Genomic DNA, 144,179 nt, shown 5'->3' with positions numbered 1-144,179 from the left:
TTTCCTGTCCTCAGTGAAGTTAAACAGTCCTGAGACTGCTCACGGAATGACTCATTCCAGTACCAATTTTTCTAAATTAAGTGCAGTTCTATAAACTGAAAGCAAAGTTAAGGAAGCCTGCATTCGTGCTTATCTGAGCCTGAGAAATCCAGCCAGTAGTACTCTTATCAGTAGTTCAGAGCTTAACACCAAACCTTGATCACCAGCCTTTAAGAGGAGTTTGGATTATCTGCATTCAATTGAAATGTACTCAGAGCAGGATATTTTCATAAGGGATACATGTTTGTGCCTGGTGACAGTTGATTTCAAGTTCTGGAAGCATGGCATTACCAGGCAGTTGTTGTTTTCCTTCCACGATTCTTGGGAGTTTGATCTGCACCTTCTGTGAACCATAATTTCTAGCATCACTGACATCGAAGTGTTGGTTTAGAGTCTACGTGAAGGCGCAGCCTCACACCACAGCCTGGGCATGAATGACTGGAAGAGGTCAGCACACGCTCAAAGAGCCTCTGGAGAATATGTTAAGAAGAAGCTTACTGTGACTGGTTAGAAAGAAAGAGTTCAGACAGTGCCAGCCCAATGAACAACTCTGAAATAAGGAAAATTTGTCTTGCCCACTCTTGCCCTCCTTTCCTATACTATGCCATTTCCCCACCTTTGGAAGGTAAGACTTTCTGCCTGGAGCTAGCCAAAGAAGTTCCTTCCACCAGCTCAGTCTACCCAGACAGCACTGCCTGTTCTGATTCTCAATTTAATGTTATCAAAATGTATGTATTCTCTGCTCCATTAGTTTCTTCTTTAAAGGCGTTTTAAGTGGAGACAGCTAAAATATTCCTTAATTATTAAACTTAAATTGTTATGAACCAATTACAGCTAATTTTCTCTCCCACCTGGCTACCAATGGGGGATCAGAAGTTGAAAGACTTATCCAATTAATTCTGTAAGTGTTCACTGAATATCCATTACTTGCTCTGCCCTTGGCTTCTAGAAGCCTATATAAAATGATTAGACATCTTCTCCCATCAAGGAGCCCACTGTCTTGATCACGAGCAACATAAATATACTTGAAACACATGACAATAGTTTAGATACTAAAGTGATTCAGAGAAAAGATAAATCTGGGTGAGGAAAGATATTGCAGAAGGTAGGATCTGGGTCAAGTCTTACAGGATATATTTCCTACTCATGAACAAAAGAGAAGGAAATATCTTCTTGCTGTATAAGGAGAGCATAAAGAGGTATGGTTTACACACATTTCATTTTGTATGGAACAAAGCCAGATATGACTGTTGACTTGTTATAATTTGGGATACATTCCCTTCTCATTCTCAGAGTGTCCAGTTTGTCCAGTTTGTATGGCAGATTATATATCATTCTATGGGCAGGGCTTATCAATGGGAGAGTGATGATTACCAGGGTAACCAAAAGAGAAGGAATAATTTAGGATTAGAGGAGCATTCGGGTTGGACTGGGCCAGGTTGTATGGGCTCCTGCTTTAAAATATACCATGGCAGAAAAGAGGAAAACTATTTATTGGAGTTGGGAAATAGCATAATAAATGTGATGTTGCGTTTAATCTGGACCAAGATAACAATTATGACTTGTATGTATAGATATATTATTCATCTATATTTACTGCTTAGAGTACCTGCTTATTATCCTAGTCTATGGAGTCTTGAGAAAAGTACATCAACCTTAGAACTGTCTGCATCTCTGTTCAACCACTACTGATCTTAGTATCTTTAACCATACCCAACTTTGAGGACTTTTAAATGACTACATATTACGAGGACATAGGTAGACACTGAATATAATGAAAGTGTAATGCATTGCCTAAAATGACACTACTACAGTTTTTACTAACAGTTTTGCAGTTTACGAAGTGCTTTTGTATCTTTGAAGCTTAGAGTCGTGGAAGTTAGGAAGGCTTCGATTTCAGAATCCACTCGTAAAGTACTGTTGAACTGCAATGGAGGGGTGTCCAGGAACATGGTGAATAATAGTTATGTATGAGTGATCGAGACAGAGATTCAGTACAAGATGTAAGAAGGAAAAGGAAAGGAAAAGAATGTAAATGGCTTACTCAAAGATTTCCAGCCTTTGGCATAGGAAGAATTTTGGTAAGATTAATCAATCTGGGGTCACGTTAAATACATTGCATATGAACATGTGATTCACTTGGAAACAATAGAAATGCCATTATGGCACACCAAATTCATGTGCAGTAATCCTTCCAACAACCCCTGGAGGTAGAGCTGGTATTCAGATTTTCCAGGTGAGGATACAGCAGTTGAAACAGATGGACTGTTGTGTCCAGAGTCACTCAATAAGAGAAGTAACCACGGCTCTTTCCACCTGCAGCTTACATTCCACTGTGTGCATCAGCCATTTCTTCACTTGAGGTGAAATGTTGAAGCCGACCGAGACTTCCACATGTCAAAGAAAGGATGGATACTGAGAAATAATTATGAAATTTGGTCTTTAGGAGATTATTGAAAACCTAATGATTAGAATGATTTGGCCAGAACTTAAAGAATAAGGAGAGATAATAATAAGACTATTTTTTTTCCTTTTTTTTGCATTGGCTAATTCCAGGTCTGCCTCTTAGGAAGAGATGTAGGAAGGTGCCAACTGAGAAGGCTATGTGGATTGAGAGCCCTAAAATCTATGACAGGTGTCTTATTTAATTAATGCCATGTCTTATTATTGTTGCAAATGACATTTCAACAAACCAAGCTTCCTAAATTCATCTTAATTTCAATATAACATCACTTAAAATTACAGCGCTAATTTTTTGGAAGTTCATAATAAGACCATCAAGTTCCTCTGGAAGACTAAACATTCAAGAATCATCATTGTCAAATTCTGGGAGAGAAAACTGAAGCAGTAGTAATGGCTTGCCAGCCCCCAAGTTCCAAACATATTTTATAACGCACTTTGATTTTAAAACATGGCAATACTTCAGGGATAGGTGGATATATCCCTGGGCCTCAGCACATGGTCAGAAGGATGGGAGAAGGGGAAGCACATTGAAACAGGGGAGAAAATCAAGATTCTTCAGTAAACTGTGCTGAACCAAGGGGCTCACTACTTGGAAATTAATAGTTGTATTTTCACATCAATCCTTAAAACAAAACACAGATGCATACAAGCTTTTCAAGCCAAAAATTGAGTCATGAGCTATTAAGAACAGAAGTATTTTGTTTATTTTTTTGTATGACCTTGGTGTTGGACATGAAACCCAGAAAGAATAAAGGAAAAAAAAAAAAACTACCGACTATTTGTAGACAATTTCTTTAGAAACTTGTATGTGGCAAAAATAATTCCATAACTGCAAATATAGAGTTGCTGAAAACAGAAGTATAAATTTCAAAGCATACGAAGTGTATTCAATTTTATATAAAAGATGCAAACCAATATTCTTTATATTAGAAAGCATTTATGAATCAAAGGAAAAGGATCAACTTCTGTAATTTTTTTTAAAGTGTGAAAGCGGAGAACAGAAAACAACTATATGCGGCTGATGATCAGCAAAAAAATAGAAATATAAATATATACAATGCTGAAGTACTGATATTCAGCTGTCAAATTTGCAGAGACTAGAAAGATCATTTTTAATACTTGATAGGAGCTGTGCTAAGAGAAATAACAACTCTCGTAGGGTGTTCATGGGAAAGCAATTCAACAGAAAAGTTAATATTTAAAATGTTCAGAGGAGCCTGGGTGGCTCAGTCGGTTAGGTATCCCACTTCTGCTCAAGTCATAATCTTGCCGTTCATGAGTTCGAGCCCTGCATCGGGCTCTGTGCTGACAGCTCAGGGCCTGGAGGCTGTTTCGGATTCTGTGTCTTCCTCTCTCTCTGCCCCTCCCCTGCTCGCATTCTGTCTCTCTGTCTCTATTTCCCAAAAATTAATAATAAACATTTAAAAATAAGTAAATAAAATGTTCAAACTATTTGACACATCAGTTCTATTTCTAAACTTTTTTACGGTTCTGTCCATTTTTTTGATTAAATATTCCAGCCTTGTTAGAAAAAAATTGAAATAACTTAAATCTTATTCTCTAGGAGACTGTTTAAATAAATATGTTAAATTCATACAATGGATTACTAGCAGTCTTTATAAAGAATGAGGTAAAATATTATAAATTAATATGAAAAAACATCTACAATATATTATGAAGTAAAAATATGGTAGTATCATAATATCATATACTCCATGAACTCATATGTGTTAAAGCTTAATCTTATTTAATATTCTTAAGTGCGTATATTGAGTTAATGAAGAATATACCTGGAATGATACCCATGAAACACTTAACATGCTAATTTGAGAGGATTGATTGAGGAAGAAGGAATGGGTATTATATATTTCACTGTGTGTATACTTACTATATTTATTTTAAACATTAGTCAGATAGCATTAATATTTGACTATGCACTTAGGTACTGTTTCTCTTTAAAATAATATACAGATAGCCTAAAACTAGTATAGCCAAATGTTAATTATATGTGAATTAAAAAAAAAAAAAAGAAAAGAAACAATATACAGAGAGTCACTTTATAATCAAAAAACCCTTAAAGTAGATTGATTTTAAATAGCAAGAAGATATTATTTATATAATTGATTTTATTAAATAAATAATAACATCTAATACTTTTAAAATAAACTCTTATTTTTATAAAAAATTTTTTCAAAGCATTTTTATTATGGGGCAGTCTTGGTGGCTCAGTTGGTTAAGCGTCTGACTTCAGCTCAGGTCATGATCTCGCGGCTCATGGGTTTGAGCCTCGCATTGGGCTCTGTGCTGACAGCTCAGAACCTTCATACTGTTTTGGATTCTGTGCCCCCCCCCACTCTCTCTCCCTGCCCCTCCTCGCTCGTGTGCTCTCTCTCAAAAATAAAATAAAACATTAAAAAAAATTAGTTTTTATTTAGCTTTATACTTTATACTTTCTTTCTGGTCATATTTCCTTTACCAGCTTCATTTTCTTTTTATCTCCTTGCAATATTATTTTATTAAAAGTATATTTATTGAGAGGGGTGCCTGGCTGGCTTAGTTGGTTAAGCGTCAGATTCTTGATTTCGGCTCAGGTCATGATCTCACTTTGTGGGATGGAGCCTTGTGTTGGGCTCTGCGTTGACAGTGTGGTTCCTGCTTGGGATTCTCTCTCTCCCCATCTCTTTGCCCCTCCCCTGCTTACATACATGCTCTCTCTCTCTCTCAAAATAAATAAACTTTATATATATATGGAGAAAAAATCCAATATTGCCATATAAAAAACCAAATTTTGTCATCTTGCTAAAATTTTCATGATATTTTTATAGATATTATATAGTAAGATAATAGATATTGTATCATTATTAGTAACCCATAAGGATGTTTCACTTTGTTTTATTTACAATGAAATCCCTACTCGGTTACAACAAGGTTTATTTAGGTTCTGAGTCCCTGGGTCTGTGTTTATTTTCATAGTTCAGCTTATACAACTTCTAAAACTATAGTTATTATGCAATAAAGTAATGGTGCCCTAATGCTACCCCAGTGCACTGGAATAGTTAGTTAACTTTCATAGGTAAGCAATGCACTCAGGAAGTAGTTTACATGGTTTAATTACTAGTAAGCCAGAAAAATATTTACAAAGAGCTTTGAACTCTCTTAGTGAACTAGTGAAGTCATGCAGGCCAACCAGATGTTTTTGTTTAGTGTTCTTTTACTGTTTTGTTAGGGAATTAGGGGAGGAGAGAGAGAGAGAACGAGAGAGACATTCATAACTTCTAGCCAACATGCAAAGCAGCTTTCACTTTCTCAAATAATATGGTACTTGAAACTGAAGCAATGGTTTTTTCAAGTGTACTTGAGACCAGACACACACACACACACACACCCCTATATCTATATCTATATCTATATCTGTATCTATATCTATATCTTATATCTCATATCTATTATATATAAATATATATTTATATTTATCTCTTATCTCTATATATGTATATATCTTGTGTATGGGTATTTATCGAAAGCTTCTGAAAAGTTTGACTCTAATGATCACATTGAGAATATCAATGTCTTACTTATGAAGTAATAGCATTCTAGAATAAGTCAATTTGTAATATTGGTGTTAATTTTCTAAAACTACTAGTTACATGAATCATGTGTGGAAAATTACTGTCTTCAAGTCTTTCATTTGAATTCAAAACAACTTAAAAAAAACAGATTTTTAGAAGTGGTTTTCTATGAATAATCAGTTAATCCATACTTAGGTAGTATCAGTTTCCTTCTTTAAATTTCAGTACTTTCCGTGTAATTTATTATCTTAAGCAATTTTGAACTAGTAGTTATTTGTATGCACAAAACCTGTTCACATGGGAGGATGTGCCGTGTCATGTGCATTCTTGTTATAAGGATTATAGAACCAATTTCATGTATTAGAAATGAAATAAGTGTTTTAATGCTTTTTAATGTGAAAGGAAGAAAGTAGCAGAGTACGTTATAAAATCAAATTCATTAACAAAGTACAGAACGATTTCATGGTAGAAAGGTTTGTCGTTAAACAAACAAAATATAAATAAAGTAATCAATATGTCTGGCCCAGTCATTAAACCCTATTAGGGCAAAGTCATTTCCAAAATTTGTAATTTGTTGAACTAATGTTGGTACCCATGACAGGTAAGCTGGAAAAGCTTGCTTTTCCACTCCCCATTAGGAAATTTTACATTGAAAACCTAATTCATGATTCCGTTCTTTGGAGAAAGTAAGGTGAAGCATAAAAATAGGTTACAATGCTTACAGACACTTCAAAATCAAACAATAAGGGGTTTATAATTGTTCAGAACCCTCAGGATTATCATTTTCAAGTAACGGTACAAATATTTTACTTTTTTGGATTTTAAACTTCCAGTTATGATAAGTTCTCTTTATGATGTTAAAGGATTAAGACAGACAACATCTTTAGCTAATGGGCCAGCCCTTGTTTAGATTCTGTTTACCTTTAAGCACTGTAAGAGAAATAAGTATGCGTATGAAATAACCCTGCAAATTTTTAAATTTCTCTTATAATTACAAGCTTTCTAAGGTGGCACGTGCCAGGGTTGACATGAATACTATAAGATTCTGTTACTCTTCTAGTTATAGGAAAATGTGGTATTTCAAGTGAGTAAAGGACAAGATCGATTGCAATGCAATTCTATTAGATGTGTGTGGCTTTCTGTTTACACCTATATGTGGTAGGATAATTTATTGGGACACTGATTGGATTCTGACAGTTCTTGGTATAATCATCCTTCCTCTGTTCTCAATAGAGGGACTACATGCTTCCTTGCCTCTGGGGAAATTAAAGACAAGTCCCTTTCTGACTTTTGTTATTGAATTTCCCTGCTCAGGGCAAGGATTATCCTGGGCTAAGAGAGAGAAGATTTACCCAGACTTGGAAAGCTACAGAGGTGGGGAAGGAGGCTTCAAGGTCAGAGGCACCACTTTTCCTTGAAGTTCATGAAACTTCCCCTTTGGGGCCTTGAGGTGCAGGAAAGCCTTGCGAAGTCCTGAGCCTACTTTCGAAATCATATTTTACACCCTAAACTTTTTATTGTCGAATAATATTCATACGGCACAATGCACACATTCTAACTGAAGTCATAGTGATACATATTTTCTTGGAACCACCACACAGATCAAGACAAAGAAATTACATATTTTGTTTTCTTTTCTCAGAGAGATCTTTTCACCCTGTGTAAGTTCAGGACCCCATAACACTTGGACCCTCACCTGTCTTAGGTGATAAACATGAAAAGTGACAGGACGTGAGCCGAAGTGAAGAATGCCAGGCGATGACTCTCTGTATGATGAACCAAGGGTGCAGCAGGCTCCCCACCACTCAGGAAGCTTACTGGGTACAAACAGGATTCACGGAAGCGGTCCAGTCTTGACTGTTACAATGCCACATAAGCCTGGATGGTATTCCCCAGGAATAATGATCAGGAAAAGAAGACCCAAACGTGATTCTCTGACCTTATATTGCTATATAAGATGTCAGAATATTGGTAACATTTAGGGAATAAGGAGCGACCTCTAATATAGAATAACATCAAATTCCCTGCCAGCCCTGTAAGATGGGCTTCAAGTTATACTCTGGCTTCTGGTTCAGTTAAGGAAAATAAAGGAATGACTTCTGATTTTATTTTATTATGTTTTGTTTTGCTTTGTTTTTATTTCTTTAAGTTTTTTTGCCAACTTGAATTTGCGAACGTTATGTTATGATGAAGTAACATCACCGCCAGCAAAATCCTAAATCTCAGAGGCTTAACGCACAAAAATGTATTTCTCATTCCTGTGGCACTCGTTGGCCACAGTGCTCTACTCATATTCACGGAGGCTTCTAGCCCAGCAGACACAGTCTCTTGATGTGCCTGTCTGTGGTCGGTGCCCCAGAGGAAGGAAATGTGGCCAAAGTCCCAGGGTCCTTAAGGCTTGTGCCCAGGAGTGACACGTCACACGATCCCCCTCAAGTTCAAAAATAAAGTGCAACCGTACCATGTGTTTGAGTGAACAGCATTAACAACAGCCATGAAACTCATTCCAGCCACATCGACTACAGCTTTTCCATTTTCCTCAAGGAACTGTTTGAATGCGAATGCAGAAAAAAGTATATTACCTTTCTATTCGATTTAGAATATTCTCAATGAACATGCTAATCCCTTTCGTGCACCATTTAACAGTACTTCCATTTTTCCTGCCTGCCAACAGATAAGGTAATAATTGTTTTTCAATTTACCAAAGATTATTTGTCACCATAGAGATTTTATTAGGTTTTAGAATTGTATGCCAAGGCGATCTGAGTATATATTTTACTTCTTTTATTGTCTCTTGCAAATATAGAGGCTATATTCCTTTACATGCTGATTTTAAGGAAGTGCTTTATAAGAGTTTTTGGTGATTTATGCTTTATTTTGTATTCTGTTTTTATTAGAAACAGGCCAGTGGCTTCTAGTGTTAGAATTGGAATTTGGTTCACTGACAGTAAAATAACAACCATTTATCATAAACTTTCAATCCATTCTTGTTCTCCTCATTATTTGACTGTGGATAGAGTCCATAAAAATGAAAAGTAGCTTTCACACTCCAAAATAGACATTCCACTTAAAGCTTGAGAGCTAGTTGAGCATAGTATTTAAGCACATGCATTCAGTAGCCAGACTGCCCGGGTTTGAATCCCAGCCTTGCCACTGTGTAACTTTGTGTAAATTCTCTGTAATTCAATTTCCTTTTCTGAGGACAATAATAGCGACTACCTCCATAGATTGTGGAGGCAACGAATGGATTTTAAATGAACGAATGCTTGTGATATGTTGAGACTGTTTGCTACATAATAAGCTCACATGGACTTCTGATCTTAACGTTATTACTATTATTATTATTGCTGTTACTATTTCACCTGGGAGAAAATCCTAAATGAATTTTTGCTAATCAAATGGTTTCATTGCATTGTACAAAGTAATAGCATTGCCACAAGGGATCTTGAAATATAATGGGACTTGAAATATTATCACATTGATTTTCAACTAATATCTCCTAAGAAACATAGTGGAAAAGTTAAGTATTTTGGATATCGTTATATAACTCATAAGTGGTATTGGTTATGTACCAAGGCACTCCAGCATAAAATCAGAGCTCTCAACACAATATACACTGTACCTCAACTTTGTTATTGACAGAGGAAGTCCAAACATACTCCTGGCAAAAAGTAAGCTTTATGGAGTAAAAGGCAGCTGATCTAGGCCTGCAATGGCAACTGAGAATGTAGATATCTTATTCTTTTTTTTTTTAATTTTTTTAACGTTTTATTTATTTTTGAGACAGGGAGAGACAGAGCATGAACAGGGGAGGGTCAGAGAGAGGGAGACACAGAATCTGAAACAGGCTCCAGGCTCTGAGCTGTCAGCACAGAGCCCGACGCGGGGCTCGAACTCACGTACCGCGAGATCATGACCTGAGCTGAAGTCGGCTGCTTAACCGACTGAGCCACCCAGGCGCCCCTAGATATCTTATTCTTAACAGTATAACAAGAGGACCACATTTACTTCAGGACTATCAGGGTGACCGTAACTTTGCTAAAACAACCTTCTCATTTGGAAACAAAGTAAGCAATGTGACTGTCTTGTTACACACACACACACACACACACACACACACACACACACACTGCATACCTTATATATACATATACATTATACACATTTTCTAATGAAATGATTTGTATAAAAGAGTTCTCTTGATCAAAATATATCATACTAGCTTGCTCTCAGTTTTGCTTCTGTTTTTCTACTTTACATGTTTCTCTTTAATACCAACTGGCTAAAGACATCTTTTTCCTATTGTACTTTCAGATGCTGGCTATTCTAAAGATTAATCCTGTTGTAGAGTTTATTTTTTTGCCCACGAATCCAGGGATCTTGAGAAATAAAACCTTGTCCTTGAAGATTCTCCAGAATGTGGGACATATGGCTTCGTTTCTAAAGCTGAAGCCACATCTTGTTTTTTCTGGAAAGCTTACCTCAGTGAAACTTTCAAGGATGGTAGCCATTGGCTTGTGAGCTCTTACAGGAGTTGGCAGTGGCCTATATGGAGAAATTTCAAATTTATTCACAGCTGTCTTCTGCCCCCAACTAGTTTTCCTTGCTAGGCAACTACTGAAAATCTTCTTGCCTGGCCTTATCATGAATGGATTCGAAAACACCTGGTGGTGTGCATTAATTCATTCACTAACAAGAATTTATGACACCTGCCATGTAGATGAGTGTCTGGAGATCTCAAAAAAATAGTGAGATTAAAGCCCTAGCCTCTGTCTTTAGGGACATCACAACAGAGTGTGAGGGAAATAAAATTAAATTGATGAGTATAACAGTGTGTGAAAAATTATATGGTAACATATTGAAGTTGGTATGGGAGAAGTTGAGGAAGCCTTTTTTGAAGATATATTGAGGCTGAATTTTAAACATAAGTGGGGAGTATATCCTTGAAGAAAATTTAGAAGAATATTCCTCCAGGAGAGAAGAAACAGCAGGTGTACTGAGAAGCCAGAATAGACATGAGACGTCAAGGAACTGAAAACAGTTTATGTTGGCTGGGCCATAACATGAGAGGTAGGGAAAGATGAAGGTTAAGGGTAAGCTGAAGAAGTATGGAGGGGTTCACTACACTCAGAGTTGGTCAACTGCTCCAGCCTACTAAACAGATCATCCCTGAAGCCAACTTTTATAAATAAAACTTTATTGAAACCCAGCCATGCCTGTTTATTTACATATGCCCTATGGCTTTCTATACATGAAGGGCAGAGTTGAGTAGCTATATCAGAGACATTATGGACCTCAGAGCCTAAAAAAACTTTACAGAAAAACTTGGCTAAGTCCTAGGTTAGATCACATAGGGCCATAAATGCCTTTCTAAAACTTTTGAATATTACCAAGAGGAAAATAAAAATACTACGGAAAACTTTCAACAAAGTTTAGTTTGCATTGTGTTAGGCTGCATTGTGCAGAATGCAGCAAGTAAATGGCAAGTATGGAAGCAGGGACACCAGCTAAGATACTGTTGTACCTGAAATGCTCTACAGGCTTAGACTTGAAGTCAAGAAAAGTCAGTAAGAACGAAAAGAAAGAGGTAGATTCAGCACTAGACTAGAAACAGATATTTAAATGTTATCCGTTTGGTGGTTGAAACTAGTTGATGAGATCTCTGAGGAAGCGGTGCTAAAACAGCCAGGGGAAGATGGTCCAAGATTAAGATGAAATAGTAGATGGGGTTTCAGAAGTAGAAGACACAGCAGAAGACTGTGCTGTTTTGGAGTTTAAGGAAGGTGCTCATGCATGAGGAAGGTGATGAATAAACAGAACGTGCTCAACAGTACTAAGTGCTGGGGATAAGCTCAGTTAGACAGAGTGTGAGAGGCGCTCAGGAGACAGTCAAGTAGTAAGTTATTGATCACATTCACCGGAGTAGTTTCACTGCGGTAGTGGTGATGAAAACCAGACTGAACTGGGTTAGGCAGGGAAAAGGAGATAAGGAAGGAGGAGCTGTAGTAAAACGAATAAGTTAACAAAGAGAAGAGGACACTATGAGAGGCTACAAAGAGAAGAGGAGAAGATAGAATAACAGCTTGGGGCAAAAGTTTGGCCAAGGTTTTGTCTACCCATCTAGCTTTTAATCTGATGAAAAGATACAGTGGGGAGAGAAGGTTGTAATAGAAATCACATAGATGTTACAGTTAATGACACCTGCTTTGAATCCCTCTCTGCCCATTGCCAGCTGTGTAAACTCTACACTTAGCTGAACTGTTTTGCGCTTTCCTTCTCTTTTATGTAAAATGCAGGTGGCAATTTCTGTCTTAAGGGCTTACATTTTGAGTTGAATGGAATGATCTTGATAAAATGCCTAGCAAAATGCCTGCCAAAGAGTAGGGGTTCAATAAAATATAGTCTTCATTATTTTTATTAATGACAATTCTAATTACAATTATAATTACAATTTCATATACTCATTATTTAAAGCTCATGTAGGTTGTATGTTGTGAAACCAATCATTCTCAGATGGCTTCAAGCATTGAGAGGCCAGGGACTCATACACAGCACAGAAGCATAAGGACAAAAAGGAGATTTTACTTGTTGTAACCTCGGGCACTTGGAGTGCAGGGAGATTGTCCTGGAGAAGGAAAAGTGGAACGTCTATTTCTGAATGAAGGTTTCTGAAAAGGGGTAGGGTGTCATCAATGGCAAGCTTACTTCTCTTCATTTTGGTCTTTGTAATGAATGGATTTAAAACAAGTGTTGTTTGTATAAAATACAAAGATGTTTTGGATTATCATAATGGAGGTTGCCTTTATCTTTGGCCTAGAATACACAGGTCAGTTTCTCACAAGTATCTCTGTGCTTAAAAAAGTCCTCAAACCCTCACAAATTTGGGAAGAAGCCTCTCAGGATGGCATCATCAGCTTCTTCATCCTTAAGAGAAACAGAAGGAAACTCATTATACGCATTTCTAGACCTAGTTACAAATCATTCTCGGACCACAAAAATAGCATAGAATTACTCATTTTAAGGAAAGTCCCTACTTTTTTTTTTCTTTTGCTTGAATGTAACATATGCTCTTTCCACAGTACTGAGCTTATAAATTCTTATGATTCCTTATTTGGAATTATCCTTGTGAGTCAAAATCAGACCATAAAATATGCAATGGTGTAGACTACACATGAGTAACATGCTTCCCCTACCCTGACCAGAAGAAAAACGTTCTCTCTTGGTATAGTAACTGAGGAGAAGATAAATATTCTCACTCAAAATGAAGCAGGAAACTCATGCTTTTCTTATTCTTTATTCTTAACTTTGGATGGAATTCAATGTCAAGCTGATAGATGCAAATATTTTATCTTTTATTGTAGTAATTTTATCTCCATTATAGAATCATTTTCATTTGTAAGTCTCTGTTGTGATAAAGAGGACTTTTTCTTCTGCCTTCCCATCTGCCCCATGAAGAAAACAAATTTCCAAGGAAGCGATGTCATAAAAAGTGCCTGTGTGTGGTCTAGGGCCTGCTTAATGTAGAATCAAAGGACTCCGTGGGACTTGAAGAGATTTTTCAGTTCATTCCACAGCGTCCAGACAAGATTTCACCTAAACCCTTTTGAACAGACCAGTTTATAAAGTGTTTAGGCCAAGCATTTGAATACTTATCCTAACTGACTGCCAGTGAGTTTATTCTCGGGTTGAATCTCTCTGAAATATATCGCTGAACAATGAAATTCACATTCATAGGTTGGGACTTAAGTTGAGAACTTTTTGGTTTTTAAACTTGTTATGAAGAATTTCTAACACACTTCTGTCTTTGAACTATTCACTATGCCAAACCAGTGATCTTGTTGGATAATCAGGCACTTTAAATGCTAGCAGAACCATCAATAATGAAAGAAAAAAAAAATCCTAAAAACCAAAAAAAAAAAAAAAAAAAACAAAAAAAGAAAAAAAAAAAAACCTTCCCTAAATAACAGTAAAGCAAAGTTCCGGTTTTTGTTAGTGTGTGTGCACTCCTGTAGGGGTGAGGGTGTGAAGGGGTAGACATATGAGAAAAGAGCAAAGGTATACTATCTAAGTTAAGAATAATGGTCCAAAGGGTGTTTTTTTTTAAAATCAGGATTTATGGGACTTCACGTTGAATAGAAAAAAAAAATTCATATTTCAGAGACAGGAGAGCTAATATTTGCAAGTTTATTAGATGGATATAGAGAAACGAAAAGCAAGGAAGTCCATTTATGTTCAAGAGCAAAAATTGGAGGTTCACTTCGAGTGATTTGCAGGTAGCAAACTTGTTTTGAAATTTTACTTTTCAAACATGGATGTGTACTCCTTAGCAGAACTCAGATGCCCTCTAGCCTACCTGTTTATGTACTTGGGCTGAGAACCTGGCTAGGTAGGCAAAGGTGCCCGAGAAACCCCACTTGCCCCTTTGAAGTCTTCCTGATTGAGATGCATTAACAGTCAAGCTTCAAAGACCGATGCTTCATCATTTTTGTGATCCAATCACTGTATTCAGCTGGTGATGTGAAATCAGGAATGATTTAGATGCTCCCAATTAAGCTTTGCAAATGAAATTAAAAGTTCAAAGTACCCAGCTGCCTGTAAAGTGAGTTGGCAAAGTAGAGAAGAAGCTGGAGTAGTTTGCTTTGAAGTTTGTTTCATTTGCCAGTGCATCTTAGAGAGTTGAATGTAATGGGAAACTTGCTTAGTAATCTGACATTTTTTAGGGCAATACAGTCCGGGTCAAAAACGCAGTTTGTATTGGACTACATTCTTTCTTTTTTATTTATTTATTTATTTTTTTAATGTTTATTTATTTTTGAGAGAGAGAGAGAGAGAGAGAGTACGAGCAGGGAAGGGGAAGAGAGAGAGGGAGACACAGAATCCAAAGCAGGCTCCAGGCTCCTAGCTGGCAACACGGAGCCCGATGTGGGGACTGAACTCACGAACTGTGAGATCATGACCTGAGGCAAAGTCAGACGGTTAACCAATTGAGCCACCCTGGCGCCCCAGGACTATATTCTTTCTAAATAGCAAGATGGAATTATAGGAACTTAAAACTCCTCAGACATAGTCACACACGTACCCATACAAACGTACCTGCAACTTGACATATCTGAATACTAGAGGTGAATTGAATTTCCAAATTTACCTCCACTACCCTGTGTGCAAATTTTTGAGATTCACTGCCCTTAAAATCATTCATCAGGTTCGGTTGGTTCCGTAGCCTGAAAAGCTTTAGAGAAAGCAGGTTAAAAGTTGCCTTTCCACAAGGTTAGAAGGGACAATAATTATAAAATCAGATTCCAAGAAACAAACTAACACAGTCAATAAAATCTAACGGGCCCCACTGGATCAAAACTGACAGAAGAAAGACTCTCTGCTTTGGAATTGTTAGATTCTCAAGTAAGAATGTGATTTCAGAGTTGGAGCTTATGGCGTTTTTCAAAGAGAGTGATCAAATAAATACTGGACGTGTCTGATTAAATATGGGTCTGTAAATGAGTGCTCATGTTTTATTTTTGGAGGGGGGAAGGATGGGAAGGAAGGGGAAAAACAACAATAACCTGACATTGCTTTTAACAGAAATGCCTTATGGTTTGTCATGCAAGTGAAATACGAGACAGCCCCTAGAGGCATTGCATTAAAGCACTTCAAGCAATTCTTTGTTTCTTTGGGGGACCCTGCGCCTTTTTCTCAGTCCATCTGCCTGCAGAGAGGTTTCCTGCTTTTCTGTCATTGTCTGTGCCTTTGATACTTTTTCCAGGTTAACATCCATTGTTTTCTTCTGCCTGTCTCCAAGTGGGATACTTGTATCTTTCCAGACAAACCTGAACTTCCTGAAGAGCACATCAAAGGTCTCTCATGAATTCCCAGAACTTTTCTGGGTAAGACAGAAAAATTATGCAACGAAATATGAGCTAACAGCTCTGAGCGTCGTCGGGCAGGACCAGGGCAGGAACTAAAGTATCCTGACACCTCACCCAACCCCCAGTGCCTGGTGCACAGCTATCCCCCAAAACAGTAGCAAAAACAAACAGTGTAAGAACTGGGCTATGAATATGGTTACTTTTCCTAAGAGGCAGATGGGGAGGAAAAAAAAAAAAAAGCCTGTCTGTTTTCTACATATCTTTTCAACTGCATTTTACATCCCAATGAATCATTAAGAAAAATGCTTTCAATAAAATGTCAAGTTGAAAGCTTACTTCCATTCTAAGCTAAAGTGACCTCCCAGTTAGGGCACAGACACACTCTTTCCAATGTTGTTTCTCTGACATCATCTAAGGGTCTGCTAAGGATGACAAGCTTCTGGGGCGTTCTCAGGGTATTTTCATACTCCCTGTGAGTAATCAGAATCCCTCAGTGGGACACGTCAGCCAATGAGAGAAATTTTAGTGCAGTACTAAACTATTAATTTCATTGCAGATACATAAGCCTATTGACTTTGGGCAAAATGGTACAAGAAATACCGTAGTCCCTGCGTTTTCAAACCTGCTGAGGGCAGCACTTGAACAGTGACTTCTGGTGGGTCCTCTCCTGTGACAGATGAGGATCAGATGTGTGTTTGTGTGCAGGGAGCCCACACCTGCACGATCTGCCCTGGCGGCACCACTCCAGGAAGCCAGCTTCATGATGCTGGCAAAAGTGGAAAGAACAGAGAAAGACAGATGGTGTATCCATGGAAGCCAAATCCAGTTGTATATCATCTTTTTTTTTTTTTTTTTTTGCCACTGCTTCTATGTAGCCCAGAGGATAAGAAGAGGTATGATAATGTTGGAAGTAAAAAGAGCACCTTTTAAAAATTGTGGGATACTTTCTGGCATGAAACAATTTTGTAGGCTTCCTCAGGATGACCCTTGATTTACTGAGTTTTCTTCTAATTTCAGATAATTACAGAATCTCCAAGAGAATCCATAGATCTTTTAAAATCAAGTCTCATTGAGGTGATAGCTGAAAATTAAAATTGCTGATTTTTTCGAACAGTATCTGGAAATTACTTGCCAATTACATAAATATTGAGGCCCTGCCTTCCCAGGTCTGTTTACGTCTCCCCGTCGTACGAAGGTAAGAGCATGAGGAGCCATGTGCCTACCTAAAGGCCACTTGACGGCTCTTCATTTTTTTAGTTTTTTTTTAAACTACAGATCACTCATTTAAGGTAATATTAAGTCACGGAGCAATACCTCAGCCCTTTACATTTTTCTAAGTTCCACTAACCTTGCAGCTCAACATTCTCCAAGTGATAGAAAATGTAAAGCAATTTGAAAGCCATTTCTTATATCTCAACAGAGGTGGGAATCGTGGCCCTAACTGTGCTCTAGACTATTTTGTACTTGTGCTGACTATACTAGCATCTCATCTTAGTGGTCTTGGCTAATCATGACCAACGTAGCCCTCGCCCCATGCCACCAAAGAACGGAGGGCAATCATCACCTTGGTCACTGTGGTTGAAAGTTTTCAAAGCTGGCTGTTCCCGTCTGTATTGAACCACGTTAATCCTTCAAGAGGAGAAGCTCCGAAATTCTGTCATAAATCAGAACAGGCATGACTCACAAAGTGGGGACTTTTGTGAGAATGAGGGGAATATCAAAGCCTACACTGTGGTGTTGTGATAAGGATTAGAAGGAATGGCAGATAGGGGGCACTTAATAAATGATAAATTATTACTTCCACACAATCTACTTTAAGTATTTGGAGACATGTCAAATTTGGCATGGGAGTAAGCTTACTACTACCTTTCTTAAAATATCAGCAAAAGGAGCAAAAAGATGTGTTAGTTACCGTCTAACATATTTTTATGGTGTCTGTTTCTACTGCATATTTCAAACCATTAGAGTGGAAGATAAAGAAACTGCAACTCAGAAAGTTTGTGATCCCAGATTAATTGTTACACTGTCTGTAATTTATTTTTAAAATACTCCACATAGAGAGTATGACATATATGTTTATTTCAATTCTTACCATAGGAGAAGTTTGTGAATATTTTAAGTATTTTAGTCAAAAGTACACACCCTGGGTGATCAGTTAGCCTTTGAAAACTGCATGATTCATTAGCATTTCAAAACAAACACACAAACACACAAAAACAACAAACAACTCTAAGTCCATACTCCAGAAGAAACTGTTCCCAACATACAGTTGTCTTTATCTTCCCAAAACACTATAGCATGGAAATGCTAGAAGTTACTTTTTATTAGTGACAGAGGTGATGTTTAAGATACGTGGATTGGTGGGGGCACCTGGGTGGCTCAGTCGGATTCTGCACTGACTGCATGGAGACTTCTTGTGATCCTCTCTCTCCTTCTCTCTCTGCTCCTCCCCTGCTTACGCTCTCTTCTCTCTCTGTCTCTCTCTCTCTCTCTCTCTCTCAAAATAAACTTTTTTAAAAAAATTTAAAGAAAGATACATGTTTCTTAAAAAAAAAAGATAGGTGGATCAGCCAGAAATATTGTGCAAACACTTCTGACCTTGGGTAAGTAAAGCAGAAAAATGTACTGAGCCCAGGGACGCCTGGGTGGCTCAGTTGGTTAAGCGTCTGACTTCAGCACAGGTCATGATTTCACAGTTCATGACTTCAAGCTCCACGTTGGGCACTCTGTCAGCACAGATCCCACTTCAGGTCCTCTGTCCCCCTCTCTCTCCTTTTTCCCCACTTGTGCGCTCTCTCTCTCTCTCAAAATAAACAAACAAACAAACAAACAAACAAACAAAAAAGGATATAGTGAGCCCAGGAGCACATACCATTCAAAAGGACACTCAGGTTTTAGGACTCTTTCTTGCCACTTTCAGCCACTTAGGACTCCTTGAGGAAAAGAAAATGTTCAATTCTGCCACTAGCCTATTTTTCCAGCTGTCGTGGTAAAACTTTCGTGCGATGTGCTGTCATATCAACTGAAAGTTCAGGCAATTGCGCTGCATTGAGCTTACATAACAGGTTGAATGACTTTTATTGCCTATTTAGTGGTAAATACTTTATGTCTGATAGGATTTGATCTGAGACTTTTTTCATTATAAAATGCCACCTGATAGTGAAGTCAGAATGGGGAAAAAAAACCTATCTACCTCCAACTAACTGAAAATTAATGATCTTTTCATAAAGCAACCGGATAATTCTGAAAAACCAAGTAGACAAAGCCATAACCATATCCCACGTAGTCTGGGATACGTCCCAGGATCCAGTCCCAAGACTGATTCTTGGCTTCCATATGATCCTCATGCCTCTTTGAAGAGTTTCCTCTGTATTTATCATTGGCCATAATCCCGAGAAATCACTTGTAAATACCTGGACTGGATTTAAGAATGATGACACTGACCAGGTGGTATGAATCTGTCATTTTAACTTTTCAGAATCCCTGGTTTCCAGAAGCAGCCTGTGGCTCATTATGTTTTGATGGACATTTCAGACTTACGGTTCAGTGCTTCTGTGAGAGTTGTTTGATGAGAAGATCACCGTGTCAAGGCAGACTTTGACATTCATAAACCTTTACCTTCAAATTTCTAAGTCACCATAAAATGATTGTGGCAAATTAATTTTGGGGGACTAATTTTCCCTCTCCGGTATATCCTGTGGGGACTTAGGTTCCAATAGAAGCACCTCTATCTTCTGTCATCAAGAGAACCAGCAGACATGCAAGTTACATCAATCACAGAAGTTCTTTCTCCTCCCTTCCCTTTTCTTTTTTCCTTCCCTCCCTCAATCGCTCTCTCAGAAATTTTTTTTAATATGAAATTTATTGTCAAATTGGTTTCCATACAACACCCAGTGCTCATGTGCTCATCCCAACAGGTGCCCTCCTCAATACCCATCACCCGCCCACCCTGCCCTCCCACCCCCCATAAACCCTCAGTTTGTTCTCAGTTTTTAGGAGTCTCTTATGTTTTGGCTCCCTCCCTCTCTAACCATTTTTTTTCCTTCCCCTCCTCCATGGTCTTCTGCTAAGTTTCTCAGGATCCACATAGGAGTGAAAACATATGGAATCTGTCCTTCTCTGTATGACTTATTTCACTTAGCATCACACTCTCCAGTTCCATCCACGTTGCTACAAAAGGCCGTATTTCATTCTTTCTCATTGCCACATAGTATTCCATTGTGTATATAAACCACAATTTCTTTATCCATTCGTCAGGTGATGGACATTTCGGCTCTTTCCATAATTTAGCTATTGTTGAGGGTGCTGCTATAAACATTGGGGTACAAGTGCCCCTATGCATCAATTCTCTTGTATCCCTTGGGTAAATTTTCAGCAGTGCTACTCCTGGGTCATAGGATAGGTCTATTTTTAATTTTTTGAGGAACCTCCACACTGTTTTCCAGAGTGGCTGCACCAGTTTGCATTCCCACCAAAAGTGCACACACATCCTGTTTCTCCACATGCTCTCCAGCATCTATAGTCTCCTGTTTTGTTCATTTTGGCCACTCTGACTGGCGTGAGGTGGTATCTGAGTGTGGTTTTGATTTGTATTTCCCTGATGAGGAGTGACGTTGAGCATCTTTTCATGTGCCTGTTGGCCATCCGGATGTCTTCTTTAGAGAAGTGTCTATTCATGTTTTCTGCCCATTTCTTCACTGGATTATATGTTTTTTGGGTGTGGAGTTTGATGAGCTCTTTATAGATTTTGGATACTAGCCCTTTGTCCGATATGTCATTTGCAAATATCTTTTCCCATTCTGTTGTTGCCTTTTAGTTTTGTTGATTGTTTCCTTTGCTGTGCAGAAGCTTTTTATCTTCATGAGGTCCCAATAGTTCATTTTGGCTTTTAATTCCCTTGCCTTTGGGGATGTGTCAAGTAAGAAATTGCTGCGGCTGAGGTCAGAGTTTTTTTTTTTTTTTTTCCTGCTTTCTCCTCTAGGGTTTTAATGGTTTCCTGTCTCACATTCAGGTCCTTTATCCATTTTGAGTTTGTTTTTGTGAATGGTGTAAGAAAGTGGTCTAGTTTCAATCTTCTGCATGTTGCTGTCCAGTTCTCCCAGCACCATTTGTTAAAGAGACTGTCTTTTTTCCATTGGATATTCTTTCCTGCTGCGTCAAAGATTAGTTGGCCATATGTTTGTGGGTCTAGTTCTGGGGTTTCTATCCTATTCCATTGGTCTATGTGTTTGTTTTTGTGCCAATACCATGCTGTCTTGATGATGACAGCTTTGTAGTAGAGGCTAAAGTCTGGGATTGTGATGCCTCCTGCTTTGGTCTTCTTCAAAATTACTTTGGCTATTCGGGGCCTTTTGTGGTTCCATACAAATTTTAGGATTGCTTGTTCTAGCTTCGAGAAGAATGCTGGTGCAATTTTGATTGGGATTGCATTGAATGTGTAGATAGCTTTGGGTAGTATTGACATTTTAACAACATTTATTCTTCCAATCTATGAGCACGGAATGTTTTTCCATTTCTTTATATCTCTCAGAAATTTAGAGTTGAGTTTGGAATCTGCAGAGAATTCCAGCTCCATAACAATTATAAACCACCACACAGCTACTTGGGAGCAGAACTAGTTTGGATCAACTAAATTCCTCTGACATCAATTTCCACACCAGCTTGTAGAGGCAGATGCCATCACAGACCATAAACACAGCCCCAAGGGAGGTGGCTGCTGGAGTTCATCTTGCTGAGAAGGTCAGAGTCAGGAAGTTTTCAAGTTTTTTTACGGGTAAGGAGGGGAGAAAAGAATCATGAATAAAAATCATTGTGGCTCTCACTGTTCAGTAACAGAAATCTAAGCAATTATTATCACTAAATGTTTTTTAGATGCATTCAAATACTTCATTTACATATATTGACTGATTACTTAGAATAATTATAGACCTTCAAGTATTATTGAGTCATCCCTCCAAAAAACATTACTTAGTTTCCAAATATGGTTTTAAAGTCTCCTTTAAAATAGCTGCATTTAAAAATGTTCCATAAATATTTTACTTCCATTCACTTAAATATCTGCTTGCTTATAGGCTGATTCATTATTAATCCCTTACTACTGTGGTCTGATCATCTCCCTTTCTCTCCTTCCTTATTTCACAATAATTATGTTTTATCAAGATCATAAAGCAGATGCTATCTGAAATTTCCTTATGTTTTCTGTAGTGAATCTTTCATATTGCATGTTTTTTTAAAATTCTTTTTGCTATCTAATATATTCACAGACCTATATGGGTTTCGTTCGCATGTGCATGCTGTTGCTTCTGTTTATTTATCCTTAAAATCTGATCAAGTTTTATCGGGAACTATGTACTGCTTTTCATCCAAGAACGTTCTTGGATTTTTCTGAGGCCCTTTCAATGTCATTTGGATAATGCCAAAACATTCTTCAATCTTGTGTGGAAGTGTTACTTGCTAGATCACTTTAGGAGAGTGAGAGTGGAGGCAGAAAGGTGGTAGAGTTTATTAGGGGGACTTTTGCAATTTTTTCCCCTAAAATTTGGTGTAATTCCTATACACAATTCCAGATTTAATGTACCTAGTCAGGTCTCCTTCCAAACTCAAATAACTCTGTTTTTTCTTCCTTGTATTGAGAACTATAAGCTATCAAGTATATTGTAGCTTCTTCATAAGACTATTTCTCTACAGCTTCTGATGCTACTGTCTCCCGCACTGGATATCTCCACTTAACTACCCACTTGCACTGCAAAATCAACATATTTAAATCGAACACATTTACCTTTCTCCAAATCTTCCCCTGTATTTCACCTTCTGGCATAGTGAATGCCACTACCCAGCTCGTCTAAGCCAAATCAGAGCATCACATTTCACTCATTCTTTCTTTTCACTTCCTCAAAATACAAATTTGAGAGTTCTGTCAATTCAACTTTTATGGTCAATTAAACTGGATTGCTGTGGTAGCCTTTTAACTAGTCTCACTATCTCCAGTCATGACCATTTTGATTTCTTTTCTCCAGAGTGGGCAAAGTGATTTTCTAAAACAAAATCCTGTATGTTCCATCTTGCATAAAAAAGAACCTCCTTATCAACCTTATATACAAAATATATATATATATCTAGGGGCACCTGGGTGTCTCAGTTGGTTAACTGCCCGACTTCAGCTCAGTTCATGATCCCACCAGTCATGAGTTCGAGGCCTGCATCAAGCCCAGCACAGACAGTGCAGAACCTGCTTGGGATTCTTTGTGTCGCTGCCCTTCCCCCACTTATGCATGCACGTGGGCTCTCTCTCTCTTTCTCAAAACAAATAAATAAACTTAAATATATATATATATATATATATATATATATATATATATATATATATATCTGGGGCACCCGAGTGGCTCCATCAGTTGAGTGTCTGGCTCTTGGTTTGGCTGAGGTCATGATCTCACAATTTGTGAGTTCAGGTCCCGCATCAGGCTCCATGCAACCAGCACAGAGCCTGCTAGGGATTCTCAGTCTCTCCCTCTCTCTCTGTCCCTCCCCCACTTGCTCTGTGTGTGTCTCTCTCAAAATAAAAAAAAAATAAAAAATAAAAACTTGAAAAATGTGTGTGTGTGGATATATATATGCATATATGCATATATATATATGTGTGTGTGTGTGTATATATATATGCATATATATATATATATATATATATATATATAATGTTTCTTTAACTGGATGCCCTGTTTATTTGTTCAGGCTTATTCCATTCTTCACTTTTCTTCTAATTCTAAGCTAACTATAATAAACTACATCAGGTTCTGGTCTGAATTATTCTCTGGGATATGATCTTCATTCTCAGTCGAATACTGCTCATTGCCTGTTGTTTCCTCTTCCTCATCCCTTATAGAGATGCCCCCTTTGTATGTCCCCACATCATTCTGTGTCTTTTATAACACATTTCTCAGTGTATTGGTGTTACTTATTTAATTATTTATTTCTCCTCAAAAACATAAACCCCATGAAGAGAAAAACTGTCCAGTCATCACCGTTGTCCAGTGCGGAACTCTGTCCCAGCACTGTAGGGATTAGCTTCTGCTGTCCTGTCAGTTTTCTATGTATCGTAGGCCTTGAGGCTGCCCCGGAGATGGGCTTCTTCTCAGTGTCTGTAGTATTTTTAACTAGGTATTCCCTCAGTGTCAGTCAGGCTTCTCCTTACTGTAGGGGACAAAAATTCTTAAACCAACCGAAAAACTGAAACTATTGTTTAAAGTGAAATGTGTTAGAAGACTTTGGTGTAATTAACCTTGGGAAGTGCGAGCAGATCCCCACAAGAGCTGAGAGGAGGGACTAAAACATAGTCTGAGATCTTCTTACCTCAGCATTGAGGCTCTCCACACACTAACTTTATTCTTCTTTCTTGCTGAGAAAGTCCATTTGTGCATGGAGAACACCTGACCACCTATAGCTCTCAGAATCCGAGAGTAGAAATCATTGACCTAGGCAACAGAATTACTATGTTCTATGAGGCCAATCCTGCATATTTACGTGGATGGAGGCAAGCCAGTGTCATGTCAAAGGTGGCTGGACTGTCTGAAATACAAAAGTTCACAAGCCTGCTTTGCTTACACTTCTGACTCTAAGATCATTCAGAGATCAAGAAAGTCATTATTTTATTTTATTTCGTTTTATTTTATTTTATTTTATTTACTTTATTATTTTATTTTATTTTATTAATTATTTTATTTATTTTATTTTATTTTATTTTATTAATTATTTTATTTATTTTATTTTATTTTATTTATTTTATTTTATTTTATTTATTTTATTTATTTTATTTTATTTATTTTATTTATTTTATTTTATTTTATTATTTTATTTATTTTATTTTATTTATTTTATTTATTTTATTTTATTTATTTTATTTATTTTATTTTATTATTTTATTTTGTTTTATTTTATTTTATTTTATTTCGATTATTTTCCTTTTAAGACTTTATTCGTTCTTTGGGAATTCACTTTCCAAATGAAGGAGTGAGGCTCTCTTTAACCTGAACACATCTGTGTTACATCTATCACATTTCTCAAAGTTTCTGCACAATGATAGCTCTCTCTTAGTTAAAAGGACTATTGCATATTTTCCTTCCAGAGTTTATGGAGATAGCAGATAAGCATTTCAAATGCCAATACTTCCCTCAAACTACTTACTTGGAGATGAACTACTTTAAAATTAGTCATTTAGCTTTTCCCTTACTGGAGTGGTACAAGATTTGAATTGGAAAACAGCTACGCATTCAAGTTAAAAAGCCATCTTAAATATTAGGAAAAACACTTCAGATTTCACAGTAGATACACTCATTGGAGAATATTTGGAACAGAAGATTAAAAAAAAGATGTCGCTCTGTCTCTAAAACATCATTTATCTTCATCTTAATATCTGATCCACAAGTCATTACAGCTATTAGGAAAAACCAAGCTCATGGCTCACTGACAATACAATTATTTAAAACTATAACAATAACAAAACATACATTTTCCATGAGTAAGCTTAGATATAAAAATGTTATTTGCTTTTACAATGACTTATTCAGCTTTTCACATATTTTTATTTAATAAATATGGGCATAAGTTAGGCTGGTGCTCCTTGTTTTCAAAATTAAGAGAAGGAAGTTCTGTATCGGTATTTCTTATCATAAACATCAGATACATAACACGGTAGCAGGAAATACTGGATATATTAACTACGAGAAAATGTCAATTTCTTATACAATGCACATTTATTTGTGTTTATGAGTGTAGGCAGACATAGACAAATACACATTTTAAAAGTTCACAAATAAAGAGTATTTAATATAACTTTCAAGAAATATTATGCTAAGACTTTATTCACACTAATTTAAATACTTATGTGATAAGGGTAAAATATATATTTGCCAAGTCTGTTTGCATATAACCTTTTTAAAAGCATTTAATACTTTTTAAGAAGTTTCTTTATAAGGGAAATAGAATCCCACAGTATTTGTGTGGTAGTTACCTCAGCTGTTTGGAGCTTTCTAGAGAACTGTGTAAGGAATTCACATGTGATTAAAAAATTTGAAAAACAATTGCCCTCCAGAGACTATATGTCAGGAATTCAAAACAACTTCCTTTCTTCGTTTGGCACCTTCCCTTTTCCTACCCATCTCCCTCTCATTCATTTCTTAGGAGAAGACAAAATACAGCTACAATTCATTCATTCCAACTCAAATTTTGGTGAGCACCTATTATGTGCTCCTGAACACATGGTGCCATTTACCAGTCATTCAAAGAGTTTATAGTGTAATGGTGGTGACAGATAATATGTAAGTAAACACATACCTAAATAAAAGGTATTTTTTCCCCTCGGATTCTGATTACTTCTATAAAGGGAAGAAGATTCCAATGGGATAGATAATGTGAGTTCTCCTTTGGATGGGGTGGTTATGAAAAGCCTTTCATAGAAGGAATCAATGAATTGATATCTTAAGGACAAGAGTAATGTAGCGTTTCTAAAAACTGGGAGACAGTTCCAACTTGAAGAAAACCATAAGGCAAAGGCTTTGAAGCAGGAAAGGGCTTTTCCTGTTCCAAGACCACCATAACTGGAAAAGAAGAGCCATTGGTGCGTTTTAAGCAGAGAGCGACAACACCTGATTTGCATTTTAAAATGGTCGTGGTGACTTTGTGGAGAATGGCAACGAAAAATTAAGACTGCACGCATGAGCACAGCCAGGGTGGAGGCTATTTGCAGCTGTCCACATAGACATCTTCAACGGACACACCTGGGCTTTCCTTCCATATTCCAAGAAGTATGCAAGTAAGGATTGCTTTTAAAAATCATTTGCATTGCTTTCTAGAACGGATTTACCTGAGAGGGCTTCCTTCTTTGAAAATTTACCTCTTAATCACCCTGAATCTTACATAGAGCATTGTTCCAGGTTGTACAATCCTTCGAAGCATCACTGGAGAGCAACTTGAAATACTGTTCTAGATACTAAGGATGAAAATTATTTCACTGACTAAAAAAAAGGTCTTTTGCAAGTCAGATGATTTCCAAATGTTCCTTTCAACAAAATTGCAGAAGGAACCAACTGAGTGCGAGCGGATCAATCTTTATATGCGTTTTTCGTGGGCCACTTTACGATTTTTGCCATGTAATTCAGTTCAATGAATGTAGTGATGTTGCTATAATTCATTATTCTCCATTCCCATCTACTTATTTATATGAAAAAGCTTTACAGTGTTTGCATCGAAAATGTGACGGATAAACCTGTAATTGATAATAAACATTCTCACTTTAACAATAAGTAGTATTTATCCATGCACATGTGAAGAAGAAAAAACATTCAGAACATTAAGCTATGCATTTAAAATGAAATTTTATTTTTAATTTCATTATCTTTTGCCCACTGTCTATCTTTCACCAATGTCTAGTACATTGGTGTTTTAATTAATTCATGTACCAATAATTTGGAACCTTTTTTAGATCCTTGTGATCATAAAAAGTCATAAAAAGCTGTGGTACATAATTTTCACAGAAAAATATGATATATTGGTCAGCAAGTGATTTTTATATTGGTTTAAAGTTCTGAGGGGAAGTGGAATGAAAATATAAGTGTAAGGAAAAAAGATACAAAGTAAAATTTCCAAATATCAAAGGGTCATTTGTTTATCAATTCTTTTTAAAGAATAGTGTTGGGTATAAAATTGTTATGGTATTAGATGTCCTGAAACAGATTTATTTTAAAATGTAGTTCTTTCAATAAGCTAGATAACACTGCAGGGAGGCACTGGATGGTACCAAGGAATTAAAGCTAAGTTTGAGATGCCTATTTGACTTTCAGGTAAACATACCAAGTGCGCTATATATGAGTCGAGCTCAGGAACGAGGCCATTTCAACATGACTAATTAGCACGAATGCTTGCATTCCAGGGCTTCATACAAGGACACTCACAATATACAGGTGGAATTTTCAACTACTGAATCAACAAAGCTAATATCTTTGCTATCTGCTGTATGGCACACATATATTAATTGAATACCAGAATAATTTGGGGGAACTTAACTAAAGAGATATGAATGTGTTATAAAGGGTGGTTGGGGGTTATTCACTTTATTCACTACAGAAAAAAAGGTGAAATGTAAATGGACTTATACATTTTGGTGCAGCTCTGAAAACTGCATTATTTCCCTATAACTTTTCATAATGCATAGGCTCTTCCAGTAATCTAACACTAGGCTATTATCTGCAATATTCTGGAGGATTTTCACTGAAGTAAATGTCTGTTTCCCATTCTGAGATTTCTTTAAGCAAAAGAATGTAAAAATTAAGAATAATAGCCAATATTTGTTTAGAATAAAAAAGAAATGACAATAAAGTACACATTTAAACACGTGGCAAAAACTACAACATAGCAAACTCTAAAAATAATGTCATTAATTTATTAATAAACCTTAGGATGCAAATATAATTGTTTTTTTGAATTTGCTTATGATGAATAATTCGTACACACATACAAAATTAATCTGAATATAAGTGATACACACAAGCAATTCAGGGTTTTTAAAGGTGGTTCCTCACTGTATTGAACAACATATTTGCATAACCAAATTGGTCTAATACTGCCTATATTGACCAGTGATGAGTATGTGTAGGAAATGTGTCAACAGCACTTCCATTCTATGGCTGTTTTGCTCTTCTACTCACAAGTTTGCATGCTATTTCCTCTGGAACCAGCAGACATTATCAAGACAAGATGCGTCAGTGATGCTAGGGTACTTTTGTTTCTCGAAGGGGTTAAGGTGCACAAAACCTACTTGCTCATGAAGAGGCAAAAGTCGCTATTTGCAATATTGCCATAGATATGTTCCCAACCAACAGAGGAATTCTTATACAAATTATTCAGTGAGATTCTCAGCAAAAGGGGAAAAAACATATGAAGCACTTATAATTATATATCTTGTATTATCAAATATATTACTGAGAGGGACACCTAGGTGGCTCAGTCAGTTAAGTGTCCAGCTCTTGGTTTCGGCTCAAGTCATGATTCGTGGTTCATGGGTTCAAGCTTTCCGTTAGTGCGGAGCCTGCTTGAGATTCTCTCTCTGTCTCTCTCTCTCTCTCTCTCTCTCTCTGTCTCTTTCTCTCTGCACTCCCCCACTCACGTTCTCTGTCTCTTTCAAAATAAATAAGCTTAAAAAAATTAAAAAATATATTTGTGATAGCAGGGAAACTTTGGTTAGGTGTTGATGACAATAAAATCCTCCACTTAAAATTTTAAGTCTCTAATGAAAAGAAATTTCCACTTTCCACATATTTGTTTGGGCTCCATGCTTTTTCAATTTTTTTTTTTTTCTCTACTCTCCACATACTGCTGGGGTTGGAAAATATAGGACATATATGGCCCTGCATTTTCATGTCAGAACACTGGGGGCTCCACCCAAGAGACATCTTAGAAGCCCATGTTGGGGTGCTCAGTTGACTGAATATCTGACTCTTGATTTCGGCTCAGGTCATCATCTCACAGTTCTTGAGTTTGAACCCTGCGTCATGCCCTGTGCTGACAGCGTGGAGCCTGCTTGAGATTCTTCCTCTCCCTCTCTCTCCCTCTGAGCTCACGCACACACGCGCTCTGTCTCTCTCTCTCTCTAAAAAGAAAAAAAAAATTAAAGAAGAAGGCTGTCTTACTTACTAGGCAGCCAGCAAGAACTTCTGGCCCAGATGTGATTGTGAAGTAGAAAAACAGCCCTTACCAAAGTTAGCTTCCCTAACCTTCCCTTTGGAGTCCCTCCAAGTGCGACTCTAATGACATGGGACCCGAGCAGAGGTTAGAGTGGCAGGGGCAAGGCAGCGGATGGTACTTCAGGTATTTTTTTCTGCACTCTTAACAAAAACAGTCACATGAACACCTGGCTAAATGCCCTCTGAGGGCTTGAAAGAGAGGCCTGTGCCAGTGAGAAAGCCTGAAACTCATGTTTTCTTAGTTCATAGTAAGTCCATCTTTGCCAAAGACTAAAGAAACATCTAGAAATGCTGCAGTAGACAAACACTCAAGAGTATGAGAAAAATAGGCTGAATATTAAAATTCTTTTATTTTTTGATGTAAGAAGAAATAGACACTCGTTCTAAGGTATGCTTTCAAAAGTAAATAATTCCTTCTGCTATGTTAGTTCTAGATGACTCAATTTTTCCACTTGGTCTGTACCAAAACACAATCTCTACTAGCTGTACTCTTAAGAACCTAATTTTGGCATACTCAGAAAAATAACAAAAACGTAAGGAAAGTAATGCAAAGAGATCAACGGTTAAATTAATTTTGGAAATGGAACTAGACTCTTTGACACTGAGCAATTATTTGTTATGCTTCAAAAATACTTAGAGAAAAATGGGAAGATAAAGGAATCATTTCTGAAAAACAAAAGAGCAAACAAGTAAGAGCTTATAGCTACTTAAAACACGTTGGACTCACTTTAATTGTGTAACTTTGTATTGTGATGTCAATATTTAATTAATAAGGATAAATTCAAAGAAATTATATTGATAATAACTGGTTTGTCCATGTTTCTCTAAGTTACATGAGCTTTGAAACATTTTGTCTGCAATCATTTTAGAAAATATTTTTCATGGCTTATTTGCCTTTTATTTGTGATATACTTTGATGCCCCAGAGTTTCTCATTTTTATAGCCAAATTTATCGATGCCTTTCATTACAGGATTTTTTAAAAGTTTATTTATTTATTTTAAGAGAAAGAGAAAAAGTCGGGTAGGGGCAGGAAGAGAGGGAGAGAGAGAATTCCAAGCAGGCTCCATGCTGTCAGCGCAGAGCCCTACAAGGGGCTCGATCTCACGAACTGTGAGATCATGAGCTGAGCTGAATCAAGCTATTTAACCAACTGAGCCACCCAGGTACCCAGCCACCTTCTCCCCCTAGAGGTCTAAAACAGAATGCTTTTTGACAAAAATATAAATAGATGCATGAATATAATATAGCAAATATTTTTAAGGAAATAATGGAATGCATTTATATAGATTAAAAAACTACAAAATACAAACCTGTGACCCAATTCTGCAATGTTTTAGATCAGATCCACATGAACATACTGGAATTGCAAGTTTCATATTAATGCTTCTAGTCATGTAAATAATCCTACTTCTCTCCCAGGCTACTTAGGGTAGACAAACCATGAAGAAAATGCATTAAAAATGACTTTATTAAAAACTATACATCAAGATCCTGTAAAAACTGTGACTTTATTGACTGTATCACCATTACTAAAACTAACTTTGAGTTTACAGAATCTTCTTTAACATTTCTGAAAGTAGCTGGCATTCTTCATTGTTGTATAGCATTTTTCTTCAAAATGGTCACTTGTTCCCCTAATGTCTGAGTTTCAGTTACAAAAATGCTAACTTGTCTACTAGGTAACAAGGTGACAGAGAAACATGTTTCCTTCCTGGTGGCTTTCATTCCATGTTAAGTTCAGACTAAATTCTCTCGATCAACCGATTACATCCATCCTACGTTACTAATAAGTGTATATTCAGCCTTTATATCTCTACCTTGTCAATTTCACACACCATGTTGTGATTTTTCACTGCCTTTATTTTCTTTAACCCTGATTTGCTCCATAGAAGATAGAATTTTCCCTGTCTTCAGTTTTTTAGTTACTTGAAAGTGAACATTTAACTCAGTTTTGTTAAATTGACTACTTTTGTAATGGAAGATTCTAAAAGTTGAGAGAAAATAACCCAAGTATATTAATGAGTAAAATACCTGTAGCATTTTTTACGATTCAGTTATAAATTGGATGCAGAACGACACCAAGCTACATTTTCTGATATCATTGATTGAGTAGATATGCTTCTTGAGATCTCTATTTTTTTTTTTTTTTTTTAGTTCAGAGTCTTTGTGAAACTGCTTTTCAAAGAAATGAAAGGCAGCGAGGAGCACTGTTTGGTTAAGGACCTCTACAACATGAGGAGCTATTCAGACTGTAGAGACTGCATCTCTGAACAAAAAAGTATTTCAGCCCTGTCACAGGCATGATTTCACCGCCTACTCTCCCTTCAAAAGCAGAAGACCGTCAATAACTCCGTCCTTGCTGCCTGAACTAAACAGCCTGTTGTTCCACTTCTGAAATTTCATGGTGAAATGAATTTAAAATTTCATTCTCCAAATCAACACTAGTCGATGCGAGAAGTGTTTGACCTTTTTCTCCGCGCTCTGATTGACTACAACAGAGAGAAACCACGTACACAAAAGAGGTTTCAAAGCTTTAAACTTCAAACTTTTTAAGCCCATCTGCAAACTTTGTGAGCCAGGTCGCTTTGTCTACCAAGTGATTTCTTCTATTTACTCTTGCCACCTTTGGCAGAAGCAAAACATTGCTAACTAGTAATAAAGAAATCACCACACAATAGAATATTTGACCCTGAGACAGACAATCCCATATATTTCCCTGCTATGTGATGAAACATTTGATATTACTTATGATAACCATTTGGATAATGGCTTATTTTGGATCTTTTCCTCCTCAAATTGTGGGAAAGCTTCCTAAAATGTGAACCACAAATTACTGCATGACATTTAATTCATCTGAAAGAGAGCCACTTACTATTTTGTATAAGAAGTTTACCTTATGATTTATCGATTTTATCTACATACGTGATACAAAATTTTGGTGCGGTTTATCTACCAAACGTTAACAAATTATGCTTTCTGGATAAGTGGAGTGGACAAGTAAAAAGGGGGCAAGTTCTATGGATTTTAAAGCATTAGTGTTTATATTTTGTCTAAATTATCATTTCTTGTGCCATAACTGCTTTACTGTGTTTTTAAAGTCTTTATTTGTTTGTTTGTTTTGATAGAGAGAGAGAGAGAATGCTGGAGCAGGGGCCGGGCAGAGGGAGAGAGGGAGAGAATCCCAAGCAGCCTCCAAGTTGTCTGCTCAGAGCTCAACACGGGGCTCGAACTAGAACCATAAGATCAAAACCTGAGCCAAAACCAAGGGTGGGGCACTCAACTGACTGAGCCACCCAAACGCCCCTGCTTTATTGTGCTTTGTTGCCAATTGACTGTCCTGGAAACTTGGTCTGCCTTGGTGTCTGAGATCAGATAGTCCTGGTCTGTCTCCTCTCTCTCCAGTCCATCCTTTCCAATCTCCTGCTGGAGCTCCTCTTCCTCTACCTATGTCTTAAGCAAGGGTTTTTCACAAAGGTTGTGTACAAGGCTCTTTGCTGTACTCCCTTCCATATTTTCCTTTTATAATGCTACCTATCATCTACATCCTGGTGATTCCCAAACTTTTATTTTTCAACTTCCTTTTTAAGTTTACCTCTTGATCTCCACGTATGTGTGATCATAATAAACATCTTACCTGGCAATTCTATGTCTTTGTCCAACAGAATTCTATTTCCTCCAAAAAGATTTCTCCTTCTTCCTGCCTATGATTTCCACCTGGATGAAAGTCATCATTTTTTAATATGCAATCTAAATATCAGATTTGTTCCTCCCATAGTTCTCAGATTTAATTACTCACTATACCCCATCGATTCTGTGTATCTAAAACCTCTCAAACATGTCCACTGTTCTCTTTCCATAATTCCACTCTCTTGGTTTACACACTGACTTCTCCAACCTGAGCTAATATAACTTCTTCCTCCCTGGTGCCTGTGCTTCAATCTTGTTTCCAGTCTGGCAGTCTTCTCCCTACAGAACACGGAGGTTTGAAGAATATTGAGGGTCATATTGGATGGATGGGAGTTTGCAAGTAAAAGGAGGAGACGATATCAAGAATGCCCATCAGCCAAGAATGTACCTTAGAAGACTACTTCCAGAAGCTGAGATGAAAACAGAATGGGACTTTCTAATCAGCAGGTGTTTGGTGTGAAAATAAAAAGAACCATAAGAAAAGGAATTGAACCACAATCTTTATTTATGCATAGATTTCATGCTGCCCAGATAGAGGACAGACATTAAAGTTCCACTTTATCTGAGAGAGGAAGTCTGGCTTTAGCTTCTCTATTATTTCTGAGCTACCTTTAGTTATTGACTGGATATTAATTCATGTAACAGAGACCTTAACATACTGCTCAAATATAGATATTTTAAAATTATTTCAAAAACACTATGTATCATTTGCTCAAAATTTAGGACACAATTCTAGAAATGAATATGATTTATTTCAGTTTTGTTAAAATATTAAAATTAACAGAGAATGAATTATAGAGGATACAATTTCAAAGGTCAATATTTTGACCACATAAAACTATATATATTTTACTTATTCTTTCTCTTAAATCTTATTTCTTTCCTCTGAGGGTTGTATTCTTTTCCTCTTATTTGGAAGACAAAATGCTATTTATTTTTATTAAAACTTTATCAATATCCAGGAAATGTCAATAAAACTTATCAGCTATAGATCTGTAATTACTTTGAACCACAGATTTCATGGGCATGAAGACTGAGTAGTTGTATGCAGTTCGAGTTCATCAGGGATTGAAATTTAACAGTCAGAGTTTGAGAACTAACACTATCATTAGTCATATGGAATCAGTAAATCCCTTAATAGTGTAACAGAGACAGATTATCCTCAAATGATCCTAAATACTTTACTAGGTTGTTTTATGAAATAAGATTGCTTGAAAAATAACTAAATCTATGAAATGAAAACAAATGTTAAATCTCATTTCTTGTATTATCATAGACTCTAGCCTTAACTGATGGGTCACATTTAACTGACTGACATAACATTTTCCAAAGTGGTACAATGATAGTCTATAAAACATAAAAAAATAATTTTTATGGCTACACAGGCTTAGAAAAAATTATATACTATAGCTCACTTAAAAGGGTTCCATGTTGCAGCATATATATGGCCCCAAGAGGTTCGGCAGTAAGGGAAACTGACTCAACGTTGTTGAACAGAGAGGCCTTCTGAATTTACTTGATCTAGAAACTTTTTTTCATATAATACTTCTCATATTCATTTAAACTTATGGGAGCAATAAACAAGGGAAATTAAATATTTGAAGATAATGATCTTACATAAATTAAAATGGTAGTTTATACCAATGTGTACAAAAACCTGGGTATGTACAGAGATTCGACTCTTAAATTTAGATACATTCAACGTGACAGATCCAAGAAACACACATAGAGAATGTACTGAGCAAACATTTCTTTCCCTGTAAGTCGTGGATATTTATTTATTGCGGAGAAGAACAGAGTAAGGGTGAACCAATTATGGAAAGTATCCAGATAGGGTAAGCTGCAGAGAATGCGTTTTGAAGGAAACTAGAGAAATGATCAGCCATGTGGGGGGTGGGGGAGAGAATTCCAGTTAAAGCGAATCATACATGATGGTACTGAGGAGGCAGGCAAATCTCATGAGTGGATGACAGCAAGCAAATTAGCTTGACAGATGTGGAGTCTCAGACTGGGAATAATGAGAGAAAGCTCGGTGAGACAGTGGAAATAGAACCTCGGGAGTTAGACAAGCTCAGGAAACCGATGTTTTTCATGGAACTTAAATATCAAAACATCTATACACGTTTAATCAACCAGTCACCAGCACTCACAATTCATCCTAAGTTATCCTTTCCTTTAAATACTAATTATTCCTGTCTAGACATTCAGCGAGTTATGTGTATGGTTTTAGAAAAGCTTGATAAATATTTTGAGTCTGGTCCTGTGCATGAAACAGAAAGTCTTTGTGTGGCTTCCCGGGCAGCTAAGTGAGAGTGACATGAAAAACACGTAGAGGTGTTTTTAACAAGAATTATCCCTGTATGCTCACCTTCCCGTAAACCCTGGGCTTCCTTTTATGAATTCACCTGCTCTCTTGAAGCCTCATTTGTAGGAATAATGCCAAACTTTCTATTTTTGAACCTGACAGTAGAATACTAAGAAGCTAATTCCATGTAACCTCATTTAACGTACTACACCAGGCAAGTCGTTAGAAAGATAATTAGTTAGAGATTTAAATAGTCGTTTTTCAGCATATTTCAGATCAACAGATCATAAAAAGGCTTCATGATACAATAAAATCCATTATTTTTTTAAATCTCTATGAATACTGAACCTTGGGGGGTAATTCAGAAGGGGTTGTGGTCAAGTTTAAATTTAAATCATCAGGGGAAGAAGGGCTTATGAACACAGTAATAAAAATAAGGAAGAAAATAAAAACAAAGGAAATTAGTGTCACACATTTAAAGTAAGATACTTTTATTACGTTAAAATGTACTCCTCATTATTATTCATAAGCCAAAAAACAATTAAAAAAATTTTTTCTGGAAAGGCAGAATATTACACACCTTGTATTTGGCATTTTGCTGCTGGCTTATGAATCCTATTCCCATAAGTACTTGGCAATAACTTAATTAGATTTCCATGATATAGTCCATAATTTTTAATTCTCTCCAATTTTAATACATCTCTGTCAATTACCCTGAATTAATTAGGTGGAACCTCTTTTCAGAGTGTTTTCAAAGGCAGTTATACAAGGAATTCTGCACAAATTTAAAGAATTACTGTAAAAAGCAAAAATAGATATGAAGGTGTATGTTGTTTCAATTATGTTCTTCCAAGAAACCAAGCTGAATCCCCCTGTGAGCAGCCTTTAGATAGTAAGGTGCTATAGTTATTTTTGGCAAGTAAGATAGACACGACAGGTCCAAACTTGTGACATTAGCTTCTTTAATGGCATTTCTATAATCTTAAGAAAGTAAAACAGTTTTTCAACTGTTTTGATAATAATGGTGTTATTGAGACAGTGTTTATATAGCCAGGGCCTACTTCCATGGACCACAATAACCAATCTGTCTCAAAGAGTTGATCCTCAACATGAAATAGAACAAGTGGGTGACTGTATTCTTGCCACAACGCAGAATACCAATATATTTATTTATTTACCACTTTGTTCCGTAAAGGATTTGGATTGGCTTACCAATCTCAAAGTAAAGAGTGGGTAAGTCAAGATGAAAGAAGAAAATGGGCACAAACATCAAAGCCGGGGTGGTAAATGCACAGACACGCACATTGGAGGGTCCTGAATTACTGTAGATGGACCTCAATTCTGGCTTTACATTGCTCAATAGCAAGAGGGAGAGAGAGAAGAGTGGGGAGAAATTCTTCTCATACTTAATTATTTCATCAAAGTTTCCACGAAAATTAAAAATCAAGCAATTATTTCGAATGTAAGAAGGTTTTTTGGGGGCCCTGGCTGACTTAGTCGGAAAAATGAGCGACTCTTGATCTTGGGGTCATTAGTTTGAGCCCCACGTTGGGTGTAGAGATTTCTAAAATAAACAACTAAGTTAAAAACAAAATTTAAAGAAAGAAAATAAATGAATGGGAGAACATGCCGTGTGGAGTAGCAGACATTGCCCTTGGCAATATCCCTAAATTACTACGAATACTGAATTTGGTATGATTTTTCTAGCACTTCTCACTGAGGCCGTTGGTTAATGATGAAGACAATTCTACAATGATCTTAACAGACATGTTGCTTTGCTTTGAGTCCAGTATATTATGTAGAAAGGGATTTCCTAGAAGTCTCATTTCATTTTCTTGGAGGTTCCCTTAGAATCTAGAGAAATTACTGATGCCATTAGCTCCTCCTTTGATGTTTGCTGAATCAAGATCTGGAAGTTTCTTTTTAAAATACAATTAGTGTAAAAAAGCATTGACAATAGATACTGAATATTGGTAGGCATTCTTTTTCCTTGGGAGTGGGGTAAAGCATGTATGAATTATAACAGTATTGATTTATTTTAACTGATTTACCTTAATAAATAATGTTTCTCTTGCAGCAGTTTTTATCTCTAGTTTGATTATTTTGTCTGCATCTCAAAATTTAATAAAGAGTTAAAAGATGTTAAAGATGCTTGCCAAATGATGGCACTCTGTACTCATTCTCAGCTGCATTTTACAGAGAGCCTTTTCTGCTCCTCACACTATAATGTTTGGTATACTTGCCTCATTAAAGACTGTCTCATAAGTCTCCATCTGTGGAAGGAAATTTGGCTTCTGAGGTATTTCTCTTTAATCATCTGAAAGCTTTTAAAAGCTGATTAATTATGGAGCACACAAATCTATCATCTTCAGCTGATAAAAATTGTAAGAACCAGTCTTCCTGCTGCTGTTCAATTTATATGGGTTACTTACCAATGAATCTAGCTTTTCTTGAATAATTAGCTTCAAAGACATGACTTGCCTTATATCATTTTCATCTACATAATAACTACTAAAAACAATTTTTCTAGATATGTCTAAATAACATTTCTTTTTTCATTGAAAAAATTTTAATGTTTATTTATTTTTGAGAGAGAGAGAGAGAGAGAGAGAGAGAGAGAGAGAGAGAGAGAGATTGAGAATGCGAGCAGGGGAAGGGTAGAGAGAGAGAGAGAGACAGAGAATCCAAAGCAGGCTCCATGCTGTCAGCACAAAGCCTGATGTGGGGCTCAAACCCACAAACCATGAAATGATGACCTGAGCTGAAGTCAGAGATTCAACTGACTGAGCCACCCAGAAGCCCCCAAATAACACTTCTTATTAATCTGGTTCAAAAAGATAGCTAAAAGAATGAAATTATGTTTCCTTGCCACCATATGATGTTGAAAATGTGCTGTCAGTTCTTACAATTCAGAACATGGAAATAAATACCCTCACAAGAACAGTACTTGAGAGATTCCACAGTCCTCATCCTACCCTTATGCCCTTCTGAGGCAATGGGCCTACGCAACCATATTGTATCCTGTGATCCCATCTCTCCCTTTGTAAAACTGACTGGTCCAGTGTTAAGTATCTGATCCAAGCATGGCCAATTTAATAAACTGAACAAAGACTTCTTACATATAACTTATGATATGTGACCCTGTAGGAAATGTAGGTCAAGAATTTTAGTTGGTGACCAGGTATTTCAACTGAGAAACATACTAAGAATTTTGTCAATTTGAAGAGGTATTTGAAACAAAACAGGTAGGAAGGAGAAAGAGAAAGACCACAGAAGTCAAAGTGAAATACAAGGCAAATCATGAGGGAACAAAGATTACAATTTAGCAGGTAAAGATAGTCAATATAGGAAACAGATGTAAAGGGAAATAGAAAAATGTTATGTGACTCATTCAGGAGTGATTGATATTTTATTGTTTTGTCCATATGGATACTTTGATTCTTTATGATTCTATAGTTCTAGTTGCTCCTGCAAGCATACTCTTATGATAAACCCTCATTTACTTGAATATACTGGATAAAGATATCTATATTTTAGAACCCAAAGAGCCAGTCAATAGACATGTAGGTATAAGGGAATATGACCCCAAAGCATATACTGATGACAGCAATTGCAATTCACAAAGGTATGAAGAAGTAAAAATAAATAAATAAATAAATAAGTAAATAAATAAATAAATAATAAAAAATGAATGAACAAACAAATGAATGAGTGAATAAATAAATAAATAATAAAAAATGAATGAACAAACGAATGAATGAGTGAATAAATAAATAAATAATAAAAAATGAATGAACAAACGAATGAATGAATGAATAAATAAATAAATAAAACAAGCATCAATAGAAAGAATGTATGGGGATTTCAACAATGAGGAAGACATGTTAATGGAATATATGGTATGGATTGTACTGGAACTAGAAGTTTTCAGTAGACACCAGTTTTAGACAGTAAGGTTGTTAGAGTAGGCAGTTAGCCTTTAACAGGGTGCCTGGAGGCCAGCAAAGCATGAGTCATGGCCAGCTATCAGGAAAGTTAGAACCTGTACTGGAAGCATTCCAAAAGCAAAGCCACAAGAAGTTGGTATAAATCAAACAGGCCCAAGCCAATGAAGGCCGGAAACTCTGACCAAGTAAGGGAGAAAAGGTGTGAAACCCTGCCCCCCCAAAACCCCTTACCCAAGTAATAGATATTCCATGCCCTAGTTAACAGCTATCAATAAAAATTACAGACCCAAAACCTAGGCTTGGTTCTCCCTTGAGCTCACTCATTCTCACATCTCCAGAGTGTACTCTAACTTTAATAAACTTTCCTACTTGCATCGCTCAGGCCTGTGTCTGGTCTGTCCTTGAATTCTTTCTTGTAGTGAGACCAAGAGCCTCTGATGTTGGAGGACGGGCTAGATGGAGACTTCAGGGCCCAGGTGTCTCCCTAGTCTAGCCAGCAACAAGATGATATTTATAGGATCGCAAAATCTTGGAGGAAAATTGGCAAAAGCAAGGTTGGGCCTGCATCCTCACGTAGATCGTAGAAATAGAATTCATAATAGTAACAAAGATGGGGTGTGGGGCACATGGAAGAGAGTTACGATTAGATATTTGCTCTTGGGAGCAAAATAGGCCTGCCATTACCAGAAGTGAGTTTCCAAGCAGAGATATTTGAAGAGGAAACTGGCCTCTGAAGCCATGTTATTTGGATCAGTGTGCTCAAAGAATTTTAAATGCTAAACACTATTAAATGGTAAATAGTCAGCACTGAGATCCTGCACCCAGGAATCAAAAAGGCTGACTGGATTAACTCCTGGATGAAGGCAGTAGCTTTCCAAAGTGTCTCTGGCCCCCAACAGGTTCCAGTGCATGCTCCATAAGAAAGTATATCTCAGGCTGCAAACCACTTCTTTGGGGAACACTTCTAGGCCTAAACTCTTCTCTTTCTCTCTCTCTCTCTTTCCATGTTATGCTTTGCATCTTGGTTTTGTTCACTGCCCACAACTTTGGCCTTGACTTTTTAATGGTCCTTGATTTCTTTCCTGAGCTCAGCCAGTCCCAGAGATATAGCCCCACCTCTCTCTCATGATTCATGTTGCTTTCTGTCTTGCTCCCAGCACACAAAAGTCTATTCACCCAAGCCTGTTTTGCTACGAGGCCTGCTCCACTCCTGAAAACTCAGTACTGGCCAAAGCCTTTCTAGGAAGGGAGGCAAAGAAGCTTAGATTTAGGAATAGGAACTAAATGGAACTTTATCAGTAAAACTAAAGCCTCAGCCAGAAGGGAAGTTCAGCAATGGGAACTTGGTCATAGGAATGATATTATGAGAATGGCTCTTTTAGTCTTCTAGTCTGATAGATCTGTTGTCCTAGAACACCAATGGCCTTCCAGTGGGCTGTTAGGGAATAAATGCCTAGGTACTACAGCAGTGTCTACATAATTAGTATTTAGTAATCAAATTATAAATATACATAATTAGAAAATCAAATAATATAAAGAGACTTAAAATGAAAAGCAAGTCTATATATGTGCCATCCTTTACGCTTTGTCCCAATAAAAACATAATAATCAGTAAAACAATTATTGTCTATTGAGTGATTATTATTTTTTTCATACAGTGCTTATAATAATTTGATAACGTACTGTTTTGCACTATTATCCTTTTCACAGGTGTTGACAGTGGAGAGTATCAACCAACAAAGTTCAGAATCAAACTCCATGCAATTAGCCTTTCACTTTTGCATTACATACACACACAGGCATATGCTAATCAAATTTGATGCAAACGAAGTTTCCTCATCAGATATTACACTAGTCACAGTAAAAGTGTTGTATCCTAAGAATAAAAAATATAAAACTTCTTAATATTGGTACTCTGGCAGTAAAAAGATAGAAAAACCTTCAACGGATTTTAGTATAAGTCATTTCTTTTTAAGTTTCCCAAATGTATATGATTGCTAGCAATCCGGGAGAAACAAGCTTTTAGAAATTAGAAGCTCTTGGGGCGCCTGGGTGGCTCGGTCGGTTGAGCAGCCGACTTCGCCTCAGGTCACGATCTCGCGGTCCGTGAGTTCGAGCCCCGCGTCGGGCTCTGTGCTGACAGCTCAGAGCCTGGAGCCTGTTTCGGATTCTGTGTCTCCCTCTCTCTCTGCCCCTCCCCTGTTCATGCTCTGTCTCTCTCTGTCTCAAAAATAAATAAACGTTGAAAAAAAATTAAAAAAAAAAGAAATTAGAAGCTCTTAGGGACTTGATATAATTAGATCGACTGATAACATACTATTAATGGCTACTGAATTTCCATTATTTATCTTTATTACAATCTATTAAGAACAAAGGCAACTTCATATTTCATGGCTAAAACATAATTACAAAATTTATTTTCATAATTTTCTAGTGATGTTACAATTTTACTTCTTCAAATGCAGACTTCCAAATTGCCTGGTGACTGATACTCATCACTAGCACAGACTCCTATATTACAGCAATTTGTTTCTTCTACCAAAAACCATGAAGAGCATGATTTTTTTGAAAGAATATCAAAAGATGATCCTACAGATGATAATAGTTTGCAACTGACCAAAATTTAAAATGTGTTTCAGTTAGGGAATCTGTCTTAGACTCCCTTAGACCTACTGTTGAGTATATTGTATAAATATCTGGTCCAATTTATGATTTACAAGAGCATTTTTTTTTTTTTTGGTAAATTTTGTAAGCATGACTGTCTCTATTCAAATAAGCATTCTACTTTTTCATCTATTATGGACCCAACAGTAGAGTCTACCAGCAAATCTGACAAATATTTGTGGCCAGCTTTGAGAATTAGCATAAAAGCACCATTTTTAAACTGAATGTTTCTAGTGTCACTATAATTGGATTCATTTTGTGTGATTTAGATTAATGGAACATGAATAATTTCCAGTTACATTTCATAAGGAATCTTTTTACAATACCACCTAATTTAGAACTAATTTTCAGAAGTTTCTTATGATGGTATTACCTGATTTATAACTAAATAAGTACTTCAGAAATACTTTGAAATAGGGTTCTGAGAAAGTCACAAAATAACTCTAGATGTGCAATAATAATTTCTATTGCTTTCAAAATTGCACAAAATCAAGAGATGTTTCTCTTGTTAAAGGAAATGATTATAAATCTTTTCATTTCACAAATACACAATCATATTGTCTTTGAATATAGAATTATGATGCTATAACTTTATAGGAAAGCATCTTGTCATATAGACTCCCATATGAGAACAACCCAATCAAAATCTTGTTAAACTGATTATTTTCTCTTATTCATCAATTCCTATGGCAGTGTGCATGGAAGATATCGAAAAGGAATACAAATTGCAGAAGTGGGTCAGTAGAATCCAATTTTTAGCCTTCAGTTTTCATATTTTTCAAATATCTACCCCATAATATAGTGCAGAAAATATGAGTACATCAGCAAATTATCACTAAACTACTAAGGAAAGTTGGTATATTCAATTTATTTCTATCTGTAGTGAATCAAACAAATGCTTTAGTAATGCATAATTATGAAATGTAATATATTCTCCTTCACCCAGCTGGAAAACTTCTAACATCAGTACCTATCCTAACGGGATTAGTCTAAAGTGGAAAAGAATGAAAAGAACAGAGGATAAATAACAATTGGAGAACAGGGGTAGCTTGGAAGGGTCGTAGAAAGAGGGCATGGCTAGAGTTTGGCTCATTCCTCAGTGTAACCAGCCATAAGCACGGGCACATCATTAAAATTTCCATCAAGGATATATGTTGTCATTACGTGTGCTATCTTCCATGTACACTGTTGGAGATGATAAACCTTTGGCATGACTCTCTTTAGTGGGGTCCTGACCAGATTCAGCTACTAACTAGACCTTGAAGTTCAGTGGAACTGATAGTTTTTAGGCTACTGCCTGCTTCCTGAAAGAAATTATTCTGTTCTTTTTTTTTTTTCCTTTAAGTTTATTTATTTATTTTGAGAGGGACAGAGACAGTGCAAGTAGGGGAGAAACAGAGAGGGAGGGAGACAGAATCCCAAGCAGGCTCTGCACTGTCAGCATGGAGCCCAATGTGGGGGTCGGACTCACAAAACTGTGAGATCATGACCTGAGCAGAAACTGAGTCTGATGCTTAACCAACTGAGCCACCAGGCACTTCAGAAATTCTTCTGTTCTTAGAATTAGTTATGTTAATAAAGTCTAAGGGGAAGTGATATAGAGGCCTACATCTCACATATTTAGAGAACTTGATTTTTTGCCTCTTCAGTATAGACCATAATGAAGTAAAACATTAGATTATAAGATGCTCTAAGGCAACGATTTTTATGCATTCAATATAGTCGCTGTACCATCTACAAATTTGATTCTAATGGCAGCTTTGCACAAAAAACCCTACAAAATAACATAAAAAGATGACATAAGGAAATGAGAACATTATGTTAAAGGAATAAAAACAATCATTGACTAAATATTTGCCTTGTATGTTAGGTATTGCAAAAAGCAAGCAAAAGTAAGTTGTGCTAAAATAACTGAAACAAAGAGTGTCAAAATTGAAATGGATAAAACCTAGAGTAGGGTTTCCTGGTATCCTAGAACTAGCAATGGAAGCTGTTTGAGCCTTGATCCTGCGATGCCTTTGTACTACTACTTGTCATTCCTATTAAGGCTTGGGATGATATATGGTCAGTTGAGGAGTTGTTAGTAACGCAATTTGCGCTCAAATCTGGCCATTCCATTAACTTATAATGAGGAAGGCCCAAATACTGAATGTTACAGGACTATTAAAGTTGATATTATACAGGTGGTGGAGGACCTCCAAGTATCCTAAGGTCAGTTTTATCTTAGACCTGCCTTCTTTTCCAAACCCACCGAGAGCCATTTATAACAACTGCTGAAAAAGTGAGAGGACTCTTATTTCTTCACTGTGAGAAGCACTCACCCTTAGAAAGACATTTAAGCCTGCAACTTTACAAAATACACTTTGCTAATAAGCCTGCAGAATACCACAGGGTTTATGAAAACATAGATCAATGCCAACTACTTTATTAGATGACATTGCCAATAGCAGGCACCTGCAGTGAAGTTTTCTGTTTTTAGAACACTATTTTTTTCTTCACATATTTGTATCTTTGGATGAGAGGTTTTATACCAAGTAATCTCCCACAGTTATTGCTTCATATCTGAACTCATAATTCATATTCTAACCACATAGTTATAATTGGCTATACTAAAGACCTCTTTAACTCACCAAAGAAAATATAAGCCAAACTTTATTTTGAGAAATAAAAGAAAGGAAATATTTATTCTTGATTTTTTTTTCAATTCTCTTTAAACAAACCAGTCGATTGCTTTGCGTTTTTCAGCATACTTAGCATTAATGCTCCTGAAATGACCAGCCAGAGACTATTTTGTGTATATGTGCTTCTCCCAGCCATGATAATTGTGTGTTCTTTAAGTAAAATACTGTTACGTTTTTCTTTAGAGAATGTACCAAATACTCTTATCTTAATTATGTCATTACATGAAATCAAACACTTGGCTGTTTCTCATAAGACTGGAGCTTCCTCCTTAAGTGTTCACAGCCCGCTAACATTATGGAAAAGACATTTTTAGAAATGGTCACAGAAATATATTGAAAGAAAAAAAAAATCATGGCCTGATGTGTGCCTGTGTGTGCACGCACACGCACAATTATACATACATTATGTGTTTTAAGGAATAAGTCCAATATTGCTTTCAAATCCATTTTAACAATTTCTTCTTAAGTTTGTGAATGTTCTCACAACGATTAATGAATTCATGGAAAATGATTTTTCTCTTTGTTTTATCTTTCTTTATCTGTTCGAATATTTGTGTTTGTTTATGTGCCTTTCAACCGCGCATCAAGAATGACATTTCCTAAGTGGAAACTATGTTTCACAAGTGGGAACACAGACAACTAGCTCCTGGAGGGGCAGGAAATGGTTTCAGGGCTCAATAAATAATACCATTGCTTAATCTTGTTGTTGACTTGAAAATATTCTCTCCTAATGAAATTCGACACATTGTGTACAGATCACAGCTTCCTATAGCCCAGAGTAATTTCAAGACAAATGTGGTAGTATCTCTTTCTTCCTCCTTCCCTTCCTTCCTTCCTTCCTTCCTTCCTTCCTTCCTTCCTTCCTTCCTTCCTTCTTCCCTTCCTTCCTTCCTTCCTTTAGTGCCTCCCTTCCTTCCTTCTTTCCTTCCTTCCTTCCTTCCTTCCTTCCTTCCTTCCTTCCTTCCTTCCTTTAGTGCCTTCTTTCCTTCCTTCTTTCCTTCCTTCCTTCCTTCCTTCCTTCCTTCCTTCCTTCCTTTAGTGCCTTCCTTCCTTCTTTCCTTCCTCCCTCTCACCCTCCCACCCCCTTCCTTTCCTTTGTTCTCTCTTTCTTGAGATATAATTGGCATATAACATTTTATTAGTGTCAAGTGTACAACATAATGATTCTGCATATGTGTGTATTGCAAAATGATCACAAGTCTACTTAATATCTGTCACTACACATAGTTACAAAAAGTCTTTTTTCTTGTGACAAAAAAATTTAAGATCCACCCTCTTAGCAATTTTCAAATACACAATAAATAGTATTAACTACATTCACCAGGTACTACGTCACATCCCCTATTTCACTCCATCACCATTCCCTCCCGACCTTTACACCCTGGCTGACAACCACCAAATTGTTTTCTGTATTTAGGAACTTGATTTTTTGTTTGCCTTTTTTTTTTTTTTTTAGATTCCACATATAAGTGAGATCATTAGAATATTGCATGCTCTGATATAAAAAACCCTACCAAGAGAATCAGAAACACCTTTCTGCTATTGCAAATTCAGTAGGTTTCCCAGACTGTAAATTCAGTTCCAAAAGAATCTCTCCAATGAGTTGACCAGTTTTTAAACAACCAACCTTTAAATCTAAATCTTGATTCACATCTATTTCATTCAACATAGTCATGCATTTCATATTTTGAAAATTCATTTTTGTTTTGTCAAGAAAAATTTGAAGCATTTTGCAATAAGAATTTAATACTATAGGTAAATGCAATGGTCAAATTTATTTAAATATTCAGAATATAATGGTTTGTTTATCTTTACATATGCCTCTTACCAAAGAGCATACATAACAAGGTTTAGTTAAGTGTGACAGATATATTATATAAGGAGTAATTATGAAAGTTATTTCATGTTTATAAAGAATAGAATAAAATTTAGTCATAAAAAAAAACAATTTATATTTCTCACCATACTAAATTGACTAAATAATCTGAAACAAATAGCCTTCCAAAATAAATTGTTTGCATTTTTCCATAAAGATAAAAAAGCAATGGAGAATTTTATGCTTTATGATCTACAACACTGTAAAACAGACTTTTTAAATTCTTTCATATAATTAAGCTGATAGCATAACTCTAGTATTGAAATAATACAAGTTTATAATTTTTAAAGTGAAACAATAACATCAGAATGTCCAGTTCATAGGTTGAAAGAAATTGCATGGAACAAGTTCTGGTCTAAATTTTCAAAGAAATGAGAAGAATACTCTCACGAAAGGGTCATGTCCCATCATGAGGTGTTCTGACACTGAAGGAAGACTATGCAAGGGGAAGAGGGAAGTTACACAGCTTTATGAAAACTTTTAATAGTAAGTAAATACCTTGGATTATAAAATACCTGAACACTTTAGATACACAAAAATGTATGTTTTGTTATCGAAATATTTATACTTGAACTAATAGAATGGTTCGATATTGAAGTCATACTCTCCATTTGCCTCTAATTTTGCTTATTTTTATTGGAAACTATATTGAAAGCATCTTCTTAAATATTTCCAAAAGCCTTATTATTGGTATCTTACTATGAAATCCTATCAATATTAAAATAACATACTAGATATTTTATCATTTTGATTATTTTCAAATTATTGCTATTATAAACATTGTTCTAATGGATATCGATCAATATGATTTTTGTTCACATTTGTCACATACCATGTAATAGTATCTTGAAGTAGAACTAGGAGATCAAAAGACATGATTTTGTTTTTAACATTTATTTATTATTGAGAGACAGAGCATGGGCAGGGGGAAGGGCAGACACAGAATCCGAAGCAGGCTCCAGGCTGTCAGCACAGAGCCCAACGCGGGGCTCAAACTCACAAACCGCAAGATCATGACTTGAGCTGAAGTTGGACGCTCAACCGACTGAGCCACCCAGGCGCCCCAAAAGACGTGATTATTTTAAGGCTTGCAAATTATACAGCCAAGTTGCTTCCTAAAAAGCTACCAAACCGAACAGTAAATAAGAGTGTGTGTCTCATCTCATCTTCACCAACACTATTATTGTTGAAATGATGTCAATTTGAAAGAAAAAATTGATAGCCCATTATTGTTTACCTGTAGTTTTCTTGTGTAAAGAAATTTTTTTTTTGTATTGGTTGGCTGTTTTTATTTCTCTGTGATTTTTCTGTTCATGTCCGACTCCCACTTTTACAATCTTTGTATGAAGTTTTAAGAACTCTTATTAAGGGTAAAAATTATTAACTCTTTGTCAGTCATTCTTTTGGTCAAACTTTTAAATTTTACCCACAATATACACCTGTGTACTTTGACTTAACATTCATATAATAAAATCCACAAATAACATCTCAATAAACAATGTGAACCCTTTTATGCTGAGAAATACAACAATATAGATGAAATGGATATGATACTCCATGGTAAAAATTAAAAACTTTTCTGCTAAGATCAGAAGCAAACCAAGGATCCTGCTCTAGAAGTTTTTTTTTTTTTTCAGCTTTATTGAGGTATAATTGACAAATAAAATTGTAAGGTATTTAAAGAGTGCATTGTGTGGACGCCTGGGTGGCTCAGTTGGTTGACCGTCTGACTCCCACACAGGTCATGCTCTCACGGTTTGTGAGTTCAAGCCCTGGATCAGGCTTGGGGTTGTCAGTATGGAGCCTGTTTTGCATCTTCTGTCCTCCAGTCTCTCTGCACCTCCCCTACTTGTGCTCTTTCTCTCTAAAAAATAAACATTAAAAAAATAAAGTGTGCACTGTAGTAATTGGATATACATATACATTGCGAAATAATTCCCTCTATTATAGTTACTTATCCATCATTTGACATCTTGATTTTGTTCTGAGGATAATTAAAATCTACTGTTAACAAATTTCAACTACACAATGCAGTTATTAACTATAGTCACCATGGTATACACAGCTCCTCAGACCCTATTCATCTTATAGCTAAAGGTTTATAGCTTTGACCAAACTCATTTTATTCTCCCCACACCCTAGTTCTTAACAATTGCTTTTTTACAGTTTCTATGAGTGTGAATTTTTATGTACGTTTTCCAAACGTGAATGATGCCATGAAGTTTCGTCTTCCTCTGTCAGGTTCATTTCACTCAGAATAATGCTCTCCAGGTCCATTTATGTTGTCAACAAATAGCAAGATTTCCTTCTTTCTCGTGGCTCTTTTTCAAGGTCTAATACTTCATTACACTTATATATCCATTGCCATTTCCAGGATAACAAATGATGAAGACTATCTCAAGTTTACAAGCCAAATCATATTGTCTTCTTGTTTGTTCAGCACCGATTCCTTAGGGGACACTCTCTGGTAAACATTAATGTGGGTTACAAAAGACTTAAAACTTTGTGCCTTCCCCATGACCACTGCAATGTCTCTGTCTCTAATCCTTGCCTTCTGTCTTCTGCCCCTTTTTCTTTAAGGCTTCTGACCAATTAACCAGCTTGGTTCACTTTCTTGTAAGCTCATCCCGATAAAAAACTGTAATGTAGTCATCAGCCATTTTCATCATCCATTTTGTACTCACATATAGAGTTGGCCTATTTGTCAGCTGAGATCAGACATTTTTGTCCTCTTTCAGCTGGCCATACAGAAACTTATATAAGGCCATTGATGAGATCTGAGGCAGAAGTCTGGTTCATCTGTGTCACGTGATATTGGGGCCTTGGCCAAGTCATGGAACTTACTCATGACCTCTGGGACTGTTCAGAATTGATGATGGATATACCATTTTTATTATGTGAATTTTAATGACATTTTCCATGTTCCAAAGAAAGAGTGTACCTTTATTTATAAATTTTAGTTTTCAAGAGGCAGTTGCACAGATGTGGTTTCTTTTATTCAGTTAATTCTATTGATGTACATCTTTTCAACTGATTCCACTTTTCTGTAACTGAATTTGATGCTTACGTCATTGAGATACCAACCATCCTTTGGAAAAAGTTCACAATCTAAGAAAAACAAAAGCACTTGCATTGGCATATAATGATAAATAGTGAATGATGCCAATCTAATAATTTGTTTTTAAAATACCATGGGGCACCTGGGTGGCTGTCGGTTAAGCGTCCGACTTCAGTTCAGGTCATGATTTTACGGTTTATGAGTTCAAGACCCCGGGGGGACTCTGTGCTGACAGCTCAGAGCCTGGAGCCTACTTCAGATTCTGTGTCTCCCTCTCTCTTTCCCCTCCCCTGTTCATGCTCACACTCTCTCTCTGTCTATCTCAAAAATAAATAAACACTAAAATAAATAAATAAATAAATAAATAAATAAATAAATAAATAAAATGCCAGTAATAGTTCTGGGCCAAATATTATTATTAACTTCCCACTCAGTATTTGTACTTATGTCTTATATGCTGAAAAAAGTCACACTTTCGTTTGGGATGGCAATGTGTCCAACTCAAACTAAAATGGGTGATGGTTGGAGCATCAGCAGCCATCTTATTCCCTGTGGGAAAAGTAAAAACAATCGCAAATCTGTTGAGCCACTGAGCTGAAGCTGGCAATCTTCAAATTCTGACGTTTTTTAATGAATGAAAGTTATTCTTTGTTCCACTGTAAGTCATTATTTCATTATTTGTAGACAAATGCAGACTTACCATGTGAATATCAAATATCTTTAGAGTTGTAGTGTTTGCCTAATTCTTTCATTATAATTGTCTCATTTATAGGCATGGTATATATGAGACAAAAACAGGGTTTTTTTTTTCCACTTAAGCTATGCTCACAGATAGTGAACACAGCAGTGTTATCTTTGAACACAAGAGAAAGCAATATATTGGTTGATCCAGTTACATTTAGAATCAGTTTAGATGAAACAGTGAAGAAAAAAATGGAACAATTTGTTTTTAGGTAAAAAGAGATCAAAGGAATGTATGGCAAATTCATAATGCAGATAGGGCTTTTTAAAAAAAAATATAATTACCTATAAAGAATTCAAATAACCATGGCTCTAATGGGAAAATTTATATGAGGGATACAAAATCCTATAGAAGAATATATGCTAGCAAAGTTTTAATATAAGGCTATGGCTCTAAAGTCTAAGATAAGTGAATATCGTGTGTAGGGAAGTTAGTATCCTTCAAATTTAGAGGAAAAAAACAAACAATTTAATAGCTGCAAACATCTGGCAGAATCTTGGAGATATGGCAGAAAAAATCTGATTTAGTAGCATCTCTTCTTATCAAATATTCATGTGGATATGGGGCAAAACATACTCAATAAATAAGAATGAAGAAAGAATCTAGTCACTAAAATGAATAATAAGGCATCAGAGAAGGTGTCAAAGCTGTTTCCTACCATGGAGGCTTTTTTTAAAAACTTTTTAAAAATGTTTATTTTTGAGAGAGAGAGAGAAAGACAGAGTGCAAATGGGGGAGGGGCAGAGAGAGAGAGGGAGACACAGAATCTGAAGCAGGCTCCAGGCTCTGAGCTGTCGCAGAGCCTGATGCGGGGCTTGAACTCACAAACTGTGAGATCATGACCTGAGCCAAAGTTGGCCATTTAACTGACTGAGCCACTCATGCGCTCCCCATGGAAGTTTTGGAAACATATACTCCCAGAAGCAAGGTAAGAGGCTAATACTAAAAGTTAGGAAACTCTAGGTGCTCAAAGTCCTTATGACTTAAAAAACAACAACAACAACAACAACAAAACCCTCTATTTCGTGGCCCAGTTAGTTAGGGACTTCGTCATCTTTCTGATGTGTGAACGGGGAAAAGAGTCATCATGACCAAAAGTACTCTAGACTTATACCAAGTGCAAGCATAGGCAAGGGCAGATGCATAATTTGCTAGAGTGAGGGATAAATCGAAGTTTAGAGCCTCTTCTTTACAAAAAGAAGAAAAAAAAGGAAAGTATAAAACTTTTACCTTTCTCTCATGTTCTCTCTCTGACTTGTAGTATATTTTATTTGCTCTTTAGTGTTTTTCTAAATAAAAAAAAATACTTGCTGGAATTTTACACTTCATGTTTACAGTGTGCAATAATGATTTGAAATGCAAATATGAATGTTCAGTTAGTATGAGGAAACACAGAAATCACACAATCCACGTTTCATTACTCATATGTGCATATGCATTTCATTCTATCAGAACAGTGGAAATGCTGCCCAAGCTCAAATGTTTTTATTTCATTTCTTGATTCATGCACATTCTACCAACACTTCCATCTGAGTATGTTGCCAACTACATAAGCACCTAATGAAAGAGAAAAAAAAACAAACTATGGGATACCCTATATTCCCTGTCCTTCTATGTTATCATTTTGAGTATAAGTGGTTGACTTACAACAGGGAATTGACATAGTGAAAAAGGATGTGATAGGGTTCTTTGGTCCTTAGTGTTAGGATTCCAATGTGCTTTTTTTTCTATTTGATATAAATTCTGGTTTGAACAGAATGAATGACCTCTTTGGGCTGTCACTGTTTGTGCTTGATCAGATGTAGATGTAACCTGCTTTTCTTGCCTTAAATTGTGTTGAACTCCCATGCACCATGGATATACGGGAACTCTGTGCTCAGGGAACACTATGAACACTTCTGTGAATAAGGCAACAAGCAAAGGTGGGTACTTGGACTGCACATATCTCTTTGGCACCCTTGTCCCATTAGAATTCACTTATAGGACATAAATCTAAAAGTAACAATTATTGAGAGTTTCGAGAGGGTGACAGCTTAATATTCAACTAAGCACAGAGCTCTTCTGAGTGTAGGGATTTTTGAGACTAAATGATCTTACAACATTGCATTATGAATTTTGTTACCAATGTAATTATGAAGAAAAGGAAAACTTGGCACTGAAATTAAGAACGGTACTCATTTAGAGAGGAACAATTGACAGGTTTTTATTGGCAACATTTTATTTTTTTTATGTGAGAGAGAGCACAAGAAGGGGGGAGGAGTAAAGTAAGAAAGAGAGAATATCTTAAGGAGGCTCCACGCTCAGCATGGAGTCCCATGTGGGCTTGATCCCATGACCCTGGGATCATGACCTGAGCTGAAATCAGACGCTCAATGATTGAGCCATCCAGGTGTCCCATTTTTAGCATTTTTAAATTATAGAAATGCAATAGGAAATCATAGGAAAATCTAAAACACCAAGAACCTAGTGTGATAAGCAGAATTCTAGGATGATGCCCCATGACCCTTGTCCAGATGTAACACCCTCCCCTTGAGTAGGGGTAGAACTTGTGAATATGATGGGAGATATCAATCCCATATGTTTCAATATACTGCAAAGGGGAGATTATCCTGGGTGGGTCTGACTTAATCAGGTGAGCCCTTTAAAAGTAGAGTTTTCACTGGAGGATCGCAGAAGAGAAAGTCTAAAAGACATGCTCCAGCTGGCTTGGACAAAAGCAAACACCCATGTTGTGAATTGCCGATGGGGTCACATGGTAAAAAACTGCAAGCAGCCTTTAAAATTTGGCAGGAAAACAAGAATTTCAGTCATACAACCACAGGGAAATGAATTCTGCCAAAAACTAGCAAGCTTGGAAGAGAACCTTGGGTCCCAGATGGAAACCACAGCCTTGGCTGACACCTTGCTTTCAGCCTGTATACTCTGAGCAGAGAATCTACCTAAGTTGTGTCTGGACTTCTGACCTACAGAAACTGTGAGATAATAAAGTGTGTTGTTTTAATAGAAATTTGTTATGAAGTAATAGAAACTGATATATCCAGGAATAACATTTTAACTTATCTTCCTATCCATTTGTAGTTATATCTTCTAAGCTTTTTTCATATATATATATATATATATATATATATATATATATATATATATAATTTTGTGTAGTATGGAATTATAATTTTATTTAATCATTTTTCATTTACTGTAATGGTGAATATTTTCACCCAATTAAATAATTTTATCACACCTTAAAAAAACAACAAAATACAACAAAATAAAAACAAAATAAAAAAACAAATCTCATGCCCATGAACCCTGCTTTGGGTGTAAGATCCAAATTTATATTATCTGCAGGGTACCAGAGATAAAAATTAAGAAATGAACCTAAAAAGATAGTCTAGAATTATTGAAACCACTGGAAGAAACAAATTTGAAATGTCTAAAAGAGTATTAATTGAAAATAATCAAGTTTATTTATTTCTTTAGCACAAGAGTTGTTTAAACAGAAATATATCAGGAAAGATCCAAAAACCTATTAGAAAATGGTATAATGAACTTCTAAGTTTAAAATAAATTATGATATTGAAGAACAACACAAACAACATAAAAGTGCCTGGTTTATGGGGTGCTTGGGTGGCTCAGTCGGTTGGGCGTTTGACTTCGGCCAGGTCATGGACTGACTTTCATGAGTTCAAGCCCCACATCAGGCTCTGTGCTGACAGTTCAGAACCTGGAGCCTGCTTCAGAATCTTCGTCTCCCTCTCTCTCTGCTCCTCCCCCGCTGGTGCTCTGTCTCTCTCTCTCTCTCAAAAATAAATTCAGATTAAAAAAAAATGCATGGTTCATGAATACATCACAATGAAACCTTGCAAAACGAATACACCTGGGTAACCACCAATCAGGTCTGGATATAAAACATTACCAGTCACTCGGAAGATCCTTCATGCCCTGTCCTGTGTGTTATTGCACCCTCCGTCCAAAAAATAACCATCATGATTTCTCAAAGCACAGAATTTGCGCTTTTTCAAATTTACATTAAATGCAATCATACAGCTTAAATCCGCCTTCCTTTGCATTTATTATTTGTGAGATTCATAGAGGTTGTCACATGTAGCAATAACTGATTTATTTTTAGCTCTGTAGAGTAAACCATTTCTAATGCAGCTTATTTTCTATCCTATTAGTGATACATATTTCCAGTTAGGTGTCATTTTGAAAATGCTGCTATAAACGTTCTAGTGTTCTAGTACATATCTTTTGAAACACGTGTGTACACTTTTCTGTGACCCATGAGTGGAATTGCTGGGTCGTTGGCTATGTGTATGCTAACCATTCTAAATACTGCCAAGGTGTTTCAAAGCAGTGATACAATTTACACTCTACTCAGCAATGTTTGAGGGATCCAGTTACTTCCACAATACTTGGTGTTGTTAGCTTTTCCCCCATTTTACGTGTATTTTTCATTTGCATCTCTGCAAAGATAATTATGATTCTAAGCACTTTTTTGTGTGTCTATTATATATATGTATGTGACCTGCCTGTTCAAGGCTCTTGTTCACTTTTCATTGGACTGACTTTTTCTTAATTTATAGTAGTTCTTCATATATTCTGGATCCCAGTCTTTTGTTAATTATATGTTACTCAAAGATTCTCTGTATTCGTTTTCTGGCTGTCATAACAAAATACCACAGAGTGAGTGGCTTAACCAACAGCAATTTATTTTAGTCAAAGCTTTGGAGGCTGGAAGTCCAAGATCAAAGTGTCAGCAGGTTTGGTTTCTTCTGAGGCCTCTCTCCTTGACTTGCATATGGCTGCCTTATCTTTGTGCCCTCACGTGGTCTTTTTGTGTGCATGGGCATCCCTGGTATCTCTGTGTGCCCAAATTCCCTCCTCCAAAAAGACATCAGTCAGAATGAGGGTGAGGGTCCAGCCTAATGGCTTAATTTAAACTTAATCAGCTTTTCAGGGGCGCCTGGGTGGCTCAGTCGGTTGAGCGTCTGACTTCGGCTGAGGTCATGATCTCGCGGTTGTTGAGATCGAGCCTTGTGTCAGGCTCTGTGCTGACAGTTCAGAGACAGGAGCCTGCTTAGGATTCTGTGTCTCCCTCTCTCTCTGCCTCTAACCCACTCACTTTCTGTCTCTGTCTCTCTCAAAAATAAATAAACATTAAAAAATAATAATAAAAATAAACTTAGCTTTTTAAAGGCTCTGTCTCCAAATACAGTCACATTCTGATATACTGGGTGATAGCCCAGTATGAAGCCCAAATGATAGCCCATTTGAAGATATGATTTCTAAAGGGAATACAGTTCGGCTCATGGCATTTCCCTATTCTATATAATTTTAAACTTTTGAAATTTGTTAAAATTTATTCTGTTTTCCAGTTTAGCTCAATTATGGAAAATGTGTCATAGGAATTTGAGAAGAGTATGCACATACATTCTACAACAGTTGAACACAAGCTATTATATATAAAATTAGGTTAAGTTAGTTAATTGCGTTTGTAATTTTTTTTTCTGATTTTGGCCTACTTTTTCAATCATTACTGAGAGATGTTGATTTAAATCTCCTGTTATGATTTTGGATTTGTCTGTTTTTCCTTTTGCTTTATCAATGTCTGATTTTATCTTTTGAGGCTATGATGTTAGATGCATACAAAGGTAGAACTATCATGTCTTTCTGATGAACTGAATCTGTTTCATTATAAAATATCATATTTTGTTTTACTTTTTATTTTGATATAATTTCAAAATTACAGAAAAGTTGCAAGGGCAACACAAATAACTCTATATTCCTTTTGCTTAATGAACGCTTCGTCTTGACCTCTGTCCTATGTGCGTCCTTTATAGGAAATAATTCAATGCAAGGATCATGCACTGTTCTCAGTTGTCACATCCCCAGAGTCTTCTTCAATCTGGAAGAGTTTTCCCTCCCTCCCTCCTCACTCCCTCCTTTCCTTCCTTCCTTCCTTCCTTCCTTCCTTCCTTCCTTGCTTCCTTCCTTCCCTCCTCCCTTCTTTCCTTCCTTCCTTCCAATTCTAGATCTTGTGTTCTTTCATTTACACTCCAAGGAGAGCCCTTGAAGTTTAATAAAAATATTTGTTATCTTCATATATTATTAAGTCAGCACATAATGGAAGCAGGTCATTTTTATTCCCTAGGACGGAGATTAGATAGTCATAAACTTTTGAAAGGAAAGCATGTATTGTGTTATATAACAGAGGAATACCACTTCCTGAAGAGTGAAGTTAGAGGAGTAATTCTGTGCCTAGTTATATTAAACTTATTTATTTCAGGCTGCACCAACTTCAGAATGTCAATAGGGAGCAGGAATGACAATATGCTCCAATACATAGGGAATTACAGTTTACAAAGTACTTCCATAATACATGACATCTGATTTTTAACACAATCCTGTAAGTTAGGGACAGCATGGATTATCTCCCTTTATGTCTGAGCGAACTGAGAGGTAAAGTGCCTTTCACAACAGCATGTATGTATTAGCTTATTGAATAACTAAACTCAAGAAGTGAAAAAAACAGGAAAAGAACACTTTCTCCATAATATCTCTTAAAAGAAGATTCCATACTTTCTATTCACCACCTATTATAATAAATAATAAATGTAACTCACTTTTGGCTACTAAATTGAGGAGACCAGTATAAGTAAAAAATAAAAGTTTTTATCTAATTAAAGCTTTTCTTCCCACATCCCCAATCTCAGTTTTACCATCTAGGTCGCAAGTGACTGGAAGGGGTGTGTGGTCAATCACGTAATTCTTCTTGTCTTTCTTCTCCTCCTGCTGCTGGCTTCACAGGATTGTAAGGAGGGATGGTTAGAGGAAAATGGGCATAAGCTTTACTGAAATAATAATGCCTGTTTCATTTCTAAGAGGTCTTATGATGACTAAGAGGTCATAGCCGTTGATTACTCTTTATGACATGGATTCCGATGCTAGCTTTTTTGTGGGGGGTCTAAGAACTGAGTGCCCAGTGGGGACTTCACCCTGAACAGTTCCTGACAAAGAATAATCTCTCCTGCCATGCCTGGCAATACTGAGAGGATGGCTTTCACTCCTGTTGCCTGAAGACACCTCATTCTTATGGGCTTTTCTCTTGCCTTCAAGATGGTTGCTTAGTTTTCTTCACTGCATACAGATTGCCACAAACTTAGCAGCTGAAAACAACACACATTTATTACCTTATAGGTTCTCTGGGTGAGGTGTTCAGACACTGTGTAGATGGGTGTGCTGCTCAGGCTCTCACAAGTCTGCCAAGTGTCAGATAGGTGCATTCTTATGTAGAGGAGTGGGGGTGGATCTATTTCTAAGCTTACTCACGTTGGTGATAGAATTCATTTCCCTGTATCTGGAGCACCGATAGCCTCAGCTTCTTGCCAACTGCCAGATACAGGCTGCCTCTGGCCCATAAAGGCCATCCTTAGCTTCTAGAAGCCACCTGTACTTCCTTACCCATGTTGAATTCCTCATCATGGCCATTTATTTCCTAGAGCCAAGAAACAGAGTCAGTTAGCAAGGCGAACTTGTATCTAATGTAGCATAACCACTGGAGTGATAACCCATTGTCTTTACCATATTTTGTTGGTGACGTAGTTCATTGGCCCTCCTCACACTCAAGGGGAAGGGAGTGTACAGGGCTTGAATACCAGGTCGGCATCAACAGGAGACACCTTAGAGTTTTTCTCCATCCTAATGGCTAAAATCACTTGTCATCTATCTGTCACCTCCAGTTGGTCCACGGGAAACTCATGGATTTTTATTTTTTTTAAAGAACACGTCAAAGATTTTACTTAACTTACTAATAATCAAATCTGTAAGTTATGACAACCAACTCAAGAGAGTTAATCACACACACACACACACACACACAATCAGGAATGCTGAAATGAATTTATAAATAAAAGGAAGACTAGTCAATATTCATGGACAATAATCACCTGAAACTATCAGGCACAATTCATTTGCATTTGTATGGACAAAAATAATTTGCATTATTAATATCTTCTACAACTTACAGACTTGTAAAATAGCTCCAATACAATGAAGGGTATGGTCCTATAGAAGGCAGTAACACAGAAATGTTCGCTGGACAGCACAGATAGCAATCTTTTCTTTTTGTCCATTTCAAAGTCCTCCACATTTTTCCTGACTTGTCAAAGATATTCATAGGAATGTTTATTTTCATAGAAGTGAAAAAAATGATAATCCATTCAGAACACCAACAAAATTGATTAAGCACATTTATTATTTATTATAGATCAAAATGTCAAATAGCTATTAAAATGATATTGAAGAACAGTATCAAATGATATAAGATGCTTAGGACATTTGAAGTGGGGAAAAGTTGCACTCATCCACTGTTTTGTTTGTACCACCATGGATCTATCATTAAACAGCCATATCATTTACATGGCTAATTAATGAATTTTTTTTTACATTTACATTACATTTCTAATAGTGATTATCCCTGGAGGTGGAATTAAGCATTTCATGTTTGTATTTTATTTTTCAAATACTTTACAATAACAGATTTTCTTTGAAAAGAAGCAAACTTTAAAAAAAATACTGAGACCGTTCCCTGTATAAAAAAAAGAATAATAATTACTGAGCATGTACTCAGTGCCAGCTCCATAGGAAGATGAATCACATGTAGGGTTTCTGCTCTGAACAAAATAATGGCCCACTGGAAGAGGTACGGTGTCAATTCATAATTAGGGTAAAAAGGGAAGCATACCAGGAAAAACATATATTTGACTCAGAAAGTACAGAGTTTTGAGAGGGATTGCCCCTACCTTGCAAGTGTTAGTGTCAAGAGTGCAAATGAGGGATTTAGTGAGGAATTCAGAAAAGCGGGGATGCCAGAGCAGGATTGTGGACCATAAATTAGAGCCAACTATGATGGAAACAGGGGTGGGAGGGTAGGGAAAAGGAAAAGAATCTATATATTGATGTACAGTGTAGGTACATACAGTTTTTTTTTTTAAATGTGTATAACGAAGGTCTAGGCTTTATACACGAAAAACATGTATAATTATGTACATATGATTACTTAAAAATACTTAATACACTCGAAGTACTCTGTTTTTGTGTTTCCATAGCACCTTGAAAACACTACTATCATCGTGCAAGTTTGATCCAATGAAATTGTATGTTTACTCGCTGTCTCTTCCAACGCGTTCCAAACTGGTTGAGGGCAGGATCCGTGTCTGTTTTGTTCCAAGATCACACCACACATAGTGCTAAACACATCATTAGAGATTCTTAAATATCTATTAAATAGAATAAGAATAGAATAAAATCAAGCAGAATAAAGCATTATTGCTTATAACTTACCATTTCTCTGTAAACTCATAGATTTTTGACATGCCAGACTGAATCGCATGTGGCTACACTGATGGCCTCTCTCATCCTTGTCATCTTGTGTTACTCCATCATCCTAGACACTAGAATCTCCTAGATGAGATGTAAATATCTGGGAGACTGATTTATGATAAAGAATATATTTGGTCTTTGTCCCATTTCTGGCACAGAGCTTCTATAACCATTGGAATTTCCTGAGTGGTAAGAGTAATAAAGGTGTCCTTTGTCATGTTAAAGAGGTGGCTACTAGGTACCCTGAGAATGGAGGCTGGTTGCCAGGGAACCCAACTCTGTGATTTGAAGTTTGGAATGTTCAGTCCCATCCCTGGCCCAGAAAAAGTGACTGGCCAGAGGCTGAATCAGTTGCCAATGGCCAATGATTTATCAATTGCGCCTATGTCATGAAACCTTCAGACAAATCCAAAGTACGGGTTCAGAGAGCTTCAGGGATGGCGAACACACAAGAGATGTGGGGAGAATGGTGAACTCAGAGCAGGGAAGCTCTGCACCCTTCCCCATATATTGCCCGGCACATCTCTTCCATCTGACTCTTCCTGAGTTACATTCTTTTATAATAAACCGGTGATTTGGTAAGTGAAGTGTTTCTCTCAGTTCTGTGAGCCATGCTAGCAAATTAATTGTACTAGAGGAAGGGGTCATGGGAACCTCTGATTTATGGTCAGCAGGTCAGATGCACAGGTGACAACCTGGACTTGATATTGACATCTGAAGATGGGGGTGGGTGGAGAACCCCTGAGGGACTGAGCTTGTTGCTTGCGGAATCTGATAGTGTCAGAACTGAGGTGAACTGTAGGACATCCAGCAGGTTTTGGAGAACTGTTTGTGGGGAACACTTCCAACACAAACACATACAGACACACGTATTAGAACTGGAATTGGGGTGCAGAAAATTATAGTATCCATATATAGGTGCTCAAGGGACCTGAGTGAGCCTTAAAGAAAATTTCGAGTTTACATATAATTCAAGATTCTCTTTCCAGACCCCTTTTGCCATTTCTGACAGCACTCCATTCTGTCTGTTCTGGAAACAGAATGGAAATAGACAAACATAGTTTTGTGGTTTGGGATCACCCACTCAACCTCTCTGATTGTTTCTCTTGGAACCACATTTTTGGTTAGAAGGTATAGAGAAAGCTTGGAGAGAAGACATACAAAAGCCATAATTTACATCCTTGGACTCTATACTCTGATATGTTCTTATTTCCATTTTCTTTCTAAATTGTCTATTGTTTCTTCCTTCCTGTAGTCTTGTGAGAGCTCTATATAGGATAGCCAGCCTCTAGGGAGGGTCCCAAAGAGAACTGCCTTCTGATATTTAATCCTTTGTGATATCATCTCTGCTTGAGTGTAGATTGGACTTACTGACTTATTTCTAGAAAATAGAATATGGCAGAAGAGAGGAGGTATCACTCTTGAAATTTCGATACACAAACACTATGACCTCTGTCTTATTTTATCTCCCTCTTTCGCTAGCTCACTCTTAGAGAATTCAACTGCCATATTTTAAGCTGCTTTCTGGCAAGTTCCACATGATAAGAAACTGCTGTCTCCGTCTGGAGGTCTCCCAATGCCATATGAGTGAGCTTAGAAGTTTCCTCCTCCAGTAGAGTTTCAAGTTGACTACAGCACTAACACTTTGATTACAGTCCTGTGAGAGACCCTGAGCCAGAGAGACTGGCTAAACCATGCTTAGTTTCTTGATCTACAGACATTGATCTAATGTTTATTGTTTTAAGTCAATTTATTTTGTGGTAGTAATCAAATACACTGTGCTACATGAGTAATAACCCCTGTTGTCCTCCAAATTGCAGTGGCTTAACAAAATTAAATACCTTTTAATGTCTGTGGTTACATATATTTTTATATATCTTTGGTTAATGTTTATCTCCCCTTTTAGATTGTTACAGCCATGAGGTTAGGGGCCATGTTTGTTTCATGTTTTTATCATGTCCGTGTTAACATCTTTGGTGCTTCAAGGGCACATCGTAGGTGTTTGATGAATATTTTTTGAGTGATTGAATACATGAATGAATGATCTCAGACAAATTTCTCTTACCTTAACTTAAACTGGGGATATTTCTAAGGCTCCTGAAAGATCCAACACTCTGTGCTGTGATGCAGGGACAGTTAGAGAATGCTAACATGAGAGTAAATGTAGGAATTTTCTTTAGGAAGGCACTGTTTTTTCAGCCTGAGTGCTTTCCTTTCCTGATTAGTAAATCTCAGAGGAACGTTCCTCTCAACACAACATGGCCAAGAACACAGATGGATCACTTGGTGGATGTCCTCTGTGGGTAGCTAGGCAGAACACTGACCTACACAAAGAATTCTAAGGGAGGTTTCCCTCAGTTTCCTTTCTCCCAAGATCAAAATTTTGTCCTATTTTATTTTGGGATGAAGAAAGAGAAAAACAGCTGGAAAACCACTATTTTTAAATGGCACCCATCTACTATTTCTCTTATTTTACCTTCTCCCTCCTCCCCACAAGGAGTTTCACTCTTAAATTTTTTCTTTGCTATTGAGCGTGTGTATGTGTGTGCCTGTATGTGTCTATGTCACTTTGAGTTTTTTCAAGTTCAATATTAAGTTGAACTAAAGCAAACAGACATACAAAAGCTCAGAATAGGAGCTTTTATTTATTTATTTATCTTTATTGTTTTATCTCTTCTCTTCTTCCCTCCACTGTGCACCTTATATCCAGATTCCACCCACTTGCTTGTCTCCATATAAGCTTTTTAAAAAAAGAAAAAGTTTTATTATTTATTTTTGAGAGAGACAGACAGATGTTGAGTGGGGGCAGGGCAGAGAGAGAGAGAGAGAGAGAGAGAGAGAGAGAGAAGGGTCCAGCACAGAGCCCAATGTGGGGCTCGGACTTACAAACTGTGAGATCATGACCTGAAGTCAGATGTTTACCAACTGAGCCACCCAGGTGCCCATGTCCATATAAGCTTTAAGGGAACAAATGACTGGAAAGTGGCCAAGGGCTGGCCCCTGGGATTGAAAGGAGGGAGGTGTAAGGTCAGGTGAGGGATGCAGGGTACTAACATTTAACTGCTTTCTCTAGGCCATGCACTTGACATACATAAACTCATTGAATTCTCACAGAAAACTCTTCTAGAGGTAGATATTATCTTCTTTTTCATTTTCTAGGTGAAGAACCTAAGGTTTTTAGAGAAGTTAAGCATATTGCCCATGGTTAAACAGTGGGGCTGGGTCAGAGCAGGAATTTGAATGCAGATTTGTCTGATTCCAACCCCCACGTGATTCCCCCCTCACTCACTTGGAAAAAAAGAAAGGCGACTGTGCAGAAAAAAGAAATCTCTCCCCAGCTGATCGTGTAGTATTAGAGCTAGAAGTAGAGCATTTGAGCCTTACTGAAGTTGCAGTGGATTCTCTGATTTCAAAAATGTTGAAGGGTTTCAGTAGGGACAGAAATTTGTTTGGTGCTTAGGAAGAAATAAAGAAGGTAAACTTAAAACACACAACTATCATGGCCGTACAGAGACAGGCTGGGAATTGTGTTTTGCAAGCACACCAGTAGCCATCCGTGCTTCAGATTTTCCAAATGAATTTTTGTATTTACTTGCTCTCATGGCAAAACCTTTCAGAACACTCCTTGGTCATTTGAAAATCCATGTTGACACAAGCGTGGCTGGGGTTGCTCGTAATTCCATAGTAACCAAGAGCCTCTCCAGGCTGCTTTCTTGGCTTTATTCATCTACTTGCCCTTCATTTTAGAAATCTGCAACAGTGTTGGGTTTGTATAATCTTAGTTCTTTTCTTATGCCCAGAGGCCAAAATGAGACAAAAGTGTGTGGAGAATTGGGGAATTCTCAGCCAAATTGAATGAGAAAATTGAGGCAATTATCTGAAAAATACATGTGAAAACCTGTTATCACTCAGAATGAAAAGTAAACGGCTTCAAATTTCTGTTTCATTTGGACTAAGAAGGCTTGAAGAGATTGCAATCTTTTCCCTCTCATGCATAAATCACTGAGTTCCACATTTGCAGGGATGAAGGTGTCACTGAAGTACTTGTTTAAAAATAAATATTGCTTCTCACAGAAAGGCTAAATTCATTCTCCATGGAGCGGTAGTCATGGTAATGACACTTCAGAACTCAAATCAACATGACTTTAGTCGATGAAGCTACTTACTTGCATGGCTTACAGAAACACACACATTTTGCCTATTTGCAAACTTAAACCATTAAATGAATGCTCTTGAACATCATTGTCCAAGTTTCTTAAATTCCTTCTTTAAAAATACATATGCTTTCTTTTCACCTGATCACAAAGGCTGCTATGATATTATTAAATAGACCTACTACTAAATCTAAGACCTATCCGTTTTCTCAGACACAAAAGTTGTGATCAATGTCAGAAATGTAAACTCGTTTCCTTCTTATTTGTAGGTAAGTGATGATTGTTTATTCAACACATTATTTGCATAATGAGAAGGTCGCTCTTGTTCATGCAAGAGGCTTTCTCACTTTTTCAATGTATTTTTTCCCGTTTGTGCAGGTTTATTGTAGAAACTTTCGAGAATATTGCAAAAGTGGAGGAGAATACAAAACACCACTAATTCACAACTTACAGTAAATATACTTAATATGTGCCATATTCACATATACTTTATGGGGCTCTAAGTCTATACATCAGTATGCCCTATGTATTTCAGATTTCTTTTTGATTGTTTATTTATTTATTTTGAGAGATACAGAGAGAGCATGAGCAGGGGAGGGACAGAGAGAGAAGGAGACAGAGAGAGAGAGTCCCCAGAAGTTTCCGCACCCTAGCACAGAGCCCAACTTGGGGCTTGAACCCATGAACCATGAGATCATGACCTGAGCTGAAACCAAGAGATAAACACTCAACTGACTGAGCCACCCAGATGCCTCTATATTTCACATTTCATACAACTTGAGTATTTCCCTTGTTCATTAAATCCTGTAAAAACCTTGGGGCGCCTGGGTGGCTCAGTCGGTTAAGCGTCCGACTTCAGCTCGGGTCACGACCTCGTGGTCCCTGAGTTCGAGCCCCGCGTCGGGCTCTGGGCTGATGGCTCGGAGCCTGGAGCCTGCTTCCGATTCTGTGTCTCCCTCTCTCTCTGCCCCTCCCCCATTCATGCTCTGTCTCTCTGTGTCTCAAAAATAAATAAAACATTAAAAAAAATTAAAAAAAAAACCCTGTAAAAACCTCACTTGTAATAACTGAATACGATTTCATGTCCTAGATGCTATATAATAATTTGTTAGTTCAGTAATCTCATGTCTTGATCTTCTAGAAAACACAGCAGAAAACACCAGCAATGTGTTTTTCTACTTCCTTTCTGGAACTTTATTTTACATATCTTATCATTAATAAAAGAGAATTCAATTTTTACTTAATGGAGAAAACAAGTGCCTGGGAGATCAAACAATGCCTTTATTTTTAAATGTTATAAATGTAAAATACGATAATGTTGTTTGGACATTTTATGTACAATAGATTTGCCACACTATCTCAATGGAATTCATAACACTAACACCTTTTGACTCTTGTTTAATTTCTCTTCCACCTAAGATTTTCTTAGGAACATTTCTTCCTGGGAATTGAGACAGAAAGTACTTTTGTTCACCCTTACACTTTTTCTGTTCTGTGATTTTAGGGTCAAAAGGGAGGAGACCCTCTGCATATTCTGAAAAACACTGCCGCACGTCTCTGAAAATACGAAGGTAAGTGGTGAGCATGTGCTTGGTCCTGTGTCCCCTGTCACCTCACTCTTTGGCAACCATCAGCCGAAGGGAAAGTTTCTCTGGTATGGCAGGAGGAAAATGGATTGTCTACAAATGGGCTGTCTGTTTGCTTTTAATCCCTGTGGTTTTGAACTTCAGTAACAGATAAAAAAGAATTTGAGGTAAATAAGCTTTACTATTCAATATCTTTAAGACCTTCAACCTATTAATTGCTATTGCTTGGAATGTACTGAAGACTCTGCTTAATCACTTGGATTGTGCTGATCACAACTCGCAATTTTATTATTTTTGAAGCCTTGTCAATATCTGCCAGCATATGAAGAAGAAGAAGGAGGAAGAGGAGGAGGAAGGAGAGGGAAGAGGGAGAATCTTCTATCTCTCCTTTTACCCCCATGGCTGACATAGAGTCTGGGTAGAGAAGACAGAAAAGGCCTATATAATAAATAAGGACAAGACCAAAGAGGAGGCTGAAGCTGTCACTGTCAAGTTGCTTACACATTTTACTCTCGTCAGGATTTCTCAAAGAAGTCACGTGTAAATTTTGTGGTCATTCATTGATTGACTGGCACTTCCCATTCTTTGATGAGCCTGGGAATAGGCCACCTTGGGTGGGCCAGATCCAAAGGGAAGCTACAGCCCAGTTACTATGGAGAGAGGATATGAGAGGGGAGCAGATAGATAGGAGGGAGACTAGGGTTCAAAGCGGATATCGTGCTGAACAGGAGAGAATGAGAGAAGATCGATCAGGGCCAGGGACCCAGCAGTGTGTCAGTACATATTGAATGGATAACTGCATGCGAATTTTGCTTGAGAGTTTATCTTAAACTGTTCTCTTTGGCTTCTGCCCTGTTTACCATTAGAGTTCAATGGAACAGAACTGATGAAGAAAGTTGTGAACAAACCACCCCCTTTAATCAATCCCCTGCTGGTTTTGGCGATGATCTTTTCCCCACCACATGCCCTCTTCAGCAAGATTGGGCAGGATACAGAATAATGAATTTAGCATATCATCTGTTAATTTGCCAGCTATTTACCATATTTTTCCCTCTTAATTGTCAATTCTTCTTCTTCTTCTTTTTTTAATGAAGACTAACAAGGCATTACTAATTTATAGAATGTCTTTATCCATGCTCGTAAATGTTAATTTGCATTGACTAAAATAAGGCTGGGGTCATCACTTTTCTTTTGATTACTCTCTTCCTTAATAGTTATTTGCATCAAAACATGCTGAGTGAATGTGTTTTTAGTTTTCTGAAAATGAGCATATTTGAAATATATCTTGAGAATCTTGGCTTCATTGAAGCATTTGGAGGCATCTCTTATCCATGTGTATTTTATGTTCTGGTGAAAAATCTCAGAAACATATGTAAGAGGGGAAAAATGCAGATAATTTATATATCCAGGACATTTTCTCAGCATATGTTAATATGCTATACTGTCACCTGGCAGTCTGTTTGGTTGTAGTTAAAAGTTGCACAAAATTCAAATATTCTATCATTTTCTGTGGACCCTTTTAAAATTATGTTTGGCTTCTATTTTATTTCGGATACTTCAGTTCTATTTATCTTCACTGGTGACTAATATAGCAGTTGACATATAAACATGTACACATAATTCTATGTTTTTCTCCAAAAAACATGCCATTGCAAGAAGATAATTACTGTTTAAAGGAGATATGCACATTTTTATCTAAATAAGTGTAAGTAATACATTTAAATACATCTTGGGGGTTTACCAGATGTCTACTCACTAATACTCCAGTTGCTTTTATATATATGAAAAAGGGGTAAGTGAATGCAGAAGTATGGCAAAGGATTGGAATCTTTCTATTGTTCAACAGACCAGGTAGACAATGCTATTGTCCTTTTCTTCTTACTATTACTCCGGGTGGTCATGGATCTTCATGTTCATGTAATGTAAGAGGGACGCAAGAATGTATGCACAGCACTGACTATGGTGTTTTAACAATTGTGTATGGAAGTAATTAAGCCAATAAACATATATTTTCATGATTCAGGTAAGTCCATGAGTGAGTCTCAGTATGATATTTTTAAAAGTATTGAACCAACCATCAGCCTATTGAAGCTAGTGGACTGAAAAACAGAACAAGAACAAAAACTCAAGGTTGGAGGAATTTATAACGTCATACAATTGAATGCTTTCTTTTGTATCCTAGAAGTTACCCAGGAAGAGAAACTCGGGTCCCTTTTTAAAGATTACCTGGTTGACTAATAGTAAAACTAGATATTTTTTAAAGATGCGTTCCTTCCTTGAAAAAAATATCATAAATTTAAAAATCTAAATTTTTAAAAATATTTTTAAAACATATCAATTTGTAATATCAAGCCTATTATTTAACATCTTTTTTTGGGGGGGGGTGTTTTGATGTTTTCTTGAGCTTCCTTTATTTTCTATACTTTATTTGCACCCAAACCCATCTTTACTTTCTGAATGTTAATATAATGAGAAATAATATTTCCCTTTGCCATTTATGATGTGTCTGGGAAACAGGCAAAAAATTATTCAAAATATATTGCAATGCATTTAATACCCAGTGATCACAACCAATGAATATAATCAACCAGAATCATTTCTTCTACATATGCCATTTATGTTCTATAAAGCTTTTGCTAGAATTTTAAGTAAATGGAATCATACATTCCATAAGGTATCATTTTTCTTCTATGTGAAGGATTTACCTTATTATTTCTTGTGTGAGACTGCTTGTGACAATTTTTTTTTCAACTTTCTTAAGTCTGAAAAACTCTTTGCCTTTTTTTTTTCAGAAAGATTTGTGTTAGGATAGAATTATAGGTTGACAATTAGACTAAATAATGTCTTCTTAAAGATGTTTACGTCCTAGTCCCCTGAACCTGTGGATACCTTAACTTACATGGTAGAGGGAATTTTGTGGATGTGATTAAGTTAAGGACTTTGATATTTCCCTGGATTATCTGGGTGGTGGGGGTGGAGAAGGCTAATGCAATCACAAGTGTCTTAATGAAAACAGAAGTTTTAAGGACAAAAACAACTATCACAGAGGAAGGGAAACGCTACTGCAGATTTTAACGAAGAGGGAGCCATGAGTTACGAAATGCAGGTGGTCTCAAGGAAAAGATAAGGCAATGGATTCTCCCCTAGAGATTACAGTAAGGAACACAATCCTGCTGTCATCTTGATTTTAGCTCAGTGAAACTGATTTCAGACTTCTTATCTCTAGAAATGTCAGGTAAAAAGTTCATACTGTTTTAAGTTACTAAGTTTGTGATGTTTTGCTATAGCAGCAACAGAAAGTTACTAAAACAGTATTTTTCTTTTACTACTTTCAAGAAGTGGCTCCACTATTTTCTCACCTGCGTTGAGAAATCTGTTGTCATCCTTATCTTTCCTCCCTTGTATGCAATGTATCTTTTTTCTGGGCTGTTTTTAAGATAATATTTTTATCATTGGTTTTGAGCAATTAGATTATGATAGGCGTTGGTGTAGTTTTCTTCATGTTTCTAATGCTAATTGTTCAAGGTTTTTGGACCTGTAGACTTTACTTTCAAATTTGGAGCCATTGTTTCTTCAATTTTTTTTTTTTTCTTGTCTTCAGCCCTCATTTGTCCTTTTCTTTCAGTTGATTTAATCAAATGTATTTTATTTCACTTGATTTGTCCCATAGGCACTGAAATACTTTTAGTTTTTAAAACATTCTTTTCCTCTGTGTTTCATTTTGGAAAGTTTCTATTCCATGTATTAGACCACTGATCTTTTTTTGTTCTGCCATTAATTCTATCCTATAGATTATTTTGTTTGTTTTCCTCACAAACTTTTTAAAAATTTTTAGACAGTTTTAGATTTACAAAAAAAATGTGTAGCAATGTACAGAGAGTTTCCATATACTCTGAAACCCACTTTCTTGTAATTAATATCTTACATTAGAATGGTATGTTTGTTATAATTTATAAATCAATATTGATATATTATTATTAACTTAAGTATATATTTCATTAATATTTCTTTAATTTTTACAGAATGTCCTTTTCTGTTCCAGGGTGTCATCCAGAATGTCATATGATTACTCAGTACATCTCCTTAGGCTTCTTTAGGCTATGTCAGTTTTTTAGAGTTTTCTTATTTGGATGACTTTGACAGTTTAAGTATTGAACAGGTATTTTGTAGAATGTCCCTCAATTTAGGATTTTCTGATGTGCTTTTAATTATTAAACTTGGGTTGTGGATTTTTTTGTATAGAATAAAGAAAGGTATAGTGCCATTCTCATCCCATCAAATCAAGAGTGCATATGTCATCAACATGACTTATTATTGTTAATGCTAACTTTTACCTGGCTAAGGTAGGGCTTTCAAGGTTCCTCTATAAAGTTAGTCTGTCCCCACTTTCCATTTTGTACTGTTTGGAAGGAAGTTACTGTGTGCAGCTTACACTTGAAGAGATAGGAATTGTGTTTCACCTCCTTGAGAATATTTACATAAATCCTTTGAAATTCTACTGCATAACACATTTGTCTTTTCTCCTCCATTATTTATTCAATCTTTTTTTTTTGTATCAGTACTGACTCTTAGATATTTATTTTACGTTTTGTTTATAATCCAATATAACTTTATTTCGTTGCTCAAATCATGCCTGCTTTTGACTTTGAGAGTTCTGCTGGTAAGCTCTTTGCCCATTTAACATTTTCCCATTATTATTATTATTATTTAGAGCACTTTCTAACTTTATGGCTGATATTGTACCTTTACTGCCCAGAAATGAGCCACTTCTCCAAGGAGCTATGATTCCTTTAAATGGTATTAGAAACCAAGATCCAGGCACTAGGTGTGCTCTCTGCGAGTGGAGTGTCAATACTTTTAGGCCATCAGATGACAGACCAAGAAAGCATATGTGTGCATACTAGCCTGTGTATATCCACATATTTAAAAGTATTTCAATGGGTAACCATTTTCACCTATATAAAGCTAAATCTGATGTCATACTAATGTCATCTATCCAGTGTTTTTTTGTTAGACCCTGTAGTTTTCTCTAGAAATGTGATTTGAATCTTTTTCATAGATTTCATGCTTCTACTTAATTTTTGAGTACATAAAGTATAGCTATATTAATTATTTCAATATGCATTATTTTTTCCTAATTTTAACATTTGTGTTAGTTTTGTATCTGTTTCAACTGATTATTGTTCTCAGTGTAGAAAATGTGTCTGCTTATTTGCATGCCTGATAATTTTTGATTATATAGAAAACATTGTGAATTTTACTTTTTTGGAAATTGAATATTTTTATCTTCCTATAAATATTCTTGAGCTTTGCTCTGGGATGCAGTTGTGTTACTTAAAACCTGTACCTTTATTTCACCATTAAGTTATAAATACTTAGGGAATTTAAATGATATTGTTTTTATCACATGTTAAGGCAGTATAAACCTGTGAAAGTAAATAGTTCTTTTTCCCATTGATAATTATTCTTGACAAAATATTTCTGAGGATCTCTCCCAGAAGGTTTAATGTTGGATTTTTTTGTAATAATAAGTTTGACGTGTTAATATTATGATGTAGGGGCGCCTGGGTGGCACAGTCGGTTAAACGTCCGACTTCAGCCAGGTCACGATCTCGCGGTCTGTGAGTTCGAGCCCCGCGTCAGGCTCTGGGCTGATGGTTCAGAGCCTGGAGCCTGTTTCCAATTCTGTGTCGCCCTCTCTCTCTGCCCCTCCCCCATTCATGCTCTGTCTCTCTCTGTCCCAAAATAAATAAAAAACGTTGAAAAAAAATATTATGATGTAGAAAAAAGTAAAATTTAAAATTTCTCTTTTCTATAAAATGTATGATTCCATTTTTATGAACTCCAAGAACTGGCAAACATAATCCACAATATAGAAATGAGGATGTGTTACCTAAGTGGGAAATATAGGTTAATTAGAAAAGGGGCAAGTAGAAACTTTCAGGAGTGATGGAATAATTTAGTCACACCAAATCCTTTCATTTTTCTTCAATTTGAGAGCATGACTCACATAAACAAGTGAACATTTGTTCATGATAAATGAAGCATACATACTAATGTAGTGCTGTGTTACAAATACAAAGAAAAAAATACAAATACATATTTGCATTCATCATTTATTAATCATTAACAATACTCAATAAAGAAATCTCTTTCAGGGTGCCTGGGTGGCTCAGTCAGCTAAGCATCCCACTTTGGCTCAGGTCATGATCTCCCAGTTTGTGAGTTCGAGCCCCATGTCGGGCTCTGTGCTGACAGCTCAGAGCCTGGAGCCTACTTTGGATTCTGTGTCTCATTCTCTCTCTTCCCCTCCCCCATTTGTGCTCTGTCCCTCTCTATCTCTCAAAATAAATAAATGTAAAAAAAAATTTAAAGAAATCTCTTTCAATGACCCTTCATTTTAGTAATTATCATTTGAAGTCAAACAATAGCATATGACTTCACTCATTTCAGATAAAAACTATTGGAACCAGCTTCAGGTGTTCTAAGAATGTTTTCAAAAGTTGAAATATGAAACTAGATGCCTTGAGGTTGCATGTTTGCCATTTCATCATGTAATTAAATCAATAAATTTAAAGTTACAGAAGGTGATAATGAGTTTGCTCATAGTAATAAAAACTACTCATGTTGGAGAAGGAATGTGCAAGAACTGAAATGATTCAACGCCTCTCATTAAGGCAGTGGTGAGAAATGTCACTATAGGCAAAATGCTGAATGGCCAATTCTTTTCCCTTTTCCACTTCTGAATCAGCTTCACCAAATGAATTGCCCTTTTCAATGTTCTGTGTTCATTTTATAAACTCTGATGATCAGTACTGAAAACGCAAGTGAAGAAGCATGATAACAAACAAGTTATTTAAAACACCAATGTCTGATTACCCAAAACTGGTTCATGTTGAATTAAATGATATGTTATGTCACTAAGGAGAATATTAATTGTACATATGAAAATTCCAATAAGCAATATTCTGGCACTTGGACTCTAAATTAAATTTGGTGTTATTGTTTTAGAGGGCTCTTCTTTGTTCTGGCCAGGAGCTCATTCAACCCAACATGATGGCATGACACTGACATACTTAATATCAAAATACTTTGTATCAAAGAAGAAATGTTAATGAGTAGAGGAAATGCCAAGGAATCATTTCTGTGCATGGTTTCATTATTTCTGAAAAGGTGCTGCTATCAATGCTAACCAATTTAGACCCTGGTTCTGTGAATACTTCCAAATGGATTACAAACCAAATCAGAGGGAACAGGGAGTGAGATAGAAGATAAGTCAAGAATCATCAAATCATAGGCTCCTGGAAGCATAGAGATTAAAGAGTCTTTTCAAAGCCCAACCTCCATGCAAAGAGGTAAGTCTACCACAATATTGGAAGGTTTTGGTTGCCCTTCTGTTATGATCGGGCCAGATTTAAGCTCCCTGAGGGCAGGACCAAGCCTTTTCAGGTTTATTTGTTTAGAAGCTTATTTTTCTGGCGTAAGAGTTAAGATGTCTTTGCCTAAAATGGTTATAGAAGGAATATGGATGGAAGATGTTCCTCACTCTGTGAGTAATTTGTTAAAATGGCATAAGATAAATAGACTTTTGATTATAAAATCATTTAGCATATCAGACCAGAATAAAAATATATAGCTAGGAAGAATTTCTTCTTGTTTATTTTTTTTTAGCTTGGTTTGTTAGCTGGTTTACTTTTTCTTGAGTGTTTTGCAAGAATTTGCAAGAATTTTTTGCAAGTTAATTAGTGATTAACTTCTTTTTCCTCCTAAGAACACTCATTTACTCAACCTTGTATCAAGGTACCAAGCATGGTTATTGGTATAGTGTGAGAGATCAATAATTGTGTTCATAGAATACCAACTTTTCATTGCAGTAAACTATTGCTGGAATGTCTGAATGTTCTCAAAACCAACCCCTGCTTTTTAACTATAAATATAACAAACATACATATTTCTTCTTCTAAAAACATATTCAACTTGAAGACAAGGAACAGGGTATAATAAAAAGTAGGCCTTGGTATCTTTCTTGCTATAGTAGAATACACATAACATTTAGAGATTGATTTATTCCCTCTACCAATTGCTCAATCAGACTGAGGCAGTCAGCATGAAATGAAAAACATTCTAGTTCCTTTTATTATGATGATATTTCCTTTGCCATTATTAAAGAGAAAAAAAAAATCTTACCATAGAAAAACTTTAAAATACAAAGAAATGTGAAAGACATAATAAAAGTTGCCCATGATCAAACAACTCAGAAATAACTGCTATTTACATAATGTACCTCTCAGACAGGTACACAATCACATCAATATGTGTATGGAAACAATGCCTGACATTTAAGAAACACACAGTGAGTATTAGCTGTCACTAGTAAGCAGTAATTATTATTATGAATCTATAATATAATTTGAAATCATTTGATCCATATGGACTCTATGGATGCATCATATTTTATGAAAATATTCTTTTATTTTTGGATAATTAAATTTTTTATATTATGTAGTGCCAACACTTTTTCTATATAAATATCTCTACATCTCAGAATATTATTTTACTTTTATAGAAGTGAAAATACCTGATCAAGTAGCAGAAGCATTTTAAAAGATCATATACATAATATAAATTTTTCCTCCAACTATAAAATACATACACTTGTATACCAGCAGTAGAGCAGCCACATCAATTTTCTCTAGAAAATACTGGACATTATCTATTGAAAAAAAGTTTCTTTAATATTTCATAGGTAAAATTAGTGACATGTCCCTTAAATTTGTGATTTAACCAATTGTTTTTCCTATTTCAGTTACAGACAACATTTTTTCCCCCTCTGAATTTTCTGCTTGGGAAATTATCATTTAAAAAGCTGATAAATATTAATGACCACCTTTGTGTACAAAGTCTTTTTTCCCTCTATTTTTTTTATTTACCTTTAAATGTAAAAATTAGAAAGTTTGAAGTTTTATGTATCCAAATACTCTACATATTTTTAAGAAAACACATGCAAGCACACACACACACACACACACACACACACTGAAAAAGTCAAACGAAAAGGTTGGTAAGTAGCTTTAAAATCTTTATTCCAGAGAACACCCCTAATTATCTTATCAGTGGACAATTTTATTTCACTACATCATTACGTGTGTTTTAATTCACTTTAGATTATTTTTAAGATAAAGTAAGATAGTTTATCAAGTCATTTTAAAACATCAGAATTCCGGGGTGCCTGGGTGGCTCAGTCGGTTGAACGTCTGACTTCAGCTCAGGCCATGATCTCGCAGTCTGTGAGTTCGAGCCCCGCGTCGGGCTCTGGGCTGATGGCTCAAGCCTGGAGCCTGCTTCCAATTCTGTGTCTCCCTCTCTCTCTGCCCCTCCCCCATCTATGCTCTGTCTCTCTCGGCCTCAAAAATAAATAAATGTTAAAAAAAAATTAAAAAAAAAACATCAGAATTCTTAGTGAAGGTCGGGCTTTGCTAATTATTTCGGAAGTACAAGTAATGCCAAGGCACAGGAGAAGCAGCAAGTGTTCTCAGATCCATATTTTGCCACGTCATTATATACTCTGGCACAGATTAACATGTGACGTCTCCAAGCAATACGTGCTTCCTGAAAATACAGAATTATTTCAATGCTAAAATAGATTTCCATTTTATGCTCTGATAATTATATTGCCTATGTGACGTTTCCTAGAAGCTATACCCTGTACATCCACAGAGTCGAGCTTTGTTTGCTCTATGCAAACCTAATGAGACAGGCACATCCTACCCACAAAAGTAGTCCACAGTTTAGGACTCTCCCTTTTGAATATACCAGTAATGTGTTTTCCAGAAGGTGTGTCATTTGAAAGCTTTCAAGGTATCTTCACCACATTATCTACCTTCTTTTTGGTCGTGTGAGTGAATGTGGGAGCGTTCTTCCCCAGGTTGATCCTTGAGTTCATTGCAACCCTGTCTAATACCTTGACTGTAGCTTTTTGAGAGACTGTGGGCCAGAGGAACCCAGCTAATCTATGCCCAGATTTTGATCTAGAAGATCTGTGTTATGAGATAATAAATATTTGTTGTATTAAGTGGTGCTTTGTTACACAGCAATAGATAACTGATATTTTGGTACTTGGAAGTAGAGTGTTGCCATAAAAAAAATACCTAAGAATGTGGGAATGGCTTCGTAGCCAGGCAGAGGTAAGAGGTTGAAATGATTTGTAGAGTTTATTAGAGAAAGCCTATGGCCTTGAAGAGACTGTTAGCAGAAATCTGGACTGCAAGGGCGTTGCCAATGAGAATTCAAAAAGAAGTGACCAAGATATTATTGGAAACAGGAATAAAGGGGAATCCTTGGTATTTAGTAGCAGCGAGCTTAGCAGCACTCTCACATGTAGCAGCCTCAAATGTAGAAAAATGTGTCCAAAGATGTAGCTAAGGAGATTTCAAAGCACAGTCAAAGGTGTTGCCCGGTTTCTTCTTCATATTTATCATAAAATGTGAAAAGAAAGCTAGACACAGAGAGAAGGAATCTTTAACAAAAGGAGACAGAGATTTATGATTTTTAAAATTCTCCATCTCTCTGGGGCACCTGGGTGGCTCAGTCAGTTAAGCATCTGACTTTGGCTCAGATCATGATCTCATGGTTCGTGGGTTCACACCCGCATCAGGCTTTGTGCGAACAGCTCAGAGCCTGGAGCCTGTTTCAGTTCTGTGTATCCTTCTCTCTCTCTGTCCCTCCCGTGCTCGCACTCTGTCTCTCTCTCTCAAATATAAATAAACATAATTTTTTTTTAATTCTCCATCTCTCCAACTGGCAAATGATGCTAAAATCAAGAAATATCTTCTTTGAAAAGATCAGTTCCATGGCATTGCTGAAAAAGCATGGTCTACAGATGTCTCATCTTTGGGCAAGCTCTCAGAAAGATCACTGGCAAGTGTCTCAGGAGTATTCACTCGCACAAGAGATTTGTTATGAAGAATCTTCAAGACTTAAATCTTACGAGCACGTAGGTACGGTTTTTGTCTAATGGAGCAAATTCCAATGGCGTCCACAGGAGGCCCACAAAGTGACAGCACGGAGTGAAAAGCAGTTGTAATTCCCTATGCCTCCACACAAACCCATTGCAATAAGCAGTGTGAGAAAACTACTCGGCAGAAAATGTGTTACCCTTCATTAAAAAATAAAGCTAAGAGATGCAAGGAGCCAATGAAAGTTATTCCCTGGTTGAGGCACCTAATCAGGAAACCCAATATTTATCTGGCAGGATTTTGGAAATGTTATGGACCAGTGATTCATGTTTGGGTTCCATTTTCCCCTATTTCTGTCCCACCATGGTATATTGAGTACGGGAGGCAAGTGCAGACACGTGGTCTCTTTAGTTTCAGAGTCTACAGAACGAGAGGAATAGTACATAATGAGCTCGACGTAAGGAACTACACCAAGGAGGCTTATTCACATCTGGACTTGATGTGGCTAATGAGAAACTAGATTTTAGAGAATACTTTAATGCATGTAGGGAGAATTGCATGTAGGAAGAAAAAGAAAAAAACAGCAAAGGCTAGAAAAGAAACGATGGTAAGCTGCCTCTAAAATGGCTTCTAACATTCTTTGCTTTTAAATACCTATACAACAGACCGGTAAAATACTAAATGTTTACCACTTAATGTTATTAAATTTGGGGATTATTTATTATACAGAAATAGATAACACAATATGAAAAATTAAAAAAAAAATTCAACCTTCGCATGATTCTTTAAAATTACATACATACTTAATTATATACAATTTATTATATATTATTTGTATATTATTATATATAATTTTATTATATGTTATAATATATTATTTATATATATCATTACACAATACATGTACATTTATATATATTATTACATGCATGTGTGTATATATAATTATATTACATTTTGTTCCTGTTTTTAAACTTTCCATTTTTGAAAATATATCAAGACATTCAGCATTGACAGAATATACTATGCCACTCTCCTGGATGTCGAGAAAACAAAAACCTGTAGCATACTGTCTCTATCTTCAAGAACCTCACAACCGAGGAGGGAAAAGAGAGATAATACTACTGTTGTCCAATAAATTCCCAGAGTATGTGCAACATATGTGTGAAATACTATCAGGTCAAAAAGAGTATCTGGTTCTGTATCAGGCGGTAAGAAGTATTTCATACGTTAGATTATTCCTGAGATAATTATTGGATGGAGGTTTATTTTTGCCAATAATTTTCAAAAACGTTACAGACTTGTGGAAGTTCATTTTTGCCAATAATTGTTGACAAACTTGTGCTAATAAAAACCTCCTCCAAAGTACTAGCCGTCATCTGAGTTACAGTTCTTTGGAAGCTCAGGGAACCATACAGAGAGGAGCGTACTTACCTACTGATGAACCTATTCTGTATTGTGACTCTGACCTGTTGTAGTAAGTATATAGGTTCAAATTTACAAGCTGTTAAAATTTTCCAGTCTGAAATTCTGAAGCATAATAATTCAGCATATACCAAAAATACGTGACAATTTCTGTCTAATCAGGTAAAAGTAATGAAAAACGATGGAACATATCACCTGAGTCACCTCATGTTATAAAAAGAGATATACAAGGTTATGTTCTCCTCACAGTTTGAATATAGAGCTGAGATGGCATTTTGTTCCAAATCTACTGTATCATTTGATTCTCACTAATAATGCTATTAATCTAAGCCCATAATGATTTATGTTTTATTTTCTTTTGCCACAGTGCAGCAAAGAACAGATTTTTTATATTTATATACAATTATTAGAAATGTCAATATAAAAATTTATGATCCAGCTTGCTTAGCTTAATATCACATTTACTAAAATAGAAATTTCTATATCTAAAAATTAATTCCATTTTTCACCAAATAGAAAAATAGGTAACATCAAACAATTTACTGGTTGGAAATGGCTAGAAATAATCCTTAGAATTCTTAATTTTCACCCATAGGTTATTCTGTTTCAAAGATATATTATCGCCAACAATGTTAAAAAACTGCTTAACACCTAGAACCGATAAATGAATTTGGTAAGGTCACAGAATACAAAATCAAGATACAGAAATCTGTTGAATTTCTATACACTAACAGTGAAGTAGCAGAAAGAGAAATTAAGAAAATAATCTCATTTACAATTGCACCAAAAATAATAAAATACCTTGGAATGAACTTAATCAAAGAGGTAAAATATGTATACTCTGAAAAGTTAAAAAAGTTTTTCTTTACATTTATTTTTATTTTTGAGAGACAGAGTGAGACAAAGTGAGAGTGGGGGAGAGGCAGATACAGGATCAGAAGCAGGCTCCAGGCTCTGAGCTGTCAGCACAGAGCCCGACACGGGACTTGAACCCACAGACTGCGAGATCGTGACCTGAGCCGAAGTCAGATGCTGAACCAACTGAGCCACCCAGGCAACCCTGAAAACTTTAAAACACTGATGAAAGATATTGAAGATGATACAAACAAATGGAAATATATTCCATGCCGATGAATTGGGAAAACAAATATTGTTAAAATGTTTATACTTCCCAAATTAGTCTACTGATTTAATGCAATCTTGATCAAAATACTAACAGCATCTTTTACAAAACTACAGCAGTTAATCCTAAAATATATACGAAGCCACAAAAGACTTGAGTAGCTAAAGCTTTCAAAAAGAAGGCCAAAAGTAGAGGTATCACAAACCCAGATTTCAAGATACACTACAAAGCTGTAGTAATCAAACAGTATGGTACCTGCACCAAAATAGGCACATAAAATACAGAGCCCAGAAATAATCTCACAATTATATGGGCAATTAATCTATGACAAAGGAGGCAAAAATACGCAATGAGAAAGACAATCTCTTCAAACAAATGATGTTGGGAAAACTGGACACATGCAAAAGAATCAAACTTTCTTACGCCATACACAAAAAATAAACTCAAAATGGATTAAAGACCTGAATGTGAGACTTGAAACCATAAAAATTCTAGAAGGGAATGCAGGCAGTAGTTTCTGTGGCTCTAGTCATAGCCACATTTTTCTAGATATGCCTTCTAAGGCAAGGGAATAAAAAACAAACTATTGAGACTACATCAAAATAAAAAGTTCTGCACAGGAAAGGAAACCATCAACAAAACAAAACTAAAAGACAACCTATGGAATGGGAGAAGATATTTGCAAATTATATATCCAATAAAATGTTAGCATCCAAAATATACAAAGAGCTTACACAACTCAACACCAAAATTGCCCCCAAATAATCCAATATAAAAAATGGGAGGAAGACATGAACGTGAAAGAAGACATCCAGATGGTCAACAGACACATGAAAAAATGCTCAACATCACTCATCATCAGGGAAATGCAAATCACAACCAAAATGAGATATCACCTCACACCTGTCAGGATGGCTGACATCAACAACACAAAAAAACAATTGTTCGTAAGGATATGGAAAAAAAAGAACCCTGCGCACTGTTGGTGGGAATGCAAACTGGTGCAGCCACTGTGGAAAACAGTGTGGAGGTTCCTCAAAAAGTTTAAAGTAGAATTACCATATGACCTAGTAATTCCACTCCTGGGCATTTACCCAAAGAATATGAAAGCACTAATTTGAAAAGATAAATGCACCCCTCAGTTTATTGTAGCATTATTTACAAGAGTCAAATTATGGAGGCAACCCAAGTGTCCATCAATAGATGAATGGATAAAGAAGTGTATGTGTATATACACACACACATACCCGCACACAAGTACACAATGGAATATTACTCATAGGTGATATAGATTACTCATCCATAAAAAAGAATGAAATCTTACCATTTGCAACATCATGGATGAATCTAGAGAGTATAAAGTTAGGTGAAATAAGTCAGAGAAAGACAAATACCATATGATTTCACTCAAATGTGGAATTTAAGCAAAACAAAGAAACAAACAAAAAAGAGATTAACCAAAAAACAGACTCTTAACTATAGAGAACAAACTGGTGATTACCAGAGGGGAGGTGGGTGAAGGATGGGTGAAATAGATGAAGGGGATTAAGAGCACACTTATCATGATAACAAATTGTTGAATCACTATATTGTGCACCTGAAATTAGTATAACCCTGTACGTTAATTATACTGGAATTAAACTGTTTATTAGTATCTATTCGAATGGAATATATGCATACCATAAATATGCTCTCTTTCACTCCTAGGTATATAATTAAGAGAGTAGTGTATATGTGTTCCCAACAACACATGTACAAGAATACTTACACTGGAAAAAAATGTATACCAGTGGTCAAATTAATAAACAGACTTCAGTGTATTCATATAATGGAATACTCTAGAGCATGAGAATCCACAAACTACAACTGTAACTAATAATAAGTTGAGTAAAATAAACCAGACAGAAAAGACTATATGCTACATGATTCTTTTATATGGAATTAAAAACAGGCAGGAGGAATGTATTGTTATTTGATGTCAGGATAATATTAATCCTGGGAGTAGAGGAGCTAATGACTCTATTGCATCGTATTGTATTGTATCATATCGTGTTGTATTGTATTGTATGAGGGGGATTTCTTAGGTTTGTTTTATTTAAGTTTACTTATTTTGAGAGAAAGAGAGAGGGAGGGAGAGGGAGAGGGGTGGGGGGGGAGCAGAGAGAGTGAGGGAGAGAGAGAAACCAAACAGGCTCTGAGCTGTCAGCCATGGGGCTCCATCTTACAAAGCACGAGGTCGTGACCTGAGCCAAAACCAAGAGTCAGATGCTCAACTCACTGAGCCACCCAGGAACCCTCTTCTTAGGCTTTGGATATGTGCACTGAATACATGGGCATACTGACTTTATGAAACTGTAGACTTACAGACATTTCCACATTGCCAACTGAAAACTTATGATTTTTGCATTTGTATAAATGCAAGCTTACACTTCAGTAAATTTTTGCAAGAAAACTAAAATTATTTTGGTAATATATCATAAATAATAATCCAGACAGAAATAATAATAAGACAGAAAGAGGTTAGAATGTCTTTGGAAAATATTTTAAAGTTTGTATTTAAAATAAGCTAAGAGAAAGGTCAGGTTTTGTTCAAATTAGCTGTAGGAATAGCTTTCTCGTGAATAAAGTAAAACAATGTGAAATCTATAATGCTAAGATGTGCTTCACATTAGCAAATCTACTGCATTTTCTTAGAAAACCTACAGTATTTCACATGTGAAACAAAATGTTCATCGATTGTGTTATATGCAACTTAATAGGTTGCAATGCCTTAGACTGTATTCTCTTACAGATGGGTAGGAATGATCCTTAAGTTAGCGCCCAGAATCCAAAGGAATGGTGAAAGAATCTGAATCTTCCTCTCCTTTCCTCTCTCTCTCTCTCTTCAGCTCTCCTCACTTGTTGGTTTTGTTTTGCTTTCTTTTGCAGACCAGCTTCCTCTGGGTAGTGGAGGAGACTGCTTCTCACAAGTCAGACTCTCGTTCTTTCAACTTACTGAGAAATGGTGTTTCTTTACGCCTTAGTTTCTTCATGTATGAAATGGGCATGATAGTAACCAGGTCATCAGGTGGTTGTGATATTGGATGGGTTATGCAGGTATTCCGAAGGGTGTCTGGCATAAAGGAAAGCTTGCTTGGGCTATCCAGCCTATGCTTCTCCCTTCAATCTGCTCACATATCTGATTGCCTCTTTGAGATCACCACTTACTGTCTAACAAACATTTCAAATTTAGCGCTTCTAAAACTGAGCTCCTGGCATGTGTTCCAAACCTGTTTTCTTATGATATTCCTATATCAGTATACTCAATTCTTCCAGTTGTTCAGGCTCCAAATCACCCTTGATCACTGTCTTTCACTCATAACCCACTTCACACTTGTCAGCAAATCTGGTTAGTTCTACCTGTCTAATAGAACACTCCATATTTTTGACAAAGATCCGTAAGTGGGTTGTCTTGTATAGTACCACAAACTCATGAAGTTATTGAGCCCTTGAAATGTGGTGAACATAACTGAGGAACTGAATTTTTGGCTTCATTTCACTTTCAGTAATTAAATTTTAAATGTCAAATTTGAATGACTACATTTGGCCACACTGGGTGACACACATGTACCTTGAAAGTAAATACAGAATCTCACCACTTTGGACCAATTCCATTACTCCTAGTCCAAGATACCCTCATCTTTTGTGTTATGTCAGTAGCCTCTGGTGGTTCCCTTTCTTTAAAACTTTTTTTTTAATGTTTATTTATTTTTGACATAGAGAGAGAGAGACAGAGCATGAGTGGGGGAGGGGCAGAGAGAGAGGGAGACACAGAATCCAAAACAGGCTCCAGGCTCTGAGCTGTCAGCCCAGAGCCCGATGCAGGGCTCAAACTCACAGACCACGAGATCATGACCTGAGCTGCAGTTGGACGCTCAACCAACTGAGGCGCTCCATGGTGGCGCCCCATGGTGGTCCCTTCTTTATTGCCCCCTTCAGTCTTGTTCTCGCTACAGCAGTCAAAGCAATACATTTGAAATCTATGTTGCATCACATCAGTGCTTATCTCAAAGCCCTCCAGAGACTTGTCACTCAGAGCAAAAGTCCAGATTACCCCACTGCGGCCTTGCCTCTTTGCTACCTCTGATTTCTCTCCTACAACTCTCCCTCTTGTTCACTCTGTTTCAGGTATGCTGAACTTTGAGTCGAAAGCACATTCCCAATAAGGATCCTTGGGCTTGGTTTTTCTTTTTCTGGAAAGTCCTTCCTTTGGATTTCCATATGCTTCGCTCTCTTACTTCTTGTGGTTCTTTCCTCATATTATCACTAAGGCCCTCCCTAAATTTTCAATCCTCCCCTCATCACTTCCTATCATCATCTACCAACTTATTTTTTCTTCTTAGCATGTATTACTAACATTCTAGGTATTTTATTCATTTACCATATTTATTCTTTGTCTCCATTAAAATGAAAGATTTCTGAGGGCAGTGATCCCATTTGTTTTGTATTGCTGTATCCTAAGCATCTGGAACTATGCCAAGACATAGTGGGCTTGCAATAAATATTCATATTAATTTGGCAGCTATAATACATACCTGCAAGACTTATTTATATGGACTCTCTTCAGTCTTGTATTTGCTTATTATTAATATATTCACACAACTTCCATTAATTAAAGTTTTGGGACAAAAGATTTGCATTCTGACTAAAAAGTATGTACAAAGTATTAATATACCTTGTCTGAAAAAAATCACGATAACCTGATTTTAAAGACAAACTCTTGTTTAGTATTTAATTTCTGTTTACTTTTTATTTTTATTTTAGACACAGAGATAGACATGAGCCTACAGGGTAGAGGGGAAGAGGGAGAGAAAGAGAATTTCAAGCAGGTACCACTCTCAGCATAGAGCTGGATGTGGGGCTCAATCCCACTACCCCAGGATTGTAATCTGCTCCTCTAACTGAAGTCAAGAGTCGGATGGTCAACTGACTGAGCCACCCACATGCCCCTAAATCCTCCGAGAGGCTTCTATATAGATTCCTCCAACAGCAAAATCAGTTTACTTATTTTTAGACACAATTCATGTGTAGGATACCAAGTTGAACAAATGTTATTTTATTTTTTCCCCTGTGTTCTCCACTATAATATAAAACTTTTTAAAATTTAATAAAACAGTGCTAAGCTCTCCCTTTAAAAAATATTACCTTGAGATTCCTTTCTAACACAAGTAAGGCTTCTATTTTCAGGTTTAAAAAACTGAAAAAAATTCTTCAACTTTTAGTTAACATTCCTTCAAAGTAAACTCTATTGTTTGTTATGAAAGACATAAGTTCCAATGACTATTATAATTTCCTGATTTATTAAAACTATTTTTAAATATAAGAATATATTATAATACATTATCAAGTACTATCACTAAGGTTTAGGAAAACGAATTAGTTTTTCTTCATGTGAGATTCCACTGCTGGCAATACTTGCTTGGCTGTAAATAAATTGCTATTCAAAATCACGTAATGCTTGTAAGATAACTTAAGGGAATTGTTAAAGCCCACAGCTCCCAAACTGTGTCCTGAGGCACCCTGCAGTGCCATAGTGAAGTCACAGAGGTGCCATGGAATATTTTCAATTTTCAAAAAAGAAAAAAATGTAAAAACACTTAACATCTCTTGGACACCATCTGAACTACTGGATCAAGGTGGTTCACAGTTTCAATGTTAGATCATGTGACATTCTTCTCAATGATGTTATTATATCTTTATAAACCTGAGCTTTCCATTTATTCTGTAATAAAAGCCCAAATGCTATCAGAAAGTCAGAACAAGAATTGAGGTGTCAATGTCCAGTGAGATTTCAAGGATTGGGAAATTTTGTGGTACCCAACCGGGCACACGTAACTTGTTACTGATTGTAGTATTTAAGAATGAAATCAAATATCATTTTTTAATTTATTTGTAGCATTTTTGCCTATGACCATTAAATTTCTGGAATATAAAAACTTAGTAAGTTGTGTAGACCTGGCTACTTAATACATGAAACTATTAAGGATTTCTTTTGGCCTGGGGGTGCTGTGAAGATATTACAGATATCAGAGAACTGGTAGAGCCAGATTATTATGTGTTTTCTATTTTTGCTTTTGTTATTTACTGAAATTCAGGTTTCTTTTCATCGTTTTTCCAGTTTTCTTGACAAATAATTGATATACACTACTGTGTAAGTTCAAGGTGCACAGCATAATGGGTACTTACATATGTTGTGAAATGATTACCATAATACGTTTAGTTAATATCTATCATCTCATATAGATACAATGAAAATAAAAGAGAAAGAGAAATTTTTCTTGTGATGAGAATTCTTAGTATATCTCCTTTAACAATTTTCATACATATCTCACAACAGAGCAAACTATAGTCACCACATTGTACATTGCATCCCTAGTGATTATTCATCTTTTAACTGTAAGTTTGTAACTTCTGACCACCTTCCTCCACTTATCCACTTATCCACTGACGAACATACCTTCCACTTTTAATTTTTATAACTCTAGGAAACATTATTTATAGAAAAATGATATGGTGAAGCTCGATGCTATAAAAATTATTTATGAAAGTGTATCTGTGGTCCCAGTCCTAACCACCTTCGGTTTGTTTATCACCAATAGAACTTGAAAACAATATTCAGTTTGGATTTGTAACAAGAGATTATCAAAACTAGTGAGGTTTCGGTTTCAGAAAAACTTCAAAACATAGTTTTGAAACTCTCTGGATTTGACCAGACCCAATCGAATTCTGCCAAGGCACTCTTTTTCCTAATTTTTGAGGCTCTTGTGTATTTGTGGAGAAATTTAATCCTTATGTTCCTGATTCATTTACACTTAACTCATCAAAATGTTTGGTAAATGCATTTGATATCCAAAGGGCTTTATGAGAAGCTACATCTGGAAATTCTAAAGTTTTGTAAATCATTCTTGAACTTCTTCTCTTTAAACCAGAAGGTCAACATTTTTCTAAATTATGTACAACTAGAACCCCAAATTTGACTTTAATTTGCTACACTTCTGACAACAAGTAGGAGTAAACTTAGTGAAACAGTTTTGAGTGTTCCTCTTGTAAGGTATTTGAACGTAATGGATTTGGGTTTTCCCTAATGGAATATTATTTCAATAATTAAAAATCTGAGTAATAGTCAAATATTTCATGTGTGTTGTCTTTTAATGGAAATGTTCCCACTCTGAGGGTGAAAAATTGTATTTTAATAATTTTGAAAGCTCTCTTAGTGGGTAAATTTAACATAATAAGCCATATTGGATAATTAGTTATCTTATTTTTCATTGGCAAAAACTTCAAAACCAACAAAATAGCCTGTGTCATAGTATTTTAAGTGTGATAAATGTTGTCTATGACCTCAAGAATGTGTCCTAAAGCAAGCAATGGTTAACATATTAAAAAACAACAACTTTAAAAAATGCATTAGATCATGTCTGCAAAAAGACAAATGTTTGTTAATCACACTGTGTTATTTGGCCTAATTCTTTAATGTCCCAAACATAAGGCATTAATGAAACAAGATTATACTTGAAGCAAATACTAAATGTGAGTAATCTTATTTCAATTCACCAACTTACTAAAACACAATGTAGTTCCCTTAGATACACAAAACAATGTAATATCTTTGAGACATTTATTAGGTTAAACCATATGAAGTTGCCATTTTTACACTCAACAGTGTTCAAATACAGGCAATTTCACATGGCTGAAGCTATATCTGGTCATAAACAAATCAGTGTGAAAAGTATTGTTTCTAGAATTGCTTTATTAGGAAGATCTAATTTACATGTTAAAAAAAAATTTGTTCATATTACTATATTTTCCTAATCCAAATATTTTCTTAACCTGGAAATAGACTTCAAACTTTAGTTCTTCAAGTCTGTCAGTGTAGCCAGGTTCCCTAGCTTTAACCCCTAAATCACAGTGGGTTAAAAAATAATAGATTTAATTTTCATTCATGTTCTCTGCTCTACGTCTGTTTTCTTCCCTCTAGGACCCATGTTGATGGGACACTGATTGTCATGGAAGCAGAGGCAAAAGGGAACAGACTGGCCCATAAAACTCCCACTGGAAAGTCGATCAGTTCACTTCTCACATTTCATTGGCCAAAGCAAATTATATGACAACATCTATGAAAGTGAGGAAGCACAGTCCTGCCAGTACCCCAGGAATGAGAGATTAGACAGAATATTGGTGAACAGTTTTAATGTCTACAATACTGACACTTTTATTTTATTTTATTTTATTTTATTTTCCTATTTACTTAAATCCAAGTTAGTTAACATATAGTGTAATAATGATTTCAGGAGTAGAATTTAGTGATTCATCACTTATATACAACACCCAGTGCTCCTTCTGACAAGTGCCCTCCTTAACGGCCATCACCTACTTAGTTCACCCACCCCCACCTGAAACCCCTCCAGCAACTCTCAATACTGACCCTGTTAAATTAGAGTTCTTATATATGAAGGATCTACCTCAGAATGCAAACTTTCATTAATGCCTGTTGTTATTCCAAGTACAACTAAAGAAAGATCTATAAACATCAATAAAATGAATGCTGGAGATATAAAAATTTATTATGCATAAAATCTAACAAACACAGTAAAAAATACTATGTAATATTATTCATCTTATTTGGATGAACTAACTTTTCTAGGCTTAAATGATATTAACACTTACTGAATCATATAAACCAGTGGATATGATCTGAACGGGAGACGATGATTCTTCAGGGAGTCAAACACACTGTTGACTGTGGCTTGCCATTGTGTCTGCCTCAAAAAGTCAACTAGCTAATGTTGATTCAATTGAGACTGAGGGGGAAATAATAATCTAGCTTGTTGTTTGATTTTCAGCTTTCGAAGATTTATTGTGTGTTTACATAGTCGCATTCTCACACACATTTGCCTTTCCTTTATTTTTTCCTTTTCTTTTGTAACTATGTGATCTCAGCATGTTGCATAGCCAAGGCCTGGAATAACAGACACCACAGCATTATCATTTTGCTTTGTAAGGAAGAAAATTGTGTATGCAAGATGGTCAAACAATTCACATGCTAGTAGGAGTAAATTGCTTAAAGAAATAATTTTTTTACCTGAGACAAAATAATTTCAAGAAAAAAATTATAGCTAATAAGAATAAAAGTTAATTTGCTCAACTTGGACTGTGTTTAAGAAGTAAAGATTCAAACAAAAGACATTTAGGGGTAGAACATGTTACTGTTGTAACATTCTAACTTTTTAAATACATTATTTTCATTTAATTTTAGTTTCTTGATTCAGAATGGCAGTGGTGGTATCACTGCCCCCAGTGTAGTTATAAAAGGACAAAAGGGCTAAATTCGTGATAAGCTCAAGGCACCACAGGTCATTCTCTCTACCATATAGCTTGTCTTTGCTTGATTTGAAAGACATCTGATATTGTTACAGGATGGAAAATTGACTCATTAGAAAGGAATGTGAATGTCTTGCTTAGAGATCTCCTGGCTGCCATGACAGATTATATTGGCCCAGAAGCAACAGGGAAAACACAGCTTTAGTGAACCTGTATGTGAAGGGTCTAGTTGGTTTTATTCATTCTGTTCTGACCACGTTGACTTTTCTTTTTAAATGGAGCTACTCTATATTCAAGGATGAGGGAACATTTTGATAACATTACACAACATTAAGGATTCAATTGCTAGGTATTAAATTTAAAATATTACAGTAAATACATTATTAATGTAAATATAAAGTCAGCTGTGTAATACAAAATAGGCAAGGCTATTTTTCATAGAAGCACTTTCTTTAATTAGCCATAATCTATTAATGGCTGGAGCTTTGACACTTTTTCCCATCTAGTTCAACATTTTGCAAAAGAAGTTTTAATCATTTTTAAACGTGTTCTTTTCCATGATTGAGTCTCTGCCTAGTGGATAGGCCCAGAAATATTTTCATATTCTCTATTTCTTTTCAACTTTTTTTCTTGGCATCTACCTTTGTATCATCTTGTTCTCCAGATGGTAGGTCCTTGCCTATGAGGCATGGCTCAAATATTCTGACATTAATTTTTCTAGATCCTTTGCATAATATATATCCTTATCCCCAGTGTTTTTTGAGTTCATGCTCAGTTTTGTGGCTTCCACGGCATGACTGTCTGGAGATATTATTTCACTTCACAGGCTAAATCAATCCCATTCTCATCTGCTATCTCCAAGATCCAATTTTCACACTCCTACAAACCAAGAGATACAAGAGATTCATTCAATGATTTTGGCATTTTTTGTTTTTAACGTTGACATTCTTTTACGTGTTTTTAATGCGCCTAAAGTGCCAACAGGATCGTGGCCAACTATTCCACATTTACCTGTCTAGTGTAATTCCACGCATTATTTAGCAAACAAACCTCCAACAAGTTAATTTTTTCATATTTTGTCCTTTTTTTCCTTCTACACATTGCTTAACTTAATTAAGTTAAAAGTTAAGCTATTGGAACAGATATGACCAATCTAATTTTTGAAAATGCTTTTCTATAAGGTTTTCATCAAGTAGACAAAGATTCATATTTCTGTGAATTCATGGTTTAGTTCTTACCATAAGTACATTTTAACATTTAAAAGTGTTAACTTTATTATTAGGAAAGATGAAAAAATTAGATTTCATGCCCTTCGTTTGGTTTCTAACCTTTCCATTATACATTTATGTAGAGCTTTCTGCTTTAAGGAAGAATTTTGGTGTGATTTAATATGTCCATTAATTCTTTATGTTCAATGCTTAATAGAAGGACCCCAATTCACAAAGTATTATGGAGCCATTTCTCTTATACCTGGAAATAACTTGGGATTTTTTTTTTTTACTTTTCTCAGTAACCTCCAATCCCCAAATTTCTGCCCACAACATAAGCAGTGACTCTTCTGCACAACAATGATAAATGTATTGTTTTCACAGTGTTCAGCTGAGAGATATATACAGCTTATACTGGGAGAAGCTCTTCTACTCTCATTCTAGGGATACATTTTTTAAAATTATTATTATTGTTTATTTTTTAAATTTACATCCAAGTTAGTTAGCATATAGTGAAACAATGATTTCATGAGTAGATTCCTTAATGCCCCTTACCCATTTAGCCCATCCCCCCTCCCACCACCCTTCCAGTAACCCTCTGTTTGTTCTCCATATTTAAGAGACTCTTATGTTTTTGTCCCCCTCCCTGTTTTTATATTATTTTTTGCTTCCCTTCCCTTGTGTTCATCTGTTCTGTGTCTTAAAGTCCTCATATGGCTGAAGTCCTATGATATTTGTCTTTCTCTGACTGACTAATTTCACTTAGCATAATACCCTCCGGTTCCATTCACGTAGTTGCAAATGGCAAGATTTCATTCTTTTTAATACTCCATTGTATATATATACCACATTTTCTTTATCCATTCATCTATCAATGGGCATTTGGGCTCTTTCCATACTACTTTGGCTTGATATTGATTGCAGTATTGATAGCACTGCTATAAACATTGGGGTGTATGTTCCCCCTTCAAAACAGCACACCTGTATCCCTCGGATAAATACCTAGTAGTGCAATTACTGGGTTGTAGGGTAGTTCTATTTTTAATTTTTTGAGGAACCTCCCTACTGTTTTCCAGAGTGGCTGTGCCAGTCTGCATTCGCACCAGCAGTACAAAAGAGATCCTCTTTCTCCGCATCCTCGCCAACATCTGTTGTTGCCTGAGTTGATAATCGAATGAGTTAGCCATTCTGACAGGTGTGAGGTGGTATCTCATTGTGGTTTTGATTTGTATTTCCCTGATGATGAATGATGTTCAGCATTTTTTCATGCATTGGTTGGCCACTGGATGTCTTCTTTGGAGAAGTGTCTATTCATGTCTTTTGCCCATTTCTTCACTGGATTATTGGTTTCTTGGATGTTGAGTTTGATAAGTTCTTTATAGATTTTGGATACTAAGTCATTCTAGAGATAGATTTTATTGGGGCCAAGATAAGCTATGTGTTTCTAAAGGAAGTTTCATTTAAAAGATGAAATTGAGTCAAAGAAATAAATACTTATAAAATGCTATAGTTCAGACTTTCCAATGGATGCAAATATATTTTGCCTTTTTAATTTTTTTTTTAGTTCCTAGTTTACAGAATGGCTTTTCTTTGGTTTAATTCAATATCTTAAATAAATGTATATTGACTTTAAACAATAAGTCACAAAGTTATTTGCCTGTATCATTTTCGGTTGGATTTGAAATCCCTCCATCTTTATGTTAAACCTCATTCTAATACACAGGCAAGACAATATTGATATAATATTTAAACAGATACAGAGAAGGTTTGGAGCTCCTGGGTGGCTCAGTCGGTTGAGTGTCCGAATCTTGATTTCAGCTCAGGTCATGATGTCATATTCATGGGATCAAGCCCCTTGTAGGACTCTGCACTGACAGCGTGGAACCTACTTAGGATTCTCTCTCTCCTCTGTCTGCCCCTTCCCTCCTCAAAATAAATAAACTTAAAAGAAAGAAATAGAGAAGATTCTGTCCATAGTTGCAAACGATGTTGATGCAAAACCACTCCCCGGGCACTGAGTGGTGACTGCTACCCAAATCGGGAGTCGTAACCACCAACAAGCAACATTTAGGTGGTAATCCCAGGTAACCAGAGCGGCACTTCAGACACACAGACATTCCTTAAAGGAAGATAATTGAAAGTAAGTCGCACACAAGTAACTTACTACTAAAAGCAAATAAAATAGTTTGAGGATCTTTTAGACTTCTTTCCCCTTTACGGGGAGAATGACCTATTTATTTAACAATAGGAGAAATTGCAGTAAGAATAAAAAATGGAAGGGGAGGAGATATGGCAACCCACAGGATAAGATTAGCAGTTTGGTGTCTAATTAACTACCTGAATGAATAACCAACGTTAACATTGTTGAGATTTACTTCATTGATTTTCTTACTGATAGCAACCATAAAGTCAGTTATTAACAAGAGACAGTAAGTAAAGATGGTGCTATTTAGACACTGAGATTTAGAAGATTTAGGCTAAATCTTCTAAAGAAGAGTTATCCTAATGCTCTGACAACTTGCCAGATACTAATGTAACTTTAACACATTCATGATAATTTTAGACCAGCTCCTTTAAATGAGTGGGAAATAATACTACTAATTGATTGTTTTATTTTTTTAGAGAGAGAGTGTAGGAGGAAATAAAATAATATATGTGACATTTCTGTGCTAATTATAAAGTTATATTCTTCTAACGTCAAATGAGCTTTCTCCCGATGACCGTTACTATTTTGAAGTTGTGACAAACTATCTGCGCCTTCCAATTTCTCACTTGCTGCTGGCTTAATTTCAAAAGGCTCAACTGAAATATCCTTCGGTTAGACTTACATATAGTTTGAGTGTTCTCTCTCTCATGTAATGAAATAATCAGCAATTAAAAACAATTATTAATAATGCAAGCAAATCATAGTACATTACTTCCCATACTTACCTAATTGTTAATATATTGGCTTTATAGTAATTCCTTTACATTTAACGTCTTTTAAAGTAACAAATTTCTAACACTTTAGAATATAGTTGTGTGTTACTGAGCGCAATTGTTTTCTTTGAGTTTTCTGTTATTATATAAGGTACCCATGGAAGCACAAACATTGGTGGTATGTACAAAGCTGATATACACAATATTGGAAATTTTATTTCTACCTGAAAACACAGATTGAGTTGTGGACTAAATTGTGCACTCCAAAATTCACGTGTTGGAATCCCTAACCTCCAGTGTGATTGTATTTGGACATAGGATCCATAGTAATTGGGGTTAAATGACACCATCAGGATGGGGCCCTAATTTGATAAGATTAATGTCCTAATTGGAAGAGAAATCAAAGAGTCCCCTCTTCCTCTCTTCTCCACATGAAGACACAGCAAAAAGGAGACCATCTGCAAGCCAAGGACAGAGCTCTTGCCAGCAAATTGGCCAGCACCTTGATCTTGAACTTTCCAACCTCCAGGGATATGAGAAATAAATTTCTGTTGCTTACGCCAGCCAATCTATGTCATTTCATGATGGCAGCCTGAGCAGACGAAGGCAATGAAATTGAAGCATTTAGTGGAATATAGAGGGATTTGAAAGACTTGGTAATCAAGATTTTCTCCCTTTTCTTACTGCACTCTAATAAATTCTGTTAACTCTTTTATTTTTTCTGGAAGGATAGACTGTCACCATTGTTTCTTCAACAATTCTAAAAGTAATTGGGTGAATATGTTTTGAAAATTTCAGGCTTCCAGGTAAAAACAAAACTTAACATGGAAAGATTTTCTTAACTTGCAGCCTTTAAACTTTATCCAACTTGTTTACATTCAGAAGAAAAATTGCCACTAAATTCTGAATCCAAACCATCAGAGTAGGACTTGCCACCTTGCCAGTTTTGTTTACCAATTTTAGTAATATATTGGGATTGAACTTTTTTTAAATGTTTATTTATTTTTGAAGGAGAGAGAGACTGAGTGTGAGCCAGGGAGGGGCAGACAGAGAGGGAGACACAGAATCTGAAGCAGGCTCCAGGCTCTGAGCTGTTTGCACAGAGCCTGACACGGGGCTTGATTATCTCCCTGATCATAAACAGGGAGACTATGACCTGAGCCAAAGTCTGATGCTTAACTGACTGAGCCACCCAGGCACCCCTTGGGATTGTAACTTTACATGGAGTTGGTCATGGTCCAAATTGGCAAATGTTCAATAGGAACTTTTATGAGGGCATAGGTCAGGCAAGAGTACCAGAAACCAATTAAACATGCAAGAATTTCTTTTTCAGTTGTAGATAGACTCCACTTATGGACCACCATTAGGAGTATGTTTGCCAAAGAAATCGAAAGAACAACATGGCTGACAAACGTCATTGGGTTAAGGGTCCATTAATGAGCTTCTCTTACAAAATGGCTTCTTTCAACTCGATCAGCCATGTCTCTCCTGCTGATTTAAACATAGTTCTTTAAATCCTAAAAGCAAAACCAGCAGGTATAGTTAAATCATTGAAACGCAAGCTCCCTTAAATTGCATATGAGTGGTTAAAAACATGCATGACTATTCCCTCTGCATTAGAGAACCTAGAGTTCCTTTCACTTTCCTTTTAGATTCTATTTCTTTCTTTGGCATGTGTCCAGTTAGGCAATGACCTATATGAATTATCCTGTGAGGACAAAGAATTCCTCTAGGAAAGGAAGAGAGATAAAAACGATGATGCCATAGACTAGAACTATGTTTTAGAAAAAGAGGAAGGGAGTGTTTTCATTTTGCTGTATCATAATTTGACCCTATCTTTGATATGTGCAGGAGGGCAACACCTATGATCCCACACATCAGCGAGTTCTAAGTACCTGGCACTGAGATAAGCACTTTGCATGAATTCTTTTCTTATTCTTCACACATTTTATTAGGTTGATGGTAATATCACTACAGTATTAAAGATAAGGAACTGAGACTTGAAATTATGTAACTTTTTGCTTGTTAATGGTGGTGCCAGAGTTAAATATCAAGTCTTCATTTGAAACACCAATGTTAACTGGTTCCTTTTATATGGACTCTGTATAGAAACTGGCCTTTTCACCAATATCAGCCTCATGTTAGCAAGCTTTCTGTAACCAGATATGCAGGTTTTTTAGGGATACGTAGAATGTACACATGGAAAAATATACCTTAAGTCAAATTAACAGAGAGTGAAAACAAATTTACCTTCTCATTTGTGCTGCCGTTTTCATTTCAATGATTTCTAGTATTCTTTTCGCAAGGTATTTGCAGCATCATTAGACGTCTCAGATATGGGAGCGGACCTACCAACTTGGGTAGATCAGGTCCTGGGGGAACCGGTCTATTTCTAGGTGATTAAGTTAAGTCTGGTGAGCAGAATAGTTTCAATCAAGTTGTCAGCAAGGATCTGAGATAAAGTAGTTGGTTTCCCAGTAGATGGCAGCAAAAGCAAAACACGTGCAGGCAGTATGGCAGAATCTGGGTGATTGGGCAGAATCAAAATCAGAGAAATTCATGGACAGGTTGCATGTTCAAAGGCAAAAGAGCATGAGACTCAGGACGTCAGTCTGCAGGTAATTTGGCTGTTATTGGTAGGAGAGGGAACAAGATCTAAAAGGAAAATGTTTAATAAAAGTTCACCATCATAGAGACTAGGTTGACCCAACCTTGGCAACAAAAGGGCATCAGATTTGGGGATCTTCACAGTTACAAAAGTTTAAAGCAGAGAGGCAGAGAAGCAGCACATGTGACTAGAAACAAGGACAAAGAATAAAAGGTTAGAGCTGATTAAACAAGCCTAGCCATACCTGAAACCAGGTGGTAACTATAAGTGAGCCTTTATATCATCACACAAAATCTACAAATTTCTTTAATTTTCCTGTTGACTCATCTCCATTTCCTCCCACCACTCTAATCAAGAGCGTGGAGACCGTGTCTAAAAATTGTAACCTTTCTTCAGTTCTTCCCTACTTGTGTAGTGTAATACTGTTCCTTCTGTTCCTCGTCTTTCTTTTCCTTCCTTTCCTCCCTTTGAATTCCTCTTTTATCACTCTTCTCCCTTTGCACCAGGATCTCACGAAATTCTTACTGTGACCTTGCATCCCAGCATCACTTCTCATGGCAGGGGGCCATTTGGACAGTAACCGGATGGCCCAGGAGTTCTTGGCAAAGCTTCTGTTTGGTAAAAAAAGATAGATGCAATCCACTCTTCTGTGCTCTTAAAATACCATGTTCTAATTCTATGGCATTGGAACTGGGTTGTATCTGTTACTCAGTGATGACCCTCTATTAAATCACAGGATTATTAGAATATCAGGAGATGAACCATTAACCTATATCACACCTTAAAAAACAAATATTACCTATGTGTCAAAGAAGTTCCTTGCAAGTTAGAACTGTATCTCCTTGCACTTTGCTATTTAGGGTGTTGGGTAGAAGTGCTTAACAAAGAAGAAACAAAAAGGTAAACATTTCTTTCTCCATTGATTCAATACTTTTCTGTTTCCATTTTAAACATTCTGCTAATGACTTCGGAGTGAGTAATCTATGATTGAGAATCGAAATAATGCTGATCTAATCATAGTGGAGTGGATGCAAAGTATATTGCAGTGTGTAAAGCCTTTTGTTGTGGATGTATAAATTTACAACAATGACAGTGAATTTTATTTAAAAAATTTTTCAAATGTTTTTATTTATTTTTGAGACAGAGACAGAGCATGAGCAGGGGAGGGGCAGAGAGAGAGGGAGACACAGAATCCAAAGCAGGCTCCAGGCTCTGAGCTGTCAGCACAAAGCCCGTCGCAGGGCTCGAACTCACAGACTGCAAGATGATGACCTGAGCTGAAGTCAGACGCCCAACTGACTGAGCTGCTCAGGTGCCCCAACAATGGCAGTGAATTTTATTGAGGTCAATAATATCGAGGAAGTCCAGGGCCTTGAGTTTCACATTTTCCTTAGGATTAGTGTTGTGTGTTTTTTTAAGGGGCTCCAAATTTTCATCTTACATCCTCTGAATAAATATTACATTTCGAATATAGTAACTTTGATGTTTCCAGCCAGTTTTTTAAACATTTAGCTTTACATATATGAGAAAATGTAAATATAATAGTTAACCAACTTTGAGAAATTAATGATAAACACATATCACTCCTCTTCTGTTAAATTCAGTCCTTAATTTCTTTTTAATTGTTTACTATATTGAAACAATAGAGTAACTAGAACCTTGAATCCTATAATTTAATATTTAAAAAATTATTCTTTCATTGATATACACAGTCTGGTGGAGGTGACTAATTTCGAGTATAAATAAAGTTTCTTGTATCTTACAGTAGGGGTCAACAGAGTTTTTCTGTAAAGAATCAAATACTTCAAAAAATAAATAAACTTTGAAAAAAAAAATTAAAAGGGGAGCCTGGGTGGCGCAGTCGGTTAAGCGTCCGACTTCAGCCAGGTCACGATCTCGCGGTCCGTGAGTTCGAGCCCCGCGTCGGGCTCTGGGCTGATGGCTCAGAGCCTGGAGCCTGTTTCCGATTCTGTGTCTCCCTCTCTCTCTGCCCCTCCGCCATTCATGCTCTGTCTCTCTCTGTCCCAAAAATAAATAAACGTTGAAAAAAAAAATTTAAAGAATCAAATACTTCAGCTTTGCAGGACATATGGCCTCATAGTAATATTTGGCCTGAAGGCCTAGTTAAATAAGAACACAAAACAAAATAAAACAAAACTATCCACAAAAACCATTTTCTCCTTCTTAATTTTCGGTATAAAACAGTCTCATAGAAGATCAATTCCGTTTATGGAATTATGGAATGTTAGATGAGAAAGGACGTTAGTGATCATTCAATGTAAACTCTTATTTTGCCGACAGGGATGTTGGTGTAAAAAAGTTGAGTGATTGTTCAAATCAATATAAACAGGGACAAGAACACAAGCAAACACAATTTCAGAGTTGAAGTCCAGCCTTCTAACTCTTTCCTGTCAATCAATCTTTGCTATAGTGATCTTCTTACAGAACCCAATAATATTTTTAACATCTATCATAATCACTCAATAACTAGGGGAATAGGAAAAGGAAATACAGTAGGAGTCGCCTAACATTCTGGCTATCACCAAGATTCAAACAATGGTGGTTTAATTTCTCTACCATGCTCTGAAAAGGGCTCAAAATATTTTCCTCAACCTTGTCAATATTACTAGTAATATTGTCCTCAACCTTCTCAATATTACTAGTTAAAAGATGTTATATTTTTAGTAAGGTATGAAGAGCATGTTTATTCCATTTTAGCAATGGAAGCTGAACACTGAGGTCTTAAAAAGTGTACCTTTAACAACGAAATCTACAGAGGAAGGAACTAATTCATTTCTGTAAATCTCTATGTGATCCCTTCAGTGTTAATAACAACGCAGCTTTGATCTGCATGCTGGAGAAATGCATAGGTTGTGACCAACGGGGCCACAGTGTTTAAGAAAAGTGAAAGTCAGCCTAGTTTTGACTGTAGGGGTGTTGTGTGTGTGTGTGTGTGTTCCCCTGTGAGCTTATGGAGATGAGCAGAATGTGTGTGGAATGTGATCTCCATGAGGGTACCAGAAGCTGGATGTGAGGTTGCTAGGCAATTTTCCCTATTGTTTTAAACAAACTGCACAGGGCTGGCAGCAGCTGTCAGAGTTCCTGGCTCTTAAGAATAACAGAGCTGAAAAACACAAAGAACAAACGTCTTCCATAATAAATGGCAATAAATAACAGGAACTTTCTGTGCCAGTAAATGCAGGCACTTGGATGTTAAAGCAATTAATAGGGTTAACAAACACAAGAGGTCATTTGAATTCTATTTGTTGTCAAATACTTTTTTCCCCCAGACACTTTAATTTAAATGGTAAGACAATTTGAAAAGAGAATGGTAGGCTGTGATTTGAATAAATTATTCCTTGAAAACCACCATTTTCTTGCTTGCTTATTTTAATTTTATTCATGGAGAATTTCATCTTAGGGGCAACAGTGTAAACCTTACTCTAAATAGCTTTTAAAGTTTTTAAATAGAAACACATTCTACATTTTATGGTAAAAGAACAATTCACTCAACTGTCCTATCACCATAATCCTCCCTCTTTTTACCCCTTTATATAAGCCACATCTATTCTTCATTCAACCCTTTTCTTTTATCGTGGAGGTGGTTACACAATGCTACACATATAATGAAAGAGAATAGAGCTACACACACACGAACACACACATGAGATCATTTATAACTATTGAAATCTGAATAACTTCTATAGGTTCTATTATTGTCAATTTCTTGGTTGTGACAATATACTATAGTTACGTAAGATATTGCCACTGGCAGAGGCTATGGGGCGTGAGACTTGCTTATACATACTTTGCAAATTCCTGTGAATCTAGAATTACTTCAAAGTAAAAAGTTTTCAAAACCAAACAGGTCTTTTATTTCTAATATTTCAAAACTAGAGATTTTTTTTTCCCTTAAAGAATAAAACATAGTCCTGTTGGTTTAATTCCTGTCTGTGTGTGGGTGAGTCTTTCCTTAATTCGTTTGTGTTTGAGCATCCGTTTCAAAATAATTTGAAAGATGGCACTCAGACTTTTCCTGTCCATCAATTTTTTGACATATTACTGGGTTTAAAGGGTAGTTGAATAATGATTTTGTAAATATCTATCAAAACATAAATAAAATCCATTTATGGAATCTGAACTTTTGGGAAATCTGAAATCAAGGATCATTCTGAATGGAATGACGGCTTAAGAGTTTGTAGCTAAGAAACAAGCCTTTTCAAACCAGCATTCTTTGTTTTTCCAAGCAAGTGTGTGATTCTTCTAACCACCACTTCAATCAAGATTAAGAACTATTCCATCACCACAAAGATCTACTGGTGTTCACATCTTACCAATTCACGTGAAGTGTAGAAATTTCACTTCCTTTTAAGTCCATTAGTCTTCCATTGCTTATAACATAATTATTTTAAATGTCCTTTACATATATTGATATCCGTAGCAAACAACATTCCATTGTCTGCTCTGTCAAATATAATTCAAAATACCCGAGAGTTGAAAGAAAATGTCTTTATATTCACTGTTTTCTTTATTCTTTCTTCCTTCTTTATGTTTTAAAATGCTCTGTTTATTGGGGCACCTGAGTGGCTCAGTCAGTTAAGCATCTGACTTCAGCTCAGGTCATGATCTCACAGTTCATGGGTTCAATCCCCGTGTCTGGCTCTGTGCTGACAGCCCAGAGCCTGGAGCCTGCTTTGGAGTCTGTGTCTCCCTCTTTCTCTGCCCCTCCCCTGCTCATTCTCTGTCTCTCAAAAATAAATAAACATTAAAAAAAATTAAATTGCTTTCTTTATTGTTTTCTTTCTGTTTAAAGAATTTCTTTTTTTTCCCTTTCTTTCAAGGGAGGCCTACCAATAACAAATTCTCTTATTTTCCCTTCATCTTTCTAATTTCCTTTTCATTCTTAAAGGATATTTTTGCTGGATCTAAGATTCAAGGCTGATAATTACTTTGTTTCAGCATTTGAAGAATATTGTGTCACTTCTTTCTTGCTTCCATGGTTTTCTGATGAAAAATACACTGTCACTTGAATTTTTTTTCCCTTACAGTCAAGGTATAGTTTCTGTTTTGCGGTTTTCAAAGTTATTTCTTTCTCTTTACTTTTCAAAAGTTTTATCATGTGTCGTGATGTGACTGCCTATTATTTCAAGTAATATCTGTATTTAATTTTGAAATGTTATCCGTGAAATCCAGGCATATGGCAAGAAAAATAATTAAAACTTCTAAATTCAAAAAGCATATATTGTATGCTACAAAACTCAGATTTTACACATTTTTTTTCTTATTTCTTAAATTCCTAACTCCAGCTTCCTAAATCTGCACACAGCTCTTAACCTTTTGGTTGAAATTAGTTTTTAGGCATTTAGAAATTTAAGATGAAAGGTTAAATACTAAGCTATCACTTCTTTCTTACTAACAATACGAATACATAATAGGTCTTCTTACGTTTCCATTGAACAGTTATTTTATTTCATTACTTCAAAGCAGTCAGCCTGTCAGGTCAGAACTTTGGTTTCCTTTTTTGTACTCAGTGTCTTTCTACCACAATTAAGACAGACAATTAAACCTGCAACATAATATGTACAGGCAGGAGGGGAGTTTCTTTAAGTCTTACTTCCCCTTCCCAGAAATTAAGTAGCACATATAGGGCTCTGAATCTAGGCTGTTTTCCTGCATGAAGCATTGCAATGTGAGTCCGAATAGGCAAATTTGATTTTACGAACTATAGAAATGATCCCTGAGAGTATAGTCTTTAGGCAAATTTAATTTTAAAGTCTTTTTGAATTACTCATGCTTGAACGGGTGAAGGATAATCTGAAAATGTATGAGTACACTATAGTTTGAAAAGAAGGAAACAAGTTATTTGTAGTAAACAAAATATTTTTCTTCTTGCAGAAAAGCCTTACTACAAACTTAGTCTAAGTCTTAAGTTAGTCTGTGTTATAAATTCCATGCTTAAAGCAATAAAATGACCAGTCCACACTGCTAATTAGTCTATAAACACTATTGTAATTGCAGCAGGGTTATAAGAGTACTTCCATTGACGGTGAAGATAAAGTACATTCTGGAGTTTGTCAACCAAAGTTAATTTCAAGGCAGGTAAGCATAATTTCCATATATGTCATTAGAATTTTACATAATGTCTGTGTACTAAACGTTCTTCCAGGAATAATACAGTGTCTCTAATTCTCATATCAAATCATGTATGTAACTATTAAAATAGAATTTTGAGGAGTGCCTGGGTGGCTAAGTCGGTTAAGCATTCAACTCTTGATTTCAGCTCAGGTCATGATCCCAGGGCCCTGGGATCAAGCCCCACGCCAGGCTCTGTGCTGAGCATGGAGTCTGCTTAAGATTCTCTCTCCGTCTGCACCTTTCCCCTGCTCATACACTCTCCCTCCCTCCTTCTATCTTTCTCTCTAAAAAAAATAAAATAAAACACATAAAATATTGAAGTGCTTTCTGGGAATTTTATGGTCTAAGCACTTGAGTTCTGAGCAAGTACGGTATACTAGGTTTAAGGAAATTTTCTTTTAAGACTAATGACTGAAATTAAACACTTCCTTTATAATTGGCATGTTTATTATGCACCTACAACTTGGCAGACTCTGGGGGTACATAAATAGATAAAATGAGTCCTGTCAAGCTATGGTAGCATGAGGTGGGACACCTAATCCCTGTAAGTTGTGGATGTTAGGATAGTCATAAGAAAATTCTCAGAAAAATGATGATACTGCTACTAGGTTTTAAAAATATGGGAAGACGGACAGAATTGGAGGTGACAGTGATTTTTTATTAAGTATTTTATTTCAGAGCAATAAATTACAATATTATTTTTCCTTATTTTCTACCATATTTGGCTCAAGGTGAGAAGAGATAGAAAAATACAAGGAGAGGTAAATGAGATGTGCCAGGTACTATTTTAGATACGTTACAAATGAAAAAAAATTATTTAATCTTCAAAAGTAACTTGTAAGGTGTATTACATTACTATCATACTCATGTATACTCATACTCATTTATAAAAGGAGGAAATGGAAATACCAAGATGTTCTAACAGCCAATGGGCCATTTTTTAAACTCATATGTCTGAATCCAGAGCCTTCATTTTTAGGTATCACAATATATAGATGGAAATGAACAGACACATTGGAAACAGGCAGAGTAGCTACCAAACCTTATCTTTACCACTTTCCCGTTGTACAATCTTGGCAACTGACTCAACCATTTAATGCCCATATCTTCAAAATGGGAATAAATATCCCTATCTTAAAAATGTTGTGATGATTAAAGACTTGTTAATCAAAACTTCCATCACTCCCTAAAAGACCAATAAACGGTAGCTGTTTTATGTTATAAAGTTTTCTCTCTAAATACGCAAAATTAATCTTTGTATGAGTATTTTTCTTCTTCTAAAGGTAACCAATATTTTCTTTTTCAGATACCGATGCACAGTCCACCCCCCAGTGGATCTTAATGCGCTTTTCTTTCTCTCTGCCTCTTCCTCTCCTTCTCCCTTCCCTATCTCCATCTTCATGTCTGTCCCAAGGAGTTTTATGTTTGACATTTGCACGTCATACTTTATCAGCGTCTCTCCATTATAAACCCTCTACTCTTTCCATCTTAAATGACCTGAAACGTGTTGAGCTCATTCATCACTTTACAACTTTGTTCTTGTTTTCTCTGTCTGGAATGTGTCTATTCAATGCCTTCTCTACCTACTCAAATATTCAAACCTAGAGGTTTAGTTGGAATGCTGCCCATTCAACAAAGACTTCCTGTCTATTTCATTTGACAATATAACTCGGTATCCTCTTATGAAGTCCAATAGAAGTTCTCTTAAGTCCCATTACCAAGGATAATCACATTTCCTCTGAGTAACTGGTTTGCTTTTGGCTTATTTATACTGCCAATCATGTAATAGTTATTTTGTGTCTGTGTTTATCTGATTATTAGGAACTCTGAGCCCAAATCAGAGTTTGGTCTATTTTAGCAGCTGTAAAATATTTGAAAGCATGCTAATTACTACTGTAAGTAGATACATAGATTAATTAATGAATTTTTCTGCACTATTTCTCCTTTTTCCTAATGTGGGTGTGTGTATCTATCTATCTATCTATCTAATCTATCTATGTATAGATAGATATCTTAATTATTGCATGTATCACATTGTAAAGGTGCAATAAAATTTTATATCACGAAAAGTCATTCTACAAAAAGAAATTCTTGTAGGAATCATTGAAAAATAGAAAAAAATAATATAAAACTAATTTAAAATTAACTGTAAATAGACATGCAAAATAACCACTTCAAATATTTGGATCTATTCACATTAATCTTCCACAAATTTTGTGTTGATGATTATTTTAACAAGCCTGAAATGTGCTAAAATATAATTTTATATTATACTTTTAAATTAATATTCTATATTTTTGTGTCACTAAACATTATTTGAAAACATTATATTCAATGGTTTTATAATATGACATCATATGAAGGTTTTATCATTTATTTGAAGTATTTTCATATGGCTGAACAGTTATGCTGCATCCAGTGGTAAACACATTACTACCATGACAAATAGCATTGTGTTAACTATCTTCATTGTCAAATCCTTAGGTTCATGTTCTTCATGTAAATCAATGGAAGTGAAAATCTTAATTCATCAGTTGTGCATATTTCTAAAAGGGTTGATACTTGTCAAATTTCCCTTCAAACAATTTCTCTATTCATTTGATAATTGTGGGCATTGTAATTCATAATATATTCACACTATATGCATTTATATAAATCACTGCAACATATATGGAAGAAGACGTGAGTAAATATGTGAATTAATAAGTGAATCGATATGTTTCCAATCCAAATTTATCGCTTCTCTGAAATCATGTATGAATGCTATACATTGCATTATTTCACAGCTTTTTGTTCTGTGTTCTTTTTTTATTTTCTTTTAGCACTGATATCATTTTTATCTCTTGAAATAATTAGAAAGACATTCCTGAAGAATACATTATGTATGCTATTTCTTCCAAATCTCCTTTTTTTGTCATATTTTGGGAATATAGTTACAAGCCATAGTACAACTGTTGTCTGACAATTAGACTTCACAGTTCATGAAAAATAAAAACAAACAAAAAAGAACGCAAACCTTTATCAAGAAGTAGTTTTAAGTATTATGGTTAGAATACAAATAGCCACAGACTCTCTCGTCCTGTCATCAACAGTAACATCATGACAGCTAAAAATAATCTTCCCCTACTCTGCCCTTATCCAAGAATGTTAGACTGTGACAGCATCACATTAAATTCTTTCCCAAATTCTGTTCATAAGCTCTCATATGTCACACTTCAGGACACTGAATCCTTAGAGTTTCTAAACAACATGACAATGAGATCATTCAGTTGTCAGATCTCTAAACTCGGAGGCAAGGGGGGCAAGGATGTATATTCTTGAAAGCATTTACTCAACCAAGAGAAATGCATAGAATACACAAGAATGATTGAAGAGTCAAATAGCAACTTGGAGGAGAATGAACCTGAAATGGGTCATACCAGACCAACAGTACTGATAGGGTTACTTTGGGGTAAAGTGAACAGCTCACTAGGCATGATCACACTGAGTGCCCAGATTATGATCTCTAAATAGTTCTTTTCCACTCAGAGGAACTAAGACTTCTTGCACAAAGAAACAGTCTCAGACTGGCAGCAGAAAATATACAAGATGGATCTGAACCAGCTTCACATACCAGAAAACAAACTAGCTTTCAGAGCTAGTAGAGTCACGCCTAGAGGAAGCAGGAGCTGACTGGAAGAGGAACCTACTGGACAAAGAAAGAGGGTATTTTGTGCATCAAGAATGAAAACTGTAATAGATGGAAACACATCAAAACAAGTTAGGATGCAGCTTCCTCTGGTTTCCTAAATATGTTACCACCCATCTACCCAATCTCCATTTTCTAAAAGTAACCTCTTATGTCATTTTCTCAACTATCCTGTCTGTCCTTGATGTTTTGTGCATGTTCACTCACAATTTGGAGGGCTTGAACAATCAATAAGGAGAAACCTGGGTCTCAGATTTACTCTTTACAAATATTTAAGAAACACACACACACACGCACACGCACACACACACACAGTCTGCTCTGCCAGACAAAAAGAAAGTTGCAAGTCAGTTTGGCGTTTTTTGCATAATGATGAACCCCCACTCCCCTTGCCATCTTGTCCCAATTTCATTTTTCTTGTGCAGTTATTTTAATTTCTAATTTGAATAGAAAGAATAAAAAGATTTGACTACTTTCAAGAAATAGTTTCCTGAGTGATTTGTTATAAATAAATTATATCCAATAAATCTGCCAATTTGAAAGAAATAAGTATATTAATTAAAAATAGTGGGGCACCTGGGTGGCTCAGTCAGTGAAGCATCCGACTTCGGCTCAGGTCATGATCTCGTGGTCCGTGAGTTCGAGCCCCGCGTTGGGTTCTGTGCTGACCGCTCAGAGCCTGGAGCCTGTTTCAGATTCTGTGTCTCCCTCTCTCTCTGACCCTCCCCCGTTCATGCTCTGTCTCTCTCTGTCTCAAAAATAAATAAACGTTAAAAAAATAAAAGAAATAAAAAAAAATAGTAACAAATATAGCAAAACCAACAGAAAAAGAAATAGAAAATGCGATTTGTTCCATATCTTAGATGTCTATCAAAACTGTAAAGGTGTTATAGAAAGCCTTACTATTAAGAATTCCACCTATTCCTATTCCTATTAATGAATCACTTGCTTCAGTGATGAATTTCACTTAATATATAAGAAAGAAAGAGTCTTATCTTACATGACATCTTTTGGAGAACAGAACAAAAGAGAATGTGTACTGGGACTTTTTAGGAGGCTGGTTATATAACCTTGACATACAAAGTGGACAAAATCATCACCAGAAAGAAAAGTTATAGTTAAATTCTTTCCATAAACAAAGACGAAAAATTTTAATCTTAATATTAGCAAACTAAATCTGGTCACGTTTAAAAAGGATAATATGTCATCATTAATGAGGTTGATTCAGGCCTACGTTAGCTTTACTATTTGAAAATTTATAAGTATAATTCCCCATGTTAGCAGAAAAAAAGAGACAGTTATAAGACCATCTCAATAGATGCTATAAAGTCATTTAAGTTAGTACACATTTCTGATAAACTTTCAACTCATCAGGAATAGAAGTGGAATTTCTTAATCTGATAAAGAATATTTACAAGCAAACTTATCGTAAAGATCATACCTGGTGATAAAATTTTGAGAGCTTTGTCCTGAAACTGGGGTAAAAGTAAGGCTGTCTTCTATAATCATCTTATTTAACACATCATTGCAAAAGGCAGCATAATGGAATAAAAAGCATAAATGAAAGGAAGAATTAAATTTGTCCTTGTTTGAAGACAAAATGAGTTATTACAGAAAATCTATAATCTATTAGAATTAATTAATTTAGCAAGATTGCTCAATACAAAGGTAATTTTGTACAAAATACAAAAGTCATTCAAATACTTCTAAATCTCAACAACAGAAAAAGATAAAAAAAGAACTGAAAAAAGATACTAGTTACCAAAGCATCCCTAAAATAAAATAACTAGTATCTACGTTGAAAATTACAAAGTAATTTTGATGAAAGTTAAAGCTCTAAATAGATGTAGGGATATACTATGTTGATGGATCAAAAGTTTTATTGTACAGATTTTTTTCCCAATGAAAAATAGTTCAATGCAATACACAGTTGGGTTATGTGTTTTGTTTTGTTTTCTTTTTTTGCTTTTAAATAGACAAAATGATTTTAAAAACTGGTGAGAAATGCAAAAGCCTAGGAAGAACTAAGGCAATTTGAGGAAACAAACAAAGAAGGATTTATACTGATAAAATTAAGACATACTTTAAAGGTACAATAATTATGCCTTTGTTAAGCATAATTAAAAGATTATTTCATGCATTTCATCTACAAAAATCCATTCTGAGTGAGGTGCAGACTGAAATGTGAGTTGCAAACAAGATATAAGGGAAAAAAATAAAGTGCAACAACACTGTCATTTTCGTGAGGGCAAATACCATAGAGCAAATGATTGGTAAATTTGATTATATTAGAGCTAATACATTATGCTTATCCAAGACAGTTGGAGAGCAAAAAGGCAGATTTATAGATTCTGAAAATATATTTGCTTTACGTGCATTTGACTTAGATTTCATATGCAAAATTTGTAAATACTATTTAAAGATCAATAATAATACAACGAAAAAAATGGGCTAAATCCTTGAAGGGACTTCATAAAGAGGATGACAAACATTAGAAAAGTCTCTTTTAATCAACAAGAAAATACAAGTCAAAATTGTAATGTCCTAATTGAAACCTCAAAATGACTAAAGAGAGACAAAAGTTTTAAATTGTGTTTTCAAGGATTTCAAGTGAAGCAATGCGAGTTCTCTCCTCCTTACTGCTAAGAAGAGTTAATTTGATACATTCATAACAGAAATCATTGGAAGTATCTAGGAAAAGTATTAGATACTCTATGTCCCAGCATCCATCCTGAGGTATATTCAACAAAAATACCCCAGAAGGTGGTCGCAAATCTGAGCAACAATGCTGGAGTGTGTGCATCACCACCCTCACCGTAAAAGGCGAGATTTGCGTAGATTTTGTCACACTGGTGAGAAGCTACTCGTCTTCTACTTACCATCTAGCTACAACGTGCTGTTATCCCAATTTAATTAGAAAATCAGCTAACGTCAAAACTGGCCAAGTTTAAGCAATCTATTGCTATTTTAAAAATATTTTCTCGTAAACCAACGAAGAACATCAGGTTTGTTATTCCTTTGCTAGTATTCAAGTATGTTCTTGTTCTGTCTCACAGGAGTTTCTCGGGCTCAGTGTTTTGGGGGTTTTTGTGGTCCTATAATTGCATGTTGCAGTAATTCGTAAGTGGCAGTGGTATTGACGGGAAAGTATTAACGGAGTTTTGAAACACTGAAATGTTGACATGTTCACCTGTGTAAACCACTTTTGTTGCCAACTGTTGTTTTTAATGCTTACCAGCATAAGAATGGGCATGGTTAACCTGGTACCACATTATGCTGCTTTAATTGAATTTGGCTAAATGTTTTCCTTTTATGGGTGCGGACACTGAATCTCAGTGATCAGTTTATCCAAAGTCATGTAAATAATTTGCCACGTAGTCATATTCGGTATTCTTACATTTACATTTCTGAACAATCCATACATATAATAGGTACATTCCAGTTTATCAGTCATGTAGCAAGTGGTTCCAAAGAAGGTTTTTCGGTTCAGTTGTAACTGTGTTCAGATGTTAGCCTAAGAATTTACCAACTGGATGACTTTGTATCTGTTTTACCTCTTCAAGCCTCAGTTTCTTCTTTTGTCAAATGGAGCCCCTAAATGGTAGCTTGTGTGAATGTATACGTGAGTTTGGACACATAGTGTGCTTAGTTTGTTTGCTATTATTACTTTTGTTTAAGATAAATTCATGTATATTTTACTACTATTTTTAAATTTTTACCATACATTAGTTTGGAGACATATAGAATTATGGATTAGATTAACTAATAAATTAACCTAAATTGCAAACTAGCGTTTACAACTTTTTTTCATGCTTTATTTATTTTTGAGAGAGAGAGACAGAGTGGGAGATGGGGGGTTGCAGAGAGAGAAGGAGACACAGAATCTGAAGCAGGCTTCAGGTTCTGAACTGTCAGCACAGAGCCCTGATGCGGGGTCCGAACCCACAGACCGCGAGATCATGACCTGAGCCGAAGTCGACCGCTTAGACTGAGCCACCCAGTTTCCCCCCCAAATGAACCTTTTTACAAAATAGGTGCATATACAATCGGCCCTATATCTTTGCAAGATACGACCCATTCTTAATTTTTTCAGTGAAATGACCCAAAAAGTCACTGAAGAGAGATCGTTCTTCATAATTGTTCTATTAATTAAGTAGGGCATTGAAATTAAAGCAAATGGTTAAGACAAAATAAGAGAAAAAGTCATATAATATGTGGTTAAACTTAGATTCCTAGAGCAATGTAGTGTTACCAGTGATACTTTGGGTTAAGGCTAACAGGTTTTTATTTCCTTTTTAAATGATAAAAGCATTGGAGTCAGTAAATCTTTTAATTTAGGAATCATTGTTTTGGCCAACTCTTCATTTGCAGCTAAACTCACTAAAGACAATTCATGCCTGCCTTTTTTCTGAGTTAATATAACATATTAATGAAACGTTTTCATGTTTAGAGTTAATAAGAATGAAAATCTAACCAAATGAAGTTAAAAATTAAGAAATTGCTGAATAGGGAATCATCGGATAATATCCAACTTCTTTGTTCTAAACCAGTGGCCAAACTGTGGGAGGGTATGCTATTACTCCAGTGTTTGAAAAAACACTCTAGGATGCCAAGATTAACTGCCTAAAAAAGAAAGCAAACAATAATACCAAACTTCAAAAGCTACAGTTTTGCCCTGAAACAGAGGATTATAAAAACCTTACTTATTATAGTCATAACAAAAACACAAAGTTTTGTGTCAAGGCAGGAATAGTTCTGAGCCTTTTTAAATTCCAGCCCAAATGAGACCCCTGATTAAAATATTAAAAGGAAAAATGGAACAGGTTTAAGGTGCTAGGATTAAGGATAATTGCTGGTGAAAACCCCACATCGGAGCCGTAATTCAACAAACACATTTATTACACTACCTTTAAGGTGTTATTCTTGTGTGGTTTTTAGGTAGTATAACATTTAGTTTAGTCTTTCCTGAGTACCCATCTCTGAATTTAGAATATGAATAAAAAAGTTGTTTTCAATCATTTGCTAACTTCTGTTTTCTGCTCAGAGTGGTGTAGAGAAAAGCCGAGGGTTTCATTAACACTTTGACATATTTTAGCGTCAGTTTTTTAAATGGAAATAATTTTCCCATCTTGAGAAACAGAATTTTTGAAAAAGCTATAATTTAGATTTAACAACACTAGCCCTTACCATTGTGTATGTTGTGAGAATCATGTTAGAAATAAGCATAAATACCTTTTTTTACAGTAAATTTCCATAAAATGTAAAGCTTTGTTTTTATTAATGTTAAAGTAGTTTTAGGTTAATTTATGTATTTTAAGAGAGAGAAAGAGAGAGAGAGAGAGAGCAAGGGAGGGGCGGAGAGAGAGATGGAGAGAATCCCAAGCAGTCTCCCCACATGGGAGCAGAGCCCTGACATGGGGCTTGAACTCACGAAACTGCAAGATCATGACCTGAGCTGGAAACCAAGAGTCAGACATTTAACCAACTGAGCCACCCACGTGCCCCTAATATTAAAGTATTTTTGTGAGTAGGATTTGGCCCTAGAAATAGGGTCCGTGTGTTCTGAATGGTTTGTCTCCTGCTATGTTTGCAACTAATGAGTGAAGAAATGCTGTCAGAAGTCGATAGGTTTTTGGAGGCAAAGTCCATGAAAGCATTAGTTAATTAACACTTTAGATTGTGATGGGATTATTCATGAACTGTCAATTTTCAATAAGGAGTATAGACCAACATAGTGATTTCAGCCCTGGAGGCTCTGTGTAGAATTTTTAGTTTTAGTTTTAAATAACAATCCATCCATCTATTTTTCTTTAATATACCTTGAGGCTAATTGAAGAAAATTTGTTCAAATAAAGTCTTAAATACTCTTGATCATAGGAATTTGCATTGTTTGTTTTTCTTACTTGGCAGAATCCTATTTCATATTTTCATAAATGGGGCATATCGGTTTTCCCATGTCTGTGTATTTCAGACTAAATCATAGCTACGTGATAAATCTGAATATTATTTTTTTTGCCTATCAGTTTTACCAAGGAAATAGATATTTTTGAAGTCACTGTCAAGTAAATTATTTCTAATCCAGTAGTTTAATCTTGGTGGATTAAGAGCTATTTCTACTGTAGATCTGTTATTTAATCATCATATGGTACATTTTTCTTGGGTACCCATTATTTGGCTGGCATTGTGCTAGGTGTGGGGATATGTAGTTTAATAAAGTTTGCTCTGTGCCTGAAAGGAGGGCCCAGTGTCCTAGTGGAGAGAAGAAAGTCAGCATTCATGTCTTGTGTTGTTTTATGTGAGCATGCATTGTACTAAGAGATGAGAACCCAAAGGAGAAGTAGTTAACTCAGATGTGGAAGGCCAGAGGCAATGAAGGCTTTGAGAAGTAACTATTGTGCTGTTCTGAGGAGGCCAGAAGGTATTTGGCCAGGAAGAAGTACAAGACATGTTAACATAATTGTAAGGCAGCCATTCCCATAAACTGTTTAAACATAGTGATTTTTTTTTAATTTTTTTTTAACGTTTATTTATTTTTGAGACAGAGAGAGACAGAGCATGAACAGGGGAGGGGCAGAAAGAGAGGGAGACACAGAATCTGAAACAGGCTCCAGGCTCTGAGCTGTCAGCACAGAGCCCGACGCGGGGCTCGAACTCACGGGCCGTGAGATCGTGACCTGAGCCGAAGTCGGATGCTTAACCAACCAAGCCACCCAGGTGCCCCTAAACATAGTGATTTTTATGTATTCTGAAATTCAGACTCTAAGTTTGTACCTATTTTTATTACCAAGAAATCTGCAAAAGGTAAATCCTCACCCCAATCCTTGGCCACACCCCATACTTTAACCTTAGCCCATCTATGACTCTGAAGTCTGGATTTAAGGATAATGGATGAAGGGAGGCCTGTGCCAGAGTGGAGGTAAGAGTCAGAGGGAGGCGTGAGAATAGTCTGGGGGTGGGGGGAGTTGTGTGTTATCACTATCTGATCAACAACAAATAACCCAAGTTTGCGTATTTACTACACTTACTTGGAAGGTCAATTGTCTCTCTAAGTAAAGCTTCTACTCATCATTGGCAATTACCTTGTATCTTAAGCTAATTCTCAAATTCTCAGTTTGTTTTAGTTATAATGCTCACAACCATTTACTTACTTTTTTTTTTTTTTAATTTCAGAGAGAGTGTGCAAGGGGTGGGGAGAGGCTGAGGGGAGAAAGAGAGAGAGAGAGAGAGAGAGAGAGAGAGAGAGAGAGAGAATGAATATTAAACAGGCTCCATGCTCAGGATGTGAGCTCGATCCCACAACCCTGGGGTCATGACCGGAGCTCCCTTTGATGATGACTTGAGGCGAAATCAAAAGTCAGATGCTCAACCCACTGGATCACCCAAGCGCCCCATCATTTACTAGTGAATAGTAAACTAGTGAATAGATTTGACTACATAATAAGTATCCTTGAATTTTCGTGTTTTTCTAAAAGTGATTACCTGGGCTTCCAGAACCAGATAATCACATTATGAAGAAATATATTACCATTGGATATCTGATGGACCACTGAAACATTTAATATAATGGCGTGAAATAATCAGATTATGGAAGACAACCCTCACTGGGAGGTCCTAAGAAATATGTGTGAGGCCGATAAGGCTTTTATAAAACATAATGGAATGAATACCTACCTTCCCTTCTCGTCTCTGTGATCTTTCTCCTCCACGTGTGGGCAACAAGTGTTCCTAGGTTTCCCCTTAGTGGTACAAGTTCTCCCATGGAGCAAGTTCTCCTGCTCCAAGCATATCCGCTTTCTCTTTCCAATTAGTTTTAGACGATCCTTATGGTGCTGTCTCTCTGATTTGGTGGAGGCCCCCAAAAGGGCAAAAGTCTGGGGGAATTTGGTGGCAGAGGCAGTGAAAGGATTCACTGGAGAACGAACAATGGAGATACAAGTTTCTTGGCTATACCACAAGGGGTCAGGGACAGGACAGCAAAGGAGACACTGTAATGAGGTAGTAGGTGGGGATTGTTTTTAAAGAGGGAAGGTGAGGAAGTTTGGGGACTTATGGAATTTTGCCTCTTTTGGCAACTGTGACTCCTTATAAGTAGCATGCTGGTTAGTTAGGGTCAATGCATATTTTGACGTGGGCCACCTGATGGTGTTGTCTCTATTCAGCCAGGGGGTTGCCATGGGCCATTACTACATTCCATTGCTCAAGCCTATTACCTAAAAGTGGCCTCTACACTTAGTAAAAATGTTATTATAGTCATCACATCTATCTACCTTCAGATTTTAATCTAGTCCTGCCTTAATCTGTAAACTTTTAATATTATTAAAGCATATACATCTTTAAAATGCTGCACATAATGTACATTAATGCAGCAGCAGATTCCAAAGGTGTTCCGTAACCCTCAAGTTAATTAAAGAGAAAAAGAATACTGAACCCTGTGGTTCAATATGTGTCTTGTACAGTTATGGAGGCTGGAAATCCCAAGATCTGCAGTTGGCAAACTGGAGTCTCAGGAGCTGAGGGTCAGTTCCACTGCAAATCCAAAGGCCTGAAAAGAAGAGCTAATTAGTTTAAGTTCTGCTTGGAGTTCAAATCCAAAGGTAGGAAAAAAAATATATGTGTGTGTATATGTATATATATATATATATACATATATATATATATATATATATATATATATATATATATATATGTCTCAGCTTAATGACCGGTACAGACAGCAAATTCTCTCTTAGTCTGCCTTTTTGTTCTGTTCTGTTCAGGGCTTCAGTGGATTGGATAAGAAGAACTCATATTCAAGAAAACAATCTGTTTTGTTGGATCAATTGATTTAAATGTTAATCTCATCCAGGAACGCCCTCACAATACACCCAGAATAATGCTTAACCAAATACCTGGTTACCTTGTGACCCAGTCAAGTTGACACATAAATTTAATCATTACAATATGTTTAGAAATGTGCTAAATAAAGTTGAGCAGTTATAAGATTTAGAGCTTTAAAGGCAGATAAAGGTATGGATTTCCATATGGATTGACTAACTCTAAGAGCAGATATGATACTGCAGAATTTCTGAAACATTTGACTCTGTTAAATGAAAAAGTCTTTGGACAAAGTCTTTTGGATGTTAGGACAAAGAGTTCTAATTGGTACATTTTTGTAGTAAATAATTGGAATTCTATATACATCTTAAGCATTTTAAAAAGTAAGTTGTTATGTTTTTTTGTTGCAAGTTTGGTATTCCACATCACACCTATACTCCCGGGAAGTAAGAAAAGAAAATTAAAAACAGGAAAAGTGAAATAATTTTGACAAACATTACTCTACTAGTTTTTGAAGAAATATATTTATTTCTGATGTCTAGAGGTACTTCTATATAAAGAAAGCATGGATCTATTTATTTATTGTATTATTTAAAGGGTACAGATAAATAAAGAATGATTGTATAATTTATGTAGTATGAAGAAGTTCAATATATAGGAAGAAGAAGGAAATTAAAGCTTTAAAAAGGAAGTTTATTAAAGTCAGTGGGGAAAAAAGGAGCAAATGAATTTCCTTTATGGTAGTTTGGCAGAGATGGTAATCCAAAACAAAAGTCACATGGAGACGAATAGTCAATGAGAGAATATTACTGGGAATAGAGATTGATATCTGACTGATAAGGAGCCACAAAATGTGAGGAAGAGGAGAGCCTTGGAACCAGAACAGGAATCCATTCAAGCCTAGAATTGTCATTTAAATATAAATGACTGTTATTTAAATATAATACAATGTTTTAAACAAAAAAAAAAAATGGTTTCTTGTTTATGACTCATTTGGTAAATGTTAAATACTCCATTAAAATGTTAACACTCTGAGAAATAGCAATAGATGCTTAGTAAATATATCCCCTTCCTTACTCTTGCAAAAAGTTCAATCATTTTTGAACTAATATCCTATGTGTTTTTATTCCTGATAATTCCTGTCACCTAATATTTTCCACCATAAAGGCTGAACGGGGGAGTCAATGTTCAACTCATGACTTAAACAGAAGAGCCTTGTACATTCATATTTTTCTTATGAAATTTCAAAATCTAAATCTGATTCAGTTCCTTGAGAATTTTTTTATAATTAATTTTAATTACTAGCCACAAGACATAGAAGATGCAAGATATAAGGTAAGAAGTTATCTCCACATGAGAGAAAGAAAAGCTCCCTGGAAGATTTGAAAGGAATGAAACTAGATTTAAAGTGCTGCCTGGCTCCCCGAGATAGGACTCAGCAGCATTACTAGTGGCAGTTAGTTAGATTCTAATAGGTTCCATGGAAGCCAGCAACAAGGAAGTCATGGCCAGCTACTGAGAAACTCAGAGGCCCATCCTGGCAGCACTCACCAGAAGCGGGGTCAAACCAGACAGGTCCAAGATGGCAGCTGGTGCCATGACAGGAAACCCCTGACCAAATTAAGGAAGAGAAGGTGTGAAACCCTGTTTCCAAGAAATCCCCGGCCCAGGCAATGAACATTCCACTCCCTAGTTAACAACTGTCAATAAAACATAGAAAACCAAGCCCCAGGGCAGCTCTCTCTTGAACTCACCCACTCTCACATCTGGAGAGTATACTTTCACTTTAAGAAACTCTCTAGCTTGAGTCCTCATATGCTGTGTCCTGTCTGTCCTTGAATTCTTTCTTGGGATGGGACCCGGAGCCTCTGGCAACATCTTTGAGATGGAATGGGTGAAGTGTCTCCCCAGCTCATTCAGCAAAAGCATCACTACCTGGGCTTTGGCCAAGAATGGCAGGATGAGGCAGTTGAATCCACACATTGAGGGGAAATATGAAAGCAGAGGAGGCTTGTTCACTGCTTATCATTTGGAGGTTTTGAGAGGAAGTCACCACACAGTGTGCTCCATGACCACAGAAGGTGGCCCTATCACCGTAGAATAGTGACATCGTTGATTAGGCAGGGAAAGAGCCCAGATTAATGCTCTGCTCATGGCATGCAGTAAACTCAGTTATTTCTGTAGCTTTGATGATGATCACAGGTGTGCTGAGAGCTGGTCACTTGAAAGAATCCGAGGTTTTCAGGAAGGGGATGCAGTGTGGGATACACTAAGCACTGTGAGACCACAGATACTTGCATGGGTGTTAACACATGCCCAGAGGCCAGGAGAGATTAAGTACAAAGGCCAGCTACTAGAGGACAGGATTCAGGTAACAGACTATTCCTTCCTCTATCATGATGTTATATATTTCCATCTATTCCCAAATGCTACAGAGGGAAAGGAGAAGAAAAAGAGCAGATAACAAAATCTGAAATTGACTGGAATTCAAATTTACCCACTTCTAAGTAGGTATGAAGTCAAATCATTCATGAGCAATTGATTTTCTTAATAGTAAAGTCAAGAGAGACAGATTTCTGCCCATCAGAATCATAAAATGGTTATAGAAACTATTTGTGCTTGCTAGGTTCTGTTTCTAACCATTTTAAATATATAAACTCATTGTATTCTCTAAACAACTCTTTGAGGTAGATACTATTTTTAGCAGCAATTTCAAAAGGGGCAAATTTAAGAAAGCTCAGGCACTTAACTAGTAGGTATACTCTACTCCACAATGGGAATATTTTTTATCTACGTAATTTTATCCACATTTTCTTCTTTAATTTCCATCCCCACTCTTCACAGCATACATTCCTTGTTGGCAATAACTATTATATTGCTTACTTGTCTCATTTTTCACTTAGCCACTTGGAATCTTTAAACTTTTATGTTCCTTCCTTTGACAGTATTGTTCCCTCACCTCCCATAACTTTTTTAACTTGGGATTTTGTGTTATCAGGCAAGCTGGGTTAATAAAAGTTTTTCCTCTGTATGTTTCATGCGCAAATAGTTCATTTGTGCTGATAAACTTCCACAGGATATTCATAACAATTAATTCTCAAAGTTTTACAAAGTGAGTAGAAGTGGGGAAAATGACTCATGAGGTTAAGGACCAGAATAACTGTGTTCGAAAATAAAATGGGTTGGTGAAAGCTCATATGATATACTGTATTACAGTATATGCAATTTATTCTCCATATAAAATAAATGTATTTCCTTTATTGGTCAGTAGTCAAAGCCAAGTATGAAACTGACTTACCTAAGTTCTTATTTTAGGAATTGTCACATAGTATAAGATAACGGCCTAGACCTTGAAGTCTGACAGCTCGAGATGCCAGTCCCAGTTCCTCTAGCTTATTAGCTGTTAGATTTGAGACAAGTTCCTTAACTTCTCCAGTCACAGTGTTTTTTATTGATAAAATAAGAATTATGAAATTTATGTGCCAAAGTTTTTAGATGGAGATTGGGTCAATTTTTAAAGTAAACTGCTTAGCCCAGGGTAGAAAATAGAATAATCACTTTACCATCGTTATTATCGTCACCACACCACCATCATCATCTTTATCATCATTACCTAATCATGTTATTTCTTTCCAAAATTCAACTACTTATTACGTGCTTAGTGTGAGCACATCTTTATTTTAGTGATTGGGACACATTAATGAACAGTCTGTGGGGCTCCTATAGCAAAATAAGAAACATAAGCTACAAACCCAATGCTGATAAATGACAGAAATGTATTTCTCACAGTTCTGGGGGCTAGCGTTCTGAGATCAGGGTCCCAGAGGGCCAGGGGAGAGCCTTCTTTCAAGTTGTAGCCTGAAGCATCTCACCTGTCCTCTGGTCTCTAGTGGCAATGCCAAGAGAGCTCTCTGGAGTCGTTTCTATAAAGGCCATTAGTCCCATTCATGAGGCCTGCACCCCCATGACCTAACCATTCCCCAAAGGCTCTGCCTCCAAATACCATTGCATCGGCTATTAAAATTTCAACATATGAATTTGGGTGGGACATAAACATTCAGACCATCGCAAAAGCTCTGCTTTTTGTCATTTACATTCTATCAGGATATAGACAAACATCACTCAATAAACTAAACATATTAGTAACTTGTAGGGCGTTTTTATAAGCCATTAAATGTCACAGAAAGCAGCAAAAAATAGAGTGGGTTTCAGCCACATCATGCTGATTTCAAGGAACTGGGATATGGAATGAGTTACAGTTAAAAATATAGTGATAGTCCTCATCGGAAAGGCAGTTTTTGGGGCAAATCCTTAACAGACATGAGAGAGCTACCAGAAGAAAGCAGTTTTGGGCAGCAGAAATGACCAGTGCAGATGCCCTAAGATAAGAGCACATGTGAAGTTGGAGGGATTTCGAGGAGACCAGTGTGGCTGGAATGGAGTGAGTGTCTAGGAGAGAAGTGGCTGGGGCAGAGAGCTAACCATGGAAACCGATCGTGTTGGTGGTGGAAGCTGCTGAGGGTGCTTTGGTTTTACTCTGAGTAAGATGAGGGACCGCCACTGCAGAGTTTGAGCCAGGAACTGATGATGTATCACCATCTTCTGAAGGTGTAATGAATCAGCACTTAAAATACAACGACAGCATATAAAAAATGAATCTCCTACACTTCCGAATCGTGATAAGAAATCTGAATTTTCGAATTGTCAAATTTTATTTTAATTGAATTCCCTCTTTTCCTTGCATTTTTCAGTAAAAACAAAACCTTTTTAAAGAAATATTTCAAAAACAAAACTGATATTTACGGAACATAAAAAGCGTGTATTCCATGAGGGAATAGCAAGGATGCATTTCATGCAATAATAGAGTTAAAATTGTGTATGTCACTTAACGTATGGCCACAGACCTGTTTATGATTATACCTCTATAGACTTAAGTATTTTTCGTTTATTATTTATTATACTGACACTTCTCTGAGATTTTTTTAAGTCTGTCCTTAAACACATACTAAACTAGATATGAAATGTTTAACTACTTGAGAGCAAATAAGTTGAAAATATTCAGGGGCACTTGGGTTTCTCAGTCAGTTGAGCTCCCACTCGTGATTTCAGCTCAGGTCATGATCTCACATTTTGTGGGATTGAGACCTGGGTCAAACTCTGCTGACAGCACGTACCCTGCCTGGGATTCTCTCTTTCCCTCTCTCTATCTGTCTCTACCCCATGCATGCTCCCTCTCCCTCAAAATAAATAAATAAACTTAAAAAGAGAAAATATTCATAAATATGAATAGCTTTATCATCTCAAACAACTGGTTATGGATCCTGATTTGAATATGCATAAACATTGAATATGCAACTAATTTGCATTGGATTTTCCTCTTCTTTTTTCTGTCCTGTTCAGAAATTGATGTGATTTATAAACAGATTGTCATGGTCTGCTTGGCCTTCCTGTAAGAAGGCATCTTGAAGTCACTTAGCTATTTGTCTAGCTTGCAGAAACACTGGGGCTTGGGCGATAGCAAAATAAGGTTGTACAAAGTATCAATTGATGAGAAAATCAGGATCCAGAGAATCTTCTAAAAGTATAATCAGAAGCCACATCGGCACCCTTTCTACATTAATTCTCTTATACACCTTAAACTGGTCATCATAACTCAATGACTACTCAGGAACTACGTGTATCTAAGTTCACACTATATCCTAGAGTTTAAAATACTTCTTACTTCACAGACAGAAACTGCTCAACTTCCTTTGGCTTTTAGTCTAGACTCACGGCATTGCTAGATGTTTTAAAGACTACCTGGCCCTGTCTTTCATTTAAAACAGCAACACAGAGAAAATAAAGGACATGCCCACAACCTCACAGCTAAAGTAAATAGTTCATGCTCAAGCTTTCAGACACATAGCTTTCTGAGAAGGCTTCTCTTTGTCCTTGTGTAAGGAAACAATTCTTATTTTAGGTAGAAGTGGTCTGTTACAGTCATTGAAAGCATGATGCAGATTTTTGTTATAAAACCAAGGTGACGTGACTGAGAAGGAATATCTGATGTAGTAGAGAAAGGAAAGTCAAAATCTAAATGATTCATAAAAGACTGCCTTGAAAGTGGTTAACTCTGGTGACCAAACTGGAAATTCCTTGATGACTCAGGGCCTACTACTCATCTGTGCTTGGCAAATTAGTAGAGAACTGAAGACTTGCCTCAGACAGGAAATTGGAATTTAGTGGGTAGTTAAGTAGTAAAGAACAGCTCCGCAAGAGGAAGAAGACAAAAGTTCCCTTCTCAGGAAACTGACACGAAGTTGTAGTCTCCAAGAAAAAGCTCATCTACTCTGGGAATCATGTTACCCTGAATGTGACAAAATTGAGATGTTAGCCCAGAAAAGAAGTGAAGGTACTAGGTCTTAACAAAGAAAAGAAATACCTCAGACAGCAAAAAGATACAATAGATTTTGGAATGATGTCCTTTTGACTTTTAAATTATATAATTGAAATTATACTTGAATTATAATAGAATAAAATTCAAGTATAGTGGTTTTCAAGTGGAGTGCATGTCTTACGTCACAATGTGTGTGGTGTATTTAATAGCCGAAATAATAGAGGAAGAGACTGTAGTTTTTTAGCAGACAACAGCCAGAGATGCTAAATACCCAGCGATGTGACAAACACAAATAATCATCCCATCTAAAATGCGATCAGCTGCCCCATGAAGAAAAAAGTGAGGCAACTCAAAGGATGTCTTTTTTTTTTTTTTTTTCAACGTTTATTTATTTTTGGGACATAGAGAGACAGAGCATGAACGGGGGAGGGGCAGAGAGAGAGGGAGACACAGAATCGGAAACAGGCTCCAGGCTCTGAGCCATCAGCCCAGAGCCCAACGCGGGGCTCGAACTCACGGAGCGCGAGATCGTGACCTGGCTGAAGTCAGACGCTAACCGACTGCGCCACCCAGGAGCCCCTCAAAGGATGTCTTTTTGAGAAACCAAGTCTGTATCCTCAGGTGTCCAGTCTAGAGGCAAATGGAAGATACTGAGAACATGTTGAGTGAAAGAAACAAACAAACAAATCTCTCCTCTATAAGCTAATCTGTTTCTATATGTTTATATCTTCTCTTTCTATTAATATTTGGTTCAGTGTTGGAAAAGACCTGGGATATTCCCTTTAAAAGATCCAAAATTTTCTAATCTGAAATATAAGTACAATTGTCGTCTTTATTGTAGACAGAAGCAATGGCAAGTCAAAACTAGGAGAGGTATTATGTAGCAATAACGTGAGGTGATAAAGGAAAGGAATCATGACTGCTGTTATCATAGTCTTTTTTCCCAGATTAACTCCAAAAGTATAAAGGAGTATGCATTGTCCAGTATCCTGTTCCAAGTATCCTGTGATGGTGTTTAATGACTACAATGTGTGAGGAGAGTCCTAGAGGAGTTAGGTGAAGAGTTGTTATAAGAACAAATCTGAATTCAGTGCAATGCATTAGGTATCTACGTCTCTGCTCTGGAAAGGGACCTGATCTGAAGCACATGCCTCCAATCAGAGATCTTGAACCATCTAGTTTAATTCCCAATTCTTGGAGAGTGACTTTGAATTACTCTGTTTGTTCAAAGTGTTGCTTTAAAAGTCAGGATGGAATAATGAGGTCACTAACTGCCCTACTACCTTTGGAAACTTAAGCACAATTTTATGACCCATAGCAACCTTATTCATTTTTCAGTCCATAAATTATCACATCATAGATGACAGCCCAAGATGATAATATAGGAAGGAGAAAAGGTGATACTCACATACATGTTTATATATTCAAAAAAGAAAAGAAGATTACATTGTGCTTTTATAATTAAAATCTCTATGTCTCATTTGCACATAATATGTTTTTAATTTTATGGTCTTTATTCTTGCTCTGCCAATTTACTGATGAAAAGTTTTAACTCCATAGAAAATATTTAGACACATTTTAGTATCTATAACTTCATTGTACATGTCATTTTCTTGTGGGCCTCCTAGCAATTTTTCAACAATGTCCCTTCTACTTAAAATAAAATAAAATGTTAGTTTAAAGAAGGGAGTAAAACCTTTTATTATGCCAGGGTACATTTTCACAATTTAACTTCTATCGACCTTATCAAAGACTTTGGAATAAACCCAAAGTAGATATTACTTACAGATTCTATGAATAACTAATGATATGGTTATAAAGCAATTTGCCAAGGTATTAAGTACCCATAGGTATTAAGTGTCCAAGGATATGCTGACTACTGGGAAGTGGCCTGCTCATATAAAAGAAATAAATTCACTCCATGAAGGCAAGAGTATGTAATTTACTATAAATACCATTTCAGATAGTCAAGGTCTTAGGAATAAACTTATTTCACACCATTGAGAAATGTTCTCCAAATTTATTCTAAAATATGCTCTTCATCGGGGGTGTATGTTAAACCAAATTCCCAATTCCCTCCCCTAGTACTTCTAGTTCCTAACTTAGCACCTCTAGTGTGTGTGTGAATATATATGTAACTGTGCCCATGTGATTTTACCGATCTGGGTAAAAGGTGCACTATGAAAATCCCTGCTATAGAGTACGTTAGAGCTTAATCTACACCAGTTATTCTAACAGAGAAAATTTAATACAAAGAGTTATTACCTAGGTATAGAAAACTGTTTAAAAGGGTGGGGTAGAAGAGATACTGAGTGATGAGGTTCTGGAATGATGGGGATTCAGAGCCAACGGCCAAGAAAGAATTCTTGAGATGTCTTTGCCGTTGGCTCTGAATGGCACCAAAAAGATGATTTGGTACAAAAAAAGATGATTTTATCAAAGCTTGGGGACAGAACCTTGGGCAGGAAGAGCTGCCCCAGGCCCATGAGGAGAGACTGATTATATATTTGGGAGTCGGGGGGAGGTAAAGTCAAACGGACATTTCCAAAGGAATTTTCATATGCTAAAGAATACTCACTACTGCAGGCCTAGCTATTGTCAAGCTAAGATTGTTCTTCCCTCCAGCAAAGCATTAATATTAAGACAGTAGGGATTTCCTGGAGGAATGTTCTACTCTACCTGCCTCAAGTTATTCATCAATGGGCTGCAGGTTATCCGGAAATTTAATTTTATCTGCCATTTCCTTCTGCCTTTACTTCCTACATCACGAAAGTGTGTTAAGGGTCCTCGTGACCTGCCCTAGGTTTTTGAGAGGACCCACACGATTCAACATACAGTCATATTCATGGCTATGACTTATTACAACAAAATGATAGAAAAATCAGCAAAGGAGAAGATTCATGGGTCAAGTCTGGAGGAAACCTGACTTGAGCTTTCAGAGATCCTCTTCCAGTGGCGTCAGACAGAATGCCTCTGGCTCCCTCAGCAGTGGACTGTGGCAACATGGGTGAAATTTTGTCTACTAGAGACACTCAGTAACCAAGGGTTTTATTGGGGGTGGTCACACAGGCACTCTCTACCTATCACATACCAGAATTCCAGCCCCCCAGAAGGAAAGCAGGGACTCCATATAAGCCACTGTTTAGCCACACAATAATACATTCTTACAAGGGACGGTTGGGAACCAATCAAAAATCTAAGTTCCCAGACACCAGCCAGGGGCCAACCTTGCAGGCAAGACTTTCCAAGGAGAGTAGTCCCCCACCTGCTATATGAACTCTTTTTCATGCACAAGGTTTCAGAGCTAGTGGCTGCAGAAAACAGTTACCTAGAATTGAGGAAACAATGAAAAGAGGTTGGCATCATTAAAATTTAAAAGTTTGAGGGACGGGCCTCCTGGAGTGAAACTCACACCTCTGCGAAGGAGGCAGTGCTCCCGGGGCCATCTTGGCTCTGCGTCGGAGGCTGGGGTATGCAGAGCTCGCATCTGGTATCTGGCAGCTGATGGTGGTATCAGTTGTGTGATGCTGATGTGTTACAAGAGGGCTCCATGAACTTCAATAGTTGTGCAACTATTGGAAACAGCTCAATCTGGACACCCTCTGTTTCTACACGCTGCCTCTGCCAAGGGGAAGAAGGAGCCGGGCAGTGCTGACTGGAACAAGAAATCAACAGCAGGAAGGAAGTTGCCCGTTCTCCTTTCTCCAGCTTCTCTTCTCTGTCTAGGGCCCTAGTTGTGCAAAGCCTAGTGGGGCCGTAGGGAAAGCTAAATGTGGTTTGCAGTTTTCAGCAGCAGCCTCAATAGAGTCTGGAAAGGTGGATTTGTAGCTCAGAATCCAAAGCTTAGGAGCCAGCACAAGATTTTTTAACTTTTCTCAGACATTCCTACGAAACTCTAAAAGGTTTATGAGAGCTAATTTATACCTCTAAAATTGTGGCCAGAAACATTTGGAGTGATCCTGTAGGAATATTGGTGATGGCAACACACAATACTACAGTGATGCAGGATTTAAAGTGACCCTTCAAAAGTAATATATCGGTGTACAAAGGCTTGTTTCTATCGGGGGGCTTCTGGTCCATTTCCATGGGAAGCTGACTGGGAAGGGCAAGAATCAGAATTATGCCACATTATTCTGGATGGCATACCTCTCTTTTCTTCTAATGCTGGGGCGTATGTATGATAGTCGTGTAGTGGCCATGGCCAAGTTCAGGAAACTTTCTTTTTTTCTTTTTTTTAATCTTGTTTATTTTTGAGAGAGAGAGTGCGAGCGAGCAGGGGAGGAACAGAGAGACGGGAGACACAGAATCCCAAGCTGGCTCCAGGCTCCGACCTGTCAGCCCAGAGCCCAAGGTGGGACTCAAACTCGTCAACCATGAGATCATGACTTGAGCCAAAGTCAGACGCTTAATCAGCTGAGCCACCCGGGCACCCCCAAATTTTCTGTCTTTAATGTCTTATCTGGTATTATGTTTCTTAATATCACAGCCTGACTTTCTTTTAGTAGAAAAATCCAGCCACTTCTGTCCCCTGTCTTGCTGTCACCCAGGTGATCTGACTGACTCTTATTAGCTTTACCCAATTACTTCTACTTCCTGTGTGCACAGAAACTATCTGGGTTGCATTCAGTCCAAAGAGCAGTGTACAAAAAGATGTGAAAATGGGAACCATCATATATTGATCTCTTAGCATGAGCCAGACATTTTCCCAAGTAATTATGCATTATCACTTATGTCTATAAAAATCTTACAGGCAAAGTATTATTTTCCATTTTATAGATATAAAAACTAAACTCATGCTCATAGAACTCTAACATCTGTGTTCATCATTGTAGGCCCACCACACCCAAATATTTTGTATTAAACTTCTAATTTTCTCTCTTAAACTTCATACTCAATCTATTATCATAAACAGAGCCTTGGCTTAACAGGAGTCCTGAAATAAAAGTCACAATAGCTAATCTCTACCTTTCTTTTATCTGTAACTAATTGGGCTACCATTTGCTTCTCTCACAAATTATCATAGTTGACTTCTAAAAAAAGTAATGAGATCCATGGATATATTATAAGCCTGGTAATAAGATGTATAAGATTATAAATCCAAGCTCCATCCTTATTATCCAAGTGAGCTTAGAAGTTCTTTTAGCCAATTTTCTCAATTGCAAAGCCGAAATAATACCTAATTCACAAAATTACTCTAAGAGTTAAAATTGTGCATGTAAAGTGCTGGTTACACTTCATCTAATTTGTGAAACCAATAAATTCCTTGTAACGTTTTAATTATAGACTCAAAACTTTCCATCAGTTGTGAAATTGCTTTTTAATATTTGGCAAGTAAATAGTTCCTTTTTTTTCCCAATCCTAAATTTGAATTCTAAAGTTAAACCCATTTCTAGATCTTTATTTTTCATTTCCTTGCTGCCTCATGCTTCCAAGGTTTTGGCCACTAAAAATAAAACAAAAACCAAAACAAACCACACCCATCATGTGTACTGTATTCCTTCCTGGTTTCACCGTCTACTTCACCCCTCACATTTTTCACAAGTAGTCAAGTTGTATTATTTTATTTTTAAAACCAACACTCTAGGCTAAATCTAAAAAATATGTATGTATAATGGAACATTCACTCACCTAAAGTGCTTCTCCCCCCCCTTTTTAAGGCATTTTTAAAAAATTGTTGCGTGCAATATGGCTTTAATACAATACTTCAGAAGGAAATGAAAATGTATGCTGTGGAGTAGGAGAGCAATGTGAAACCCTGATAAAGCATGAGTTATTTCTTAATTGAAAATCTGCAAGTTTTAATCATTGAAGTAAAACACTTTGAATGATGCTTATTTAATTAAGTCATTTTCCTGGATCAAGTAATCATTACCTATTATTTGCATGTTATTTATTTTCATCTGTGGCATTTGTTAAATTTGTCATGCATTTCTTCCCTGATTGACACTTTATTTTCCAAGATTAAGTCCCACAGCCCGTTCAAAAAGATTTATTTACCGGATAGTCAATAGTAATTTTACAAGCCAAAAAATTGAGCTTATAGTTAAGACTTCACAAGGAATTTATTGGATCTGTTTGCAAATTAAGTCAAGGTTGGACTTCCCAAAGATGATGCATCCATCATAAAAACAAACAATGAAGAGTTAAAAATCTACTAATGTAGATTCAACCATTTTTATTAGAGATGAAGTCAGCAGACACAAAGTCAATATTATGCATCATCGTAATAGAAATATAACAAAATAAAATCCAAATATCGGTGGCTACACAAATGAAAGCTTGCAGAAAATCACGTGTAGGTTGGCCACCCCTCCAGGGGAAGTCTCATCTATGCAGCAATTCAGAGATACAGAAGGCCTCATCTTGTAACTGTCATCTCAACTTACAGTTCTGTGATGCCGACAGCAGAGGAAGAGACAATGTTGAGTTTAGCGCACAAGCTCTTAAATGCCTTGTACAGAAATGACGCACATCACTTTTGTTCACATTTCTTTACCTAGATCGAATCAATAGTCTCGCCTAATTAAAAAAGGACTTGGAAAGCTCAGTCTTCCTGTGAGACCATAAGGAAGAATCAGGAATGGATGAGAGGTAGAAACCACAACCATAGTCCAAAAGTATTTTTTACTGTAGTCATTTGATAAAAACACACTGACTCCCCTATATGAGCCAAAGTCTGTGCTAGATACTGAGGATGTTAAAGTGATCAGAAATAGGGATTTCTTAAGTCTTCTGATAGCTTACTGTTCAGAGAGAGATTACCAATCCGCATCCTTTTGTTTTTAAGTTTTTTTTAATCTTTATTTATTTTTGAGAGACAGAGAGAGCATGAGTTGGGGAGGGACAGAGAGAGAGGGAGACACAGAATCAGAAGCATGCTCCGGGGCTTTCTGGAGCCTGACGTGGAGCTCTAACTCACAAACTGTGAGAGGAGCTTGAACTCACAAACCAGGAGATCACGGCCTGAGCTGAAGTTGGCCGCTTAACTGACTGAGCCACCGAGGCGCCCTCCACTCACCATCCTTAAGTAAATGATGCAGCTCTCGGCCAATCTCTTGGCCTCATTCTTGATCCAAACAGAATGGCCAAAAGACTTCATGCTTAGTGTGGGAGTACAAAACTTCTCCAGATTGACCTTGAACTACTAATTTTACGGCCTTGGTACATTTGCATCGCTGTTTCTGGCCTAATCAAAGTTCCAACCTTATAAGGATTGCGTCACTGGGTACCCACAGGTGCAGCTGCCGCAGCTTGACTTTCCATGATGCATGTGCATGCACAGTATTTGCTACTTGTATAAAGCAAGTGGGCTGGATTCAGCATGAGTTGTATTAAATGCTAGTTTCCAATCTAGGTAAGCAGCACTAGATATGCTACCCTAAATTCCATGCTGCATTCAATGTTAAAAGAAGAGAAAACATACAGAGGAAATTTAGAGTTATGGGGCTTGCTACAGCCTCCGGGTCATTCCTCCCATTGCAACTTTAGATTGATTAGTTACATATGAAGGAATAATTTCCATGAAAGGCGGGTTTCATACCTAAGGTTGCTGTTTGCTTTTAGTAAGAGACAATGACACCAGGTTCTGTACCATAATCCCAAGAGAGTTTGGAAGAAGTTATTTTTCTAGAGAATGTTTTTTTCTACACAAAAATGTGGTCTAAATGGGGACATGAAAATTAAAGGGATTTCATAGATTTGAATGGATTTAAATATACTATAAAGGAAATTAAGATACCCCAAGTAAAACTCAGAAGAAACTCAAATAATGATAGCAGTAAAGAAAGAATGAAAATAAAACAGAGTCCCAACAGAGATGAAGGCAAAGCTGAATAATATCTGAGATGCTAGCGATATCTATTCAACAGTAGTCTAAAGCCTCTCTAGAGGTGGTCATAAATACACTTGACCTAATATAGACAGAAGCTACAGAGAGAGTCTTGATTCTAAATTGAATAATTTGCCAGTGTGTTGAATCCCGCAGGTACAAGTGACATTTAGCATTCAAGCCATTTCCTAGAGTCAGTGCTGAAGTCCACAAAATAAAATCTTTGACCCTGGCCATGACATTTATCTTCAAAATTACCAAACAAGTCATTTTGAATGGTAAGACACCTTTAATAAATGTGCAATAAGATATAACAAATCTAGGCTATGAGGCCTTGCCGTCTAAAAACCATTATACTAATTGATTCCTTGCCAAAAACTATGTTCCCTTTGATTAAATTACTCAGAAGAAATACTGACCATGGAAGCAGTTCTCCAGTGAATGAACTCTCAAGCCATTTCACTGTTGTTTTAGACATCTGGTAGTGAGTATTCCAAGATATGATTCGATTACATAAGGATAAGCGCACTACTATTCCAGGATGTTATAGAAATATTAGAAATGATCCTTCCCTTTACAGGATCTGTAATCCAGAATAAATGCACTAAAAGAAAGGCCTGTCTTAATCATAACGAAACACCATAGACGGGTGGCTTCAACAATAGGGATTTACTTCTCACAGCTCTGGAGGCTGAGCAGTCCAAGATCAAGGTGCCAGTAAGCTAGGTTCCATTCGGAGATCCCTTTCTTGACTTGTAGGTGGTTGCCATCTTGCTGTGTGCTCTTATGAACTCTTCTTTGTGTGCACGTGAGGTGAGTGAGCAAGCTCTCTAGTGCCTTATAAAGGCAGTAATCCATCATGAGGGTCCTGCCCTCATGGCCTAATCTAAACTGAAGTATCTCCAAAAACCCCATCTCCAAATACTATTACACTGGGGATCAAGGCTTGAACCTATGAATTTTACGGGGACACAAACACTGTCCATAACAAAATCTGTATAAGCATAAGAATGCCACTTTCCAGAAAGGTAAAAAAAAAGCATTAGAAATAATTATTTTCCTTATAGAGCTTTGAAATGGAGAAACTTGTCAACAAATACATGGAACAAACAATAATCAAAATCCGATCATAACTAATGCTATCATAGCAGATTATAAAAATAGTCATTCAGAAAATGAATAAATGTATAAATAATTGTGGTGTACATTGATAATAATGAATAAATATATGGACATCTTTTTGGTAATTATGCAGAATATAATATAGATTATAATAAATATATATATTTATCCTAGGGAAATATGTAGTCTAGTTAAAATAGTCATAAAGAAAATATAATGCTATACGACTTTATGGAAGATATAAGATTTATATTGGGTCTTATGTTGCAAAGGATAATATCAAGTCTGGTTTTAAATCCCCATCAGTTTTTTTGCCAACATGCATCACACACACACACACACACACACACACACACTTAAAAATATCATGTTATGGCATAGATATTAAAGATATTTGCCTAAATAGATATGGGCTATAATTATACATTAAAAAATTTTTTTAATGTTTATTTATTTTTCAGAGAGACAGACACAGAATGTGACTGGGTTAGGGGCAGAGATAGAGGGAGACACAGAATCCTAAGCAGGCTCCAGGCTCTGAGCTGTCAGAACAGAGCCTGACACAGGGCTCGAACTCATGAGCTGTGAGGTCATGACCTGAGCCGAAGTCGGATGGTTAACCGCTTAACCGACTGAGCCACCCAGGCGCCCCTAATTATACAACATTTTACCTGTCATACAAATAATTTTAAGTATGATTGTTTTTTACTTAAAGTGTTTTTGATGATCACTGTTATAAGATGTTTGCACTTTATATACTGGACTTGAGTTCAACAAATATTTTATGTTGAGAAACTGTTGCAATCCAAGCATACTGCTTAAATACAAAAGACTAACCTTGCTAATAGGTACAAGAATAAATTTTATTCATAATATTCTATTCTCTTTTATGAATATTGCATGTTATTTTGTCTTTGTCCAAGATACAAAGTTTCATCTTAAGTAATTTTTTTTAAATTAGTGTTTTCCACAGGGTTGTAACTATAATAATGGCTATTATTATATTATAATCACATTGGAAATTTTTGTTAGATGTTTTACGTACACTATGATAATCTACCTGTATTGGGTTAAATTGTGTCCCCTCTAAATTCAAATGTTGAATTCCTAACCCTGAGTACCTCAGAATGTAACTGAATTTGGAGAGAGCATCTTTTAAGAGGAATTAAGTTGAAATGAGGTCATTCATGTGATTTCTAATGCAGTATGACTTCTATCCTATTAATAAGAGGCAGTTAGGACACAGACAAGTACAGAGGGAAGACCTTATGAAAACACAAGAGAAGACGACCATTTATAAGCCAAGGAGAGAGCCCTCAGAAGAAACTAACCCTCTCAACACCTCCATGGTAGACTTCAAGCCTCCAGTACTGTAAGAAAATAGATTTCTGTGATTTAAGTCCCCTGTTCATGGTGCTCTGTAATGGCAGCCCCAGAAGACTAATATGCTGGTTACCACCATTTACAAGGGAAATAACAAGGTTCAGAGGAGTTGATTTACTAACTGAAGGGTAAGGGTACCTATGTACAGTATGAGTTATCATAAATCATTATTTACATTTTATGAATAATTATATTGAAAAGGAATGAATATTTTTATCTTTCTTTAAAATGTTTTGAATGTTAGATGGATTATCTACAATCTAATTTCTCAGTTAAGATGGTTTTCTGTATGTATCCTATTAAATCAAACTGATACAGCATGTACATAATAAGATGCAACAAGATAAAAAAAAAAAGATTTCAGAGAATCACTTATACACATTCTGGCAGAATATGTCTTCTTCCAATGCCTTAGAGAAATTTCAAAGCAATAATAAAATATCTGCTTTTTATAAAACTATGCTTACAAGGAAAGCTTATACTAATTCAAATCAATGTTTATTTTGCTGTTAGCTCTAAGTAAATTTATTTCCTTTTTCTTATAAGTTTCAAAGTTAGCAAGATGATGAAATAAAAATCAAATCTTTTTGCCAATTAAATAGGTTACAATTTTTATTGTAAATCAAGTGAATAGATAATATTGCTTAGTTGTAGCTTTTTTCTCTCTTCAACTTTCAGCATCTCTAATTAATCTTCTCCAGGGAACTATGGTATAGTTTTGGGGATTTTACTCTACTTTAATGAGTTTGACAGTTGGAGGAGAGCTAGAACTCCAATCAAAATAACTCTATGAGCTAACAAAGAAGCCTGTCACAGTTCCATGGGTGTTGACAAAAGACACAAGACTCTTGGGTCAGAGATAAAGGACTGAATTACAGCAAAAGCAGGGGCAAGATTGTTAGCATTGTCCTACTGGGTCTCTGCACCCGAAATCTCATGGCAAAGCCCTTGGAGCCAGGTGGAGCCTACACGTGCAGTGGAATGTGCCATGTGAGAACTTAGGGAATTGTAGTAAGCAAGTCTATAATCCTTCTGCGAAATAACTAGGTGCATACAGAACTATTTGAAGAATTCTTGCAATGCATGTCTCCACTTCTTAAGATTGCCTCTGCATAAACAATGCTGAGAAGTAGTCTGGTAAAGGACAAAGTCTTGTGATTTTTGTAAACTCAAGATATGTAAAAATGCAAGAGGCCTATAGCAAACTGCCTCTTAGCAGTAGACTATTACCATCACGTGTGTGTGTAACATATATATATATATATATATATATATATATATATATATATGACATACACTATTATGTATATTTTACATGTTATATATTATTATATAGAATATATGATATATATGTAATATAGAATATGTATATCATACATAATATATATAGTCAGATATATCACATATATATCGTATTTCTGTGTGTACCATAAATATATGTGTGTGTGTGTGTGTATATATATAAACATATATATAATTTGTGTCTGTAGAGAGTTTAGCTAAGCTACCCCATAGTACTGCTGCTTCCACATTGATTTTGTTTAACCAAGTGGCCTGCAAGAACTTTAACATGACACTGGCCCTTCATGCAAGCACATGCCCCTGGATAGCAGCTACAGAGTCACAGGCAAATGTAAGTTATTGGTATGATTTCCTTAACAGCTCTGTAATCAATAAGGCTGTGGTCAAGTCTCCTCTGCCTCCTAACACCTTCCCCCTATGCACTTCTTAGATAAAACTTTCGTATAACTTTCCAAAACCCCACTCTTTTGGTTTGAAGTGACCAACCAAGCTTTAGCCAGGGGACCCCAGCACTTCACTCATGGACCCTGACAAAGGCTGTGTCCCAGTTCCAATAACTGTCTCTCTGTCTTCACTCTGCCTTGACCTCCCTATATGGCTCCTCTAGACATTCTGGGTATTTCGTCCAGGACCTTAGGATAATAAACTTCTCTACTTTGGTTTCTCTTGTGGTCTGTTGCTGAACTTTGGGTCACCATTTGGCAACTTGTGTTTCCCTTAATAAGTGTTAATTTGACAAATTCATAACATGACCCATACATCATTTATATTTATTGCTCACAATAAACATATGAATACTAATAATTAACCATTTTGAGAAGTAAAATTAAGTCTAAAAACATAATTAAGTGAATCTCTCAAGGAGAGTGGTAGATCCATGATTCTGAATTCTAAGATTAAACTTTCAAACTCTCCATTCTAGGGGCAGAAGTGAATCAGTAAAAATTGCCTTAGGTGCATCCATAAGAATTATTATTTCCCCCAGCACTGTTGTAAATTTAGGATAGGTGTATTAGCAATGCAGTAGGCTCATTTATTTCAATGCTTATTTGCCTAAACAATTAAGAGCTATTTATGCTTGGTTCTATATATTTTTTCCTTTTCTCTTCCAAAAACGTTGCTAGTCTTTTTTTGTTCCCAAGTCTCAGTAATTTTCTAGCCCTCAATACATTAGTTTACTAAAGAAAATGCCTATTCTGGTTTGCAACTTGGGGATGCTTAAAAAATTAGGGAGACATTTCTAGGGGTCCTGGATAGTAGGCAGGGAGTGAGGATAGACAGGCATATCGGCTTTGAGATGAGAAGGCAGGAACAAATATAGACAGTGAATATTCCACCAAAGAAGGAAATAGTTGGTAGTCTGTAGTTTAGGGACATCATTAGGAAATGACAGAAGCTGTCAAGTATAGGAAGTGGAACCCATGGTTAGGGAGCATGGCTTGGTTGTACCGGAACCTCTGCATTCTAAGTATTCATGGGAATTTGAACACCTGGCTTCATAACAGTAACTAATAAGCACTGAAAGCCCCTTGAAGTTTTCCTTCTGTTTGAGATCAATGTTACTTTTGCCCCAAAAGTATTTGTACCAAAAAGGGGAGTTTGCAGTACTTGAGACTGTCTACAGGCTCATTAAATGAAGATCTGGGCTGGACCTAATTAGATTTAAGGAAAATATGACTTTTTTTGAATGCCAAAGTGTGTGAAAAAGTGACATTTATGTAATGTATAAATTCACCAAATAACTGGTGAACAGGGTAGTACTTGATGTAAACTGAATTGAATTTGAATTATAAGTGAATTGAACTGAAATTGAAATTGTCCAGTATCTTTAGGTTGAATACTATTCTGAGGTTGGTCGGGAGGAGGGGGGTGGATGCCATCATTATTTTTTTTTAATTTTTTTTTTAACGTTTATTTATTTTTGAGACAGAGAAAGATAGAGCATGATCGGGGGAGGGTCAGAGAGAGAGGGAGACACAGAATCTGAAACAGGCTCCAGGTTCTGAGCTGTCAGCACAGAGCCAGGCTCGAACCCACGAACTGCGAGATCGTGACCTGAGCTGAAGTCGGACGCTTAGCCGACTGAGCCACCCAGGCGCCCCTGGATGCCGTCATTATTAATGGTGGTGTCTTATTCAAGACACCATTCCCTAACTCCAGGTCATATTTTATTGTCCCCACTGGCATTTATCCAGTGGAAATGCATCTACCTAATTCGGGGGGTGAAGATAGGTTAGGAGTTGATTAATGTGGAAATATCACAAATAAGATTAATAACATCTGTTTCGAAGGGGAATATTCTGCATCATAGGAGAGGTCTTCTTAGAACAGTCTGTGAACTATCTCAGGTATATGATACTAAAAAAAGGAATATTTAGGCAGCACCAGTGTAAGATTAATTATTGACTATAATTTTGGTTAAGACTGTGGAATAATCTCCCAGTAGCCATTGTAGAATCCCTAAAATATCAGTCTTTTTTGGAGCTATGGGAAAAAGCATTTGAGATATATAAAAAAGATAATTTAAAGCTGGAAAAAAGAAATTCTCTAGCTTAAAAATTTTCAATTTTTTTGTTTTCTATTTGCTCTAATGCAGACTACATCAACTGTATAGTACTAATATAAAGATGTATACACATGTATTTTCAACCAATTCATACAATTTATTTCCAAATCCAAACAATGAGATAATTGCAACTATAATTTATTTATTTCAAGCCAATATTTCCTGCACTTATGGGATACGGGTTATATAGTTCTAAATTTTTTTCAAGAAGGTCAGATAGAACTGGTGATGACTGGGGTAACATGATTATCTAAATAAACTGAGTACTCACATCAAAAGCAAAAAATGGAACAACAAAATCTAAACAGCTCATACAATGCAAATGTTTCCTCCTCCGTGTCTCTTTTTTTTTTTCCTTGAAATATTTTGGTGAAGAATTCAGGTTATTAATTTTCTAATTTCTCACAATCTACATGTTGTACATTACATACTTATGCTATTATTTAACATGCCTCTCTTTTCCATATTTCTTTTGAGTCACTGATTTTCTTCTTTAAATAGGTAACTATAGGTTTGATTAAATTCATATTTTTTCCCAAAAGCCCTTTTAACGTGAAAATGTTTTATATAAGAAACCATTGCTGGGGCGCCTGGGTGGCTCAGCTGGTTGAGTGTCTGACTCTTGATTTCAGCTCAGGTTGTAATTTTGCAATTGTGGGATCAAGCCCTGCATTGGGCTCTGCACTGAGCGTGGAGTTTGCTTGGGATTTTCTCTCTCTCTCTTTCTCTTTCTCTCTCTCTCTCTCCCCCTCTCACTATCTCTGAAAATAAAGAAATATATTTTTTTAATTTTTTTAAAGAAACGATTGCCTAACTCAAGGTCAAAACATAGAAGTAAAATTCTTATAATCTTGGGTTAAATGACAGTTTCTGAGATACTACAGCAAAAGCACAAGCAACAAACAAAAAATAAATATATAGGCTTGTAATACAATTACAAATTACTTGGCTTCAAAGGACATCATGAAAAAAGTGAGAAGACAGTCCATAGAATGGGAGAAAATATTTATAAATCATATATCTGATAAAGGCTGGTATTCGAATTAAAAAAGAAAAACTCTTATACTCAAAAGTAAAAAGATAAACAACAATTTAAAAATGACCAAAGGATCTAAATAGACATTTCTCTAAAGAAGATATACAAAAGCGAAATAAACATATGAAAAAATGCCAGACATCATTAGACATTAAAGAAAAGCAAATCAAAACCAAGAGATACTACTTCATATCCACTAGAATGTGTACAATTAAAAAGGCATACAGGAGGTCAAAAGTGTTGACAAGGGTTTAGAGAAATTGGAACCGTCATGCATTTGCTTGTGGGACTATAAAATGAAAACACTTGTGAAAACACATTTGCATTTCCTCAAAGTGTTAAATATGCAGTTACCATAGAGCTTCCCCTAGGTATATATTGAAGATACGTGAAAATATACATTCACTCAAAATTTTGTACATCAACACTTACAGTAGCATTATTAATAATATCCAAAGAATGGATATAATTCAATGATTACCAATTGATGAATACATACATAAATTGTGGTGTATTCTTAGAATAGAATATTTGATACTAAAAAGAAAGTCCTGGTACATGCTACATCATGGATCAACCTTGAATACATGCTAAGTGAAAAAAAAAAAACCCACCTGATGTATTCTTCTATTTATATGAAATATCTGGATGAACAAATCTATACAGATATAAAGTAGATCAGTGGTTGTCTAGGGCTGGAAGTTAGGGGAAGAGAATGGGGAGTGAAAGCTGATAGGTATGGCTTTTTTTCCTTTTAAAGAAGGAACAGAAATGTTCTAAAATTAGATTCTGCTGATGTTTGCACAACCTTGCAAATGTACTTAAAAACATTAAATTGTATACTTTAAATGGGTATATGGTATGGCATGTGCATTGTATCAATAAATCAATGAATCAATAAATAAATTGCATCAATAAATCTTTCTTCATTGTGAAGAAAGAAAGAAGGAAGGCAGGGAAGCAGGAAGGAAGGCAGGAAGGCAGAAAGGAAGGAAGGCAGGAAGGCAGAAAGGAAGGAAGGCAGGAAGGCAAGAAGGAAGGAGGAAGCAAGCAATGGTCCAGAAGTAAGAAAAAGGGGTTCCAATCTCGGTGAGTCAGCATGTCTTGGAAACGTCTCTTAATCTTCTTAGCCTCAAATCAATTTTAGTTTTTTCATGTAAAAAATGAGAGGTTTAGATTAGGTTATCCTATTAGTCATTTTTTTGTGAATAATCAGATTTGTAAATTAAAAGAGCATTCTTCACTTAATTATCATAATAAATCTTAATAAATTTTTGATTCTTATATTTTTATGCCATTAATCTCCTTTTGAATAATTTATTAAGGTCATTATAGTTCCCAGAAAATAGATAACACCTGCCAAACCAAAACAAGGCAATGGCAGAGTTCACTGTATCAGCGTTTCTTAGCTGATGTCTGTTTCATGAAATTCTTGGACTCTGGTATTATTGGTCCTGTCATAAAGGCTCTCATAAAATAATTAAGCTACGGTTGTCAAACAGATTTTTCCGTGCAATAACTAAAATAAATAAATCAGTTCTGTATTCATATGTGGTTACACCTATATATTTTGTCAGCATTTATATATTGAAGACTGTAAAAGGAAATACTAGTGATTTATCAACAAGAAAAATTTCTTTTGTTTTTTTGCTGGAGTAGATATTCTATTACCTCTTTAATACTGTGGGGAATAAAACATACCATTCAAAAGACCATAGTATAATAACGCCCTCTCTTTGAATTGATTACAACAAAACCAGCTACCTGAGTCATATTTTTTTCTAATTTGCTGTACTCTCCTTCAGATAATGAAAGGTAGCTGTCATGCAGTAAACAAAGACTTTTCACAAACTTCTAAGGTCTACAAACATAGGAAGCGTTACGTAAAAGAAAGCACATAAGAGGAGTTTAATTATTAATTTAAAATAAAAAATCTAATTTAAAACAATTAATTATTAATTTACAATAATAGTTTAAAATAAATTAATTTAAAAGAATTTAAATTTATTATATGTTCCTTGTTATTTTATGTAAACATCTAGAGAATTCTATTACTTGCATAGAAAATGCTAGATACAGGCAACTGGTTTATTATAGTTAACCAATTAGGCTTCTAGATGGAACTTTGCATATATTACACACTTCATTGTGTTTTGAGAGTTGCCATTATTTTACCTGGACATGGCTAATGAGGTTAACCCAAGAAAAACATTAACTTCTTATCTTACAGCATTTATTTTAATTATTTCATTTGTAACTTATTAATGTCAAGGTAGGACTGACTTAGTAATCTAAAAATCATTTGAAAGTATATTTGCTTGGAAACTTAATTTAATTTAATGTTTTGCCACATTTGAATTGGTTCTATTATTTTAGAGATTATAGATTTATAATATGTAATAGAGAAACAGAATTGTATGCTGAATTGTAAGAAAACTCAACTGGGATTCAGATGACTTTAGCTACTTTAGCAAGTCATTTATATTTGTTTTTCTTTCTTCTCTTGTGTACAAATGAAGAAAACCATACAGACGAAGACAATACAAATATCTTAAGTGTACTATTTGGTGAACACCATCGTGTATTTAGCACCCAGATTTCAAAATGGAACATAGTTAGCATCCTAGACGCTATGTTGGGGCTTCGAAGAATATTGCTGCTCTAGCATTTTAGTATGTGTCTTTGGAGAATATATATATACACAATTCTTTAAGGTCTATACCAAGACTGGGATTTCTGGATCAAAGTGTGTGCGTGCATTCAGCTTTAGTAGATAGTACCAAACAGTTTTTTCAAAAAATTTTTAATGTTTATTTAATTTTTGAGTGTGAGAGAGGGAGAGAGAGAACAAGTGAGGGAAAGGCAGAGAGAGAGGGAGCAGAAGATCTGAAGCGGGCTCCGCACTGACAGCAGAGAACCCTATGCAGGGCTCAAATTCCCCAACTATGAAATCACGACCTGAGCCAAGGTCAGATGCTTAACCCGCTGAGCCACCCAGGCGCCCAAATTTTCAGACCAGCCACATGAGTGTTTCAGTTGTGACACTGGTCAACATATGATATTTACAATATTCCATTATAATATTTCTCATTTAGCCATTCTGATGGATATGAGGTATGATAACATTGTGGTTTTAATTTACATTTTCTTGATAATGATAAAGTTTAGTGCATTTTCATATATTTCTTTGACCATTTATATTTCCTTTTTTTGTGAAAACTGTTTAAATATTTTGTTTGTTTTTTTATTGGAATTTCTAATGTTTCTATCTCACTTAACATTAACAAAGAGAGAAAAAGAACTCCATTTGATATACTTTAAATTCCCTCCAATTTCTATTACTTTCTAATCTGTAGACAAGACTCCTCATATAACCTAGATCTCTTTGGCACCTCACATTCTTATTTTAGAACTTGCCCCAGGAGCTTGCTCTATGTATTTTCTTTTAATTAATTAATGCTAAATTTACTTCGTGTCTACTTAGCCTTTGATATTCTCCCTTCTTGAGAAGAAAGGAAGGGTATCTTTTACTTCAGCTTAGCATCTTATACTAAACTATCTCAGACTAATGTATGTTTCTTATTTGTTTCTTTATTTTTTTATTGCTGATCTCATTCAGATTCTATTTTGAAGAATCGGCAGCATTTAAAAGGCAGATAAAGAGTGAATTCCAGGCAGAGAGAATAGGATGTGCAAACCTGTAGAAACATGTTGTTTTACTAAGGAAGCTTGTATTTTGACAGAAAGTAATAGATAGTGTAAGGGTTAGGGAACAGCTGGTTTATAAACCTTGTATTTCTAATACATGTAGCTGATTTTTTTAAAAAAACGAAACAAAATGAAACGAAAGAAAGAAAGAAAGAAAGAAAGAAAGAAAGAAAGAAAGAGAGAGAAAGAAAGAAGGAAAGAAAGAAAAAAGAGAGGAAGAGTTGCCCGGAAGGGATGCGGAGGGAGTGAGGGAGGTCTTATCCTTTGTGAAGTGCACACCAACAAATCACTCTTTCCTCAAAGGTGAGAGAAAGCATTTGGGGGCTTGTGTTTCTGGTACTATTGGACAAGATTATTTAAATTTACTCATCTGTATGAGTTTTCTAGGGCTGCTGCACAAAATGCCACAAACTGGGAGACTTAAACAGCAGAAATGTGTTGTCTCCCAGTCCTGGAGACTGGAAGTCTGATACCAAGTTGTCAGCAGGGATGGTTCCTTCTGAGGGCTGTGAAGAAGAATCCACTCCAGGCCTCTCCCCCAGCAGCTGGTGGCCTGCTGGCCATTTGTGGTATTCCTTGGCTTCTAGAAGCATCAAGGCAGTCTCTATCTTCATCTTCACATGATTTTCTCCCCATGTGTGTGTCTGTGTCTAAATTTTGCCTTCTTATAAGGACACTAGTCATATTGCATTAGGGTCTACCCTATTCCAGTATGACTGATTCCTAAGTTAGTTACATATGCGAAGGCCCTATTTCCAAATAAGGTTCCATTCTGAGGTTACTGGACACTGGTATTTCAACATGTGAGATTTTGAAATACATGATTCAACCCATAACACTATATATTGAAAACAACTAAAAATTATGGATGAAATAGTTTTTAAGTATCTTCCCTAAATGGATTGAAAATAAATACATGTTTATGTGTATATATAAATGTGTATGTCGTTATTTATATAATGTAAATATCTACATGCATAAATATATATTTGAAAATGAATGCATATGTACTTATACATTTATATGTATTGAAGAGCTAACAAAATAGGAAGAATCTATGAAACCAAAATTTTTTAAAAGTGACAATCCAGAGAGGTAAGTTGTCCCTTAGAGCAACTAAGAAGTCTTGCCAAGACATCTACTATTCAGGCAAACTTGGGCTTTGGAATGTAGGTCTCTGAAGACAAAATGACTAAAATAAAGACCCAGAGATCTTGTTAAAAATCCTCCCCATATTAAGCTGTGACCCAAAGCACTGTGCACCTCCCCTCCCCCCAGAACACTGCTTGGAAGGTTGCATTTCCAATGAATAGAGCAGGGTGAATAAAAAGAAGGAAAAGCACCAATTAAAAAGAAGGACAGTGAAATGAGATTTAGTCATGAGTTTGAATCAGTTTAAAACCTTGCATCAGTTTCCAATCCAGGTTTAGGTCACCTGCAGAGTGCATGAAACGTGTCAATTTTGCTTTATGATGGTCTTGACTTGATAGCGTTTACATGACTGGAAGAAGGAAACATAAGTTTTTTTCTACCAGAAGCTAGTTCTTCCTAGACTTCCAAAATTCTGCAAAAATATTTTTTCAATAACAAAGAGAAGATGCAGTCAGAATTATCTCAATATGCAAAGAATTAAGGCAAAATAGGTCAAAACCAGCAACAATAACACATTAGAAACAGATCAAACTTCAGATATTTAGAATTATCAGAGATAGATTATAAAATAATCATATTTACAATGCTTAGAAGTTATAAATAAGCTTGAAAATATCTCAGAGAACATAAATTATTAAACTTAACTTCAGAGTTTTTAAAGAATCAAAAAGAATTTTAGACATCAAGCATGTAGTAATAAAAAATCAAAAGCTTAGCGGTTAGGGCTATCATCATAAACATAACTGAAGAGAAAAGTAGTGAACTATAAAGTTGGTCAGATTGAATTATTTAGAATGGAACCCAATTTTATACTCGTAGATTTGTTTAGATCTGGAAATTTCACATGGAGGATAAACTGAGGCCTAAAATATGTTTACTGAACCATAAAAAATCTTGCAAATCTTGCCATTTGCAACAACATGGATGGATCTGGAAGGTATACTACTAAATGAAATAAGTCAGTCAGAAAAAGACATATACTATATGATTTCACTCATGTATGGAATTTAAGAGAAACAAAACAAACAAAAAAGATTTAAAAAAAAAACAAACACAGACTCATACATATAGAGAACAAACTGGTGGTTACCAGAGGGGAGGTGGTTGGGGGATGGGTGAAATGAGTGATGGGGGTTAAGAGAAACGTGAGTAATATTATGGAATTGTTGAATCACTGTTGAATCACTGTTCACTTGAAACTAATACAACACTGTATGTTAATTATATTGGGATTAAAAAAATAATAAAAATAAAGTGAAAACACTTCCAAGTCAAAAAAAAAAAAAAAAGAGAGAGAGAGAGAGAACAATGAACTAGAAAGTTCTCTCTCGTTAGGAAAGAGAGGAGGGAGAAAATGAGGCAATCAATATGTGAAGAGATAATGCTTAAAAATTTTCCTGTGCTGATAGTAACACCAGTCTGGAAACCTAAACAAAAAATCTTTTTTGATTAATTAAAAAAAAAAAAAAGTCTAGACACTGCTTAATGAAACTTTGAAGTGTCAAATATAAAAAGAAATTCTTAAAATTAACTAAAAGACAGAAAGTTATCTCACAAAGGTAAAGTGCAATGGCATTTTCAATATTCAGGAAAGAGAGACAGGTGACTAGTGTCCTAGAAGTCGGTATCAAGCCAAATTATCTTTCAGTGATGAGACTAATTTGAATTTATTTTCAAGAAAATACTGTACTATCAGTATGGCTCTGTCAGAAAGCAGATGACTACAGATAGAAGGTTTAAGAAGGGATGAAGATCTAAGAAAATGGTAAACATTCTGGCAAATAAAATAATGTCTGCACAAACATGTCATAATGCATTTTAGAGTTAAGAAATCAATACAGAACTTAAATACCCAATAGCAATAACACAAATGCCTGAAGATGGTTAGTGTATGTTCGCCCACAAAACAATCATCAGGAAGACAGAGTTAACAAGAAACTTTTAATTTAACATGGCTGATATAATTTGTAGGGCACTCATGAAAAGGAAAGAAAAACATCATACATTCTAAGTGAATACTCATATCTAATGACCCAACAATTCTATTTTTTTTCCAACAGTTCTATTTTCAAAAATACACCCAAGAGAATTGGGTACCTGGCACCAGGAAACATATACAAGAATGTTTATTTGCAGCATCATTCAACATAGCCCCAATCTTGAAATAACTCTATCTATCAACACTTGTTGGTTAAATAAATACCAGTGTAGTCTAAAATGGAGTTCTATATAGTATTGAAAAATAACAAATGCTACTTGCATGCAAAAATATGGATGAACCCCACACATTTTTAATCAAGACACACAGAGATTTTAAAACCTTTGATCTTATTTATATAATGTTCCAAAATATGAGCAAAAGCAAATTATACGGTTTAAAGATGCATAGATGATAGCAAAATTATAAAAGATTGCAATAAACTAATTATCATAAATATTTGAATAGGTACTTCTGGGAAGAGAGCTTTTATGGATTTGTGTTTGGAGTAAGATACTTGATTTTATTTCTTGACATGGGTGATGGTTATATGGATGTTGACATTACAGTTATTCATTAAGTCAGGTTTTTTTTGAGTATATTTTATATATGATAATAAAAGATGATTTAAAACTAGTGCATATCGAGGATATTGAAAGCAAATTACTACAACTAAAAAAACAGATAGCTTCAGGAATTTGGATGAAAAGGATGTTTTAGCATTAGATAACGAAGGTCTCAGTATATCAGCTGTCAATTTAAGTTTACCTTGAATTAGGTAGCAATATAACTAGCAATTTATGTTTTACAAATGCTTTGATCTGTATCTTCAATGATGTCAATAAGAAGATGAAGAATCAGTACTATGTGCATTATATAGACGGGGAAATTGAAAAATACGAACAGATTTTTTCAAGAAAACAAAGTCTCTGAGTGGCAGATTTAAGTGTTGTTTCCTGACTTTAAATCGTGTTCTTTCAGTGAGAGAATTGCACTTAGTGGGTGCTCAGTTAATGCATTATGAACTGATATTCTACTAACAGATAGAAAAGTAGATAAAGAGATCAATCTAATTGATCCTTAAGCAGGAGGATCCTTAAGCAGGAATAAACCGGAAGACTGCTCCTTAGTAGGAGGAGGAGCAGAGGGAGGGAGAGAGAGAGAGAGAGAGAGAGAGAGAGAGAGAGAGAGAATGTCAAGCAGGCTCCATGCTCAATGTGGAGTCCAACGCGAGACTGGCTCTCATGATCTTGAGATCATGACCTGAGCTGAAATCAAGAGTTGGACGTTTAGCTGACTGAGCCACCCAGGCTCCTGTCTATTTTTTTTTTTTCTTAAGCAAAAAAATATATACAGTTATATTTCCAAGGAGGTCCCTGTTCTTCTGGCTAAATTGGAAAAGATTCAGAAGTATATCTGAGAGTCTAGATGGCACATGTGGCTTTATGCACCGACATGATTATCCAGCTGTGAACAAAATCTCTTTATTATGTAACCATGATTATTTAGTCTTTCTTGAGAATTCCTTTTCCGAAATTGTCTGCAAACAAATTGGAATACATTATGCAATCTTATCCGATATGAGCATGCTGCCATTTAACCATTCAATTCAACCATAAGTTGACTGAGAATTAATGCTTCTTTCATATTAGAGTTATAAAACGTATAGTCATTTTTACTCATCAGTTATTGACTATAGCTTGGTAGAATAATGACACATTGTAACACTGAAGATTTCTTTCCT

The sequence above is a fragment of the Acinonyx jubatus genome, chromosome B1 (genome assembly GCF_027475565.1).
Source record: "Acinonyx jubatus isolate Ajub_Pintada_27869175 chromosome B1, VMU_Ajub_asm_v1.0, whole genome shotgun sequence".
NCBI classification, from domain to species: domain Eukaryota; kingdom Metazoa; phylum Chordata; class Mammalia; order Carnivora; family Felidae; genus Acinonyx; species Acinonyx jubatus.
This window is presented reverse-complemented; position numbering follows the sequence as displayed.